General features: G+C 36.7%; 2 protein-coding genes across 3 annotated transcripts; one reads left to right on the top strand and one right to left on the bottom strand.

Moving 5' to 3' along the window:
- Positions 1–35,329: 35,329 nt before the first annotated feature.
- On the bottom strand, positions 35,330–38,454 carry LOC142876355 (uncharacterized). The gene is made up of 2 exons (XM_076010599.1): positions 37,957–38,454; positions 35,330–36,017 (listed from the first exon to the last, which is right to left on the bottom strand). Exons 1-2 carry the CDS (start codon positions 38,452–38,454, stop codon positions 35,889–35,891), a joined length of 627 nt encoding a protein of 208 aa, XP_075866714.1. The 3' UTR covers positions 35,330–35,888.
- Positions 38,414–127,697, top strand: HHIP (hedgehog interacting protein). 2 transcript variants are annotated; one of them, XM_012783800.2, is made up of 14 exons: positions 38,414–39,199; positions 44,824–45,016; positions 49,407–49,563; positions 50,270–50,471; positions 92,625–92,776; positions 93,179–93,352; positions 93,965–94,108; positions 97,891–98,012; positions 100,195–100,318; positions 101,287–101,417; positions 104,569–104,650; positions 119,189–119,337; positions 122,018–122,146; positions 122,970–127,697. In XM_012783800.2, exons 1-14 carry the CDS (start codon positions 38,918–38,920, stop codon positions 122,978–122,980), a joined length of 2,052 nt encoding a protein of 683 aa, XP_012639254.2. In that variant the 5' UTR covers positions 38,414–38,917; the 3' UTR covers positions 122,981–127,697. The 2 variants fall into 2 exon arrangements, with proteins under 2 accessions (XP_012639254.2, XP_012639253.2); XM_012783799.2 differs by lacking the exon at positions 122,970–127,697 and having other exon boundaries at positions 122,018–122,870.
- The last annotated feature ends 10,124 nt before the right edge of the window (positions 127,698–137,821 follow it).

Below are 137,821 nucleotides of genomic sequence, written 5' to 3'. Positions count from 1 at the left end.
TATTTTTTAAGAAAATTGTTTTTATGTAAATTACAAATCATTTAAATTGAAAAAATTCTTTAATTAAGTTGCCTTGGATCTTATTCAGAAATTGTATATAATATAAATATATTACATTATATATAATAATATGGCATTTTAGATCACAAAAAAGTTGGGAGTAATTTTTTGAAAAACAGAGGAAAAGTTAAGTGAAACATTAAAAAGTTGAACTGGAGGAAGTGACTTATTTACACCAGCTAGCAAAAGTAAATACATTCATAATATATGTGATGACAAAAATGGCGAGGCAGATAAGTCAAAATAATAATGACAAATAACATCAAAAAGTTAACTCCTTTCCCACAATTAAACAGAATTAAAAAGCCTCAAAAAAGAGCCATCAATTTACTTCTTAAAATATTTTCTGTAAGTTTAACAGCAACCTTAAAAACGAATGCTAAGGATTCATACTCTTCACTGTAAGAAATTCCTTAACTTAATCTAATTTTTTCATACCGTAATTAAATTATATTTTTTACCCTTAACAGATAGAGAATACCTGGTCACCAACTTCTGTAATAAGAACTCTGGTCACTTCCCCATTTTTATTTTCTACCAGTGAAACATCTTCCACTTATTTTAATTTTCTTCCTGTCTTCCTTGTATATACATTTTTATACACATATTTATCAAATTATATTTACAAAATATCTCTGTGTATGTAAAATTTGACAAATAAGAATGCATTTAATATGGGATAGACAAATGAGCCTTTATTATCCTCATCTGACAAGTGAGAAAGAGCCCAAATGATGATAATACCAGCACATATAAAGCACTCATTACAAGCAAGCTCTGTTCTGAATGTTTAACATCCATTCATTCCCAACAGCAATATGAAGTTGGTACCATTTTATCCTCATTTTACAGTTGAGAAAATGAGACACAAAGAGTTTAAGTAACTTACTCTAACTAGAAGTTAAGTGACTTTCCCAAGGCTAAGTGACACCAAAAGCAGAGTTGGAGTCCATCCTAGATCTTCTGACTCTAGGACTAGGCTTGTCCACTACAGCACACTGCAGTTAGATTTCATAAGATGAATCACACTGACCTTATGTGCCACAATTCCCACATTGCCTGTCTTAGAACATAGAAAAGATATACCAAGGATGATGGCAAAATATTTTGAAACATTATTAATTCCGAATATTTCATTTTACACATTGGCCCTTCCTCTATTCAAGCAAAGTGATTCTGAATACATTATCTAAAGAAAGGAAGGGATGAGATAGCATAAAGAGAAAAATACAGCTTCTTCTGTATTTTTTGTTTTTTGTTTTTGTTTTTGCTTTTCCTAAAGCTTGGAGAATGGGGAAAAATTCTGGTGGAATAAGTTGCATCATTACCCAAATTCTTTACCCCTCTTCTTATTCAAGCCATTTGTCATGACTTTGGAGAACCTCCACAAAGACACAGACTATTTCCCTACCACTCAACTTTGGGCTCAAACATGTCACTTGCTGCAGCCAATAGAATGGAGCAGAAGTAATGGTGCGTTGGTTATAAATCTAATCCTTAAGAGGCCTTGTGGGTTTCTGCTTGCCCTCTTTGTTCTGCCATCACCATAAAAAGAAGACACTTATTCCACTGGTCCAAGGAGAGGATTAGAGAAATGTGAAGCAAAGCCATCTGTGCTGGGCAATTCTAGCCCCCAGCCTATGTTAGCCAATCTTCAGACATGACAGTGATAAGAAATGGTTTTTGCTTTAAGGCATTGAATTCTGAAGTGGTGTTCAACACAGCAGAAGTTAACTGCTAGTACATAAAAGAGATCTAGGTGAGCATGTGATAATGTAGAGCAAATCTTCCAACTCCCCAAATCTAGAAATTTTTTTTCCTACTATGGATATATTTTCCAAGAGAGAATTGGAAGGTCAGACTATCAAGTAACAAAGAAGAGAGACTCCACGGAGACAGAGATCCACAAATCTGTACAGGGTTTCCCTTGAATCTCTGGTTGAATATGTATAAGTGTAAAGTAAAACTCCACAAGGCCAGAAAAAAGCAAGTTCTGGGTAAAGAGCAGTTTGCTGGAGAATTATAAGCCAAACAATTCCTAGAGTTCACACAATGGCTTGGAATTGTTCAAGTTCCCACTAGTCAAAAGAGAGAAACTTCTTGGAATACACATCACAGAAGGCTCACATCTCAGTAGGGGGCTGAGTTTTCTCTAGAGTAAAGGCTACTTTAGTTATGTGACTTAAAGGCTTTTTTAAAAGCCTCAAAGGCATAAATCCAATCTGAAAGTAACTCAACTGTCACCTATAACAAAATCCAAGAGGCTTTAAAGGAAGATAACAAAATCCAGCACTCAGTAAAGTAAAATTCACAATTTTAAGATACAAGAAAATTTGACCCATAACAAGAAGTAAGTTATCACACAATAGAAATAGGCCCAGAAATGACAGCGGTGAAAGAATTAGCACACAAGGGTTTTAAAATAGCCTTTGTACACATGCTGAATTTAGCATTAATCTAAAGATTTACTCAAACATATGGGCATTATGATGATGAGAGAAATGGAAGATAGGAAGCAAACCCAAATGAAAATTCTAGAGATATAAAATATATGCCTGGAAAAATATTTTTCATTGAATCAAATTAAGAGCAGATTAGATACTGTAGAACTATCAGAGAGTTGTATATAATATCAAGCAATTCAGCACACATGTAATTGAAATATGTTAAGAAATAATGGCCAAAATATTTCAAATTTTAAAGAAAACTATAAGCTCGAAGACCCAAGAACTCAACAAAACTCAAACATATATTAAAGCATACCAAGAAACATCACAATCAAATTTCTAAAAACCAGCATTGATTCAAATACTTTCAAAGCATCCAGAGAAAAAAATACATTACATACATAGGTACAAAGATAAAGATGACATAGACTTCTTGACTGAAATTTTGCCAGCTAGAAAGCAATAAAACGTCTTAAAGTACCAAAGAAAAACACTATCAACCTAGACTACTATAATTACCAAAAATATCATTCCAACTGCAACTGAGATAAAACTTTTTCAGATAAACAAAAGCTGAGGAAATTTATCACCAGCAAAACTTCACTGTAAGAATGTTAAAGAAAGTTCTTCAGGCAGAAACAAAATTATATATCTGATGGAAATTTGAATCTACACAGAACAAAGAACATGAAAGTGGTAAAAATGTAGGGAAATACAAAAGAATTTTTTCTTCATTTTCAAATTTTGTTAAAAAATAACTGACTATAAAAAACACTAAAAAATAATTGTTTAAAAAATAATAATAACCTATCTTGCATCATACAACACATTTAGAAGCATAATATTGAAAGAATCTTATATTACAAATGAAATGGTATACTATAATTTGAATGTAGACTGAGATAAGATAAAGGTCCATATTATAAATTCTAGCAAGACTAATAAATAAAATAAAGAGGTAGTGATAATAAGCCAATAGTAAATATAAAATAGTATACTTAAAAATACTCAAACCAACATAGAAAAAAATTGGAGGAAAAAAAGATAAGGGAGAACAAATAACAGGATAATAGATTTCAATTCAACTATAGTGAACAATAAATATAAAGTCTTAAAACTTCAATTAAGATGCAATATAGAGATTGTCAGATTAAGTAACAAAACAAGACCCAACTATAAGCAACCTATTTTTTAAATGCCCTTTGACTCTAATGATATAGATGGGTAAAAAGATGGAAAGCTTAAAGTGTCCAAAACTAAGATAAGAAAGCTTCAGCAGCTATATTAATCTGAAAAACAGATGTAAGAACAAGGAATATCATCGGGATGAAAGTATCAATTCATCCAGAAAATATAACAATATTCAAAATGTGTGGACCTGAAAAAAGAGATCTATCTTTTTTTACTATCCACAAAACAAAATTTTTTAAAAGGGAGAAATAAACATTTCAAAATTAGAATTAGAGACAGCAATACCACTTTCTCAGTAATTGAACAAGTGACAGAAATCAATAGAAATATAGAAAACTAAAACCACAATGTATATCAACTTGATCTAATTGACATTAATAAAACTATCCACATAAGACCAGCAAAATACACATTCCTTTCAAGTACAATGGTACATTCACAAGATATACCATACTCTGGATCATAAAACAAGTCTCAATAACAGCATTTTTAATATTCTTCAAGTAGTATTATCCTCATAAAACTTTCCCAAGAATTTCTCATGCAAATATTTGGCTCCCCTTGAAAATATTATAAGGAGTTTACACTTAGATGTAGCCCTAATGATTGATTTTAAGCTAGACTTTGTATGCCTGTAGAATAGTCTTCTCTTGACAAGTCTCTGTTGCATTTTAGGACCATATTGAATCATTAATAACAGAGTAAGATCATATTACACTGTTGCTACAGCATATCATAACTCCCACTATACTCTTTATAAAATCCGACATGCTTTCTCTCAAGAAAACCAGAATGTTACAGCTGGGAGGACTACAGGAAACATCTAGTGTGGTGGTTTGCAAACTTTTCTTTCTGGCAGTTGAAAATCTTCCTTTAAATTGTATCATACACAGAAGCCAAATACATAAAATGAATAAAAACTAAGCTTCTTTGGTTTTAGCAGTGGTGGGGGAGTCTAGAGCCCATCCCACTGGCACGAATATCACCCACAACAATGGCCCTGAGGTACCTCCAAGGAAACCCTAGGATCTCAGAATCCAGTTAGAAACCACTGCTGGAATTCAGACGATAAATGGCCGAAATCTTTCTTTCATTCCTTTAGTGGGCCAGGAACACTCCCACCCTAGGGTCTTTGCACTGGGTGGTCCCTGCTCCGGGAGCACTCTTCTCACAGATATCCACAGGACTGAGTCCCTCACCGCCTTCAAGTTAGTGCATAAATGTCTTCTCAACAAAGCCCACCCAGAACCCACATCTCATATTACCACCAAGCCACCCCACTGCCAGCACTCTCAGTTACTCTTTCCCCGCCTCAATTGTTTCGTCTTTTCTACAGCTTTATCACTTTCCAAGAATATCATTTATCATGCTTACTGCGTATTGTCTATCTCTCTTCCTCTAGAATATAAGTTATTTAAGAAATACTATTTTTCTTAGATTAGTGCCTTGCACCTAGTTGACACTCAGTAGCTATTGGTTGTGAAATTATCTTAGGTCACTTAAGATTGTAGTACAGTCCCTTGAATTCAGGTCTTTTGATTTCTTGTCTTGTGTACTTGATTTTTCTAGTTCACTTTGAATGTGAACATGAATGTTTTTATGCAACCAAATGAGCAGGAGGAAGAATTAATTCATTTCTTCCTTTCTCCTAAGTAGGTATAAGGCCAGTAGGTCATATGACTGAAACTTTAGGTCCCTAAACCATATATCTCACTCAAATGTCAAAATTAGGGCAAAGACACTCATCAGTTAGCTACTTTATAAGATACATATACATAAATATATATGTGCATGTATTATGTCTGCACACTTGTGTATGTACGTACATCTGTTCTATCTTTAAGCCTCATTATCCTGTGGGTACCAAAAAATTCACATGAACATTACTACCCTCTAGCCACCATCTTGGTTTACAATTTCACTATCAACCATTCTATTCTTCAAGGTCCTTCAGTCTTCTACCACCTTCTCCTTCTATGTGCCAGCCTCTTCCCATTCCTCCCATCTCTGTTCCTCACCCCTTCCTTCCTTCAGTGCTCCACTAACTTCCAATTATTTTCACTCTATTATGCAAAAAAATTCAGCCCCCCCCCCAGTCCTCTTTTCAAAACCAGACCCAACCACCGTTGCACAAATCAAAAGAAAAACTCTGTAACTATAATTTGAGGAAAGAAAAAAAACTTCCAATGTATGCTTTATAAGATTATACACATTTAATCCAATTTGACTAAAATGGAGACATGAACAGATGATTTACCACATGTGACCAGAACATTGAGGGTCCAAGGGGTGGGCAAGTGATTTCTATAGGTTCAAACGTGGATGAAATTAATTAAGACAAAAATTTATACTGCAAGGTCCAATAATCAAAACCTCATAAGTTTACAGTTGATGTAAGAGTGACTAAGTGCACATGTAGAAAATATTCAGCAATTTTTGTTGATTGCTCTTTAATAGCTAGCATTTATTGAGTGACTACTATGTGACAGGTGCTGTTTTAAAGGTTTTACAGATATTAGGGTTGGGGCTCAGTAAATGCTGCCCCAAACTATCTGGAACTTAAGGAGATTAGGAGGACCTTAGAAGCAAGGTCAATCTGACCTTTCCCAGCTTTTCTGTGTGAGATCTGGCCATAAAGGAATTCTCTGGCCTACCTCCCCTGAAAGTAGGTCATAGGACCCTCATTCCAGAAGGTTCCTTTCCTATATCCAAAAGCCATCAAGAATCTGAACAGACAGGCCTTGCTGGCTCTCCTCCCACTAGTTTATTACCATTAGATCATACATTTTTCATCCAACCATATTTCTACATGGCTGTCCATTTTTCATGAAACTTAAGCATAAAAATACACAGTTTTCCTTGGGTCTTTGCGTCCTCATTTCTGGAGGCTCCTATGTCATGTAAAATTTTGGTTGAAGAAATTTGTTAGGCTTTTCTCTTGTTAATCTGTCTTTTGTTATAGAGGTATCAGCCATAAACCTTGCAATGAATAGGGAAAAAATATTACTTTCCCCTACATTAGCTGATGAATCTTCCTATTAACTTTACTAAGGAGGTACGATTGTTATGACAAATGTTATCACCATTTGTCAAAAAGGGGAAATTGAAACATGAGGAAATGAGTAACTTGCCCAAGTTCACATACATAATAAGTGATAAACTGGAATCTGAACTCAGGCAATCTGGCTCCAGAGTCCACAAAATTCACCACCATTTTATAGCTGCCTTGTCATTATGTTGATAGTGTGATGAAGCAGTTCAAGAAGAGCTCATTGAAACTGGGTCTTCATTAAATAAAGTATTAAATAGGCGAAGTGGCCGTGCGCGGTGGCTCACCCCTGTAATCCTAGCACTCTGGGAGGCCAAGGCGGGTGGATTGCTCAAGGTCAGGAGTTTGAAACCAGCCTGAGCAAGAAAGAGCGAGACCCTGTCTCTACTATACATAGAAAGAAATTAATTGGCCAACTAATGTATGTAGAAAAAATTAGCCGGGCATGGTGGTGCATGCCTGTAGTCCCAGCTACTCTGGAGGCTGAGGCAGTAGGATTGCTTGAGCCCAGGAGTTTGAGGTTGCTGTGAGCTAGGCTGACGCCACGGCACTCACTCTAGCCTGGGCAACAAAGTGAGACTCTGTCTCAAAAAAAAAAAAAAAAAAAAAGGCAAAGTTATCATTCTACTATATTCTGTAACTACTGATTGGCTACAGATTGGATTTAGATTGGATAGAGATCAGAGAAATAAATTTAAGACTATTACAGAAGTTAAAGCAAAGCAGATTATATAGCTCAGTGTAAGACAAAACTGTCTGGTAATAACAGCTGTCCAGAGATAAAGTGGATGGCTCTAAAACAAATTTGGTTTCCACTCACTAAAGGTGTTCAAGTAAAGGGTATAAAACCATTTGGTGGGAATATTTTAAAAGGAACCTAAACATGGAATAAATAACATGATCAGAGCATCTTACTGGGAATCTATTTACTGGTCAGTGACACATTATCTTGGCTTTTCTAATAATATTTTGCTCCTGGTTGTGTACAAGCTATTGAAGAGTTCATGAGAATGCATTTAGATCATTTAAACTGTGTTGCCAGGAGTAAAATGCAGTGGGATTTTAGTGAGTACCCCTTTTTCAACCCATAATCACTTTTATTCTACCCACTTCCCTTCCCTAACCTGTAAGATGCGACCCTCACTGCTATTATAAATGGCTGCGTTAATGAACAATGATTTTCTTCCCAAATTACAGGTTGATTTCCTAATGTGATTGAGTTCATTGTATATTTTTTCAACTGAATTCACTTTGCCTGGGTAACCTTAATGAAAAGCAATTATTTCCAGTGGTGTGCTGAAAAATGTTGAACCAGCTTTCAAAAAATAAATCCTTGTTTTGTAACATTTGCCAATTTCAGCGATGTAAATACTCCCACTATGCGCATTTCAAAATACCAACATGATGTCACTGACTGTAGAATTGGGTGATGCATTAGTTTTCTGTTACCACCATTGAAAAATTGGCACAAACTTGGTAGCTTAAAACAACACAATTGCATTATCTTACAGCTCTGTATGTTGTTAGGATATCAAGTTAAAATCAAGGTGTTAGCAGGGCTGCATTCTTTTCTGGACTCTCTAGCGGAGAATCCATTCTCTTTCCCTTTCTGTCTTCTATCTTTTGGAGACCACCCACATTCCTTGCCTCATGGCTTGGCTTTGATCTACAAGGGTAGCAATGACAGGTCAAGCCTTCTTCACATCAAGTCTGTCTGAACTTCTTTCCTTATCACATTCCTCTCTGATACTCAGCAGGAAAATTTCTCTACTTGTAAGGAGTTATGTGATTAGATTGGATTCACCTGGCTAATCCAAAATAATCTGCCCATCTTGAGGTCCTTAACTTGAATTGCATCTGCAACATCCCTTTTCCCACGTAAGGTAGCAAATTCCTAGGTACAAAGGACTGGCATGTGAACATCTTTGAGGGGCCATTTCTCTGCCTCCCATAGGAAGTGATATTAATAATTGGCTCTAATGAGTCAGTAAGCACTGGCTCCAGCACACTCTGAACTCCTCCCCGTGTTCCCATGTTTTCAAGATACATCACAGAATACCTTGACCATGAGATATATGGTTACTAATATTTAAACATTTGCATGCTCATATTCACCTTAAAAATCACATAAGAAGATAAATTTACAGTACTTCGGCCACCACTAACATATGCTAATGCAAATGCCTCACAGGATGATAGTGACAAAAATTATAAATATAGGGACAAAATCTAAAAGCTCATCTATTATCACTTGCATATAGTTGAGTGGATTTTCTAGTCATCTGTCTTGCATGAAAAAATGTTTGTATGATCTTGCTTTTATTGTGCTCACTATATACTACTGCTAACAGTAATAATAATAATGATAAATGACTATCCCAGGAAAGAAGAGGCAGTGATACCGTTCTTAAGCTTTAGCATTCTAAAGCCAAAGTCATCTGGACTAAATGAACACATACAGAATCAGAAATTATAAATTATGGATACTCATTCCCTGCATTTCTCTGACTTGCTGTGTGGTCTTTTTGCAAATTACTGTTATAAATTCTTTGTAATTCACATAATTTATCTGTAAAGTAAAATAGGCATAGTGATATTTATCTGCTGCCTAAAGAGGCTGATGAATAACCAGAGACTACACTTCAAAAGAGAAAATAAGAACAATTGTGCTGCAAGTTAGTATATTAATGCTTTGTGCTATGGATCTCAAGTGACTTGTAGTTGCTAGTATACAGAGCTATTGGGCTCTATGTGGACATTTCCAAACAAAGCTCAGCTGCCCTTAACTCAGAGGAAGTAAACCCACTATTACAGTGGGCATGAGTCATTTTAACTCTCAGTGAACCACAGCACCAACATTTCATGTTATTTCTAATGGCCTACCCTGATCACAAGAATGCACGTTACAACATACCAAGAGATCAATTAGTGCAAACAGATTCTCTTTTTTCCTCGGGTTGCTAAGCTAAGGACACCAGTGAAAACATTCCTTATACCATGGAAAGGAGAAGAGTATTGTACCAACACAGAAAGAGAACCAGAGTCAAGCAGAGGAAAGACACAAATTCTAGTCCTTCAAGCCTCAGTTCCTACAGGAGCTGTCCCAATATCCTTCCTAGACATATCTCTCCTAGGTATATAGATAAATATATTTTTCTTCAATTAAGTTAATAGTTTCTGTATTTGCAACCAAGAATTGTAACTAACACATTTGGTATGAGGAAGCAATTGGTCTAGAAAATAAACTGCCTAATTTAATTGGCAGAAATTTTAACTTTCTTTTAAGAATACAATAAATAAAGCACATGTGAAGCATTTCTGAAATGAAATAAGGTTGTTGTTGCTGTTGTTGTTCATGGAAAATCAATGTCAAGAAGTGTGAAGGGTCTAAGATTTTAACACGTTGTTGGCAGAGGCATGATACTCCTGGATCAGAGAAAAAGGACAGTTTGTTACTCACTTCAATAGCAATAGGTGGAATATCAGCATTTTTTCTGGTTTCCCAAACCCCAGTTCCCAGAGAGTCAATTGACACCTACCTATAGATTGGGTTGTGTTACAGGAGAGAAGGGAACCCAAATCGTTTTTTAGTGGGCAATAACTCTGCCTAACTTTTGCCCAGAGGGAAATATTACCTTTATTTTACTAGACAGTAAACAAATTCTCCCTTTGCTTCAGATGGAGACACTATTTTCCAAGGCTGTTCACATTACATTCTTGACAAGATATTCTAAATAAAGGTAGTCAGTGCTTCTGCTCACAGGACCTGCAAAAATTCAAGAGATCTATAGAGAAGTGTAGCTGGCCCAATAATCAATAGAGAAAGAAGTACTCAAATTTACATGAGCAATTCCAATAACTGCTTACTGAGTTAGATAAGAAGTTGGACCTTTTGTTTGCTACAAAAATCTTACATTGACCTTTTAAACTTATTATAGCCTCAATATTTAGAGCTATTGTAAAACAGAGATTGTGGATATAACATTTTTAAGATTGATTATTTAAGAATAGATTATTCAGAAATATGTAGCAATGACATGACTGTGAACACTTTTATTTCCAGATAACTATCAGAACATTGTCCTTTAGAGACAATGACCTTCAATATGACTCCTATAACAGAGTCACTGCCAATGAAGGATAGGATAAAAAAAAAAAAAGGAGAATGTCTGAAGTAGGTGCTGGAAAAAAAACAATCTTTTCAGGTAAATGAAGTGATTTCTCAAAAGGACAAAAAAACTGATAGGCTCAAGGCACTTTTTCATATCAAAATCATCCCAAATAAGCTTCTAATTATTGATTCTAATTATTGAAACCATGTCTGGGGGGAATGTTTCTAAGGAAGAAACACACCTATAGGGTGGGTGGATATGGAAAGGAGGATTTCCATTGCTCTGTGTTACAATCTTTCTTCTACCTTGGTCCTCTCTCTGTTTGCATCACCACTAAGAAAAAAAATGGTTGAAGCAGAAGAGTGTAGTTGTCAGGGCCTGTAGTGAGTGCCCATCTCACTCAAAGTAAGACCAAAAAGCCTTGCAATCGCCTGCAGGGACTCCCCAGCTCTCTCACTTCATTCCAGCCCAGTCCCACGGACATCACATCATTGCTTTTCCTTGAACACACCAGGTATGTTCTTGCCTTCGAGCATTAGCACTGTTTTTACCTATACCTGAATTGTTCTTCCTCCCAGATAGCTACATGAGCAACCCTTCACTTCTTTAAATCTTTCCTATCATGGCACTTTCTCCTTGAGACCTACTCTGATCTTCCTATTTAAGAATCACTGTTCACATTCCCTCCCTTCTCATGCTCTTGTTCTTCTTTACTTGCTATATTTATTTTCTTTTTTCCATAGCACTTGTCACCTTATAATACACCATATATTATGTTAATTTTAATATATCTCTTATTTGTTTTCTGTCTCCTCTCACTAAAATGTAAGCTACCTAAGGAGAGTGACCTTTTTTGTTTTGTTCATTGATATATTTCAGGTATCTAGACTATGTCTGCTAAATAGGAGGCACTTGAATTTCCTGAATGATAACTAGATGAATATAGTGTCATTCACTTAGCTCTGTGTGAAAACTCAAATGAATTAATTAACCTTTCTGAATAAAATGGGAGTAATACTGTGTTCCCCCAAAATAAGCCCTACCCATAAAATAAGCCCTAGCAGGATGTCTAAGCATTTGTGCAATATAAGCCCTACCCCAAAAATAAGACCTAGGATGGATGTGGCTACGCAGTGTATCTGCACAACTCATGCATTTCGTTGTGGAGCAGTTAAGAAGATGAGCAGCCCTTCTCATCTGCCCCATGAGAGCTCTATTGCTCGACATGAGAGATTGGGGCCAATGGTTCCAAAGGAAATAGAGTTGCAAGAAATTCAGGATGGAATTCGGGGTTTGGAGAGTTATGATGATATTCCAGAAGAAGACAACTTAACTATATTTGAATAAATGTAGATTGTTGTGCCGTACTTAAAAAAAAAAATAACACAAACCCTGAAAATAAGCCCTATGGTGTCTTCTGGAGGAAAAATAAATATGAGATCTTATCTTATTTTTGGGAAAACACGGTAGTTGAACCTGACTCACAAGACTGTTCTATGAATTAAGTGGAATTATGTATATAAGGCACTTAGCACACTGCCTGGCAGAGAGTGGGAATGGACTTATTAGATACTAACATAAAAAACGTAAGCAAATTTGAACTCCAATGTAGAAGAGTACCAAATTCCATTTGGGATAAAACATTTCCAGATCTTTCTTCTGAGTTGAGAGCCTTAAGATTGAGAAAGATATTTTTTCCCCAAATGTATTACCATGCTAACACTTATAGAATTGAAATTTATAATGTTCCAACTTGTCACTTCTTGTCTAGAAGAATTCTGTGTTATCTGCAAACCTAGAGACCTCATCATTCACTTTATTCTTCTTCCAGATAATTAAAAAGAAAAAAAACATTAAATAAACCATCTCAACACTAATTCCTAGGTTCTGTTTATTTATACTTACCCGTACTGAAAAGTAACCATTTATCACTTCCTTTTATTCAATGCATAGACAGAAAAACCTGGGATGCAGTCCTGCCAAGGACCATCCCCAAACTCTAGCCTTCCTGAGGAAAGAGAAAGGTTTGGAATAAGATTCCAAACTCATTTCTGCTGCACCATTCTCATAAACCTGAGTTTCTTACAGATTAACAGGAGACCTCAAGATAACAACAGTAGACTTCAGCCCCTGGCAATTAATGAGCTTCTTAGGAACACCAAGAACTTGAATTGTGTACAAAACACTGTGCTGTACAAAACGCCAGTGCAATAGAACATGGTCGAAACATTATAGACCATAAATGCAAAACTGGCATGTTACAGATTAACTATATGAATGCAGAATAAAAGACCAACAGAAAATAAGAATTAGGAGGAAGTATTAGGCACCAGTCTTTTAGTTCTGTAGAAGTAGTTGTAGGGACCCTAAATGCTTTCAAGTTTTCTTAGTTAAGACACAAATTTAAGATAGCTTAATCCAAAAGAGACAATTTATTGAAATGAGACAGACGTGTCTTATGGGGCCCAGGCGTAGTGGAACCTCTTAAAGGGCTGAAACCAGGAACTGGAAAGTTTTCAGACTCCCAGAAAGTGTTTGTTCTTTCAGTCTCTCATCTCCCTTCTCTTCAAAACCTCATTATTTTTCTCCTCATGACTAACCTGCGTTCTCTGCTTCTCAGTACACAGAAGATGGCTGCCCAGAGCTCCCTAGATTACATCGTCTCACTTCCATCTGACTGCTGCCACTGAACCAAAATTTCAAACTTCTGTAATAGAGAATTGAATTGGTCCAGCTTGGGTTAGATATATTTCCCTTCCTTCTGTTTCCCTCACCTGTCCCTCCCGATCAAATGGGTCTAACCTTGGGGGTTATGTAGTGGTGTGGAATTCTAAGGGATTAGGGTTATTGCAAGCTGTGCAATTATTCAAAGGCCTTCTAGTCCCCCTCCTCACCCCAAAGCCTACAGAAAGAACTCTGTGGCCTTTCAACCTCTTTTCCCATGAGCTGTCTGAGTGCCTCCTCATGAAGTAAAGACAGCATTTTTCAAGTCCCTGTAAAGATTTCCGTAGCTCCTTCTTCCAAATTCTTAGCTAGAGTCAGCCTATATCACAGAAGGGTTGTAATCATAACCTGAGCCTCTTACCTCAATTTAGACATTGAAGAAGGTTGGCATATTTCCCTTCCCTCTAACTTGTAAGTTTCAAGGGAAAGGTGGCAGGGACTATACCAGCCAGGGGGCACATGAAAAGAGTAAGAGAGGGTCACTGCTCTTCATTAGAAGAAGGAGGTACAAAAAGAACACAAAATTGCAAAACATTGCTAGAAGCACAATCATGGTGGGAAAAGGGGCAGCACAAAGGAGAGAATCACAAACTCATGCTAATACTTAAGCTAAAATTTTAAAAAACACCATTATCCTTAGAAAGCTTCAAAGGGAAAACAGCAGTTGTTAGTAGTGAGTGGGTAAAACATAAAATGTTCAAGGAAAAAAATTAAAAGTAATTAAATAAAGTGACTTCTCTAAAATGTGACTTGAGACTCCAAGATTCTCTTTGCATATTAAAGAACTCTGTGGAAAAGAAAACAATTAAGACTTAGCCTTGGTAAAGCACATGAGTGTTAGTATTCTTTCCAAGTTTATATTGATAGATGATTTTTAGTTCATTTAATAAAGAAATTCAATGATATATCTTTTGAATAAGTTAAGTGTAAATTAACCAGAAACATTCGTGCTTGGCAATAATTCCATTCATAAGGTAATTTAGTTTTGTCAGGGTGTTGCTAATTTAAACAAGATGACCTACCCCACATATGACACTCTTGCATTACTAGCAGATTCTTTACAAATGGCATCATAATTTCCAAAGCATATTCTAGAAGACAAACATGTAGTAGTGACATTAACATAACAGGCCCCATAGCCATCACTCACCAAGACCATCTTGCTACTTCCACCCTTTCATTCAGAAAATAGCTTCTGGAAGGAATAAAACATTAGTGAGGAGGCTGACGGAGTACTTGAAATAAATTGCGAGAAAAATGAACCCCTCTGTTTCTCAGAATTGCCACTTTTCATTTGCAGGTTTAGCAGAAGTCTTGATTTATTATGTTATCTTTACTTTTATGTTGTCTTGGGTGAGTCTCACTTCCCTCTTTCCCTTTGCGTCATGCGGAATGACCACTAATGGGAATGATGACAACATGGGACTGAGTCATATAGTCAAGGGGAAAGCAAAGCTGCGGCAGCTGATTATCATTTCTCCAGATGCCATGGCGGAGTTCGAGCAGCAGCCGTTATAATTTACCAGTGCAGGTCCTTTCCCAACGCAACGGCAAAGTGGAATGGAGAAAATCAGTGGCCAACTATGTGCCAAGTGTTTAGTACGTGTAATACAGAGCAAGTTTACAGAGGTTATAAAATGTCTTCAAGGAACTGGCAAACAAGTTTCAAAGAGAAGCCATATACATATACAAATTTAAGAGACAAAACCTTGGTGAGATTCACTAATTGACAGTAAGGAGAACATTTATAAAGGGATGAGAGATTGAAGTTAGTGTGATACATCAGAGTTACAAAATCTTGGCTGGCATAAGTCTCATTTAATCCTGCCAATCAATCTGTGAAACAGGTGTTGTCATCTCTATTTTATTAATATATACGGAGGTCCAATATCTCAACAAGTTTAAGTGTGACTTTCACACAGGGATGAGGCAGCCTCCCTGGTATTTTCGCTTTTACAGGGTTGTTGAATTATGGCACTATGTTTAGATAAGGGTGTAATGCTGAACACCAGACAAGGCCATGGGTTGGTGTGATCTCCCTTAATAATTATGGGCATTGCTAGAGTCAAGCAACTGCAGGAGCAGCAGATCTCCAGACAAGAGCACAAAACTCTGGCTTCGACATGCAGGAGAAAGAATTTTTATTCCTCTGGGCCTTACTGTCTTCATTTTCTTCTTCGATAAGGATAGAGACTCCTGTTAATTGGTATAGAACATGCTCACGACAAAGTGGCTAGGCAGGAGATCAAATGGGACAGGGCCAACCAGCCTCAGAGAGCAAACAATCCTTTGTCAGCCTTACCATCTCAATTCATGTTATTCTCGGGATTGATGTTTTGGGGTTTTTTGGGGGGAGGAAGGTCCCCTTTTCCCCCTTCCCCAACTCCAGCCTTCAGTGTCTTATCTAAATGTATTGTTCCTCTCTCAGTGGAGTTACAGAAAACAAAAAGGAGTCATGTGTCCACATCTGAGCCCTTGAAATCTTTGCGGTAGTGGCGTCTTAGGTAAAAGTGAAATCTTAGCCAGGTCTAGCTGCTCTTCCTGAAGTGGAAATATCTCTCTATTAATAACTGCGGAGTGTTTCAGGCAATCTTACTACTAAGGAAAGCAATCACTTCCCGACTGTCAGGTTAGCAAATAACCAAGTAGGAGTCTCCATCTTCAGTCTTCTGTCCTTTACAGTCATTGCCCTTTCTACTGCCACACTCAACTGCACACAGAAGATCAACACATCGTAATAGCACTTTGCATGAGGTAGAGACATAACTAATGAGTTCGCACTCTTCAAGAAAATCGGTAGTGAATTCTTGCTCTGTGGAAGGAAATCTATTTGGATGTAACCAGGGGAGTATGAAAGGAAGGAACTAGAATGTCGTGATTCACAGACATCTGAGAAGAGGAGCTGCAGGGTAGCAGTCCTCAAAAGTGTTGAATGCTAAATTTACTCATTTTTTTAAGTCTCTTTTTCTTAAGGCTTTCAGGCTTTTTTAAGGCTTCTTTTTTTTAAAGTCTCTTTTTTCTTAAGTCTCTTTTGCATCCATCAGTCCTATCTTCTCCATGAGCAGAAAATGCTGAAGTTTAAAACTCCCAACCCCCACCATCACATCCACTGGTCACCACTACATAATGTGATTAAAAAAGAGGCATTTTACAATTCACCTATACACATGCAGACTTGCTATTTCACAGTCAGGGCTGTATGCCACTCCTGATTGTTAATGAAGACTGCTCATGCACTCTCTTGCACACTCAGTCTTTTCAAGAAGTCTTGCAACATTTGTGCTCCAAATGGACTAACCTCTAAAGGAGAAAAAGCTGGGGCGAAGAGCAAGGGTTGTCTCCACCAGTAAATCGCTGAAAACTAAGTTTTAAATTTGTCAGTGTTGTAACTGCCGAATTGCTCCTCAGAAAATGCGACAGTAACAGATATATTGCACGCTTTGAAACCAATGGCTAATATGCAATTTTGGAATATTTATGCAAGATGTCACTTCACATGAGCAGAAATATTTGAGGTTGAACTGACCCTGAATACACTTATAGAAACCACGATGATTTACTCAAAGGCATTTGTTTTCCACAACTGATCTACAAGTAGCTCCGATTTCCTTCTCCAGAAAAAGAGGGCTGAAAAATACAACAATCAAGCAAACAAACAGAAGAAGAAGAAGAAGAAGAACAACAACAACAACAACAATAACAACAACCACCACCACCACCACCACCATTTTAAAAGAAGGATTTAGATCATAAAATTACAAGATGATTTTGTCTTTGGGCTCATAACCTTGTTCTGAGGGCAATTCCAAGAATGAGACTAAAATACTGTGAACAAAGGGAGTACCAGTAGGGTAAGCATCTAGTTTTCCAAGATTTTCAAGATTACAATAACAGTTTCTCTTCATAGGTGTTGAAGTATCTGTGTTAAAAAATTAATCTAGCTACATAACATTCATAACACCCATTATTCAGATAAAATACACTCAAATAAATTTTCAACAATAGTAGATACCAACTTTATTGGCTTCAAAGCAATATATATTCTTTAAATGTACCAAAATTTTACTAGTGTTTATCTCAGGGTGGAAAGTAGAATATGATTATTGGGGTTTTTGTTTCCTTTGGTGTCATCTGTATTTTCCACATTTTCTATGTTAAGAATATATTTCTTTTACAATCAGAAAATATGAAGAATTATTTGTAAAGTAAGCTCACTCTCATTTTGCTCTGGGGGTTTTAAAGCAGTACAATTAATCTTTCTGAGAAAATTTTCCTTTCAGAAGGAAAAAATAAGGTAAACCTTATTATAAGAATTATATGATCTTATAAGAATCATACGCTCAAACTCTAGTTGGCATCCTATTGAAAGAATTCTCCTTGTGTGACTTTTATGATCTAAAATATTAATTCAGCGCATTTCAATTTTCTCTGCTCAGGGTGCACATTAATTTCCTCTCATTGACTCCCAAGGAGTTCTGTGCATGGACAAGCTACCCAGCAAAGAGAACGAAGGCTGGTCCAGCCAGCAATCAGCATCTTCTTTCATGGTTCTCTTCATGTTTGCATTAACACAGAATTCTTTTTTTGGCCAAGAAAGCCTTTGCTTATTAAATTTTCCTTAAAATGCCTGTGGGTTTAAATTAAGAAGGACTTCATTTAGGGAAAAAGCATGCAAAGGGGTTTTATAACACGAAGCATTTAAGAAAATAGAAAGGTTTTACTCATCACATTTGCTTCTCACATTCAGAGTAATGGCACTTGCCCCACTTGGGACTTGGGCAAGCTGCTTTTTTTTTTAAAGCATTCTTTATAAGTGGATATTTATTAAAATTATTCTACATGTTTAAAAGGAATTTTAAAAAATGTAACTACCCTAATGACTTTTCTCTTTATTCCTTTGACATTAACTCTGATTGTTCAGGTAGCAACATAAAAGCTGATTTTAACTGTCACACATTGATAAACAAAAGTTAAAAGTTAGATGATTCTGGTTTTCATAGTTTTCCCCCAATTCCATAAGGAACAATTTTTTAAGAGGGCCAGGTCTCACTATGTTGCCCAGGCTGGTCTCAAACTCCTGGCCTCAAGAGATCCTCATGCCTCAGCCTCCCCAGCTGCTGGGGTTACAGGCATGAGCCACTGCACCTGCCTGCAAGGAACAATTATTAAGGAATCAATAACCACTATTTCCCTGCATATATGATTCTATATGTTAGTTATATTTTCTTATATTAGTATATTTATTTTATTAATAAATATTACCTAAGTGTAAATATTCATATACAAAAAAAGAAGAGAATATAAGAGATAAATCCACTGTGGTGCCATTTCCTTATGAAAGTATTAATAAAAGTTAAGAAGACAGAATTCCTGGAAATCATTTCTTTTCCTTAGTAAGAATGCTTAAGATTCTAAAGGGGTCGTTTTTGAAATTTACAGCATCATTGATTTCAGAAACACATTCCTAGTCACTAAAGGAAAAAGGGCCAAAAGACTTACCCAGGCTACCTGTTAAGAACCTTGTACGTCTCTGAGTAAGCTATAATCACATCAACAGCAGAAATGCCTTGTTATAGGAGCCTGTTAGAAGAACTCTATTAGTTGTCCTCCAGGCCAATGTAGAAAAATACAAACTCCCCAACTTGGCCCTGAAAAAGCTGTCCAGTAACTAATAAGTTCAGACCAATCTCTTCATGAAGGTATTGCCAGTAAGCAAGCTAACATTCTAAGGATTTATAACCTACATCCCTCACCCCCACTCCTCTAATCCACCGTCCTGCCTTGAAGGGAATCCTTATCTTCGGGATTATAAGAGATATCTTTGGAGCAGATGATGCTATACATAGGCACGCTGGCGCTAACTAAATAGCAAGGTTTCAGGGAATATGAAACTGCTACAGTTCACAATATATATTGAAAACAGTATTTTGATGTTCCCCTTTTTCCTGAGTCTTTATCAAGGTATTCAAAATAATGCTACATGGATTCATAAGCCTCTTAATTCCTCAAATAAGAGTATATGGACAGAAAAAAACAAAGAATACTTCCAAAACAACTTAAAATAGTTAAGAAATTTGTAAGTGATTGAGTGATATAATCACTTGATTCAGAAAGTCTAAAATGTTAAGAATTTGCTTTTAATTGCCCTGGATAAGATCTATAATGTTATAAAATTGCTTCCAAAAGATGTAGGAATTGGATTGTACAGAATAACTCTGCAATTCAGAAGTTATATCTACTTCATACATTCTAATGAAAACTGTTTGATAATGTCTTTGTTCCTTTTTGTTCGCTTAACAGGCTGTTGAAACCACTCTATCACACTAAATCCCATCTCTGAGAATTGTTTTTAATTACACTTGATAGAGATGGTATACCAATTATTTGCAATAGCTTCTCACTTGCTATCAACCAAATCTTGATTTTGGGTTCCCATTTTAATGTTATCAAATTCTTTTTATTTAAATTTCTTAAAATTAATGTGAACAATAAAATTACAAAAAGCAACCAGTCTTTCTTTCTTCTGGATCAATTGGTTTGGCCCTAGCCACAGTTATTCTACAACTAATATGGACCAATTGCCTACAAGTGTACCCAGCCCTATGCTGGGTACCGAGGAAATGATGGCATGAATAAGAAGGATATTATCTCTGGTCTGCAATGATCTAATAGGAATAAGTTGCTATTGAACCAATAACAACCAGGAACAACGTGTTCTATAAAGAAATGTGTAATTCTGTGGAATTCCACAAGGGAGAATTAAACTTGACTAGGATTTTAGGAAAGGCTTTCTGGAAGAAATTATATTTAAGTTGAGGCCCACTAGCAGTTTTTCTCCAATATTGGTTTTCTCCTTATTCTACAATAATAGAATTTTATCTGGAAATAGACTCCTTGCTTTCTTTACAGCTAAATGAAGTCAAATAACTCATTTCTGACAAATGAAATAGGAATAGAAATGTGTGGAACTTTTTGAATTGTACCTTTAAAGGAAAATTGCATGATTTCACCTTTCCTTTCCTTACTTTCTACTGTCTGGAATACAGACATGGTGATAAGACATCCTGGACAATGTGAGTAAGGGCAACTCTGAGGATAAGAGCATCACAAACAAACAAAAAAAAGAGTATGGACTCTAATGATATTCAAAGCATAGCAGCCATACTGACTCAAAAAGAAAAAGATTCAATCTTGTGTCAGCCACTGTTATTTTGTTCTCTGCCACACACAGTTGGACACATATCTTAACACTTTCTTGAGGAAAGAGGCAAAGTGAACCAGGAGAGGAAGAGGGCAGCATTTCAGACAAATAATAATTGAGCACAACCCATTTAAGGACATAAAACTGTATGTATGACTGGTGCGGAAATAGAAAGGGGTAGATTTGTCAACATGAAGCCACAGAGGCAGTACAGTAAATTGTTGCAGTAACGGCCCCCAATTTGTTCCTGTCTCCGAGTACACACTCTAAGCTTGACCATGGGACTTACGTTAGCCGACAGAAAAATTCCAGACACTATGTCAGTAAAGCCCTGAAAAGTGCTTATGCACTGGGGTTTTCATTCTCATTTTTGTCCTTTGAACCCTGACACCACCACATGTGAACAAGCCTGAGCTAGCCTACTGGAGGACGAGAGATCATGTTAAGCTGAAATGTGCTGTGCCAGGTGAGCTCCCTTAGACCAACCAGCCTGTAAGAGCCAGACATACATGAGTTAGGCTTTCTTGTACTACACAGCCCCAGCAAAGCTGCCAGGTAACCTCAGAGATCGACCAAGATGGCCCAGACAAGAAATGTCTAGCTGACCTACAGAATTAAAAGCAAATAGATTGTTGTTTTAAGCAGCTAAATTTTGGGGTGGTTTGTTACACAGCAAAAGCTAACTGATACAAATAGAGCACAAAATATATGGGATCTTATAGTTACTATTAATTTATCCAGTATTTATTAAGCACCAACTCTGTAATAGACACTGTGCTAAGTAGGCACTCCAGGTGCAACAGTATTCAAGACACAAGGTCTCTGCCCTCATAGAGCTGACCTTCCTATTGGCCATAGTAAGGAATATGATTTGTCATAAGGAGAATAAAAAATTAATACAAGTCTTTAAACCAAGCAAACAACTGATTAGGTTTGCATGTGTTAAAGACTGTTTCAGTTATAGTGTGAAAGGTGGATTGGAAAGGAGTAAGGGTATATATTGAAAGATGAATTAGGATGCTGATGCAATAATCCAGATGAGGGATAATTGTGACTCAGACTAAGATAGTATCAGTGAACATAGAGAGTAAAAAGTTTAGTTGGTTAAGAGGTAGAAAGAACAAGACTTGGTAACTGATTAAAATATGGAGAAGGAAAAAGAATGATGAAGAATAACTCAGTTTCTGGCTTAAGCAAGTCACCAGTAAATAATGGTGCTATTTATTGAGGTATGGAACATTAAAAGTAGAGGTCTAGATAATGAAGATTATTAATTTATATTTCAAGATGTTAAATTTGAAATGCTCATAAAATATCAAAGTAGAGATATCAAAAAGGCAGATATGTGATTCTAGAGCTCCATGAGACACTGACCTGGTCTATATATATAAATTTGGAATTATTTGACGTAGTGATGGAAATTAAAGACACACAGGAATAGATGAGATTGTCTGGGGCAAGGGAGTAGTATAAATGTAGAGCATGCAGGACCTTGGGTAGAATTCAGGAGAATCACAACACTAGCTGAGAAGATTGAGAAGAAACAGCCAGAAGAATGGGAGCCTGAAGTGTGTCTTGATGTGAAAAACAAGGACAAAGCATATTTTAAGGAAAGAGTAGTCAACTTTATTGAAGTAGCTGAATGGTTAAGTAAGATAAGGACTGAAAAGTACTATTTGAATATAGTAACTGGATGTAGAAACCACTGGTGAGCTTAACAGAAACTGTTTTCAGTGGAGCATTGGAGCTGGAAGTCAAAACTGGGTGGGTTGAGAAGTCAGTGGAAAGTAAGGTAAAAGTGATAGTTTGTATACACAACTCTTTCAAGAAGTCAGGCTGTGAACAGGAAGAGAAAGTTAAGAACTTGGCTACTCAGAGGGACATGGGGTCAAGAAATGGCTTAAATATTTACATACTTAAATGCTGATACGACAGAGCCAGTGAAGAGAAAGAGGTTGAAACCATAGGTTAAAGTAGAGATGAGATTCAGGTGGAGGAAATGACATTATACAGGAGACACAGCCCCTTGTCTTGTGACAGTAGGAAAAAAGGAAAGGAAGGATGCAGATGCAGGAAGATCTGTAAACTTGGTGGTAGGAAGTTGAGAGAAATCCCATATGATAGTTGCTTTTTTTTTTTTAATGTGTGTAGTATCAGTATTTAGTTCACATACTAAAAATAAAGACATGGAGAAGAAGCTTGGAGATAGATGGGAGTGAATCAAGTTTGGAAACATTGTTGTGGAAGGTGGGAAAGCAAACCGAGTTGGAAAACACAGTAAGGTTGCTGAACTCTGTTGAGAGCCAGGTTGAATTTGTGAGCGTGAATTTATAGTAGTACATCTGAGTTCAGATTCAGGGAAGGAGGATCGTTGAGTTTATCTAGAGTTGGGGCTTTCCAGGTCAATGCAGCCAACATCCAAAGGGTGGAGGAAGTCAGAGTATTAGCAAAACAGCAATGGAAATATAGGAGCAGGGATCTAATCTAAGGAGAACAAGGAGAAATATGAAGATGGGAGGAGACTGACACATCAGGAGAGAGAAGAGAGACCAAATGGCCTGGAGCACCAAGTGAGGTAGAACAGGCATATTGGAAACAAGTAAGCAGGAAACCTTGAAGTGTAGGAGGATGATGCAAACAGCTGTGATGCCCGCCTCCTGGTGTTTATGTTTTTGTGGAATCCTATTCCTTTGAGTGTGCGAGGGACCCATGACTTGCTTCTAACCAATTGAATACAGCAAAGGTGTGGGGTGTACACAATTATGTGCATATGATTACCTTATGTAAGACTATAGAGGTCATCCTAAGAGGAGACTTTCTCCGTTGCTGGCTTTGAAGAAGCCAGCTGCCATATCGTGACCTGGCCTATGTCACAAGCCATGTGACAAGCAACTAAAGTTGATCTCTGGCCAACAGCCAACAAGACACAGAGGCTTTCAGTCCAACAGCCTGCAAGAAACTGAATGCTGCCAACAACCACACGAGCTTAGAAAGGGATCCTCCCTCACTCAGTCTAGCCTTAGCTGAGACCGATGCCCCTGTGAACACCAATATAAGCGTTGAGAGATGTTGAGGCCAAGCCTGTACTTCCAACTCATAGAAACTGTGACATAATGAATGTGTTCTGTTTTAAGCTGCTAAGTTTGTGATGATATTGTTATAAAGCACATACAAACAATGCAGACGATATAGTCAGAGAGAGGAATGTCAGACCAGAGTTGATGATAAAGGTGATGACAAAGTAGCAGGTGAATGAGGCAAAGTGAAGGAAGGGGTCAGTGGAAATGAGAACAACTTTTTAGAGAATCATGGTTTGTTGTCTGTTCTACAATGACTAAGACATTATATATGCAATGAACTTCAGACTTTAAAGACACATGATAAAAACAGGTACTGCTGAGAGAATTGTTGGCAGTACATATACAGAAAGATGTGATATTAGATTGATAATCAGAAAACATGCACAAAAATAGGACATCTGTGTTTAGGATAAATAAATAATCACAGCCCAACTCTTTTGGAAGCACCGTCGTGAAGTGACTGAGCATGGCCTTTGGACATTTCTGTGTTTATACATAGTTCTGTGACTTACCAGCTACATGACCATGGGAAATTTTTTTCTTTTCTTCACTTCACTGAGTTTTTGTTTCTTATATATAAAATCTAATGTCCTTGTAGAGTTGCTATGATGATTAAATGAGATAACAGGGGCAGAACATTTTTTTTGCTGCACCTAGCATAAAATAAAGACTTAAATGCAGCTCTTTCTGCTAGCTTCTCACATGAGAAACTTCTATTGCACAAAAATAATTGATCAAATGTATTCGGAGACTAGAGGAAAATGTCACATAAGAGTTGAAGAGAAAAAGATCTTAGAAGAACCTATTCAAAATAAAAAGCCATCCATCCATGTTAAGTAGACTAATGCAAAAGGAGTTGAGAAATTCATTATGTCCCAGCAGGGATGAAGAAAGAGGAAAAGCCCAGTTTTAAAAGAAATGACGTAAGGCTTGATTACAAACTTATAGAACGCAACACTGAATTTCAGAAATAATGATCTCACTTTTCCCCTGTGGAGACACTAAATCGACATCCATACCTCACAAGATCAACACATTTTTAAGAATTTCTTGTCCTAACTGTGAGCGGAAGACTTTATTTCAGAACCACATTGCAGCTCCAGATGTAGTGCTGGCTTCAGGTTGGCCTCATATGCAGTGCCTCTCACCTTTTCAAGATGAAAGTAAAACTATTCTTCCTCAGGTGCTTATTGATCATCTTAAGCTATGCTTTAAAAGCAACAAAGAATGCACAAATGGTGATTAGGATGGAATTATTTTTCATAGGAAAATAAAGTCTGGCTCAATATGTTTTGGATTCATACTCACAAGAAAAAACCCACAATATAATTCTCCATCCCTTTACCGAGAAGAAAATATATCATCTGTTTTAAAGGACATGGAATCCCGATATTTGGGTTAATTGACACTTACAAATATCCAAATAAATTTCAAGAACTAGTTGATATTTGAGAATATATTTTTCAGATATTTTAAATTAAAAAAATCACATTTTATGTAAGGTAAACAAACCAAACCACCAAAAGGTTGAATCTCATGGAACCTCTGGTCTTAGGAAATACAAACAGATTTTAAAGTTAAAAGCTTTCTCTTATATCCAAAATTTATTCCAAATTTATGCATATAAAAATATCTGTAATGTCTACAAAATGCCCAGGTGTTTACAACCACTAATAAATGAAAATGTTTGCAGAACTTCATGCCTTTGGGAAGAACATAAAATTTAGACATGCTACCCACAAAAAACTGAAGAATTTATTTATATGTAAACCACATATTTTGCAAATAAAGTGATACATACAATTTACAATTTTTAGAATAAGGTAGAATTTGTGATCTTGATCTGCACTACACATAATTTTTAACTATATCACATTCTATTAGATCAGATATATTGTTGTCTTAGGTTTAATAATTTCTTTGATCTAAAAATTTACATGCTAAGTTTTTGTTTTAGTCTGTGAGAACATTCATTCTTTTAGAAATGTGTCTGTCCCTTTCCATACCACATAACCAAAAGATTACTGTAAATCCTTAGTTTAAACTATATAATAGGGCTTTTATAACAGTATTTTTCCAAGACAATTATTTATAAGTAATGCTTTAAATGTCTATTTAATATTTAAATGATCACATATTTAGGTTTGATCTAATGAGATTTGTATACTTATCTTTCACATTTTCAAAGAAATATTTCGACAGATTGTCAAATTGCTAAAATTGTACATAGTTTAGTATCATTGAGGATTGGTTTTAAATCTTGATTAAAGTAGTCTATTTTGAATAAATAAGCCTTAGTGTTTTTATGTTATTCTTGAATTAGAAACATCTAGAAATAGAGCATGTTTCATTCAGTCATTAGCAAGTATTTATTTGCATATTTTGTTTTGGTGGCTTAGTTGCCAAACATGTAGGTAAATGATAAATAGATACTCATTGAGGAATTAAACTTTCCTACAGGGTGGTCTTGATGTGAGTCAAAGCCAGGAAATTAATGCTTAGTTTCCAAAACACCTAATGCACCCCAAAGTAATTAATTCTATAGCTGTGTGGGCTTTCAATTCTGTGAATTTATAATGTCTTCCATATTTTATTAATTGTTTACATAGTTAAGATATTATACTTTCTCACATCATTTACGCAGGGTTGAGATACAAATGAGTTAATTTAATTGATGTAATCATTAATTACTGAATCATCTTAGTTGTGATCGTTCTGTTTATGAGGTAATTTCATGATGTAGACTGTTTTCCATTATTTTATAATTAAGTACCATTTCTGCACACCCTCTGGTCCCATTAGCTCACCCTTCCAATCTCATCAAAGGAAAATGTATTAGCACATTATACCACTGCAGCTGATTCAGGTATTATAGGAAATTGACATTTACTAAAGAAAAACTCTAGCGAACTATAAAAATAACAATTTAAGTCACTACCACTAAATAAGCCTATTTCTTTTAAATGAGTTTGAATTGACCAGATGTAATTCTAACAGACATAACTTCCAGGCATCATGATAAATCTACAAGAGAAACTCCTGCTGCAAACGCCCAGAAATCTCCATCCCAACTCAGTCCCTCTCATTGCCATCAACTCCAGTCAATGCGCAGAGAGCAAATCAGTGAGCCAGGGATGTTCAATGGGCATCAACAAAGTCTTGGAGACTTAAAAACGCATATAGGAGGATGCAGAGCTGGCAGAACAAAAGAGGATGCAGTGATAGTAGCAGGGCAGAGAGGCTACAATTGTAGCCAACTGCAGTGAATGCTGCAGACAGAATATTCCATCATGATTCAGATGATAAAGGACCAAGTGTAGATATTTAATAAGGCCAACTAACTATCTGTAAGGAAACTCATATAGATGCCATCTGCTAGCAAGTGTAGCCGCTCTTAGGGATTTTATGTCCGGCAATAAAATTGTATTCAGTTGAATTAAATAAATAAATATAATGTGTAAAGTATAAAAAGTATAATTAATATACAGTCTTTAAAATTTGTTTTGTAATGAGTTATATAGCAAAATAGAATGAATTATGAATAAATTAAATATAAATGGAATCAAAATAAACAACTAGAGAATTACAATTATATTTCATATGAATTAAGCCATAGTTATTTATAGCTACATAGTAACTTCAAGAGAAAATGTCACGGGAATGAACCTTGTTGCCATCTGCCTGTGTATCAGCAGAGCATCAGCTTATCTCTCAATTCCCATAAATGTTTAACCAATATTTTGCAACCTCTCTACCTTAAGAAGAATTCTGTTTCAGAAAATTTTAAGCACTTATAAATGGAAAGTGAATAATATGTCAGCAGGGACCAAATGATAAAGGCTCTCATATATCTCACCTATAAAATTTGGATTTTATTCTTCATTGACCAAGAATCCATTGGAGAGTTTTATGCAGGAGGAATATATGAAATGTGCGGTGGTATAGGAAAATTCATTTAGTGGCAGTGGGCATCACAGAGTAGAGTTGAGGACAAGAAATAATAAGCATAGAAACCTTAAAAAGTTGTTGCAGTAAAGCTAATAAGAAATGATAGACCCCTAATAAATAATTGGCCTAGACAATGTTCATAAATAGTTGTTGAAGCCATCAGATAAACAGTTACAGGAATTTTATAAATGAATGGATTAGTATAATAATATAAAGCCACTGAAAGATCTTATTCTTTAATAACACAAAAAGAGAAACAGCCAGACATTATATGTTCCCTGATGTGATGAAATAGAAACCACTCATGGAATATTCTTGCAAAAGTTCTAGCCAAGCCTCTAGATCTAAAAAAGAGTTTATAGAAAATGCAGAGATAGAGAAACATGTTTAAAGAAACCAGGAGAATACAATCAAATAAATCCTTAATGTGAGAATTCTACAAGACAAACGGCCTGATTTCTTCACCAAACGCATAGATAGGAAAAACAAAAAGGAAGGAGGAACCTCTCTAAAGGAAAATCAATAACATCATATCAACCAAATGCAGTGTATAGATCTTGCTTAGTTCCAGATTTGAACTGACCTATTATGAAAACAAAAACTTTTGAGACAACCAAGGAAATGTACTGCACATTTGAATATATTCCTTACTGGACCTATGAATAGATTATTAAGGAGTTATTATTTTTATGATGACAAAGATTTTGTGCCTATGCTTTTAAAATCCTTTTCCTTTTAGAAATATGTAAGTTTTTCTGATGAAATGACAAAACATCTGGAACTTATTTTAAAATAATCCAGTGGAGGGATGAAATAAGGGAGGAATATAAAATTAAACAAGATTAGCCAAATGTTGCAATTGTTGAAACTGAGTGAAAGGTGCATTTTGCTATGTTAAAAATTTTCTATAATAAAAAAATTAAAGTGATTGATAAATAAAAGAAGCAGTAGCTGAGAGGATGGAAAGAAGTGAATAATTTTGTGCAATATTTAGGAGGTATCCAAAAAGAGATGTGAAGATGACTCCTAAATTTCTGGATTGGTGGTTAGAAGGTGCACACGAAGTGAAGATGACAAATTCAGTTTAGGGTGTGCTGAGTTCAAAATACTAGCTGGATATCCAAGTGGAAATGTCCAATGGGCACAGCAAGAAGAGAAGCAGGCCAACCACAGGAAGGTGGAGCATAAAAACATGTCAAGAGATGTAGAAGGGAAGAGAAGACCGAGGAGCCGTATCCAGATAAATAAGAGGAAAACCAGTTAAGACTTGAGTTACAGGAACAAGAGAAGACACAATTTCAGTGAAAGAAATTGGTCGATAGTGTCAAACAATTAAATGTAAATTTCAGGGGAAAAAAATGTAATCCCTAGTTTTAGCAACTAAACAGCAAGTGGTGCCAATTCAAGACTACTAACCGAGGACATGAATTTATTTCTTCTTATTCCTGGGATTCCATTAAATAAAAATGCAGTAGTCCCCCGTTATCTGCGGCTTTGCTTTCTACGGTTTCATTTACCTGCAATCATTGTCAGTCCAAAAATATTATATGAAAATTCTAGAAATAAATAATTTATATATTTAAATGGCACGCCATCCTGAGTAGCATGATAAATTGCATGCTCTACCCCACCTGGAACATAAACCATCCTTTTATCCAGTGTATTCACACCACAGACACTACCCACCTACTAGTCACTTAGTAGCCATCCAAGTTATCAGATTGACTGTGGAAGTGCTTGTTTCAAGTCATCCTTCTTTTACTTAATATTGGCCCTAAAGTGGAACAGTAGTGATGCTGGCAATTTGAATACACCAAAGAGAAGCCTTTAAACACTTATTTAAAGTGAAAGGTGAAGTTCTTGACTTAATAAGAAAAGAAAAAAAATCATATGCTGAGATCTATAGTAGGAACAAATCTTCTATTCATGAAATTGTGAAGAAAGCAAAAGAAATATGTGCTAGTTTTGCTGTTGTATCTCAAACAGCAAACGTTATGGCCACAGCGCATGATAAGCGCTTAGTTAAGGTAGAAAAGGCATTAAATTTGTGGGCGGAAGACATGAACAGAAACATGTTCCAATGGATGGCAATCTGCAATTTCAAGCATCCACTGGGGGTCTTGGAACATGTCCCCCAAGGATAAGGGGACTAAGGTATATCTATTTAAAAGAGGAGGGGCAAACAGAGCAGTGAAAAAGATCAAGGAGTTTATCAGTGGATGGATGATTTCAACACATTTCTAGAAGGTGGAAAGCGAGTGGAAGAGTGGAGTTCAATGAAGCAGGCTATGAAAAGACACAGTCCAGAACAAATACAGAGAGGCTGCAGCCAAGGAAGGAACCCTTATAGACTCAAGCATGCCAGGTGTGATGCCTAGTGGAGTTCAGGGTAAGACTGAAAACAGGGACATTTATTGAAAGTCTGCTGCTGGTTTCCCGCTCCTTCTATTCAGAATACACAGCAGCCAGGTGTTACCCTCTAGGCCAAAAAAAAAAAAAAAAAAAAATGAAGTAGAAAGGGTTTTTGTGTGTTTTCTAAATAAATTTAACACACTGTCTAGCATAAACAAAAGAAGTAACTGTTGATGTTGGAGCACCAGGAAAAAAAACATTCTGAGAGTCATAGTTCCCCGGGGTAATGGCAGAGCAGGGAAGAAGGCATGATCATCAGCCCTGGAAACAAAAGGTGGTGGACAGAACGAAAAGGCTTGATTTAAGAGGAGGAAATGTAGCTGGGATCACTATTTGTAATGAGGCACAAAAATGGAAAAAGGCTGACATAAATTCCCACCAACTACCTTGTGAGCTAATTTGTGAATATACAGATTATAGAAAGTGATAGGCCTACGGAGACAGAAAGACATGAACACAGGCCGACAGCAAAAAATTTAAAATAAATCACCCACTGACTTGGTGATTGGGCTTATTATATCCTATATTTCTTAAAGAAATTGAATTGCTTATCAAAAATCTTCCCCCACATGCAAAAAAAAAAAAAAAAGATAACTCCATCTCTGACCAAGATGGAGTGACAATGGCTGGATTTATCACCCCACCTGAAATGACTATATAGTTTATATTGTAATGTTATAACAATGGGAACTAAAAAACTGGACCAGGTTTTCAGGCACTGCACATCACATAAGTAAGCAGAGGGCACTGATTCCTGAGAGAGAGAAAGCAAACAGGAGGAGCCCTATGACTGTGGCAGCTTACTGCCCAGACAGATTTTCCAGGCTGCAGTGCAGGGATGAGGAATCCAGGCAGAGGCAGGCAACCATCGTGAATCGAGGAGAGAGACACGGAGTTGAGATCTGCCACAGGCACTGGAGTAGAGGAGACAGCAGCACAAAGAGCTATGGACATCCACAGAGGATAACTTTCAATTCTTTCACTGAGAATTTAGTATTAATATAATATGCATTTGGGGAAATTACCTGAGGAAAGGAAGAACCACTTGAAAGGAGCAGATCCGTGGAGCTCACAGAGGTCTAAGAGTAGCTGGTGTTGCAGATAGCCAGAGGGGAAAACGTCTAATTTAAGGAAAAATAAGGTAGTGACTGATCTTATTTTTTAGGCGTATCTAGAATAGTACTGCCTCAGTCATGGAGAAAATTATCCTTAGATTAAAGGTGGTTTTGGTTTCACCTAACAAAGTTGAATGGCAAGCTTGAAAAGATCAAACTGTTACCAAGTGATTTAACTGCACTTCCGGAGCAAAGCTCAAGAATATTTATAGGACTATAAGACCAAGCATCCAAGAAGGCAAAAATCCTGATGTTTAGAATCTGTCTTAGTCAGTTTGGGCTGCTAGAACAAATTACCAAAGACTGGGTGGCTCAAACAACAAACATTTATTTCTCATAGCTCTGCAAGCTGGAAAGTCTGAGACCAGGGTGCTAGTCTGGTTCTGGAAAGAGCCCTCTTCCAGGCTGCAGACAGCCAACTTCCCCTCCTGTCCTCACATGGCAGAAAAAAAGTGAGAGAGCTCTCTGGGGGCTCTTTTGTAAGGGCACTAGTCTCATTTATGAAGGCTCCAACTCTATGACCTGATTATCTCCCAAAGGTGCCACATCCTAGTATCAGTGAGGGTTAGGAATTCAACATACGGATTTTGTGGGGGTGCAAACACTTAGAACGTAACAGAATCTAATAAAAATTCAATTCATAAGGAGTATACTCTCTACAATGGAATTGAGTTAAAATCAATAACAAAAGTCTCCTCTCTTCCCCCCCCCAAAATCCCCAAGTATTTGGAAACTAAAAAATATAGTTCTAAATAACCTATAGGTCAAAGAAGAAGAATTCAAGGGTGGGTATTATAAAGTACTTTCAATTGAATAAAAATGAAAGACCGACATTTCAAAATTTGTGGGATGTTGCTAAAGGTGCACCAAGAGGAAAATGCCTAGGTTAGGCGGGAAAAAAAAGGTCCCAAATCAATGACCTCAGGTTCCATCTTATGATACTGGCAAAATCAGAGTAAGCAGAAGAAACTCAAAGTAAGCAGAAGAGATTAAGCAATAAGGATCAGAGAAGAAATCAATTAAATTAAAAAGACAGAAAAGTAATAGGAAAAATAAGTGAATTAAGAAGATTGATAAACTTCCAGCCAGATTGATCAGGAAATAAGAAAGAAGACACAAATTACCAATATCAGGAACGAGAGGGGTGGCATTATTACAGATTCTATAGAAGAAAAGGATAACAAGGCCGTATTATGAACAACTTTATGCCAATAGATGAGATGGACAGATTCCTTCAAAAGTATAGGTTACCAAAGCTTACCAGGCTCCTAACAGTACACAGCTCTCCTTTCCACAGAGAACTGTTCTTGGCAGAATGGGACCTGCATACCTGGGAGTATATATTCCCTTACGGGACAACCTGCAAATAATAACCAACTGCTATATGGGTTAAAAAAAAAAAAAATCAATCCCCCTACCCTTGTGTCAAGTTGGAACCTATTCTGTGGTGCAGTTCACACTCCAGAGGCCACTGTGGGATTGGGCTGAAGCTAAATCCAGTTTCCATCCTTACATAGCTTCCTTCCCAGGCCATATTCTGCTTCCCTCACTCTCCTTTTCATACCCTTACCTCTCAATGAATCACTTGCCCAAGAATCCCTGTCTCAGGCTATGCTTATAGAAAATTGTACTTAAGACAGGGTACTAGACGGAGGATGGAAGGCAAAAAGAAGAGAAGAGGCTTGCTCCTTCCTCTTAGTCTGTTCTTGTCTGCATCACCCTGGCAATGACCCCTTCCTTATCTTGTGTTATGGATTGAATTGTGTCCCCCTAAAAGAGACTAAAGTCCCAACCCCCAGTTCCTGTGAATATGACCTTATCTGGAAATAGGATCTTTGCAGATGATCAAGTCAAGATAAGGTCATGAGGGTAGATCCTAATCCAATGACTAGTGTCCTTAAAAAGAAGAAATCTGGACATAGACACAGACACACAGAGGGAAGACTCAGGGAGATCACTACCTACAGCCACATGGGCCTCTTTGCTAATCCTTGAACTTACCAAGCATGCTTGCTCCATACACTTTGACTTCCTCTTCTCTATGCTTGCAGATATCTGCACGTACATAGCTCACTGCTTCAAATCTCTGCCCAAATAATGCCTCAGTAGACACCTTTCCTGACAACAGAAAATTATTCTTTCACTCAACCCCTGCACTCTTTCCCTATACTCCCTTTATTCTGTGGCACTCCTTGCCATATGTTATACTTCCTATCTACCTATCTACCTATCTATCTATCTATCTATCTATCTATCTATCTATCTATCTATCTATCTATCTATCTATCTATCTATCTATCTATCTATCCCTCCCAATTAGAACACAAGCTCCATGAGTTTTGTTCACTGCTGTATCCCTATTCCCAGAGCAGGGTCTGGCACACAGTAGATATGAAAGAAAGACTGAATAACTGTTGAAAAACTCCTATTAGCAGCCCTACAATTGTGTCAGTTTACTTGAACTGTAACCATTCTTTAACTTTTAAAAGGTATATATTCTTTGGCTTTGTTGGCTGCCTTTCCTCTCTGGAGTCACACTGTAGTAGCAAGGTCTCCTGAACTGCCTTAATGATGGTGCATTTCAAACTGTGTGTTCCTTTCTGTTTAACAATTTAAAATTTTCAGGCCGGGTGCGGTGGCTCACGCCTGTAATCCTAGCACTCTGGGAGGCCGAGGCGGGTGGACTGCTCGAGGTCAGGAGTTCAAAACCAGCCTGAGCAAGAGGGAGACCCCGTCTCTACTATAAATAGAAAGAAAATTAATTGGCCAACTAATATATATAGAAAAAAATTAGCCAGGCATGGTGGCGCATGCCTGTAGTCCCAAGCTACTAGGGAGGCTGAGGCAGAAGGATTGCTTGAGCCCAGGAGTTTGAGGTTGCTGTGAGCTAGGCTGACGCCATGGCAGTCACTCTAGCCTGGGCAACAAATCGAGACTCTATCTCAAAAAAAGAAACAAAAAACAAAACAACGTATCAAGTCAAACAAGATTGGCCAGTCAGCAGCATTTTATTGAGAGGCTGGTCGTTGTACCATGAGACTGAACTAGACTTTGCTGGGTTGACCAAAGAAGGAAATACACCTCCTGCCCCTGTGGGGCTTACAATCTCACAGATACTCAATTCCCTCTTGTGAAAAACTCTCAGATGGTTATCAATGATGCACAAATAAAAATAAATAAAATATATTACCTACATGCTTATTAAATGAGGTGCAATGGCTGCAGGGCCACTCAAACTAGAACAATTCCTAGAAGAGGTTGAGTGTTAAGCAAAGATTTAAAGCAAGAGTCAAAGATGGATGAGGATGAGGTAGGAAAGAACAAAGTGCACTCGTAAAAAACAAAAGGAAAGCACAAATAGAAATAACTTCATTACTTGGAGTCTATACTAAAAAACTATTAATTTGGCATCGAGCGTCTCCTTTCTCAGTTATCTACTTTATTCTATACTTTCCCTCAAATGTACCAAAGTCTACTCTGAACCCAAACAGTCCTATACTTTAAATGGCAGGGTGGAGTCACTTTGTACTCATGACTCATCCTCAGGTCTCAAATGAAATACCATTTCCCCAGAAAGGCTTTTTCCAGTCACTTAAGCTGAAATAGATTTGCCTTGTTATTCTCCATCATGGCAATTCTTTCATAGCCCTTACTTTAATTTATAAGTTTATTTGTGACCTCATCATTTGTCTTATTAGATTATTAGCTATCTAGAGGCAGGTTATTATTTTTCATCAATGTATACATATTGCTTAGCACAATGCCTGGTACTTAATATATTTGTTGAAATGGAATTAAATAGTATATATCTTATAAAGTCCAGAAGTCCATATATAAAACTGATTCTGAAACTCAAAATAGTTTTATTTTAAATACTTACCCAATTTAAATTGTCCTAACTTCTGATACATAAAAATATATATCCATGTAACTATATATACATACACATATACACATATACATATATACATTCATATATACATATAGACATTCACATTCATGTGTAAGATTTTGAGCTTAACCTATGAAATTAATTTTAATTTGCATCAAATATTTCATCCTTTACAATAAACCTATTTGTTCATGAGAATCGCTACTTCATCCAAAGCAAGGCATATACCCTAGATAGGACTCCGGTATTGGGGGCGAGATGGTCAGGGTTGGCACTAGCCCCTACAAGGTGTCTCGGTGCATTTTAGAAAAAGGATCGCAGCCTTTAGGTAAATACAGCCACATACCAATACACGCTGCTTGGTGAGTGAAGCCGGGGCTGGATTTCAGCTCCCACTCCAAGTGCCCTTGTATAAGGCATGACCCAAACATAGGTTGTAGTCCTGGAGAGGGTTGGTCAGTGGTGGTGTGAGCAGAAGGTGTGATCTGGCCACCCTTGCGCAGTTCCCGTTCCTTGCTAAAAAGGGCCAATTTTATTCAACTAGGTGAATTTGAAGGGGTAGGGGGTCCCTTCTTCCCACCACTCTGGTGGTTTAGCTGAAGAGGGAGACTTCCCTGATGAAAGAAGATCATTTTTCATGCTCAAGTGTGTAGATGGCTATGCTCCCCTGCTGCAGCCTCCAAGTGGGCTTTCAAGGTTTAATCTTAAAAAATAACTCAGTGTTGATTCCTGATTCCTAAGAAATGATGCTGTCAGTCTAGTTGTAGGTGAGGTTTGCAGTTTTCCCTGTGGAAGAAAGAAATCAGAAGTTAGTTCATTTGTGTAACACTGCTTAGCCACTATTTGGAAATTATATCAGTACCACTTAGCTCAGCTATATCTCATAAGTGACCCAATTTACTGACTTTCATGACAAACAGTAGACGGCATCAATTCTAGCTTCCATGTATCTAGAAAGAACAAGGATGTCTTATTTCAGTAATCTTTTATAAACTCTCTGTATCTTGAAACATAGGGCCACAGGTTATAACAGATGTCTAATATTTTAAAACTAAAATTATTTACCTTTGAGCATCCTTAGTCTTGAGGTACATATCATAAGGAAGGCCTGTTTCAAAACTACTAACATGAATTCATCACTTGGAGTGGGAGCTCAAACCACTGATATACCATTTTAGAAGGATTTTTATTTTGGAAAACGAACATTAAACTGACATTTGAAAATACAGCCTTGAATAGTGGAAATTACCCCAAATTGGGTTCCTAGGTCCTGGTTTTTAAACTACCTAATTAGATAAAATTGTGCAAATGATTTAACCTTGATGGGATTCATCTCTATTAAATGAGAGAGTTAAAGTCTTATAGTTCTTAGAGCTCCCTGATTTACTTTATAGCAAAAGTCCTTAAAGCAGAAAGAATGTCAGATAAAACAGCCTGTAGGATCCAAAGCAGCATTTACAATCACACGTATGCAGAAGTCATGTGTGTACACAACAGTCCTCCGGAAAAATGCCCAGTATGTCATCAGGGCCCTACATTTGGCTGAGGGCTGAGCCGAATATCTAGCAGATTGTTTTCAGTTATTACAATCACCTCTTTTGGGAAAACTTAACTCCACTAGAAAATCCGGGCTCGGGCACTGAAAGGGACAGAAGCCTTACCTAGCCACTGTGACCACTTTAAAAGTAATTACTTTAATCAGTTACCCATCTCAACCATCACCAACTTTCCTATTTAGGGTGGCGAAATCCGTGTCCAAGAAGTGAAGCAAATCCAAATATGGTGAACATTCCTCCATTGCCAAAGTGGAAAACCTTTATCTCCTCATCAAAGCCCATATACCAGGAAATCAGCTCCCCCGTTACTTAAGTGAGCAAAAAGCACATTTTGCGTGCAACCACGTAGAAGCTCATCCTGACGCCAAGTTGCTGGGATTCGGTAAACGTCAAGTCACTGCTCTTGATAACGCAGACATCTTTTTAGAAACGCTTTTTTTACGCAGACTTTGTCTAGCTAGGGGACAGGTTAATTTATTTGTATACACTGGGATAAGCAGGGCACAGCGCCTGTGGACGCCCACAAATCTGCAACTAATCCTTCCTCCAGAACTAACGCCTGTTTGGACACCCCCAGGAATCTCTCCCCAGGCATTGCGCGCGCGTGCGTGCGTGCGATTTAAAATATGAGTGTGTGAGTTCGAATGAACTGGTGCCGCGTCCAGCTTCTTCCCTCCGCCCACCTGGGGCCGGGAACCAGCGTTCCCGGACCGCACCGGCGGGGCGGGGCTTAGCCGCGAGGCACAGGTGGGGCCCTCGAAATGGGGCCGCCGGGGCTAACCCTTTTCCCGGACACCCCACTCCACACCACGCACACGCGTCCGTGCCACTTCAGTAGCTTGCAGGACCTCCAGCGAGGGTGGGTGTCCCTTGTCGGAAGAACCTCCGAACCATCTCAGCCCACCCAGCGACCCGCAGCACTGGGAGGTCCCCACTTCTCTAAGTCAGACCCCAAGAAAGATCTTTGAGAACTTGAGCTTCACACTGGAAATCACGGGGGGGAAGCGGGTGTCTGTGCGGGCCGGGGAAGGGGCCGAAAAGCTCCCCCGCCGGCTCCAGCCCACTTAGTGCGTCCTCCCCGGGGGGAAGGGGCGGGCCGGGGGCCGGGGTGGGGAAGGCACTGGAGGGCGCCCCTCCCTTCTCACCTCCCGCGGCCCACTCCTACTCACTTTCTCTCGGAGCCTCAGCGTGGCCGCCTTTAGCCCGGGCGGAGCGGAGGGATCGAGTGGAGGAGAGAGGAGCCGGCGGGAGGCAGCGGCCCGACAGCCCGGCAATCTCCGGGCTGCGCCCTCGCCCCAGGCCAGCCGGGCACCGGGGCCCTGGACGCCCCCACCCGGGCGCGCCGGCGCGGCGGGCGCGCTGCCTTCCGCGCCCTCGAGGCTGGCTCCGCAGGCCCCGCCGGCCCTCCCCCTCCGTCCGCCGCCGTCGCGGCCCGCCGCCCCTCCTCGCCGCAGCCCGAGGCCGCCGGGCCCGGGGGACGCGCTCGCGCCGGGGCCGCCCCCTCCCCTCCCCCCCGGGCGGGGGCGCGCGAGAGGCGGTGACGTCAAGGGGCGCGCGGTGGCAGCACCTCCCCGCGCGCTAGTTAAAAAGAAGAAGAAAAGAGGGAGCGAAACATGAGAGGCTGTGTGAGAAGCTGCAGCCGCCGGCAGAGGAGACCTCAGCATCATCTAGAGCCCAGCGCTGGCCCTGCCTCCGCCTGCCCCGCCGCCGCCGTCGCTGTTTCTGTTCCTGCTACTGTCCCACCTAAACAACTCCCGTTACACGGACAAGTGAACCTCTGTGGCCGTCTTCTCTTCTTCCTCCTCTTCCAGCCCCTTCTTCTCCTCCCACTTCCCAGCTGCAGCAGAAAGCCCCTAACCCAACTGACACTGGCGCAACTGCAGACGGTGTCATCTGCACAACTTTGTCTCGCTCCTCGGGCTCCCCTCGGGCGCTGGACCCGTCGCCTCGTCTCGTATCTTTCGCAAAGTTGCATCGCTCTACATATTTTCGCCCCCACCACCTCCCTCTGCCTCTGGAGTGCCCTGCAGCCCTGCAGCCTCCTGCTGGAGCTGCGCCCTAGTGCCCCTGCTGGGCAGTGGCGTTCCCCCCTGGCCTCCCGCGCCCGGCCCCTGCCGCCCGGGGCAGACGATGCTGAAGATGCTCTCCTTTAAGCTGCTGCTGCTGCTGGCCGTGGCTCTGGGCTTCTTTGAAGGAGATGCTAAGTTTGGGGAAAGAGGCGAAGGGAGCGGAGTGAGGAGGAGAAGGTGCCTGAACGGGAACCCCCCGAAGCGCCTGAAAAGGAGAGACAGGCGGATGATGTCCCAGCTGGAGCTGCTGAGTGGGGGAGAGATGCTGTGCGGTGGCTTCTACCCTCGGCTGTCCTGCTGCCTGCGGAGTGACAGCCCAGGGCTGGGGCGCCTGGAGAACAAGGTAGGCGCCCACCGGCCCCACGGATGCGTACTTGGCGCACTGGCTGGGTGGGGTTCCCTGTGGCTCTGGCAATGCTGGTAGTAGTTAGGAAGGCAAAACTTGTTCGAGGAGTTCTTTCGACGACTTTGCTGAAGCGCTAACATGATTCCGTTGTGTGTTCCTCTGGGGTGTGCAGATAGCTCTCCCGCCCCCAGCGTCCGCGATGCGGATGCTGCGCGAACTCGCCTGTCTCAGAAAAGAGACGCTTCTGTGGTACCCGCATCCTGGGCTGGGTAAATCTTTTAAAAGAATCGCGATTAACAGTGTGTTTGGGATCGAATCTGGCATTGACTGCAGTGAAACTGTAAATTAAGGTGGCTGTGGTTTCTGGTTTATTTTTCTAGGGTAAAAAGATTTGTCCCGTTTTCTCCACGTGCTCGGTTAGGGAGAGGATTGAATTGTAAAGGATGTTGAAGCATGGTTGGTTTATGATCCCCAGCACCGTCAGAGGGGGGGTGTCTTGCATTACATTAGTTAAACCAGCGGAAAGGAACTCCTAGTACTCTGGTTAAGAACCTCAAAATCTGGAGAAAGATTTTGCTGGGGCGTATTTATCACATAAAACTGAGACGATTCTCCGTCATTTGGTAACGTTATAAATGCAGGCTTTCAGAGGTAGTTAGGTGTCTTGGAAGATCTCTAAGAACTTACTTTAAAAGTAATGGCATTTGCATTTTCCTTGTGTTAATAAATCTAAATACGAAAACAGTGTTGGTTGACTGTTAAAGACAAGCTTATTTTTGGTTGCAATATCGTTCTTGCCATGGGATGCAATGGTGTGTGGTATCTACTGTACTCCAAGGAAAGACTGCTGGATCGCGTCATTAACAATCCCTGCACGTGAAATAAACAATCAGGTGTCTTTGCTCCCCCTCCCTTTCCCCATTTTAGGTTTAATTAAGAATTCCTCTGTTACAACACTGCAGTTGTCAAGGTCTGAGAGACTCTTGGAAAACTTGTGCTTCAGTCTTGCTGGCCCAAGCATAATAAAAAAAAAAATACCCAGGCTGAATCTAATTTTTATGCTCAGTTCACGGTAGATTTCACTCTATTCTCATGTAAACAGCTCCTACGAATCAACATATGTGTCTGGGTGGTATCTCTCACTTTGTTTTGTAACAAAAAGCCATATTGCATCATTTAATTTGCTCAAGTCATGCAAATAGGAAAAAAATCAATAGGACAAAAAGGGGTCGACTTATCCTCCTCCCCACTAAACTGCTGCCCACACACAGAGTCCTGTTGCTTATGGCAAAAGAATAACAACAACACCATTGTATTTGTTAGTTGGTTCACTAATGGGTGAAACTAGAGAACATCATTCTCTTTCAGTCCCCAGCTCTGTCCAAATGTTCATGCCTTTTGAGGGAGCATTTGTCCAACTCTTTCTATTCCCAGATGAGTGAGAACTGTCTTGCTGCAGGTTTTCAGCTGCAACTCTCTCTTTATTCTTACCATATGCAGCAGTAGTCTGAGATTCAGGGAACAGATATTCCAGCATTTTATTCAAAACAATATCATTAAGCTTCTGTGTTGTAACTGAATTAAGTTCCAAAATAGCTACATTCAGATCACCTTAAGAGTTTGACCAGGAGCCCGAAACAACCAGGAAATTCAGAGAAAAGTTTAGAAATATTTGCCATTAAATCTCCCTTTATGCAATGTATACTATGAATATCCCAATGATCTAGAGATCCCTGCAATACTGAACTCTTCCAGGAACATGTGGAATGAAAACTTTGTTCTTAACTAAATAATCGGGAGAATGGGAGTGGGGACGGAACTGAGGGGAGTTATAACTCTTAGGAGAAGTTATATAAATTTTTTTTAAAGAAATCATTCTTTAGGAAGTAATCTGCCACGTTTTATCCACATTCCTTTCTGTTTTACGTGCTTCCAATCTCCAACAAACCCCTACTCATTTGGAAAATGTGTTTGAATTAAATTTGGTACACTAGACTTTGCTGGTTCCATTATAAGTGGTTTATAAACTAACAATACTCAAATTGTTCAAAACAGAGATTCGATATAGCTATGCATATGCATTCTTGACCTATGTTAGTTCTCAAGTTTTAATAGTTTTTAAAACATGTTATTTTATAATAAACTTCAGTGTTTCCCTTTTTCCCATAAGCCTTCCTGGATTATAATATATGTTAGGGTCTGATTTCATAATGTGTATACAGGAGAGATGATTGCTATTTGAAAGAGCTCTTTTTTGTTTATGAAAGAAAAAAATTTTTCCCCAGAAAGATTTCTGTAACTTTTCAAGAAACTACAGTAGTAGCTTTTTCCTAAGTGAAGAAATTTCTTAGATAGATAGTAGCCAACTAGGTAGGAATATTGAGCATGCTCAGCCATGTAATTAAATCCAGTTTCTAGACTAACAAATTTTCTTTAATGAACTAGCATTGAGTTAAATTCTTTATCCATGGTATTATGCTTTTACATTCTTTTTGTATATTTTAATAACATTGTGTATTGTAATGAGATTGTTAACTACCATTATAAGTACTGCCAAAATTTAGGAAGTCATATTATCTTAGCAATATTATTGCAGCTTTTAAATACAGCATGCTAAAAGGATCTAATTCCCATTAGCCAAATTGAATCTGCAACCAACTGAAATACCCCCATTTCTAAAACTTAACTTGTAGCCACAGAGGCATAGAAGCTCTCTCTACCTTGGGTGGTTTCACAGCCAAAGCTGTCAAGGAATGGGTGAAAAGTAATTGTTTTCAAGTGTGCCCTTTTACAATCATTTGTTTGCTCTGGCTCTTTCAGGGACAAAGGCTATTGTTGAACACATCCAACTAAACAAATAACTCATCCCAGGGTCCCTTTAACAGCTGCCTTAGTACAATGATCTATTTACATATTAGCCTAAAATTGAAACTGAACTCTTTAATGACATAATCCAGCACTATAGTCCTGAGACGCATGTGTTCCACCCAACAGCTGAACAACCTTGTAGGCATATGATTTTTAGAAATAACTTCTTGTGTACAGAGTGATCTGTAGGCGACATCTTAATATACTGTCATGTATTTTCTCCTTTTGTCCCCTCATCGAACCCATGTGGGTGCCTTTTTGCCCTCTTTGTTTAGTTACTTGATAAATAAAGAGAAATACAGAAGGTCTCTGTCACCCCTTTTACTATTTGTTGATAAGCTATAGTTGTAGGCCACGCTTTCCTGTGTATGCCCTATTTATCTTACCTTTCTTCTATGGATTTTACTTTCATGTGGCTAAAGATTAAAGGATGACCTGCCAGATGTTATAGATTAGTCAGCAACAGCCACAGTCATTCCTAGGCATGCTGTAATAATGTTTCCAAGTTTTACATGATTTCTGAAGTATATTTAGATTAATTAATTTGATGGTTTCGTATATAGCTTTTAAAAATCGAAACAGGAAATTAGCTTGAATTTCTTCTCAAGATTGATGGCATTGTCAGACATAAAGTTAAGGACCTTTGCAGACACAGACACATAAGCAAAAAAAGAGGAAAACGTTACCCTACACACACCCATCCTCATCTGTCTAAAACAGTGTTGCAGCTTTGGCTCAGTCAGTTTAATTGACTTCAGTAAGACTATTGGTTCATTGAAACCAAAGCCAGAATGATGGCTCTATCTATCTTCAAATAGGTATTTACACTGCAGACCTCACACAGAGCAAAATGTTACCATCCTGCTGGGCTGGAACAGCATGAAACTTTAAAAAGAATAATATTATACTTGATTTCAGATAATTTATTGAATCCTATTTCTGAAACTTTTGATGGGAGATCTTGTGGCCAGAACACATTCCAAAAATTGTAAAAGACAAAGTTCTTTAGGCGCTAAAATCAAGCTCTTCCTGGATAGCAGCTGGGAGAGTGCATGGGAATCAGTTTATTTCAGCTATAAAAAATGGAAGCATGCATATTCTCCATAAAACCAAAGGTAATTACATTCCACTTTTTTCAGCCAGCGAAGGAGGTGGCTTCAGCATCCTGCATTTGTTTTGTTCTTAGGGGACTGCTATATGATAAACAAACAGAACAAAGTTGAACACTATTAATATTGAATAGATCTGGTGAGGTCTGCCAGAGTGTGGACAATAAAAGACATTTAAAACATTCTTGGAATGCAAATTCTAAGTGTCTGGTGTATGTTTTCTTTTAGAAAACTTTAACCATTTAGGCAATTGTCATTTAAATAAATTGATAAAAATGTAAACATAACTGTGATTAATAATAACTTTTCTGAATATTGTAGATAGTTACAAGACTGTATATATATTTTTTCCAAAATAGGGTAACTTCTATGGGACTTTCAAATACTTCATATTAAAATTTCAGCATGCTTGTATTCGATGATTTTTTTTTTCTGGTTACTTTACTCTTTCAGGTCCAGATTTTTGTGATCACCTAGAATATCATAATCCCAAAAATTAGAGGCCATAAGATTTACTCAAATTAGAACTTCAACTTGTGAATGAAATATTTGCTTGAAACAATGATCTAGAGCTTAAAATATTAATTTTAGTTCATAGTTCTAAAGAAATAATTCAATATAAACATAGGTGAATTGGGAAAAGGTATAAAATTCAATCTTATTATGGTGTTTTTTAATATGAAAAATCAATGCTTGATTTAGACAGCATTACATTTCATGTCTCAAATATTGTGCAGATATTTATTAAAGAGCTCCTGAAGTCATTTTTTAAAATTACTACTAGACACCAAGACCAATCCTATTAACTATTAACCTCAATGTATCAATAATTTCCAAATTGGCGTCATTGAAATAAAAAACGTATCATTGTAAAAATAATGATAAAAGTATACCTTTTTCATTAAAATTCACTGCATACTATACAAAAGCACTTTCATCAAACTCTTGTGTTTATTCATGCATATAACATACCTGAGGAACTAGTTAGAAAGTTTTTCCTGGCTAAGATATAATGAATAATAAAAATTGGTCATAAGCCCGTTTGATTCCACTTCGAATATTATTTTTATAGAACATGAAAGGCTGATATTTCCTCATTTTAGAAAACTTTCCCTATACAGCCTGTAGATTGAAAATTAATTGAAATTTTAAAAATGTAATTCAATTACATTTTTTAGAAAATCATATTAGGAATTTTAGGAATGAAATAGATTTTTACCTAAGATACACATAAGCCATATCTTAAATAATGCTGCTTTGCATGGAGTTGGATAAAGGTATTTGGAATTTTAAAGGTAAATATGATTCAGTATATAGTTTGAGGCAGAATAAAGTGAAAAGGGTTAAAGAGTCTAAATCTATTTGTCTTTCACGTTTTCACACCTGAAAGACAGATTTGATTCGCAAGGGTGTAAAGCACTTTTATGCATCCCTGCCCTTTGTTCTCCCAGCCCAGCCCCAGAGACTGTCCTTGTATCCTTATAAAGGCATTCTGTATTGTGACACAGTAGTTCTTTTCAGAAAAACTTCATTACTAAATTAATTTGGACTGTTCTACTTTCGTGATTGCAAGTAAATAAATAAATAAACAAACCTGACTTCGCATAACTAAAAAGATGTTTGTTTCTGATTTATGGCTTTCAGATATTTTCTGTTACCAACAACACTGAATGTGGGAAGTTATTGGAGGAAATCAAATGTGCACTTTGCTCTCCACATTCGCAAAGCCTGTTCCACTCACCTGAGAGAGAAGTCTTGGAAAGGGACCTAGTCCTTCCCCTGCTCTGCAAAGACTATTGCAAAGAATTCTTTTATACCTGCCGAAGCCATATTCCAGGTAAAAAATGAATATGTTAAATAAACCATTGCAAAATGTCCTTACAAGATACCTGTTCCTAAATGCTTATTTCCAAGAGTTGTAAACTTTATCTCACCTTTGAAAATACCTATTTTACTTCATAATTAATCTTTCCAAATTATATCTTTTATTGCTGCTAAAAGGAGTATTGTGATTTCGCTTTAAAGAATGTTTTACCTTTCTTATTAAGTGGATAATATAGTCGTTAATCTTTACACACTTTGGATTATCAGTACAAATTTCTTGTTGGTGTCTTCTTTACCCATCAGCGTCAATATCAAGGCAGCCTCCTCTTCCATGTAGCTGATACATAATTGGAGAATGTCCAGTTTTTTGTCACTAAGATAAAAAATGATTAGGAATCCAAAAAAGTAATACCTTATAAAGCACATTCAGGTATGAAGACTAATTTGCTCCTCAGAAATCCTGTGAGGGAGATAAGAACAGTGGAGTCTTCTGCCTATGACAGATGAGAAACGCTGAGCCCAGGAGAAGTTAAATGCTTTAACCAAAGTTGTACAATGAGAAGGCGATAGGAGAGATATGGAAGTTCTTATGCATACAAAGTCATAAATATATGTTCCATCACTATCATATATTGGGCTCCAATAACATATAGATGTTTGGGCATTGATTATTTTTATCACCAAAAGTTTGTCAACTTTGGTGGTTGTTACTTTAGTTGTAAGAATCAACATAGAGGAAGAAAATAATTTAATGAGACAGATTTTGTTTAGTTAGGCAAAGTCACATATAAACAAATCTACTGAAGTTAACAGTTTATAAAATGAAATGGTATTTAAGAAAAAAAAAGCTTTAAAAACTGTAGAGTACACTGAGAGAACTTTTAGCTGCTGTGTACATTTTCCTTTTTTTCTGTCCCAGAAAAGTGTAGATTTGGGTATTTTTAATAGAACTCTCTTAGTAACTTAAGAAAACACTTTGACTAGGGTTGCTTTCTCCCTTGGGTATAGCATAACGTGTATCTAAACCCATTATGTGAAAATATTATTATTGTCTTTGTAAATTACAGCCATGTTTCTTAGACTTTTCTTAAACCAGCTGTTTATTCCTCTTTATCCCATTCCCCAAAGCAAGGTGGAATAGGTCATGGTTGCCTAGATGGCTGACAGAGAAGCGACAACAGATTAGATACCATAAAGGTTTGCTGCAAACTTCAAGTCTTAAACATTTGCCTTCCGGACTATAAATTGAAAGTGATACCAACACTGAGCATTTCCGTTTACCATTATCTACTTTAGCTAAATAAAACATGCTCGATTTGGGGACTCATCTGTGGGGGTCTTTATATATTTGAAATTATTCTAGCTTCCAAAAACAATAAAATAAAAGCTGTGTCCACTGAAAGAGGGAGCACAGCAAACAGCTCAGAGACAGAACCTGCAAGCACCTCACTCCTCAGATCAACATATGTGGTAACGAATGACAAATTTATTTTTCTACAAAGTTTGTATATATGTAAAACTGCTGAAGTGCATCAAGATGTCAAGTGCTTTTGGTGGCCACCCAGGCTGCCTTGAAAGATAACCAGATGAAAGCTCCACTCTAGAGGTGGATGGAGCAGCAAGGGTGCTTTCCAGAGATTCTGGAAGGCTTTAGCGACAAGCATGGGGCTGTCCCTGCATATGTCAAGTGCTCATAATCATTCTAAATGCTTTCCAAAAGTGAGCTGTAACAACACACTCTTTGAGTAACTTAGGTTAATTGATTTGTTAGTTAGACTGGTCCTTGGCACATAGGTTACCATTTCCTAAAGAACAATGAATATGAATATGGTAATCCTCCCCTCAGCCCCTGGCCCCAGCACAGAGGTGCCTTTAGAATTCTAAAATACTAGTTTTGGGGAAATTGCTATAAAAGCAAATTTGTGATAGTTTTCCCTTCTTAAGTCTATTTAGTGACATGGTTTATTTTCTCAGTAGTTCAAAATTGAAAACAGCTATTACACTTTGCAATTCTTTTTATAAGAAACTAATCAACATATTTGACTGTCCTCATTAATAGCTTCATCTTTCTACAAATCGAAGAAAAAGGCACTCTAAAGGATGTGTTTTGTTAGAAGAAGGCAAATACTGAAAGGGATTGGGAGAGGAAAATAATTCCAGAGATATCTTCATTTTTTTCCCTATTGCCCAATACATGAAGAAATAAATATATACATAATCTAACCATTTACTTTGCCTTGTTGCATTTAAGAAAACACAATCTCTTTAGAACATTCATATTCCTTAAAGGCAGACACTATCTAGAGATTTTAATTAAGAATTACTCATAGTCTGCTTATTTTCCCCAAAATGAGAAAAGTAATTAAGAAGCAATTTAGTAAGCACACACTAGAGATTTATTAATTATAATATTATTCTTCAGTTATGAATTTATTTAAGGGAGTACATTTTTAAAACTTCTAAAAATGCCAGAATTACATTCAACAAACACAGGAGCCCTTTGCTCAACTCTGCAGGTCTTGTCTTCTGCCTGAATGAGCAGGGTAGATACTTTGCTGTTTACTAAAAGATGGCAGAATGCACTCTACGGAAAGCATATCAATGGGCATCCATTGATCTTGCTTCTTTTTTTATACCTTTAATCACAATGATTTTTATCACTCTTAGACCCCATCTTCTCAGCAGTAGGTTATTGTAGCGTGAAATGTCTGCACTCAATTAGTTCAATTGGTTTAATCCTGTTTAACACTATTAGGCAATTTTCATTTGAATCTTAGCCATTAAAGAATGGAGGAAAAGAATTATCTGTTGCAAATGGTGAATTGCTAAAGATGAATCACTGTTGCTAGAACCTTCATTCTCCTCCCCAATTTCTAATCCCTGAATTTTTTCCAGTTGCCTTGCCCCTCCCATAGAGCACCTTTCCCAGCTGCTATGTCTCCCTTTTTTTGTGTGCCTCCCACATCTCTCTCTCTCTCTCTCTCTCTCATACACACACACACACACACACACACACACACACACTCACACATACATGCTCCTAAGGACTCTACTCTGACTTGCCTGGTTCCCAAAGACAAAATCTTTCCCAGTGGCCATGTCAGATATTGGCCTTGAAGAGTCTCTCTCAGAAATTTAAGGGTTATACATTTCACCCAAAAGTTAGGCCAAAATGTCCATCAAGCTTTAACCATTTGGGACCCTCTCATTCTAAGATAAGTTTTTTAGTTTGAGAGGTCCAAGGTCAAGTACACAGAAAATAAACTTTGAGTGTCTTTTATGCTCCATTGATAAGCCTCATTTGGCTGACCTCAAATTCTTGTTCTTAGAAATCCTTGCTAAACTTGAATTTGTTATGCAGCTTCTCAACTTCTGCTAAGTTATACTCTGCCTTTATCACAGAATTGATAGGGGTATCATGATCTAATTTGTTAGATAACAGTCAAAACTTTAAATATAATTAAAGGTATGAAACAGAAGTCATCAGATTGTAGATGTGAATCTTATTAATATGCCCCCCAAACCAATACCTTATTAATCAAAATTTTAAAATATCAAAACTCTTCTTTGTCATAAAGTTCTTTTCTTTTTTATTCAAAATTAGCTGTTTTTATCTGATAACATTCTTAATATATAAGAAATGAAAACACATCTTTCTTTTAGATCCAATTAAGTATGTTGATTTTGTATTTTTGTTTTGGCTCAGTGGTATGTCAGCTTTTCTGCTAGAAGATTGAAGGGATATTTTAAATATAATTTTTATGATAAAATAATCATTTTTTCCTGTAAGTGAGGTATAGGAAAAAGATATCACCATATTTGAAAATGGAGGCTCTGTTATCAGCATCAATTCATTGCTTGATCATTGCACAGTGAGTCAGTTATTTATTAGGGTGTATAATGACCTTGTGTTGTTCATTAAATTTATTATTTAATCATATGTGAGTGGCAAAACTATTAGAATTGCAAATAACCAACACTGGCATCTGATGGCCTATCTCTTTCTTTATTCTAATTTGTTCTTCTTCAGAAGTTATTTAGTACTGTAGGAAAAAATGCTGAATGGTGATGAAATAAGCTCACATGTGTAACATATGATAACTGGAGAAGCTTAAAAAAAGTCAAGATCAATGCTGGGTTTGTATTTTGTGTATTTCATAAGAGCCTTTTAAAATATCCAGCACAATCTTATTTCAGTTTTACTTCAATTCTTAGATTTTGGTTAGAAACAAATGGAAATCCTAATTCCCCATTTTTTTTTGTTCTCTTTATTTGAGTCTAATTTTTCCTAGAATATTCATATAGTTTCTAAAAGCTCTCTTTTCCCATATTATATCTGTTAAATGAGGTAGTTTTACTATGACACTAAATATTCCTAATGAGTCTTTTTATATTTTTTAAAGGTTTCCTTCAAACAACTGCTGATGAATTCTGCTTTTACTATGCAAGAAAAGATGGTGGGTTGTGCTTTCCAGATTTTCCAAGAAAACAAGTCAGAGGACCAGCATCTAACTACTTGGACCAGATGGAAGAATATGACAAAGTGGAAGAGATCAGCAGGTTCATAAAGATAAATGCTCTTTAATCTTTAAAAAAAAAAAAAAAAAAGCCCAACTGACAAATCTTGTGGTTTTGACAGTGAATCAACTGTCTGTGCTTAGGTTCAGCAGCTATCTCCTCCAGATGCTTTATTTTTTTTCTTTTTGGTAGTTTGCTTCTCTAAAATCAGAGCTTAAATGCTTTTAATACTTAGACTACTAATCTTATATTATGAGCTTGGCTTCTCTATGACTCATGCAAATTTTATAGGTATAGTTTTAAACTTGAATTTTATGATTGTTGTTAGCTTATGGCACTGTGGAAATATTCAGCACAATTATTATTAGCAAATCAGATTTTTACAAATAGATCTTAGAACTTTCTCTCTGCATGCCTTTCTGTAAGGTTTAATTGTTGTGAGCAAAAGCTAATTTTAATTATAGTCACTGAGCAATGAGATAATGAGCTTATGAAATTTTAAAATACATACATGTTTCGATTCTCTCGTTTAGATTCTGAGAGAAGGCTGTTTTGCTGTTTCCCGTTGAAAAGAATCAAAAGAATCATGTAAAAGAATCATGTTGTGACCCTTAGTTTAGCAGCACTTCATGATTCTCAAAACCATTGATTCCTAGAGGAAATATATTGTGAAAAGGGTGCTCCGTGCATCCCTTACCTCCTCCACCTCGAGAAAAGCTTACTGTTTTTTTTTTTTTGATTTGTCTAGAAAGCACAAACACAACTGCTTCTGTATCCAGGAGGTTGTGAGTGGGCTGCGACAGCCTGTTGGCGCCCTGCATAGCGGGGATGGCTCGCACCGTCTCTTCATTCTGGAAAAAGAAGGTTACGTGAAGATACTTACCCCTGAAGGAGAAATTTTCAAGGAGCCTTATTTGGACATTCACAAACTTGTTCAAAGTGGAATAAAGGTTGGCTTTTAAATTTTATTTATTTTTGCTCTGGCTATGTTAATTTTATTTTAGTGTTGTCTTCCTCACTGAAGGTATTTCTTTGTAATAAAAGAAAGAATATTGAAGGAGAAGATAAGGGAACAATAATATGGCAACTGAATTGGGACAATGACGTTAAATTTATATGTTATTTGCTATTGAGCAATGCAGTCAGATTGATGTTTTGACATGCTTTCCCTATGTACTTTACATATTTAAAATAACATCTTTATAAAGGATTTGTTTAAATATTGTTTAATGGCCATAATATTTAGGATTGTACATCAGCATTTGCTAGTGGAAACAAAGAGGTCTTTTGCTTATTTGGCAATTGCAAATCATTCTTTGATCGTATCTGTTTTTGAGTCTGTTATAAAAAATGCTACTTATACTATGACTTTTTTGTGCAATGTTTTTACAGGTAAGTCAAATATTTTTATCTATAATTAGCCATCTATATGATATATAGGCGTATCTATTGCCTTCTTTCTCACTTCTCTAATTTGAATTCTCATGTTAAGTAATATACATATGTAAATAAAATCATTATCTATTTTGTTTCATAAGAGTAACACAACACACTATTAGCAGTACTAAGCTATAAAGCAATTGTGGCATTCTAAAATTAAGAGACATTTAACAGCTCATGACAATTTTAGAATGAAACAAAGCAATAATATGATTTGGGAAGAGCTAGTTATCCTTTTCATTTCTTAACTAGAACAAAACTGAGGGAGGATTTATACTCTTCTACTCATGTAGAAATGAACTCCTTGCTTTGTTGTACTCCACTCAAAGGTAAGAACACCAAACCAGAAGAAACAAGTCAGAAAACATACAGATATATTCCTGATATCTATTCAGTAACAACCAAGTAAAAAATATATGTAGAATAAATTAATTAGAATACAGATAATGCTATATTGCTTGGACCACCCATCCTCAAGCTCATGATGTAACAGTGTCACCAAGACATACTGCATAAGAGAAGGAAACCTTTCAAGGAAAAGGACTTTTGGCACCAAGACACAGATCATTTGGCAACTTTCTTTCTATAAAACTTTTCATTAGAATTCAGAGCAAATAATCAAAAATCTTTAAAATAGTGCATTTGAGTTTTGCACATCAGTATTCAACAAATACATTCTGAAATGTGTCCTGAGAACTCACTGCCAGTGGTACTAATGAGCAAAGAGTAGAGATGCAGCACAAATGCATCATGACTCACTAACAGTATAGTTTTCCTTCCTATGAAAGTTAAATATGCTCTCCATAAAAGAAAAAAAATTGAGGGAAATATTTTAAAAATCATCATCTGTAATTCTATCAATTAAAAAAACACTATTAATATTTTATATACTTTCTTCCAGTTTTTATATTAAAATTAAATGGATTTTTCATTGTTGCAAAGGTAATACAGGTCCATATTAATAATGTGAAAACACGGTAAGAGCATGTTTTCTTTTAGCTTTTTTCCTAAAACACTTTAAAATAAAATTGAAATCGAATCACACATACATCTTTTTAGCCTTCTTTTTTTCACTTAACAACATGTTATGAAGACTTTCCCAGATTTGAAAACTTTTCTCAAATACTTAGTTTTTAACACTTTGGGTGCTCCATTTCCTTATTATGATACATTTAGGATGACTCCAGTCTTTTCTTTTTGCTATTGTAAATAACGTTATCATTCTTGTACATATTATTTATGGATGACTTCCTTAATATTCATTCATAGAAAGATCATTACTGAGTTGAAGGCTGTACACCATAATTCATATTGCCAATTTGCTTAGAACCATGTTTTGAAATATTTGAGAGAACATAGGTTTCAAATATTTTTTGAGTAAAAACGTTGGTATTAAAAGGTTATGTATGACAAAATATAGATGCAAAAAGTATAAAAGTGTTTTTGTCAGAACTAAAAAATTGACTTTCTTGCTTCTACTTTGATTTAACTGCCTAAGGAACAACTACCTTTTAAATTAGGGTTCCTTCAAAGTCCCTCTATTTCAATTTATAGCTTCATGGAGCTATTGAATGAGATATTCATTGGGTATTCCGTTCTGACATGGAGACATTTCATCACACAATAAGATTGTACAAGCAAGGATGCCACAGTGCCATGGTTCTGCAATGTGTGTTCTGCAGGCCTCTAGGAGCTCTTGCAGATTTGCCTCCCCCCCTTCCAAAAGAGCTCCAGGACTTCCAGGCCTTAAAGTAAATTTCAAAATCCATTATTCTAGTGAGCCAATACAACATATTTTAAAGTGCAATATTTTAAATGCTTTTAGTGTTTGGCACTAGTAATGTCAATAAGAGAGGAATACATCACATTAGATATCTGTGTGTGTATAGTGAATAATGAGATCACATTCTTCTTACCTCAGGTAGGTTTTGCTGCAGGTGGCTCTTATCTCAGTCTCTGTGGAACTCCCCAATGTGAAGTGTAGGAAGATGCTACTGTATGATGGGACACAGGCCAACACATTCATGAGTTGATCATATCACCGATTTTGATGGTCTGCCCTTCAGAGACTTATGAAGTGAAAACATTTTCACAACTATTTCACAACAATTTTTTCAGGCTTCTTTGATATATAAGTAGTTAATGTATTCATGACAGTATTCTGTGTTTATCAATAATCGTTTTGCATAAATAATGCCAAGAATTTTCATAAATTCTTATACGTATCAACTCTTCTCTATTTTTTCAGTTTTAAAATCCTAAAAGAAAGCCTAAAGCAGTTTATCAGACCAAAGTATCAGTTGCAATACTAAAATCACAGAATTAATAATACATACTAAACCCAATGTCCACTTTTTAAATGAAAATGATAAAAACCACAGTGGAGACCCCCTCACGATGACATTAATTAATGACCAGTAGGAATAAATTAAATCAGACATAAAGAGAAACTCCTGATATAAGAGTTTCTAAAAACTAGTACTGGCTATAAGGAAATCTGGAATTCTGCTAATTGTCAATTAAGAACTGACAGTGATTTCTGTCACATGGTAAAGTCTGACCTTTTTTGGTGGCAAGGAGATGGGCTTGGCTGATTAATCTCTTTAAACTTCTGCTAAGCCAGATTCTTATAACTGCTTGAGAGGCACATCATCAGCAAAGAGCCAATCATTAGGGGACTTGGACAACTCTTCCCTAAATGGGCCCCAACTGAAACTATAAATATGATGCATTATTTTTAAACACCAAGATTGTTCTGCCTAAATTGTAGGAGACTGTAGTACCCTGGGGGCTAAACTGTCTGCAGTTTATGGGGCAAAAGTTAATCTGCAAAAAATGCAAAGCACAAGCTACAGAATTGACTTCTTTTTGCAACAGAAAATAAGTTGTAGAGTTGAAACTAAAGAGTAAGTCAGAAATGTGTTTTAAAAATAGGTAGTGATTTGATAGGTCTTTAATGATAGTGTGTTCTATAAGCTAGTCACTAATACTTAGAAACTATGAAGAATAGCCCAAACATCAAATTGATGAGCAAACTTTAAAATCTTCATTTTGTGAATGTGTATGCATATGTGTTGTTGTTATTATTGTGTTGTGGTGGTGTTCTTGTTTCATTCCAAAGTGGGAAATTACAAAAACTGTGCTATCCTTAGGGGAAAAAAACTTGTTTAAGATACAAGGTGATTTGAAATCTTTAAATTGAGTTTATATCTGAATTCTGAATCAGAGCTTCTGGCAAGTATTAGAACCAGCTTCGTCTTTCTAAAGTCCTCAGGAATAATAGCTCATTGGTTCTCAAAAATGTCTGCACAATATCTTTCAAAAAATTGAGATACTTAAATGAAATCACAGTCTGTGGAGTTGGGACCCAGGTATTGATATGTTTTGAAAGCTTTCCCAGGTAATTTTAAATGTGTAGCCAATTTGAAAACTATTGATCTAGTCAGAGCCAAACCTCTGGGTTAGTTACACACTGATTGAGACAAATTTTCTCTGCCCAGTCTACATCCACGTCCTATTCCTGAGAGCAAATAGTTGGACACCAGTAGTCATCTGCTCTATATAACTTTTGTCATTTACTTAGTTTATATATATTACTTGTCCAGTTTGAGCAAAGAGATGAGTTAACTCTGGCAGCGTGTAAGACACTTGATATAAAGTTTTCAAAAATGATATTTAAAAATCTCAGTAGTTAATTCTAACTGGCAAATTGCTTTACCCATTAATTTTTTTCCTGTTTTTGCTCCATTTTGGAGTCTGGTGCCCAGCTAGTTGGCAAGATTGTTATTTTTCCTGTTCCTAAAATCTGTGGTTTGCAATTATATCTGTAAACTATGTTAAAATTTACAAGACCACCCAAAGGTATTTTAGTGTAATCTCACCAAAGCACCCCTGACTACCAAGGACACGAAAGTCAGGCCTTAGCTTTGCGTGTGCGCAGAAGGAAGGTCAAGACTGCACCTGTCACCTACAGGGTGGCCCCTCGAGGAAACTAGCCAGCACCGTTCTCTGCCACTCAGTTCTCTTGAGCAGTTGGAGAATGGAGAGTTTCACACCCTCAGCAGCTATCGGCTGGCAGCACGCAGCAGACAAAGCTGAAAGGCTTGTCTATCACTCTAACAAGTGTCACTGGACTCCTGTCCCTCTCTATCTACTTGGATCCTCATTTCAAAAGATGCTTTTCGAAGCAGTCTTTTTAGCAGGGGAGGAGAGGACGTAAGGCTGAAAGCTGCTAATTGTCCGGGTGACTGAGCCCATTGAGGTGGGGCTCTCGAGAGACAGCGGTCCGGTGCCTGGGAGTCACAGGAGCATGTGGAGGACACAGGTTCCACCAGAGCAAGCCCCGTCGGGGCAGCCTCTGGTTTCACATGCTTGTAAATCACACGCAGGGTTATGAGCATCGAAAGTTTAGTGAAATCTAAGTGCTCATCAAGACCAAACCTTTCATGTTTTTCTCTGTCTTTGGCTTACAGTTTTAGGGCAGCCCGTGAAATGTGTATTTTAGCTTGAGTAAAATGAGTCAAAGTAGATTGAGAAGCAGTTAACTTTTCAAAAGTAGTATTGGAAACATAGCATAGATATATATACATACACACACACACACACAAATTCATATGGTGATAATTGAGCCATGTATCAAATGCTTCCTCAGAAAAATTGTTAAAATTCTGCTTTTAAGCATGCTTTAGGTTACAAGAAAGCTTGTATTAATTGAAAGAAAGCAATAAATTTTATTTGTTAAATATTACAATAGAAGAATCAACATTCTGGAATGTTTTTGTATACTACATAACATTTTAAAACTTTTTGACCTATCGAATTGCAGCTTAGAAGTCATTAAACCTCATCTAAAAGAAAGTTGCTATAGAGGTAGAAATAAACATTAAATAAATTCATTTGAAATGTGATCGAAATTGTCTTCTCCAAAATAAAATCTTTTAAGCACTTTCTTCTTTAATGGTTTAAAATTCTGATTCCAATCCATGCAGTCAAAATGTAAACAAAATGTAGATCTGCAGGTAAAATTTTTGACTGCAGTTATTGTTAATATCAAGGTAGTGATGACATGGCTTTGAACCCAACTCTATTTTATTGAGTGTTGCTGACATCTTACATCAAAATGCTCAGTACTCTGTGAAGAACATTGTTTTCAATTTTTAAATAAGTTTAATCTCACTTTAAGTCAACTATGAACTCCCATAGAGAAAAATTATTTTTCATAAAAGAAAAAGTCCCTTAGTAAAGTGAAATAATCTTGGTGTAATTTTCTGTCTGGTTAAGTTAGTTTTCACTTCTGGTAGTCTTTCAATATTGCAGAATTTGCTATTTTATTGATAAAACCTTCTAATAAATATGAATGTCTGTATGTGTGATTTGTGCCAGTTTAAGCCAGTTTAATTATAAGTTATTCTCCATCATGTTCTTTCCTGAAGCAGAAACTGGAGTGGCAGACACAGGGTCCCTCCAGTTGAGTAGAGAAAAGCCTGCCTTCTCCTACACTGTAGGTCCCATAAGTCACAGCTGAGGTGAGGAAAGTTTTTACATTAATGTCTTTATATTTACCTAAGACTTGAAGGGCAAAGGAAATAGAGGCTATAAATCTGAGAAATCTTACAGTAATTATTTAAAAGAAGTGGAAAACCAAGAAATCTGGACCCTGGGAAAAGTCTCTGCCATCTTAAAAAGCATCTCTCTGAACATGGGGTCCAACCACATCCTAGAGACAATCGCTGACTAAAAAAATAAGAGAGAAAATCTATTGGTGATATCAGTTGTCATTGCTATATTGCCTCATGAAAGGAAAATATCAAACATCACAAAACTAACTCTTGGGTGACAAAGAGTAGCATTTCCTTTGAAAGATAATTGCTTTTCTTTCCCAGTTCTATAGTCTTTGTGTGTGTATGTGTGTGTGTGTGTGTGTGTGTGTGTGTGTCGTGAGAGCACTTTAAGAGAGCCACCCTCTTGGCAAATTTCAGGTGTGCAATACAGTCCAATACTATACTACAATCTTTAAGCAAGCCATGCTGTTAGCAGGGATACTCTGGGCTTCTTTCATATTAATCATGGCCACTATTTTTTCAGCACTTCCTTTGCTAAGTCATTACATTGATTACTTCTGTGATCCCATGAGGTAGGTGTTAATATCTCATTCGACAGATGAAGAGACTGAGACCTAGAAGTAAACTGCTCATAAGGAAGCTTATGAGCTAGGAAGTATAAGAGACAGATTTTTTTTATTTTTTTATTTTTTTGAGACAGAGTCTCATTTTGTTGCCCAGGCTAGAGTGAGTGCCGTGGCGTCAGCCTAGCTCACAGCAACCACGAGATCCTACTGCCTTAGCCTCCCGAGTAGCTGGGACTACCATGCCCGGCTAATTTTTTCTCTATATATATTAGTTGGCCAATTAATTTCTTTCTATTTATAGTAGAGATGGGGTCTTGCTCTTGCTCAGGCTGGTTTCGAACTCCTGACCTCGAACAATCTGCCTGCCTCGGCCTCCCAGAGTGCTAGGATTACAGGCGTGAGCCACCGCGCCCGGCCCCAAGAGACAGATTTTAAATGCAGATTGTCTAGCACTGTGTTCTCAGCCACAGTGCTGGGCTGCTATTAACATATGCTGCTGTACTCCTCTGATGAGCAGTGCCGCATGGGAGGAAAGACTGGAGTGTGTGGTTGGTGTCAGCACGCTCAGTGAGGAGGCGGAGGGCCGAGGATCTAGAGTGGGTGCTGGTCACTGCAGCAACCATCATGTACTGGTTGCTTGGCCCTGGGCAAGTTATTACACCTCTCGAGGCTTAGTTTCTTATCTGTCGAAGGTGCACCTAATACTATGCATGCACGATCTCATGTAAGCGTGAAGTGCTTTGGAGCCATTAGCTGTTACCATCCAGCTATCACACTCACATGAAATGAGAGGAAGGGAAGCATGCCCAGGCCCCAGAACAGCTCACAAGCTCTAGTGACCACTGTTAACTAAACTCCCTAGTATCTGAACAGTCCCTCTTAAAGAGGGTTTGAATGGTAACTTAGGGAAAATTTGTGATCGTGTTAGCATTGGCACCACAATTACGGGGCAGTCCCTTGGAAACAAAGTTGTATTGATGCACGTGTGGGGGTTTTCTTTACCTCAAAAAGATATACCTAGAATTTTTTTTTTTTATTTAAATGTGTCACTGGAGAAAAACAACGCTTTCTTTTTACAGCATCGCCTTTTGACATTAGGTATATAGTATCGCTCCCCACGTCGATAGGCAAAACCCCGCTCTGCAGCTGTTCAGAGCACATGCCTGGCGATGACTAAGCACAAAGCTGCTGACCCACACGGGCCACAGCAACCTTTCATCAGAATTCCCCCACTTTCATAGTAGTTTTTCTCAACCTGGGTATTATACTAATGTAGGTCTTTTTTGTGTGTGTTTATTTTGGAACATGGTTTGTGTCAATCTGCCATAGAGTTAATAAATTGTAGGATTTGCAAAGGAAATATACTGGGATTGAAAACTAAGAAGGTGCATATTTTTCCCCACTAGCAACTATTGCTCAAAGCGCAGATTGAGAATGTCAGGAGTTGGGAGGGGGGCAGTTGGGTAAAGCTGCTTTAAAATTAACATGTAATGTCATGTATCACTCAAGAAATTATAATTAAAAAAAAAAAGGCAGATCAGTAAAACATGCCATGAAGTCAGAGAAGAGAGAACTTCAAAGAAAGGTTTTAAAGTTAAACAACGGCAGTAGTCAACACTAGTAAACTCCAGGAAATGTGTAGAAGATGAGGTGTAAGAATGTATACATGGAATGGCCTCAGTTACCTTTCTCCCAGACCTCAGGCCACAAGTGACCCTCTTCCTATCTCATTAATTCAGTATTTTCTTGAAAATCTTCTAAATCTGTAAGCAAATTTGCTCTTTGGTATGGTGTGTCTACTTTTCCATGACCAACTTTGGAAGTTTGTTTATGTAGCATATTGCTTTTAACAGACTTCTTTCATGTTTAGATTTATATAATAGATACATATGTTTATTTTACATAATATATAATATTGATACATAATAAATATGTACAACAAATCTGTAATCAATTACCACATTTTAATGTATTTGTTGGTAGTATTCATCAATTGACATTTAATTAAAGTCTATGGTTATATTGAACTATCATTATATCAAAGTAGCCAGAACTGGGGACATTTCAAAGATGTTTTAAAAACCAGATCATTGGCTAGAAATTAAAATCATCTTTGGACTTTTCAGTCAAAATATGCTTTGAAAAATAAGATGCCATTTATTAAGACCATCCTGTAATGTGTAATCACCCACTTTTTTCCTAAATCTTGTAATTTATTTTCTATCCCACCCTGACTTTGGGATACCAGGTGACAATGCATATGGTCACAATTGCACTTAGGAATTTCCATCAAAAGGGAGGTAAAATTTAAATCCTTCATCTAATGAATTTCCATTTTACTCTATTTAAAGTAAAGTTCATTCACTCATTTCAAATATCATGTAGTTCTTCAGGCCTTAACTTCAAGTCACAGAAAATCTATAAAAAATAATTTGTTTAAGATAAAATATGTGCTAATTACTCTATCATACCTCTATGTAGTAGGGCAAGAACAAAAAAAGAACATCAATGAATTTGATGTAAGCTAATTTCATCATTGCTTGCAGTTGAAGTTATTTAATGTAATTATGGAACTAAATCCAGTGAACTGAAGCTAACACAAAAACAAAACATTATGAAAAAGGATCTTATAAAGTTTTATATGTGGCCACAAAATTCTTGAGGAAAGAATATTCCCTTCAAATATTCAAATATGACTTTCTCTTTAAGAATAGACTTTCTCTTTAAGAATAGCTAAATTATTTACTTGTTTAATTCTAGTAAGCTATTTCTAAACCAGCCTCTTATCCTAAAGCACCTTTGATCCAAAAGGATCACAAACTTAAATAAAGCGGCATCTGTCCTCAGGATATTTCTAGATAGGGAAAACACATCTGTTCCACAAGAACCCTTGGCCAACAGCTTGAAACTGTTCAGAAGAATTCCCTATTAAAAAAAAAAAAAACACAAAAAAAACTGTGTGTGTGAATGAAAGATGCCTGAGTTTGGAAAAAAATTGGGAGAGTGCTGCTCTTAAGAGGATAAAAAGATAACTGAATTTAATTCCCATTAAATTCTTAGGCTTTCTGTGAAAGATTTGGTCATGAGACTCCCGCAGTGCAAACATCTTTGTGGATGGATGTGAACACACCTGTTCAGGAAAAGTGAAACAAAACTTGAACTGACTTCCCCTAATGCACAGGTCACCAAACATCTGTCATAAGTTATCAATTACTACCCTAGGCTGGACTCAAGCCTGTGACCTGAGGTTGAAAAGGGCGGGGAGCTCTTTCTCTTACCTTGCCTGTGACTTTTCCCTGTGTCACCATTAGAGCCTCGGTTTAAATCTCCAGAGATTTGGAAGATCAGAAGACCCCGTGACATTAATAGTATATTTACACCCAGGTTTCTGTGTACTTCACCCTGGGGCTGATCTTATTTAGGCTTCTGTGACTTGGAGTGTTAGGGCTTACTCCACCGAAGTGCTTTACCCAAAAGTTGGCATAGTTCCTTAATTGCCTAAGTTCTTAATTGCAACCTATAGACAATGTCTCCTTGTCCAAGGAGGTTTTTTGTTGTTGTTTGTTTTTGCTTTTTAAGATTTTGTCTTTGATTAAATGTTGATATGTATAAAACTGCTGAGCAAACAAACAAACAGGCAAACAAAAACAAGTCTTTCTGGGCGTGACTCCGTAAGCTTCTTCCCTCAGGAAGAATTAATTATTGGAGACACTACTGAGAGAAACTTATGGTGATAGCGTCAATTGTCAGTGTCTTTGATCTCTAGTAGGTGGCATTCTTGTAGCACCCACCTCAGCTGGGGTGTGAGAACTGATCACTGCATGGCTGTTGCACTCCTCCACTGACTCTGTGATGCCACCAGTTTCACCAGGAAGTGGTGGTGTGACTTGGAGCAGTCTACTTAATCATCTGGAATCTCCAGGTCCTCATCCCTGAAGGCAGAGAACTAGACTAAATAAGACCTTAAGACCTTACTTGCTCTAAAATTTTGTGAAATGGAAAATAGTGCAAGTCTCCAACTATTTCCAAGAGAATTATGTTAAAGAGACGTGTGGTCAGTGTGACCAGGCCTGGGATGACTCCACGCTTGCCCAGGCTCAGATAGTGTGGGAATTACTTTGCTTTATTTTGATTTTTCCTTCCACAATGATACTGAAGCCCAGTCGGCATCCCCCAGTGTACAGTCCATGTGGGTAGCTGACCACTTGGACAAATAGGTGCATTCATCTTTCTATTTGGTCTTCATTGCTCCAGTTACACTTTTAGAAGCTGCAGTAACTCAGTATGCATAGTGAGACTTCAGGTTTCAGTTAATGACAAGATAATGTCTTGAATATGCAGGGTTAACTTTCAAAAACCTGGGTTTGAAAGTGAATATATACCATGATCTTGAAGTGGACAGCATGCTGGGGGAGAAGAGCAGTCTGGAGCTGAGGGAAGGAAGAGGAGAGGAGTAGTAGGAGATGATATTGTGGAGTTGGGCATCTGTGTGTTGGTGGGGACAAGAAGTGTACAGTTTCTAAGGTCTTCCTTGTGTTTACACTGTGTGAAATAGGGAATTATCAGAGCATTTTGAACAGAAGAGTGACATGATCTGACCTAATTTTTTTAAGCCAGATCAATAGCAGATATGCCAAGAGTAGACTTGGAGAGTCAAGGGTGAAAGCAGGGACGTAGGGTAGAATACTGACTTGTAGTTCCAGCTCTGCTATGAATGTGCTTTGTGCCCACGAGACAGTCATTTTACCACTTGAGCCCTAATTTTTCACCTGTAAAATGAGAGGGTCATTATTATCTGAGGTTCCTTTCACTTCCAGCTTTCAATGGGTCAGTACCTGAAGGAATATTTATCAATATTCCCTATTAAACATAAGCATTTCTGCACATGGTGTTTCCCAAATTTATACCTTCTTTTGCATAGTTTTAAAGTGCAAATTTTGAAACTCAGAGCATTAGCAACGTAGCATATTTAATGGGTTCTAGTGAGAGGTTGTAAATCACAGGAAAATATCAGTTGTGGTAATGTGAAGAAGAGGGTTCAATCTACGCCAGTTGTATTAATAAATGGTAATTCATGGAAATGGTAACCACAACTAAAGACTATTTGAATGATATATATGCACACGTGTGTGTTCCTCTTAGGGAAATGAACATTTAAAGAGGGAAAGGAGGTCAGATGATTAATTTTTAAAAGGCTAATTATACTTGGATTTAGCATATAAAAGGTCAAAATCCAGGTATCCTGAGTCAGAGAGGATTAATATGATAATGGAATATAAAAATATAGACATCTAATAAGGTGGATATTGAAAGGTTGTTGCAGGGAATTTCTAACTTTTTAAATTATAAAATAATGATCTTCCTCATAAAGTAGCCATAGTTCACTCTCAAAAGCAGAATATTCCCAAATATCTGCAGTGGGTCTCTTCTTTGTTGTTGGCATTGAACAAATAATCTCATTTAACAAATCGATCTTTCAGGCTGTATGTTAAGCTGGCAAAGCACTGTCCCCTTTTCTGCCTGCATCTGAATCCACAGAAGTTAATTTGGTTGTGGATAGAGTAAATTAGATGTGAAAAATTGGAAAGGGAAAGAGGGTACTGCTTGATCATTTTTACTTGTAAGGATTTCAGTGCTCTGTGTTTCCTTAAGAGAAATCCCATGGTGCCAATTAACCTAACTTATTCCAAAACAATTCTCTGTTTGGAAAGAATAATTTTCATTGTGGGTGTTCCTTGAAATTGTATGCCTCCTCCCTGTTATTACTGAGAAGTGTGCTGTGCAATTGAAAGTACCAGCGTCGTTTCCATGCGCCGTATAGATTAGAGCTGTATCCCACACACAGTGTCAAATAATCTGTTTTAATTTTGTTCAATACACACATATTTTCACTTTTAGCAGTTTTTTAATGTGCAACAGTCATCTCTACTTAATGTTAAACCAAATTACTTTATACCAAAATGATCAAAAAAAATTAAAAGCAAGAGATTTGTTTTAATCAGGAAATAACTTTTCCTATGAATTTTTTTTTAAAGTTATATGTTTAAACTTAAATTGCATCTTCACTTTTCTTTTAAATAATGTGAAAGCATGTTTCCTCCACTGTGAGAAAAAACTAGACTAGAAAAGATTGAAAAGGATATAACTAACTTGGTAAATACATTCTCCTTTTTATTGGGCTGTGTTGTCTATTTGGATTTCTGGGGTATTTTTTTAAAACCTAATAAATCAATTAGCCAATATTCATTCTAAGATTTAATTTGGTGAATAAAATATACGTGCTTTTCATCAGGGCACACATCTTCTTAAGTCTGAAACCACCACACACAAAGAATTTCATTCTGACAGACATTTGTTCTCAGCATAAATACTTTAGGGCCAATAGTTGTCCTCACTTAATCATGCTTCTTAAAAGTGAATTCCAGAAGACTTGAGGCCCCAAATGACCCCTGTAAGGTGAGTTGTCAGTAAATTACTTTTATGATGTGCCCTAAGGAAGCAGGTCTGCTAGAAACTTGGTAGGGAGCTGGCCCCTCTTGCCTGTAGGAGGATGACCTTTAACTTTATCTAACCTTTGCATTTCTAATTCTAAATTTCTGGGAGGCAGTTAGTTGCATTGTTGGCTATCGTATTAAAAGAGCCTCTCCTGTACCCAGAAGACAGCGTTAACCACAAATTTGTTGTTTAACCTCCAGATAAAGCATACTAGTAAACATTTTGTTTCTGCAATTTAATTTTAAATACCACATATTTAATGAGTTGAAATAAAAATGAGTTCAAAAAAGATTCATAGTTGAATTATGACTGTCTTGGGTGACATTTGCAAAACACTGCGAGAACATGTAATCCCTCTAATTTCAATAATTTGAATTTATTACAGCATTTGAAAACTTATAACAACCATTAGAGATGAATGCAGATATCACATCAGAGTACATTTATTTTTTCACAAAATATTTAGTTATTGAAGATAAATCCTGTCAATTGTTTTTTTGTCTCTATTATGAGAAAGTTTATATGATACTTTCTGGGGATAATAATGTACATCAAAATTATCAAACATAGGAATTTAGATTCAGTGTTGAATGAAAAATATATACTCTTATTTGGCTATATGAGACTGAAAACATTGGGAAATAATTTTTATAGGATATAAAATTAAGGGATCATTAATTTCCCATTAGTTTTGGTTGACATTTAATGGGGCAATATTTTTAATTCTTTTTTAAAGAAAAATATTTTGTGGCTCAGTTTTATTGTCTATAAGTATACTATATGGTTAAAAATATGTATGTAAGTATGCATATATATGTATAAAACACTGCGTGGCTCAAGAAATATTACTAAAGATAATAAGCTTTTCCAAAAAATTACACACCTCTTTTAAAATCAGAGAATGTTTAGGTATATGAATGCATAGATTAAATGTAGACTATTTCCATAATCTCTTTGGTTTATATTTCAGATTGTAGCATAAGCAAAGCTAGGCAATCTAAGCTTTGCATTTGATATCAATCCTTTCAAGGATATCAACAATAAGCAGTTATAGAAGCAATTAGTGTAACTTCAGTAATTTTTCAGTGGAAAGGAAAGAGACCAGTTAAATTTTTTCCTATAAACCAAAGGTTCTGGCTCAAGAGTGTATGTAAACAAGGTGTAAGTTTTAAATATAGCTTAAATGCCACCCAGGAGAGAAACCCAATGGTGAAAAGTTGTCAACAAACTGGGAGCAATCTTTAAATGATGGGGAAAATATTAAATTGGTGACACTACTGTTGGGAGTACACAGGCATGTGCTTCCAAAATTTCTGCTTAAAATGTCCTCTTCTCCCTCTCTTGAATTGTTTATCTTTGAATCTGAGAGAGAGAATAATAGTAAAACAGAATGTAGACGTAACTTATTGATGACCCTAAGAAGATTTACTTGAGAACATGGCAACCAAACTTACAATTCTGAAAAAAACTTGGAAACAATATTAAAATAAAATAGGTGATGCATCAAGGCACCACTATCCAAACCTTCTTAAGCTGTTTTCTTATTTTAATCCTGCCAATAGTGTTTGTCATCATGTTTTTTCTGCTTAGATATGGGTAGGTGTATGTTTTTGTTTGTTTGTGTGTGTGTTTTTATTTTGTCCAAAATTTCATGTGAAAGTATCTTGATAGTTATATAACAGCATGTCTCTATTATCATTCTCTGGAGATTTGCTATTCAGTTACCACTAAACCTGGACCAAGAGACACTTTAATAATATGTCGTATGCACTGACCAGGGCCCATCTCTAGAGCCATGTCTGGAACCCAACTCAAAACCTAAGACCTGGAAATATAGAAAGTAGCTTCCTACAGGATAATCAGAATGCTCTGACCAGAAGAAGAGAAATGGATGGCGGGCAGGAAAAGCAACAAAGATATGAGAAACTCAAGTCTAATGAACGGAAGTTAATATAAGCATAAAAACTATAGGCGGCCTGTTACATGCTGTAATCAAAGTATAACCAAAGTCTGGGAGATGCCAGAGGAAAGAACTAGTGACTCCGACCATCTGAGGGTGGCTGTGCCTCGCAGAGGAAATGATTTTCATAGGATGTGGGCAGAAAGGAAGAAAGAGCCTGTCACGCAGGAAATATCATGAAGGGATTGAGATCAAGCTAAACATGTAAACTGAGACCAGAGAGGGGACCTATCAAGTGCCTTATATCCTCAGCTGGGGGTGCTGCATTCCTTTCTGCCCAGTGACTTGGTAGGTCCCTGTGTAACCAGTTGGCTTCTTAAGCAAATGTCACCTTAGCTGCTATGCCTGCCCTACTTCCTCTTGTACGGGATTTGGGAGCATTCTCTTGTCTGGAGGGCCAGGCAGCTTAAGAATTGAATCTAAAAAATTTGGGGAAAAAAAAAAAAAAAAAAAAAAAAACGAACACAAGGGGAGAAGATCCTAAGAAAAACAGAAACTCAAGATCCTAAGAAAAACAGAAATTCAATTCAGACAGGCATAATCGAAAACCAAAACAACTTTACTTTCTTCTGTGTCCGCATCATGCTTGTGCAGGCTTTCTCCCTATGGCACAGACTGTAGCAGCTCCAGACTTAACCTCAGCAGTTCAACAAACCCAGGAGAATGAGCTGCTTTTGCCTTAGTGCCAAGGGCAGTCTCATACCAGATGCCCCTGCCTTGGGCCCCATACGCACCCTGGAGTTCCTCTTGAGACCCAGAACCTGTGCTAATTGGCCGGGCCTGGATCATGCGCCCTGCTCTGGAGTCAGGGGCAGAGCCCAAGGCACTGACTGCAAGTGTGGAAGGGAAATCAAGGCGTCGTTCCCAGAGGAAGAGGGCGTGGATACTGGGCAGTCTTAACAACAGACATCGCTACTCGCTGAGTAGATAAGACCACTCGAGTCAGAGTCCCAGACTCTTAATATTAGATCTGCCTTCCTTCCGCCGCATGCTTCTTAGCACTGGGCTTTCCTCTATGGCATATTTTAGGGTTGTCCAAGGGTTGCAAAGCAACCCAACTAAGGCTTTCACTTAGGCCTGGTGTACTATAGCTCTGTGGTCCCCAAACCCTGGCCTGGCCCCGCTGCAGGAGTTGGGTGGGCAGAGGGCAGGCAAGTGAGGCTTCATCTGTGTTTGCGGCCACTCCTTGTAGCCCGCATCACCGCGTGACCTCCGCCTCCTGTCAGATCTGCAGCGCACTGGATTCCCACAGCAGCGGGAACCCTAGGGACTGCGCATGCGCGAACCCTAGGGTACTGCGCATGCGCGGGATCTAGGTCTGCAGCCCCGCTCCTTGTGAGAGTCTGGTGCCTGGGGGTCTGGGTGGAGCTGGGCGGTGGTGCTGGCGCTGAGGAGCTGCTGCAACTGCAGATTGTCATTGGCGGAGCGGTTTGACTGCACAGTGAATGTAGTGAGCTTGGGTCATCCTGGCACACACTCCTCCTTCCCCACTGGTCCGCGGAAGGATCCTCTTTCATGAAGTCGGTGCCTGGTGCCAAAACGGTTGGGAACCACCATTAGGAAGTGTTTTCTTAATGTTCACACAATACTTATTTTTTGCTTCTTTACTTCTGCTTTCTTTTTTAAGACATATAGACCCAGATAAACACATTTGATGTACCAATAAAATATGCCTTAGGAAGCATTGCTGAATTGCCAGAAGCAATGAGGTCAAAAAGACTGACTTAATAACTTTTAAGTTGCAGAAAAATGGCTCATCTCCACAAAAAGGGGTAGTGGAGACTTTGTAATTAACGCATCTATGCAACCCATAGTCTTGTCCTTATTTCGAAAGGCTTTCATAAAATTTCTATTTCACTTATATTCATTAATCATTAGTGAGTCACTGTAAAGTTTGCACCCAAACCTGCAAGAATAACAGAAATACATAAGGGACTGCCTTCAAAATGCTTAAACTGAGAATATGAAACATCTAATGATAAGGTTTTGTACTTTTATAACGTATAATTTTGGAATGTTTTGTACCCTACTGCTCTATAAAGTTCACAGTTTCTTTCTGATGAAGTTGAGCACCATTATTTACAACTTAATTAACTTTGGTAAACAAGTATGACATGTTCTAATTTGTTCTTAGTTATAATAATAGTATGAATAATGTGCTGTAGACTACTAAAAGTATAATATTGTCAGTATTTCTTACACTTTGAAATATGCAGGACATTTCTGAATATTCTCATGAGTCTGTTAGTATCCCTTTGCTAGGTATATAATATGGATAATAATATCTGTTCTTATTCATGTAAATGAAAACGAGAAAGTTTGAAAAGCACAAATCCAGACTCTATCCAAGAATGTGTGTACTTTTATCTCTAACAGGGAAATTTTTTAATTAGTCATTTGTTTTTTTATTGACAGTCTTTGTCACATTTAAACATGTTCTTGAAATTAATGTTAACTGTATGTAATAAGCATTCAAAAATAAGAAATTAATTTCTTTTTAATAAAATCTAGTTTAGGTCTTATATGTACAAATTTTAAATAGTAGCAGTACTATGGAAGACATATTTTTAGTCTTTTCTTCCCAAAGCATGCCTATGTATTCACAATGCCTTACTAAAAAAGTTACTTGTTTTCCTTCCCATATACTATACTATTGTCTGTCATATCCATTCATTCCAAAACCAGTGTTTAATTTGTTTATGTAAAAGCTTAAAAAACTTGACCTTTCTTCGTTTCACTTCCTTGACCCTTGTCATGCTGTTCATTCTGCCACTTGATTACATCAAATGGTGAGAAGACATTTTTCTTTAAAACTGGCTTTTTACCCATGGCAATTCTGGGTGGGACCCAGCTAGAGGATTGCTACCAGAAGATGGCTATAAAGCTACTTTCTGTTTCATCAAAAAGCTGACAGATTTATAGAATTCAACTAGAGGAATCTATTTTCCAAAGGTCTCTGTGTAGAAACTTACTAAATGTCTTAGTGTGCTTCTGTACATCTGCAAAAATATCAATAATATGGTTAGGCTCTACATAGGAGATGTGGCTATACATTTGCCATTCTTTGATGTATTCATTCATTGAGCACATGTTTATTGGACTTCTCCTAATTGAGAAAGAGGAACTAGGAAAGATCTAGAAATTCTCTCTTTACATGTTGAATGATTACAATAAACTAATTGTAAACATTCAAGGAGAGATTTATAATTCTAGGGAGAGAGACAGATGGAAGGAATTGAGGGCTTTTGGACTTGTGTCAAAGATTATTTTCTAAGCATATTCAAATGTCTTTCCATTTATTTGTTCATTTACATGATGTGAGGCTGTCTCCTTGTTTCCAACATTGACCTACAAAATACTAAAATGCTTAAAATTTCCATTTATCCATAACAAGGAATGGAAACTTCTCATTAACCAAATACTTTAATTAACTAATAATTTAAAATATGCATGAAAATTCCTAATTTTCAAAGAATGTACATGACAGTATCATAAAAAACATGAAAACAACTTATTCTTAGATGTAAAATATGAAATTCTGTACGTCATCACTACAACTATGTCAGGTTCAGTCACCATCCCACACTGTCCTTTACATGAAACCGTTTGAGACTGGATAAGTTTCAGAATTCAGGGTTTGTATTAAGTCAACATGGTTCATATATTATATATTACCTGAAAACCATGGTGAGGTCTGAGATAATCAAATGTATTGATGTATCTGCAGAAAAACATCTGAATTTTCAGCCTAAGTGAAATAAATAAAGACTATAAATTGTTTCACAACAGTTCAGGTCTAGTTTTGCTGACAAATAAATTGGCACTAACCTTACAAAAAAGCTTTTGCTTTTCAAAGTTTTTTGGATTTCAAAATTGCCTGTAAGAGAGTATGGATGTCTTATCTCACAGTGTCATGCTTTAGCATCTCATTTATGGCAGTCAGATTTTAGCCTCTGATTTTAGGGATAGAGTTAGGACAGCGATATTAAGCAAACATGGCTTCTGAGCTTCAAAGAAAATAGGTTTCACCAAGTGCCATGTGTTTTAGTTATAAAATCATAAAACTTTTGAAAGTGGAATCACTTAAGCTAGCTCTTTCATTCCACAGTTGAGGAAACTAAATCTTGGAGAGGCAAAATAATTTGTCTGAGATTGGCTAGCCACACAGAGTCATACTGATGTTGAATTGTTTGTTAAAATTAATCTTCATTATTTAACAAGCCTGATGTTTTGCTGTTCGTTTTCCCAGAATGTTCGTGTTTCTGAGTGGGAATGATTAGAAATGTGGGGGATGTTGAAGGTGCTCTACAGACTAATTTACTGAGAAATGGAAGCTGTTAGCAGAGTAGGAAGCAGCAGACTTGAAGGACAGCAAAAACTTCACAACATACTCTGAAAGCCAGATAGCACAGTTGACAGACTCATTGCAGGATGATAATACTTGTTGTTGAGATGCTCTTAACTAAAGGAAATACATTGTTTTCCTATGAAAACCAAGTGAAGGTCTACATGACACCACTTTTTGCCAACCCAATTACCCTGGGTTAGATTTATTTCTTTCATAACCACCAAATATCAAAGTTAAAAAAAGAAAATCCCACGGGGCTAGGGTATATGGAAAATCTGTATTTTTTGCTCAGTTTTCCTGTGTACCTGAAACTGCTCTAAGAAATCAAGTCTTTTGATAGAGAGAGAGAAAGGAGACTGAAACGACAGCATTACTGCTGTTGATGATTGGAGTCACTTTCAGGAAGACCCTACCTCTGTGTGTGAAACAAAATACAGATGAGATCCATTTTTTAAAGGATGACACGAAAACATTAAGAACATGTTAAAATTGCATTTACAATGGTGAGAATGTGTGAAATATATTTTTTAAAAGATCACCAGCCACATTTTTATTAGCTTGACCTCTGTTAAAATGCAAATGTCCCTGAGAAAGCTGACTGTCATTCTTACGAGTCTTTTTTAGTTTAGGGAGAACAAATTTTAGCTATTCTTAAAATGCAGGTTTCGATGTGGAGAAAGCTTGAGAATCTTTGGGTTTAGAGAGGAAGGATAGACAGCTTTAAGCAGAGAAAGAAAGAAAGCAAAACCTGGGAAAAATTGGGCACTGGTTTTATAATCTGGCCCACATTAAAGTAGTAACTTCCAGAATAAAGCTCCATTGTCAGGTCATTGGATTTTATGTTCTTGTTAAATAATTTTTAAACCTTATTAATTTGCTTAGACTATTGATATGCAATCTAATGTTTCTTGTTTTCTTTTTAAATAAATAAACTTGGATCAGATTGAATAGAGAAACAATATTTTCTTAATCTCAGTCCTCACTTAGGATAAACAACCAGAGCTATGCTATGTATTTTAGTCTTCATTTTTATATAAGAAATAATGAGTAAGTATGGTGTATTTATGAGGAGTTACTAAATACAAAAGTTGAGCCATAGTTAAAATAAAAATTTCAGCTCATTACATTTTTCTTTTACTTTAGGGATGTTAAGGAATTAACATTGGTTGATTATTGGAAATTAAATTTAAGATAATAGTCAAATAATTGAATTTAAAACTTACAATACATTACAGTATACAAACTGCTTCCACATATATAGATATTATTTAGCTTATGGACCAGAGTATAGTATAATTAAGACAAATTCTGTGGTAATGACTTAGATTAGGGGTTGACAAACTACGAATTGAATCTGGCCCACTGTCTATTTTAATAAAGTTTTATTGGAACGCAGCCACACCATTTGATTATGTATTATCTGTGGCTACTTTTGTGTGAAAACAGCAGGGTTGAATAGTTGTCATAGAGACTATGTAGCCCACAAGGTCTTGGATATTCACTATCCAGCCCTTTATGGAAAAAGTTTGCTGACCTCAGATTTGGATGGCCAGTGGGTGATTTTTCTCAATACACTCCTCTCTGAGAAGTCTTGCTGCCTTAAGTCTTTGAAGACACTAGAATATCATTCATACAAAGATATTTGAACAAAATTAGAGATGTCCTGAAATAGTTAAGTATATTTCTTTCCCTAAATACATATTTTAGTTCTATCTGAGAGAATCTTAATTTTTTTATGCTTTATATTTCCTAAGGCTTTGAATTTGGGGGGACGTCCTTATCAAGGATGATTTTTAAGGGTTCCATGTATAGGATTAGTTAAAAGAAAGTAGTATTAGGTGCTTTTGATTATATTCCGTAACTTTCAACTCTAAATGCCTTGTGTAGGTTTCTACCTGTCATTAGCATGCCTGGCTCATGTGTACATAGCTCTAACCCCACTCCATTATCTTGGCCCCCTGGATATACCGCTGCTCTCAACCATTATCAAGGCAACATTGCCTATGTACTGCATAATTGCAAACTTGTGCACTCTACAAGATAGCCCAAGAACACTGTTCATGAGTTGCATCTGTTACTGTAACACTAACCACCTTACACTGACATTACCTCTTCATGTGGGCCATAAAGAAGAGGGGCCATGCTGATGTCATTTTCCTGTATGTCAGCCTTGGGCACAATTTGCTGTACAAAATTGAAATGTTTACCCAAAAGTATACTTTTAGAATTTTTCTTCTCTGCTCAAGCGCAATACTTGAAGTATATATTAAAGTAAGGTTGTTCATTTAATTTATCATCCAAATTGGTACAATTTTAAAAATTAAAAAAGTCTCTGAATAACTTTCCTAGAGCCTAGACCAGAATTTTGTCCAGCAAAGTAGGACGTATGGTCACTCTAATTTTTATAGATTTTTAAATTACCAAATTTCTTTAACTAAACCATGTCCAGTCGTTAAATAACTGCTCATCATAAAATAGACACCAAAATCACCTTTATGATGGCAACAAAATGATCCAAAACAAAACATTTTAAAAATTGAGGAATTTTAGTGAACTTGAACTTAGTATCTTGTGCCTGAGAGAAGCAACATGATGGCCAAGCCTCCTCCTTTTGCTCTTCTACTTCCATAATACCTTCTCCTCCTTTCCATTAAGAAAAGCAGGTGTCTATCACTATAGACAACTACTAATAAAACAAGAAGGAATAAAAACAGGAGTAACAAAGGGGCTGATCTAGGATTACATCAGAATTAGGAAGCAATATCTCGCACAAACCATCTTGTTTCACTTTATCCTTTTTAATCATTTTTTAAAAGCATAATCAGGCATGCATTGATCTTGCAATAAGCTTTACTTATAGTTAAACTTGAACACATTTTAAATTATGCAGTTCACTATATTAAGCCAGGACTTTCCAGTCCACCCAGAGTTTCCAGTAAAGTTCTGTTTGACCTTTGTATAAAGACCACCTTTACTAGGTGACTTATTTTTGCTGCCCTCTTGGGTGGTCCAATGAGGCAGATTTCCCTGTTGAACAACATACAACCTTCTTTTTTGCCAACTGAACATTACACTGGGATGTGGCTTGGAGGAACAGTTTCTCAATACTATAAACAACTGCTTTCTTGGAACAGCTTGTTACTGAAGCATAAAGAGAGGTTACTCTTGGTTTAGCCTTGAGTAGCATATGAATTGGTTAAGGAAGTAAGTGTGGCTGACCCACCAAATTACAGTGGCCATAATATAATTAAGTTCAGTATCCTCCCTGGAGGCTCTAAGAAGTATTATTATGACACCAAACTTAAAGAAGAGGAATTTTTTTAAGAGCCAGGAAATTAGTAAGAAGCAGTCTTTGGGGAAATGTTGCTAAGATTTTTAAAAATCAGTAGAAACACATAAAAGTGGTTTAAGAATAAAGGCTGGTTGAAAGACAGTAGTTTATCTGTAATTCTATGTACTATTAAGTTAGTATCTTTTAAAAGGTGTCTTGGGATTAAACATATTATTGGAATTAGAATGGAAAAAGATGGTAGATTAAAGTTATGTTAAAAATATTGAAAAAATAGGAAATGTTTCTAAAATTGTGGAGAAGACATTTGCTCTCTGCTTATCATGTTAAATTGTGCTTAAAAATTAAAATTTCTACTAACAACTCAGACTATTAAGTTATAAACTTAATGTAGACTATTAAAAAGTTATTAAAGACATAAAGGACTCTGAGTAGATAGAAGGGGAAAAAGGAATGAGAATGTAGAACCATTTACCGTCTCAGCGTAATGCAACAGCTTTCTTTGCAAAGCAGCTCATGCAGTTGTCAGAATTTTCTGATAGGACCCTAGTCTGGACTCAACACTCACAGGGACAAAAAGATTTTGAGAACTTATATGAAAAAGCTAAACACTTAAAAGAAAGATGCTTAGCCTGTAATTCTTTCTCTATCACTGCTGTTCAAGGCATTGCTCTTTATCCCTTGGACTCTATGACAGATTGACTTAGAATAAATGATCAAGTCTTCTTCAGGGAAAGGATGATTTATTTCATGGTAACATACCATAACTTTGTGACTCAACATGATTGTTATATTCAACCAGTCTGCTTATCATTGGTTACAACTTCACGATGTAGCAGGTAATCCTGTTTACCTATTGATCTGTCTAGCATCAGCCATCTATGCAGTAATTCTGTGATATCCTAATAATACTCTCTTCATATGGTCTGCACAGAAGCTACATTGCAATAAACATTGTTTTCATATAATGAGAGTGCTTTGGAGTATAGAACAAGGACTGCCCCTCAGTATAAAGTATGATCTCACAGATGGTGCTGGTCAGACAAAGCAGAGGGCTAAACATAGTATCTGCAAATCCATCTTTTATACTGCCATTCCTTGACATACCTTTGTTTGACAGCATACATTAGTGCATTAACTCTAGGCTGGTCCAAAGCTTAATGCTGTGCCCCTGCTTAATTTCTACCAACCTCACAGAGGCTATTTCAGTCTCCTACAAAAGGAATCAAGAAAGTTTATTAGATGTGCTTATAGTTCAGTGAGCCTTACATGGGAAAGGGGAAGCGAGCACCTTTTAATTCTTTTGGTTCTATGCAGAGTTGCCATAGATTAAGCTGATGTTTCAGTGTCTTCATTCCTCATACCATCAATAGCATCACTTCCCCACCACAGAGCCATAAAAGTCATTTGGTCTGGTGAGTGATTTAGATGTTTCAGGTGCCTAATAACTTTTTGGCAACTTTTTGCTATTGGCCTATAGGCCATCTCAATATTATCAAAGCTAAATTTGATACCCTGTACTCTATTTGCATATACCTTTTAACTTGATAGGGAGGGGGAGCTACCTGGATGAATGGGAAGCTTGATTTTCCTGCAAAAATAAACTGGGAGTCTAAATATTAGAACCAATGGAGAAGAGTTATGCCTTCTAACGTATTTGAAGAACCCTAATGCTCCTTGGTTCCTTTTCCTAGTCTATTTCATTCTTTAAAAGACACATGTTGTGAGGAGCATGTTAAATATCAAAGAAGCTATGTAAATTTATAGACATTAATTAACTCTGCCAGACAAAACAGTTTCAGAATAGGATAAATAAAGAAATGCGTCATATAAGAAGTTGTATGCAAAATGGAAGGGATGAGAGTTTATTCTCATACAAAGCTTCTTAATTCTCCTGTATCTACATGAAAGCCATTGACATTTTATGGTTGTAAAGTGGGAGCACCAAAACCTATTAACTACAAATGTCATTGAATTACTCATTTCTTCAAGTTTGGTGTTATAAATGTCATCTAGAGGCCATGCCATACCAGTAGGCAGATAACATTTGGAGCTTGTTTTAGATACTGAAACCATTTCAGCGATGGATAAATACCTTCGAAAGAGTTTGGGTTGCAAAAATGAAAATATCTTTTCATAAATTGTTAGGTTAGGTTATACAATTGTTTCAGTCCATAGTGATTAAACTCCACCTGCACATATGTGATTTTAAAAGATAGTTTGACTTCAGAGGCTTTCATTAACGTATTTTATTTCACTCAGAAGGTGTTCTTTATAATAAACAGGAAATCTCACTAAATATAATCCAATGTTTGAGCAATGGAAAGGCACATAGATGATGTCGTACATTATAAATATTTTTTGTACTTGCTGGCTTATTTCGAAGGAAATTATGAGAATGACATCATAATCATGACTGACTTTTATTACTGTGTTTGCTCTGAAGCTCTAGACAAGTAGTTATAAAGAAAAACAAATTGTCTAGTGTTATCCCTTAATACTTTGCCTGATGTCTTCTAGTGACATTAATCCTAGGAAGTGATTCAAGGACTACTATGCTACCATTAGCTCTCTTTTACACATTTATCATGAGAAAGAACAGGGTGGTAAAGCATGAAATTTCTTAAAACTCAGAATAGGAAATAATTACCTTTGATTTTTGTCTCAACTACTGCTTGAATTCGTCTACAACTCAAAAAACATTTTTAGGCTAATATTTTATAGACCATTGCTTGTCACTATGAGAGGAAGATTTTTCCTAACTGTTTATTATGTATGTTAGCAAGATGCTTCTTTGTTCTGTTATACTAATAGCAAGTGGAAGTGGTTAACCTTCTATTTTTACTAGTGCTTTAATATCTTTTCTAAGTACATCTTTTTAAATTACTTATTTAATAAAATTATGTTTTAAAAGAGAAGAATATTAGGTAAAGATATACATAATACATGAAATGAAGATTTAGGTCTTGGAGTCTTTCATTCACCCATGCAATGAATATTTGAATGCCTAGAGGTGTTGACCATTGGACTAAATGCTGGGATACAATCAGAGAGTAATAGAACTTGATTTCTATTTAAGGTTCTCTCTGCATGGGGTAGGGAGACTGGTGGGTACAATCAACATGAAGTGGCGTGGTGTCCTTGCAGTATGGAAAAAGTGCTAAGAAGAAAAGAGAAAGGCATGCTGAACTCTGTCTAGAGTCAGGGAGGACTTTGCAAAAGAGCTGGAGCTGGATCTTAAAAGATTAATAAGTTCTTCTATAGAAACTAGGCGGAATCAATCTTCCAAGCAGAGGGAACAACCAAATTCAAAGTCATCAGGATGTGAAAGTCAAGGGAGCATCAAAGTTGACTGTAGTTGGAAAGACAAGAACATGAGATAGAATGCAGAAGTGAAGTCTGGAAAAAAAGAGGTTAGGTCCATGTTGTGAAGGGTCTCATGGTTCCTGCTAAATTATTTGGAAGTATTTTATATGTGATAAGAGTCCAAACATTTTGTTTTGTTACTGTCTTAAGGAAGGGAAAGTAAAACAATCATATTTGGTTTTTTGTAAATCTAATGTGAAGAATGGACGAGTGTCTTATTCTCAGACATGGCCAGTAGAAACAAAACAACTCTCATAGCCAATGAAGAAAAATGAACCATCCTTTACCCTGTCCATGATGTTTTTTTAACCTCCATTTAGATTTCTATTGGGAAATTACTTGATTCAAAGAAAATTTAGCTTTATCTGTGTTTTAACTAGCTCAAAAGCAATGGATGCCAAAGTCCCTGCAGCATTAATAAGGGAAGTTCTATCTTAGGCCATATTCCTGCTTCTAGGCTATCTTGGAATGATGTGTAGTATATACAAAATAATATTTCATGATATATGAGAGGTTCCCAGGCAATCATACAGGTATCCGTGACAGTCTACCATTCATCACAACAATGGAAAGATTGCTAATTTCCAATGGAAAAAAAAAAAACTTGCTTTATCACTTTTACAGTGAAATGTGGGCCTCCAGGTACCTGGATTTCTAATATTAATATCGACATGGCCTTACATTTTGCTCATAAATGTAAGAAAGAAATCTTTAGGAAAGTATTATATGATGTGTAATGATGTTGATAGGTAATTTCCACATTTGAGTCCCTGATCCCTGCTATCCAGCCTTATAGATATGTTTTGTGTCTGGAAATATTTAAGAAAGAACAGAACAAGGCAATTTGTTGATATTTCTGGTATTTGTGTCCATAATTAGGCTGATGGATTGTTATTGGAATTTTATTTTTTTAACCATTTAATGATTCTCAAAATATCTATGTAGTTTTTGCTAATATGCTTGTGTTTATATTTTCTTTTTAATATTTACACATAATATATATAAATATCTTTATATACTTAAATAAGTCTATGTAAATTTAGATTTCATATATAAAAAGAGAGATGCCTTTTAAAATTAGGTTTTTTATTTTTGATTTCAAATAATTCCAGCCATCTAGTAAAACAAGCAGCCTTAATGCAAATGCCACCAATTGAGAAGGCTAAATGCAATGCCCCCTCCAAGGCCCTCACCCTAACATCATTTTGTCACACATGCCATCAAATGAGCAGAAAATAATCCAGCCTTTTATCCAATTATACTTTTTCACCTAAAACCATCAAAATGGAAATAAAACATTTTTTCCATTAAAATGGAAAAAGTATTTGGGAAGAATAATTGAATTATAATTTCTACTGGAGCTCGCCTTGTACATTTCAAGGGTGGCAACTTGGTTTGGGGTCATAGCTCTGAGAGAGTAATTTGATGAATGAATAAATGATTATTCTTCCCTGGGCATAATATTAAACTCTCAATCACTCAGAACAGTTAAGGATAGTGCACCTGTCACCTGCTGTCATATAAATGAACAGTATGCTCATACCTCCTACCCAATCAACTCCACCATAAGAAAAAAAAAGAGCTGATTTGTGAGTAACTCATATGTGCCAGCTTAAATGATAGTAACTTAAAATCTCTATTTTATTCATTTTTCATTTTATAAAAATCATCTTATGAAGTAGAAGCTATGATACCTGTAAAATAGAGAAAACTGAAGCCCAGGGATGTTAAATTATTTCCTCAAACAGCCTGTAAGTCACAAAGCAAGAATTCAAATCCAGCTCTCGTGTTAGAGAACCCACATTCTTTTCACTGTATTTACATGTGCCTTCAGATACCAAAAATTCTTCACAAGTAGAGAGCAGGAATGGGGGAGCACACGTATTTTGTACTCTTCCCTTATGTTTCTCTTTTCCCAAAGAATCATACTCAATACCCATAAAGTGTCTCTCTGGGAGATGCTTTTCTTTTTTCCCTTGGAACAGTCTTCCTTCTTTGGTTCCTTCTCATCCTTCAAGTCTCAACTCAAAAAAGTCTTTAGACAGGCCTTCTCTGACCCCCTAGTATGTATTTGATTCCCTTGAGATTCTTTCCTATCATAGCCTATTCCTTTCTTTTATAGTCCCTCCAAAATTGAATTCTGTGTTTATTTGTAGCCTCACTGGTGCAAAATTCTCTTTCCCCAACTAGAAAACAGTAGCTGACTCTTACTGAGCAAAAACTGTGTGTTAGGCACCATTCTACAGTCTTTCTATGCACTACCACACAACAAGCTATGAGGTAGGAAATGCCCCTGTTTTGAAGGTAATAAAACAGGCACAGAGAGGTAACTTTTCCAAAGTCAAAAAGCTAACAAATGGAGGGGCCAAGTTACAAACCAAGGTAGCCTAAACCCCTAGGCTCACACCCTTAACCAAGGTGCTATGAATGAGTAGAAATTTGATTGACAGTGACACGAAGCAACTGGCTTACCATATTTGCCCCTTGATAATTGTGTGAAGTGCTGGAATTTGAGGGCAAGAGCAATGCATTGAGTGAGGATAAACAGCAGTGATGCCAATGGCAGCAATGGTGGCAATGGTGTCATAGGTGTTAAAGAGAGTGGGTGCTGGCAGTCAGGAAAGTGGAACCACCATAAACATCTCATTTGCCCTGTGATATAGAACCAGGAACTTATTTCTCCATGTTGATTCTGGGAATTAGAACGAGAACCATTAATTTGCCATCAGTTCTGTCCAAATTACCACATGTGTAGAATTATGAACATATTAGAAAACTGGTCAGTCTTTCACTGTTTGGTTCTTCCCTCAGGTAACCAAGAACATAGTCTTGTGCAATTTTAATCTCAGAAGTTCACCCAAATTCTACTTTTTGGTCCAAATTTATATTATCCCTAGATACTTAAAAGTAAATTTTCTATTATATTAAAAATTATAGGGAACAAGGCTTCTTTCCATTGAAAACTGTCTTTCTAGTGAAGTTTCCATAGAAAAGGTGAACAGCCAGACACTGTCCTTCTTAAAACAAATCCTCATGTACTTAAGGAAGCTTATTTGTACTCCTCAGAGTTTTTTTCTCTTTCAGACTTAAGAAATCCAAGTCCTCCCTTTAGACTTTCTATATAAATCCTATTCTGATGTAATAAACACTTTCCTCTCTTGAATCTGGACTTCATCCAGATTTTTCAGATACCTGTAGTATATAGTTCCCAAACTTATTTCACCTTAATGCAATAGCATCAAACATTCCTGATCATAGAAAACATGGAACCACAAAATTTTATATTTCAAATTGTTACATAATTTAATACTAAGGATGAATTTATTCAGAAATATTTGTTAATTGCTTTTATTCAGCATTAATATAAAATGTCAAATATCAAAAAGAGTTGCTTAATTTAGATATCTGAGGCATAGCAAATATTTATTTTCTAAATGCTGATTTGTAACTAATGATATTTTGGAATAAGAATGATTTTTTAATGTAAAAATGAATATTTGGATTGATCACATTTCAGTCTTTTAGTGTTGCTGTGTTGCTAGAATCATGCATTTGATCACTTTGTAAAATAGTGCTTAATGAAAATATCCAAGATTCAAAGATTTTGATTTTGCTACTTGAGTAAATTACAAGTTTAATTGGCATACAAATCATGTAAATACAAACTCTACTCAGAAAATAATTTAAAAAGTGCCATAATTTTTATATGACCTTGAAGTTCCAGCAATCTATTGCATAACTTTTCAAAAGAAGTCACATGGAGGAAACCTCATATTTCCTTAAATTTATTAGTGCTCCTTGGTGGTCTAAACTGTTGGGTTTTTTTTTCAAGGTTTCTTTTCAAAGCAATAATCTTACTTAATTGCTTAGCATTTGCTCTCATATAAGTCAATTTGAGTTCTTATTTAGAGTAACAATAGGAAATATATAATGGCCAAGAGTAGTGAAACATGACTAGGAAACTCAAGTATACCAGTGTTATATTTCTATATAATGATGTGAAGATAATGCTTTTAGCTGCATGACCACCATATTAGCCACCCATCATAAAAAACAAAGTTTGTAAAAGCAAGAGGTCAAATTCATTAAGAACAATTTTGTACCCTTTGCTATAGGTAAGCATTTATTCTTAATATTGTGATTTTTTTTTCTTTTGTGAAAAAGGCCCTGCATATCATCCATTTTCTGACAGGAGGGAAAAAAAAGATTTTTCAGACTACAAAGGTATAAATCACATGAACTTATCAAAGAAGCTTACTGAGTTTAATGTTTAAAATTAAGTGGCCAGACTTTATGCTTCAGAGATTTTAGCTTTAAAAATGGTAAATGAAATCATGGAAGTGCATTTCATTTCATTAGTTTGCAATATAAAAATCTAATATTCCAATAACTACATAAAATTAACTGTTATTTTTGTAAAAGTTAATAGTCTTTATGCTTGTGAGATTATTATTAATGAAGTATGAAAAATTCTTTGTCTTTATTATAAACCAAGTCATTCTAAGAAACATATTTCCCAAATCACAAGACAATAGAAGGATACTTACTTCTTACTCATTAAGTAGAGTAAATTATTGGAAAGTCTAAAGACATTAATGTGTTTTCTAAATTGTCCTTCTTATCCCAAAGGAATTGTTTGCTTTTCTAACAAGATTTATGCAATATTTGTCAATTTAATAAGTTTTTAAAACTATTTATGCTTTAAGAATGGTCCAAAGAAAATGTCTGTAAGAGAGTGAGAGAAGAAAAACTTGAATTTCTCCAAACACAAACAAATAATATTTTCTTTATTCTGTGGTATCATCTAATCTACGGAGATACATATTTTTTGATGGATATGCATGCATATTCTCATGCATTCCTTGAATAATCTTATACTCTTCCTTAGTTTGTAATTCTGTAAATTGAATCCAAATTCAGTATCTTTTTTTTTGTTTATATAAATATGTGTAAAATTAGTCAATATTCTGATGTAATTTTCACAGCTGGTTATCACTATGAAAAATGCACATTTTTCTATTATAACACTTGGAAGTGCATTTTTACATAGGGTTTGTTTTTGGTAGAGAGACTATCATTGTGGTTTGCCATCAGTATTATTAGAGTGCACACAAATGTTAAGGCTTAATTGTTTCTCTCATCCTTGTCTTTGTTTACTAAATAAATTGCTTTATGTTTAACTTTGGAGTATACAAGCACTCTCTATTTTTTTCAACTAAAAAATTATATTCCTACAATGATCTAATATGTATGTTTTAACTCTAGAATAAAAATTCAGATTTCCTCAAGCCTTGCAAATCATTCATTAATAAACCAGTGGTAAAACACCACCTAAATCTCCTGAAAAGATATACACAGATCTTTATCAAAAGTATGTGGTGAGCCTGGTACTAAATATAAGTATAAATGTGCCTTTTCATGCCTGCAATTTTCTGAAGTCCAAAAGTTCTTTGGATGGCAGGCAGCAAGATAATACTTCCTGTCCATAATTTACATGCATTCCTCATCTGATTAAAATGCAGGGCTTCACATTCTCTAATTCAAAATCACATTCCCTTCTTCAAAATCTTATTATTTTACAGGACAATTAAATGTGAGGATAGTTCTTACCTCTCTGTCCACTGCAATAGCTGTATCTTTGATTCAAATACCACCTTGGAGTTCATAAAGTGATTTTACATTCACTATCTTCTTTGATTATCTGAGCAACTTTATGAGATGGTGTCAAGATATTTACCAAGGAGTTTTCATTTGCCTCTCTCTCCTGTTAAAAGACCAAGTAAGGTTCATAAAAAAGATATTTGAATATTCTGCCTTTTTCTTTTCTTTTCTTTTCTTTTTTTTGTAGTATTAGGTATATTAATTTTTATGTATGCTGCATCTAAAAATTCAGTAAGAAGTACCTCATCCCTCATGTTTAACAGATTATTTATTTAGTAGTTCTTTTAAACCCTTGCTTAATTCACGAAAAGATTGTGAATTATTGAAAGGGACAAATATGATAAAATTTTAAAACAGAAAGAAAAACAGAGTTCAATAATGATGGAAAGAGAAAATAAAAGAAGTCTGTAGGGAAGTAGAAATATTCCGCGGTGCTCATGGCTTGCAGGGGTGGATTGTGCACATCTCTTAACACCACCACAATAAATAACATCAAGTTGCCAATTTGAAATTGGCCATGGTGAGAGTATTTACACCACAGAAATTTACACAAATCAGGACTCATTTTTTCCCAGAGGGTCCGTTTTACCAGCACAACACTGCCTTAAAACCTAAATTAACCTTTGTGTTAAAATAACTGAGCAAAACACTTCATTATATCCCACATTAAGCTAAAATAACATCTATAAGTTAAAATAACTGAAAGATAAGCTGCATTTTATTCCCCTATAGAACTTCAGAAACTTAAGTAAGACTGTTTTCAAAACCGCCTCAGTTTATGAACAATGGTTGCTGATAAGGGGATGCATCTATTCTTCGTTTGTTCACTTAGGAAATATTTGGTGGGGCCGGTGTAACACAATAGTTTACATTATTTGTGTTCCGATCGCAGACAATTCCTGCTTTGCCAGTTTTAGTTGTGCATTTTGGGCAAGTTACTCAAGACCTCTCTCTATGCCTCTGTTTTCTTATACAGAAAATAAGGATAATAATAAAACAGTATTAAACTCTACAGTTGTTATAAAGTTCAAACAGAATGATGCTTGCAAGTTCCTTAGTGCAGTGTCTGGCACAGAGTAAAAGCTCAGTACATGGTATTTGTATTATATACAAGAAGGTACAGTAGGTGAAGTTCTATGTCAGACACCAGAAACACCAGGATGTGGTCCCTGCCTTCAAGCAGCTTACAGTCTATAGGGAATTGTTCTAGTTCCTAATTTACATTTCTGACATTTTGTTGTGTGTAACAATGTAGTTGGCCAATATTTTACCCTTTGACAGTTTAGAAATGTATACTTTTTAAAATCTAAGGTCCAGCAAGTATTAAATCTGTAGGTTGTAATAGAAAAGGTTAGTGAAGTTACAAAACTTTTTTTACTGTCATATCTGTTTTCAATTCTCATGAATATTCTTGTAATTTTTTTTAAGCTTTTGTTAATTTATTTTCAATTAGCCTAAATGCACAGAATAAGAGCTTTGCTTTCTCTGAGTGTTGCCAACATTTCTGTAAATTTTTTTCAATCAAAAAAAGTGTTTGGTGCTAGAATTTCGTTTTTGAGAAGAGTTTATACTTTTTGTAGGCTTATTATTTTTGTTACTTTATTATTTCAAATAGATGTTTTGCACAGTTTAATTTTATATGAAGCATTTGTCTTCAAGAAAACTGAACTTTGGAATACTACAGATATTATTAACATTTGGCACAGATTGAACCAGATAGTCCCTAGTGTTCAAGACATTCTCTGTTATTATATTAGATTCCTTGGGTGCATATATTAAATTTTTCACAGCAGATGACCGCTGCCAGGGCAAGGTAAAAGGTACAAGTCAATCCAATATCTAATATGCCATAATGTATCAAATGTCACAGTTCAAATAAGTAGAAAGCCTATAGAGGAAAAGGAAATGTGGATAAAATAAATTTAATTCCATTTGACAAATATATATTTTATATAAAACAAGTCATATACATATGTACATAAAAATGTTGTGAATATAATAGTTTTAAGTGTATAACTGAGTATGTGTATACATTTTCCTCCATAGTTGGAAATGACAAAAGAACATTAGTATATGGAATAAGAAACTATGAAGATGGAAATTCTAGAAAATAACTCCTTCTAATATCTTTGCGCTGAATAGGCTATAACTTAAACCTAGTGTGACTGATTTATTTTATCTGTTTGAATAGAGTGGATAAAAAAAAATTGTTGTGATTTTCAGGTATCTGGTCTCCATGTGGAACATGTCTTATTCTCCCATTTCTACTTTTTTAGTCTGGGTTTGCACTTGCTACCTTAAGAAGATAGAATGTACAATCCTAAACACAGATTTGACATGTACCAGTTGCTACATACCAGAGATTATATACCCCATGAGATACTTTCTAAAAATTCCGAATTGCTGGGTATCTTCTAGCAGCTCTTTGACTTCATCTGAAGCAGTATAGATTTCTTTGTCACGTGTGGTGGAGGTGAGCTAGTGTACCACCCGCGGCTGAAAATTGTACATACGGTCACAAGCCAAATAAGGATGATTCAGTCAATGACAGACCATGTATACCACAGTGGTCCCATAGGTTATAATATTGTATTTTTACTGTACATTTTCTATGTTTAGATACGCAAATGCCTACCACTGTGTTTCAGTTGCCTACAGTATTCAGTACAGTCACATGCTGTACAAGTTTATAGCTTAAGAGCAACAGGCTGTACCATAGAGCCTATGTGTGTGGTAGGCTGTGCCATGTAGGTTTGTGTTAGCCCACTCTATGATGCTCACCTGATGACAAAATCGCCTAACGATGCGTTTCTTAGAACATATCCCCGTTGTTAGGCAAAGCGTTATTATACTTTCTCAGAGAAATGAAACAGTGAGTAAACACAATTAAGCAGAAGAGACAAGTTGAGCCTCAGCATTCACTTAATTGTAGTAATTTGTAGTAATTAAAAGAAGAGCCAAATCTGAAAAGTAGAGGAAATTTTAATGAAAGGGGGAGAATTAGTATTAGAAGTGATAAGTCCTGAACATATTTGTGGCTGGTTTCATCATAAGAGAACAGTGTAGGTAAAAACAAACAAACAAACCTAAAGAGTGAATTAAAACACAAGTTATTTTATGTCTTTCCCAAACTTACATTTAGGAAAAAATGTTTTAGGAGTAAGATTTGTATAAATACAAGAAAGACTACCGAATGACACCAGGTATTCTTTGACTTCTTTGGTAGACTTGATCATGATCTCCTCCTCTCTAGAAAGGAGAATGGGCTCCGTAACCTTTCAGGTGTTTTGTGACACCGGATGAGATTGTTTTTTCCTCACATCAACCAATCCTCCCCACACCAACTGGGTGTCCCATAGTACAATGCAATTCAATCCTGACACTATCAGGATTTAGCTCCAACACCACAGATTAAGGATTCGGTCCCACAAGACTGTTTTCTACTTCAGATACCAGCCACAAATAGGGTGCCCAGGTTAACCCACATATCTGCCCAGCTGACTACAAATTTGAGGGTTCCCACAACCCCCTTCAGGCTCAATAATCCACTAGAACGACTCACAAAATACAGGAAAGTATTTACTATGACTGGTTTATCATATAGGATACAACTGAGGAGCAGCCAATGGAAGAGATACACAAGCAAGATATTGGGGGGAGGGACTATACAGAGCTCCCATGCCCTCCATGGGTGCCACCCTCTCTGAACCCCATTGTTTAGGGCTTTTATGGCGGTTTCAATACATATTAATAGATGTGATTGATTAAATCACTGGCCATTGGTAATTGATCTCAACCTCCAGCTCCTCTCCCTCCCTGGGTGGGCTAATGCTCTCATCATGTGGTTGGTTCCTTTGGCTACCAGCCCCCATCTTGAAAGTATCTAGGGGCCCACAAAGAGTTAGCTCATAAACTCAGGTGTGATTAAAGGGGTTCCTTATGAATAAAAAAAGACACTCCTATCACTCAGGAAATTCCAAGAGTTTTAGGAGATCTGTGCCAGGAACTGGAGACAAAGAACAAGCATATTTTTTATTATACCACAGAACCGAATCATGCAACCCCTCCTATAAGCTAACTCAGGTCCTCAGGGGATTGACTCCTCTTTTGAGACCAAATAAGCCTTTTGGAACTACTGAAAAGCAGTGCTGCTGCTTCTTTTTTTATTTATTTTTTATTTTTTTTTATTTTTCATCTTCTGGCATGAAAAGCAATGCTTCTTATCTATTGCAGGAGTTGCAAAGAAATTAATACTCTACAATTTACAAACAACATATAAGCAAAGCAAAATAATGCAGTCTTAATGAGCTTAAAATGCAAAGATTGTCCTCCAGTTAGTAAAATGGTTTGTGCACATTTAATTTTACCTTCTCTGTATCCCGAATACCCATGTGATTAACATGGGAGTTTTGCTCTTAATTGAATTCATATATAAAAGTGTCACATGCCCACATTTTATCAAATGATCTCCCGCTCCCCCACCTCCTCCTGAAGGGTGTTTTCACTTCATTCTGAAGAATGGTGGTTATTCTTTCAGTGCTGGCGGCCATGAGAAAGAGCTTGCTGTGTGCTTTTCTTAGATATCTCCTTGTGCGTTTACAGATGAATTTCACTTGTCTCCTCTTCTGATGCTCATAGGAGGGCATGGCCAAAAAGGTACAAGTCATACATGCTTAGGATGCTTTTTTTAAAAAAACAGATAAAAATATCCATGTAGTAGGCAAATAATCCCCCCCCCCAAAAAAAAGATGTCCTCGTCCTTATCCCTAGAATTTGTGAATATGTTACCTTACATGGTAAGGGGGAATTAAGATTGCTGAACTGCACACAGGGAGATTATCCCAGGTTATTTTGGTGGGCTCCATGTAATCACAAGTTCTAAAAGTGGAAGGGGGAGACAGGAGGTCAGAGTGATGTGATATGAGAAGGACTTAACCCACCATTGCTGGTTTGAAAATAGAAGAAAGATGACACAAACTGGGGGAATGCAGGTGGCTTCTATAAACCGGAAAAGGAAAAAAAAATGGCTATCTAGTAGGGCCTTCAGAAGGGAACTCAGCTCTCCTGACACATTTATTTTAGCCTGTGAGACCCATGTCGGACTCTAACCTACGGACTAAGATAACAAATTGGTGTTGTTTCAAGCCACAAAGTTTGTGGTAAATTTTTACAGCAGCAATAGAAAACTAGTACAATCTGGACTTGTGTTTGAACCAACAATTCTCAAACAAACCTGTTTTCCCATTTCTGGACAGCAAATGGTTCCAGTCTAAGAGAAAGTTTAGGTTTGCACAAGGAGGAGCCCATGTTCATCCTCTTTTTCCTTTCTCAGTGTGTACCAGCAAAACGTCAAAAGAAATTAATAAAGGAAATGTGAAAACCTGCCTTGTAGTTAAAGTATATACTTTATAGAGAATTAAAAATACCACCACTGTGTTCTTAGCTTAATTCTTAGAAATTCCTTCAGTATTAAGAGACCAACAATTTTACTAGAATTCTTCATTCATACCTGTGTGCCTGTGTCATATACATAAAATAAATTACAAGATGGTCTTACAATTTGTAGAAACTCTACCTAATTCTTCATGTAATTTAGGTTTCGTGTAACCAAGCTTTTTTTTCTTTTCCTTAACCAAGTTTAAGAGTAGAGAAACCTCAAGGGCTAATATATGAATTAACCTTTGTATCCAAAGTTACCAAGAATATGGTTTTACCCTCTTTAACACTTGTTCCTCAGCCATGCACACTTCTAATAGTGTAGCATTGTTCAACCTCTCTAAAATTCCACACCATGAAAAAGTAGGGTAGGAACTAAACAACTAAAAACTATACTTGTTGTCTGTTTCCATATATAAACTCCTTGAGGGCAGGGATTTATTCTTATCCCTAATGTCAAGTGTAGTGTCTAACATATAATAGGTACCTTAATAAATATTTGTTAAATAAAATGTTAAATAAAAAAATTTTTGCTAAGGCAGCAACAAATAATATCTCTGACCAAGTATCACATTATTTACTTTAATACGTTCCACTGCTTTCTTAATCCCATAGGGCCGTGTGTTGTGAACTACTAAACTTGAAGTCAGCCACTTGCCAAAAGGTCACTGTGAAAAACGATGCAAAAATGAATAATAATGCTTCCAGTTCAGTCTGTCCAGTCCTGTTTCCTAAAATATACAAGTCAGCATTCCCTGAAGGAGATTAAGGCAAATTTAAAACAAAAACAGAAATCATAAAAAATTAATTTTAACCACTTTGAAAGTGTGAAGAATATGTTGTCTTCAAAATAATATCACTATGAAAGACTGTGCACCACAATTTCTCTTAAAAAAGAAAAAATATATACTTTCTGTTATCATCACTTTATGATTAGCTATTTCAAATGGATACTTTTTTATTCAAAGAAGAGAAATAATCTTAGTGAATTGGTCAGAGCTCTGATCTGCTCACTAGGGAAGAATTTATCCCAAAGTTACAGGACTAGTTCTGACCTTGTACTTACATTAAAGTCATCTCTACTCTTCATTTTGGGGTTTTGTCTGTTTTCTGTGGCCCCTGTGAAATTGCTCCTAAGGACTGAGTGACAACCAGAATGGCACAGAGTTAAATACTTATTAAAAGTGCTTGAGGAGGGTTATTTGATTCACTCTGAAAGAAGGGTCAATCTCAAGAGTCTACAGTGTATAGTGACATTGTTTTCCAATTGTTCAATTTGAGCAGTCATTTGTGCTTGGTGTGGGGCTGTCCATAGTTGGTGTCGTATGGGGAGAGCTAGGCAAAGGACAAGTGTGGTTCTCATGGTAGCCTGCGATGCTTGGGTGAGGTTCCACCCAGTTAAAAAAAAAAGCTTACTCAAACAGAGGAAACCCTGAAGTCTTATAAGTCTTGTTTGTAAATTACTTGTTGACCATTTGGCCTTCAGTTTTGTTCTAGCAATGCCATTCCCAGAAGCACATGATACATACAAAGTGTTTCGTATTAATAATGAAATAAAAAGTATAACGTGAATATTTGGCCAAACCACTGCTTTTCACAAAGGTGAGGATAAAAATTTTGATTAATGGCTAACAGTTTTCAAAAGTATAATGTTAGAAATCAGTGTCTTTTTGAAAGCTACGTCTCCCTGGAACCATGAATCTTCCATTTGCCATTCTGTTACTGTGTTTTTCTCCCCCCCCCCCCTTTTTTTTTAAGCCAGCTTGGCTCAACTAATCGCTAGAGACTCATTCTCCCCAGATGCTCCCTAGACTCTGTTCAATAATTGACATTTCTGGAAGGAGCGCCTGCTTTTCATTCCATCTCCTCTGAGCCATCGAGCCACCCATAACGAGGGGAAAGAGTGGGAAGGAGTAAGAAGGAGAAGAGGTAGTTGCATTGGCACAAGGGCTTTATTGATTCTTTCTGCTGAGCCTGTAAACCTGGGTTATCAGCTTTTGAAGCAGTGAAGAGAAGGGAGCTTTTGGTATTGGGGCTCAGACCAAGAGACTGTCAGAGCTGGTATAAAAGGGACTAAGATAATAGAAAGGAAGATCAGGAGCCTGGGAGGTCTGGTCTGCTGGCCAGTTCTGGCTCCCTGCACCAATGTTCAGGCTCTCTGGCTGGGACAATGTCCCGGTGAAGACTATGGTTAAAGCCCTTGGAGGGTCCGGGGGCCTTAAGGCTAGTGGTGCTGTCTCTGACAGTGTGGCTCTAACTGACCTTGGTCCAAAGTTAACCTTTCAGTGCCCAATCAACACATTTCTCCATATAGACCTTGAAAAAGGAATGACCCAGACCTCAAAGATAGGTTTGCACTTGAAAGTTAACTCATGATTTGTCAGTTAACATATTTTAATTAAATAGACAACATAACTCAAAAGGCTGATTTATGTGAAATGTGAGCCTATTGATAATTTTATCTTCTGGCACACCAGGAGTATATCTGTCTTTCCTAATCTCTGAACATTTAGGAGTCCTGTTATACAATTTTAAAAGCTGGATTTGAGAGATAATCTAGGATATTTACATAATATATTAAATTTCTTCATCCATGTCGTGATGAAAGTGAATATTTCTCTGAAATGACTCAAGAGTAGTCAAGTTTCTAAAGCAACCAGAATACTACTTTACACCTGGAAATTGACTTAAAAAAAAGTGAGATCATGTGTAGCGATTAATTAAATGTAAATCCTATAACCTGAAAAATCAGAATTACTGACATTTTTTAAACAGCTTTTTTGATTTATTTCTCAGTCATTCACATCTCATTCTGTTTCCATATTTGGCACTTTGGTAAATGTCAACGAAGCCTCTGATGTCATTCATGTGCTGGTGTTCTCTAAAGTGAACAATTATCTTCTATCCCTTGTGGATTTGTTTAAATCTCTTTTCCCATCTGTCTTTCTACAATGCATTAATTCTACATTCCTAATTCCCGAAAAGCAACCAACACAGTTTTAAACCATGTTGCTATCCAATTCAAATTGTATTTCTGATGATTTGATTAAAAACTACAAAGAACTACTTTCAACAAAAGCTTCTTATAGTGAAACACAAACATTTGTGAAGCGGCCATGCAGTACTTAACCTGCACTCACAGCTTTAGAGGGAAATATATTGGAGAGAGGAATTAATCACAAACTAAATCCCACCCCTGGGCCTCCTTATACAATCCGTCAAGGAGGTTTAAATGTGCAGTGGCTTCTCTACAATCGAATCTTAGTTACACATCCCGGCTTCCAATGCCTCATAAGAAAGCCAAGAGATTTTTATTTAACAAAGATACAAGAAGAAAAACAGCAACATCAAGTCAACATTAAAATCATCATAACAAGGGAATCTGAAAAACAGAGACTCATTCACCAATCAGTCATTATAGTTTCCCCCTTATGATTACAATTAAAATTATATATATTACGATGTGCAGAAAGGTTAACTTTTTTGACATTTGAGTAATGATTTGGCAGTTCTGGGATATTTGCAACCACTTTATTATTTATACACTCTCAAAGTTTGGAGGTTTCTACTTTGGATGGTGTATAATCTAAAAAACAGTTTTCTCTAGGGCAGGAAACAAATCAAATAATTTTCATTAAAAGTGAACTTTTATGCCGAAAACTTTAAATGCTGAAATCTATGTAGAATAAGAACTACAGACAGTTCTATACTTTGCTAGTAACACATGCTGTTCTGTGGGACAAAATCATGAGAGTGTTTGCATTGGCTGAGCGTGACCTTGTGAAGAAGTTGCAGCATTAAAGACATTTTTCTCCTCTGACACTCAGAAGGAATAACGTCGCATGCTTTTTTACATAGGAGATGTTGTGATGTTTAATGGAATAAATAAGGCAATGAACTATGGGCATTTTAGCATTCAATTTCTATGTCATGTTTTTCACCACTGTGGGCAACACATCAGACTGCAGAGAAAGTGTTCCCTGGCTTGCTAGTATATGAACTTTAAGGCTCAGATCTAGATAATTTTAGATACTTTGATTTCATTGTAGAAATTCCTAGACTAGCTGTGGGATAAAACAAAAGCTAAGACCCTATTGAATTTCAACAATCAGAATTAACAGAGAATAAAGATAAAATGCCTTTCTATTTAAGAACATGATGATGTTTTAATTGTTATAGCATTTGGCATGCCTAACGTATACAATCCTTGACATTCATATAATAACAAAAGAAAGTTGTTTGGGATTTTTCTTTTTATTTCCTAGTGTCCCCTTTCCTCTCTAGTATTTCTCCCACCCCTACCTCAGCCTTGGCCTTTAGCCCTCCTCCCACTTCTTCACCCTTCTGTAGGGAAAAACTTTGTGCAGCGAAGGGCTCCGAATAAAAATGCCTCATTTCTATATAGATGGGCTGAGGAGGCCTATTACCTCGCTATGATGAACAGACCACCACCGTTGTGACAACTGATGTAGATGCCTCCAGGGTAAAGCAAAGGTTTACATATTACACAAGCAATTTAACTGTTTTCTAAACATATTGCCAAGACAGTGGGAGTTGGCAGCCCACACTGTGTTTTAGGTTTTGGAGACTTGGATTAGAAGTGGCTGTTGATTATGAACCTTTTTATTTGTCTTCTATGAACTACAAGGAACCTAGTAACCCAGGAAAGAATTCTTCACAGCACTTAAACTTGTCTTCCTTGCGTCCCAAGATTACATACACAAATCACTTGACAAAAGTGGTATAAGACTCTTGTGCATAGATAACCACACTAGACAATTGTCTTGTTCTAACCCTTAAAGAGTTCCACAAAGTGAAATGTTTTATAATCCTTTTTTGTGCAATAGGCAAGGGAGAAAAGAAAAGAGGTTGGGCAAAGATTATCCAAAAGAAAGAAAGAGACTCTTTTGGGGTTCCAGTTGAAACACAATAAAGAACATAATTAACTTCACAATTCTTTGTGTTTTTCATTTGATTGCAGGGAGGAGATGAAAGAGGACTGCTAAGCCTTGCATTCCATCCCAATTACAAGAAAAATGGAAAGCTGTATGTGTCTTATACCACCAACCAAGAACGGTGGGCTATCGGGCCTCATGACCACATTCTTAGGGTTGTGGAATACACAGTATCCAGGTATCACTAAAATGCATCAAAGCATAAAAACTTTTAAATCTAATTCTCTCACCATCTCTCCATGTTTTATTTAGAAGTTATGAATGATTAGCCATAAAATGGCAATAATTAAATCATAATCTCCACCTTGCTTTAAAGCCCTGTATGTGTCTTTAAGAAAAATTGAGGAAAAAAAAATGATGGTTTTGGCACTTTTCCCCAATTATCTTTCAATTTAAATACTACTCTTGAAACTTAGAAAATAATGTCATTTTTTAGTAATTTTTATTAGCTTCCTTTTGACTATATGTTTCCTTGTTTTCCTGCCAGCTGTTTGCATTCCTGTTTGTATGCTATTTACTTTCCCATGGATTCACCTTATATCTTTAATAACCATGGTATTGTTTTCTCCCCACATTGTAGGAAAAACCCCCACCAAGTTGACTTGAGAACAGCCAGAGTATTTCTGGAAGTTGCAGAACTCCACAGAAAGCATCTGGGAGGACAACTGCTCTTCGGCCCTGACGGCTTTTTGTACATCATTCTCGGCGATGGGATGATCACCCTGGACGATATGGAAGAAATGGATGGCTTAAGGTAAAAGACTAACAGTAAATAGGTTCCCCCAACGTTAAAATGCTTTCAGTGCCAGAAGGAAAGACCCGAGCCAGCGAGTTAACAACCACCTTTGAATTGATTAAATATTTAACTTTCGTGGTCAATGTCTGCATTTATGAAATGAAGAGGAATTCGGTAATATGCTGATGTAATATTTCATTATGTAATAAACGAGTTACTGTTGTGTAGCTCCGTGCTCGGGGGCCACCTCCGTTACACATGGCACTGAGAGGCAGCGGCCCCTCGTGCTTGATGGTGCCTCTTAACGCTGCAAAATGGGCCAGCAGAGCTTTTTGGGGGACGTAAAATACATAGACTGCCAAAAAGTAAAGAGGACAAATGCAAAAAAAGCAGTGCACTACGGATGCTGCCGTCCTTGGCCACCATCAGGCTGTGTCTTGGTTCGGTCACTCATCTAGAACTAAACTGCCCCTAGGTTTCATTTCCCACCATATGTCGTTTGGAACTTTAATAATCTTGTTTCAAATAAAGGAGTGATTCTTTTATCCGTAGAGCACCCTCGCCACATTTAGTTTAGGTGAACTACATAACCAAAATGGAAAGAGCTTATGAAGTCCTCCAATTTCTCAGTGATTTCACAGGCTCAGTCCTACGGCTGGATGTGGACACAGACATGTGTAACGTGCCTTATTCCATACCAAGGAGCAACCCACACTTCAACAGTACCAACCAGCCCCCCGAAGTGTTTGCTCACGGACTCCACGATCCAGGCAGGTAAGAACACAAGTCTGTCTTCTCACCTGCTCTAAAGCCAGGTGGGGATTGGGGAGTTGGAAAGAGAAAGAGGATGTCCAGGCATAGAGCAGCCAAAGGTGGTATCCAAGGTTTTGCCTCTAAAATCGTATCAGGTCGTTATCCAGGGGAGTATTTAGCACTCTCTCTTCTAGTAAAGTGAGAACCAGATTGAGAAGGCAGATTAGACAAGGAAAAGGACAAGAGAAAAATTCACTTTAAAATTTGCAGGGGTTATTATCCAATAAATAATGTTGGACTAGTGCAATAACTAAGACTTCAATCTGAACAATCTAGAGTGATAAACTTTTTGATTTGTCTCTTTAAATCCCTCCAAATGTTATGTTCCTTACATATTAAGTGGGAGTGATAATAACTAGCTTGCAAAGATGCTGCAATAATTAAATAAAAATCTATAAGTAAAGCACAAAATATTGTATCTGGCCTCAGGTAGGTTTTAAACAAATTACAGTTCTTATTATATAGTTCTATTTAATGTAAGATGATGCCATGTTAATTTGCAAGGAGTTGAGCTAAATGTTAACCTTTTTTTCCACTTGAAAAAAATTACAAACGCTAAAAGAACTTATATTGCCTGCTTGCTATACTATAATGAACCAAAAGAAAGGAAAATGAAGAAGTATGTAGGGTGAGAAATTTGGGGTACACTTTAAAAAATGCTATGAAGTATAATATAGCAATTTCAATCTATGGTCTATTGTTCATACTAAGGAATATCTGGCCACATTCATTCATTTACTAGCTAAGTTATTGCTATTTAATGTTTATTGAGTGTTCACTATGTGCAAGGTGAATATTTCTCAAACTTTTTATTTTTATAATTCCTCATGCCCTTCATCTCCCCTCCATCAAAGCCCCAGTCTACAGTTCATTTCCTTTTTGGCATCTCAGCAGATCTTAAAATCTGTGCGACAGGGAATACTTAAGGTGGGTTCAGGATGTGGAGGAAACTGTCACATTCCATTCCTATAGCTCAAAACTCACAGATACCACCACAAAGCAGCACTTTGAAGTCAGGCAGCCTGAATCGCCACAATCCCATAGGAGCTTTCTCAAAACTTTCCTGGGGGTCCTGAACCTCGGTGCAGAAACATGGGATGAGGCGCTTTGCAGACCATGCGTGTGGCAAGATGCCTGTGCTGCAGGGTCTGGCCTCCTCTGGGGGCAGAAGGCTGTAGGAAAAGTTGGTGTTTATATTCCACCTCCCTCCAAGGGCATTTTAAGCATAAGAGTTAATAAAGCAGAAAGGAAACTATATTAATTGTTGGCTAAAATAAAAGCTAACTTTTATTAAGCTCTTTGCCGCTGGGTGCTGAACTAAGTATCTTGTGTATATTATCTCTTTGATGCCTCTCAGCAGTACTCAGCATCAGCACCCTTCCTCCTGCCCACCCACCCCCCTTTTAAAGTAAACTATTTTTTAGAGCAGTTGTAGAGTCACAGCAAAACTGAGGACATTTTTGATATAACTCCTACCTCCACACATGCATGGCCTCTCCCATTGTCGTCATCCCCCACAGCGGGGACATTTGTTACAACGGATGAACCGACATTGACATGCCATAACCACCCATAGTCCATAGTGTGGTATATACTATGGATCTAGACAACTGGATAATGACATGTGTCCAGCATCATGGTGTCGTACAGATAGTTTCACTGTCTGGCCCATTTTCACATGAGAGACTGAAGGTGGGCAACGTTGAGCAGTTCTCAGTGGACCTGGTCTTCAGCCAGCGCTCACAGCCCCCAGCTACTCCACCTCTGGGAGACCTGGCATTTTTTCCAGATTTGCTGTTTCTTGTTGGAAACGAGTCAAACCTCTTTTTGTCATAGTTTCTCCATCTTCAAAAGCAAGATAATTACAGGAAAGTTTTCTGCCCCCTGTGGATTTAGTTCCACCTTAAGTCACAGCGGGTGTCTGTCATGATCCCCGCCAGGCATTGTACTCTGTGAATCATTGAACCCAAGAGGACAATGAAGGGACTGTTGCCACAGAACAACTAACCCATCTTTGGCAGGTCAGGCTTATAGTTCCCCTATCATGAATGGAATCACTTGAGGCCAACAGTTTTTGCTTTGTGTTTTGTTTTGTAATAATTGCTACATGACTCTCATGTCTCATAAGACCCAAGAGACCCATACTCTCAAGTGTTTTTATTTTTTAAATGTATTTAATAGCCCCAATGATTTGATTTTGCTTTTAAGTAATTAATGTATTTTGTTGGCCTGGAAGAGTGATTCTCAATGGGGTGATTTTGCCCCCCAGTGGATATTTGGCAATGTCTGGAAACATTTTGGGTTCCACAACAGGGGCAGTCGGGGAGTGGGGTTGTGGGAGATAGTGCTACTGTCATTTAGTGCAGCAGTCCCCAACCTTTTTGGCACCAGGGACCAGTTTCACGGAAGACAATTTTTCCATGGACTGGGGGATGGCGGGAATGGTTTGGGGATGATTCAAGCACATTGCATTTATTGTGCAGTCAAACCTCTCTGCTAATGATTATCTGTATTTGCAGCCTCTCCCCAGAGCTAGCATCACCACCTCAGCTCCACCTCAGATCATCAGGCAGTAGATTGTCATAAGAAGTACACAACCTAGATCCCTCCCATACGCAGTTTACAGTAGGGTTCACGTCCCTGTGACAATCTAATGCCCTGCTGATCTGACAGGAGGCAGAGCTCAGGCGGTGATGCGAGAGATGGGGAGCGGCTGTAAATACAGATGAAGCTTCACTCGCTCACCTCCTGCTGTTCGGCCTGGCTCCTAACAAGCCATGGACACGTACCAGTCCACAGCCCAGAGGTTGGGGATGGCAGATTTAGTCTGTAGAGGCCAGAGATGCTGCTAAATGTTTTATGATTCAAAGAGCATCCTCTCCGCCCCCACCACCAAAGCAAAGAATTATCTGGCCCAAAATGTCAATAGTGCCAAGGTTGAGAAACCTAAAGCCAAGGCAAGCCTGTTTTCCACATTTTTGAGAACTTCAAAAACTGTAATATTTAACTTCATTCTTACCCCAGCCCAAACTCCCAATGCCCAGTCCCTCAATAATGTAAATGCTCAACCAATATCAAGCCTTTCTTATATTTCTGGCTTTGAGCCAGATGACAGAAAGACAGTGACGAAGTTGGAAGTGGTATCTGCCTTCATGGAGTTTACAGACAGCGGCTTAAGTCACAGAGATACTGTAGCCCCCAGATTAGGGGTGGAGAACATAAAGACAGAGTCAACGTACAAGACCCTGATGTTTGTGGGGACCACCTTTGCTAAATCCCCTGAATCGGAATACATATTTCGCTTTGTTAAAGCAACCTAAGCTATAGAATGTAGCAATCTCGTGTAAGAAACACAAACTAATAATATAGCTAATATTATACCATGTGGCACAAATGAATTGATGGTGATCCTGATTCTTACTCATAATACCTTACCAATGTATTATGCATGTAATTTTCTCAACAACAGACTAACAAACGTTTTAAGACAGTGTTCACATTCATAATAAAAAGAGATACCAAGAGAAATTAAGAAATACACACCAGAGATCATTAAGATTCAACAAAGTAAAGAAACACGTGGGACTGTTTCATTCAGCAGTTTCTAGAAAACCCAAAGTAAATTGCCCATAGGATCCTCTCCAGCCCACAAAGGGTTTCTCTCCCCACGTCAGGAATCACCCGTCTGAGCCTGGAAGATACCCCGGTAGGAATTAATATGCGTCCCCCCTTTTGTTATGCAGATGTGCTGTGGATCGACACCCCACGGATATAAACATCAATTTAACGATACTTTGTTCAGACTCCAATGGAAAAAACAGATCGTCAGCCAGAATCCTACAGATAATAAAGGGAAAAGATTATGGTATGTAGGACATAATTTGCTGATTTTGCTTTAGTTTGGGTTTTCTGTTAGTAATTGAAAAGGATTTCTGAAAAAAAATGAGCATTTGGGAGAGCATAAAAACACTGCCTACCAGTGATGAGGGAATAAATTGCTCACTTTTTAAAGGTCCAATGACTCTTACAGGCTCTAAAGATTCTGTCTGATTAACTACCATGGGTAGAATGGTTCTCGGGTAGGTACAGAAAATTTAATGGGCCTTCAAAAGTTAACCTCAGCTTATACTTTGCTCATCAGAGAATCAAGATGAATAACTTCTATTTTTAATATAATAAGGAAGAACTTGTCCTAACATCTTAAATACAGAGAAAAAAATAAATGTTAAAGGTAAGACACTTGTCAATACCCAACCTTCTAGTCTCAGCAATTAGGAAAATTATAAGTGTTTCAAATAAGAATATAATTTTTTTTAAAGTGTTTATTTTGGAGAAAACAAAGTAATCAACTTATAAAAACAAGTCATGGGAATGGGACATTTAAACAGTATTTTTAATAACATGATTACTAGAATATTTAGAGAGAATATAAAAATATAAAGTTATATAATAATAAAAGTTTAAAACACTTGGCATTTTTCAATATTTTAGTATTTATTCCTTTTGAAGGAAGCAATATATCAAATATTATTATGATTCAGGAAACATGGTACATTAAGATTATTAAATTGATTGCTTCTTCTATTTGCTCATTCAATACAGATATTTGTTTAACACTAGGAATAAAACAGCTGTGTTAGTTCATGTGGTATTTAGTTATTTTGCTTTTTTCCCCAGGTATTTATGTGTGTGTGTGCATCTTATAAAAGCCAAACCAAAAAATAATGTGCTTTGAAAAAAAAATCTAATGAGTCCACTAGCTGGATGAAATTTGAGCTGTATCTGTAGATTAAATTCTACAATCACATTAATTGAAGTTCAGCTAAAACTGGTTACAATGTTAATAGCCCTATATTTATGTATATAAAAACACATCAACAGTGCTTAATACATCCTAGTCCCCATAGTAAGTACATTATAAATTTTACTTATTGCATTTGCAGGACAGTTCTATGTGATAGGCACTGTCTTTGGCCACATTGTACAGATGAGAAAACTGAGGCACGGAGAGATTGATTATCACAAAACCTAAGTTGCAGGGCCTGGATTTGAACCCTAGTCAACTGATGCCAGAGTTTGTGACCTTAATCATTCAATTATGCTGCCTCTCAGTGTGCTGCTTATTTAAAACTTCTCTTATTTTTTCCACTTTTTAAATAATTTCATATTCACCATAATCACATGTAAGTGGAAGAGGGCTTTAAAATTATTACTGTCTTTCCACAGAAGCTTTTGCATAAAATACTGCCTGTTGACAATGACTGATTGAACATTAAATATATAAAAGGTTATTTTCAGATTAATTTATAACTGGCTATAGAGGTTTTCCATTGCAATGAACATACATATATATATATATACATATATATATATATACACATATGCACATAATGGCATGCATAGAATGATAGAGAGACATAACTATACACATAATTTAAAAGGAATTATTGGAATAGACCACACAACTCTATAAACAACACTATTAAAATCTTTTTAATGAAGATATTATTTGACTATTTGACTTAGTTACAGTGTTTTTAAATATATAATGAATGTGGTTTTAAAGACCTTTTATGTACTATGCTTTTGTTTTCATTAGTGTGGACTTTTAAATATTTTATATATTTTGACAGAGGTCTGTCCCAATTTACTAAATATATGCAGAGGCATTTCTACAAAAAAATTTAATACTTAAAAAATTAGGTGTTGTTTTAAAAAAGTATTTTGGTTCTAAAGAAAATAACCATGATTTCCAAAATACCCAAATTTTAATTTTATTGAAAACTTGGTATGACTTGGCAGTTATAGCAACAGCAAGCATTTTGCAGAGCATTCTGATTTCATTAAGCTGTCCATGGAAGTCCTTTAAATTTTGGTACTATTTAAACAAAGATTAATTATTTTCACTAAATATCTATAGCAAGACCACATCTCATGCATCATGAGCACATTTCAGAATTAAATTACTATAATAATTGTTGCTCGGCCTATATTACTTTTACTTTATGAAAATGTTTCATTTGATCTAATGCTATATTTCTTTCCAGAAAGTGAGCCATCACTTTTAGAATTCAAGCCATTCAGTAATGGTCCTTTGGTTGGTGGATTTGTTTACCGAGGCTGCCAGTCTGAAAGACTGTATGGAAGCTATGTGTTCGGAGATCGTAACGGGTAGGTTTTGTAATACCACAATTTTATATACAAAATGACATATCCATGGATCAATTGGCAAACAGCTACAAAATAATCAAATGATTGTCCCCCTTTGGGCACCAGACCTGGGACACACATAAATATTATTATTTACTTTTATTTCCACTACATAGAGTGGTTTAATTGAATAACTCTTAAAGAGATACTTTTTTTTAACAGGCTTGATCAAGTTCATGAGAATAATTTGGAAGGGTGGGCAGAGAAGTCTTCCGATGGACTTTTCATATTATTTAGGCTCTTCCCTTCATCCTTAACATAAATTTAGCATGACAATGAAAGAATAATTTTAAAACTATCCTTTTACCTGAGTTATATAAACTTTTAAAAAAATTATCTTGGAAGGCTAAAGATTTTTTATATTTTTTGCCAAATTTTTAGTACTTTGGGCAACAGAACATAATTTGTCTCTACAGGTAAGAGTACTACAAAATTAAATTTTAGCCTAGATTTCCAAAATCCCATTGTGGATAATTATGGGGAATTCTGTGATGGAATCCAAATTAAGAATCTGTTTCCCAAGTTGCTGCCATTCAGGCATATGGCAGAACTGATATGACTGGTCACTCCAAAGAACTAGAAAAGTGTACTGATTCTAACCTCTTCCCCATCCCTCTCTCTAATTAATAGCACAACATGGAATCTAGTCCTGGACAGGAGATATTATTTCCTGGATGGAGGGGAAGGCTTTTCTTATACTCAGGTACTTTTGGTGCCCCCTCCAAACAAAATATTACTTTTAAGTACTTTCTCTGCATATGAGAATTTCACAGTACTCACACACATTATGGGCTATATTATTTTTCCCTTTAGAATCAAGGTCTATGGCACAACAGTTATTTGTTGTGAATTTTATTTTAAATATTTTACTGTCGTCTTTAAGCAAAAGCATGTTTTCACTGTAGGTTTACGGTATGTTTTTGTTGTAGGAATTTCTTAACACTCCAGCAAAGTCCTGTGACCAAGCAATGGCAAGAAAAACCGCTGTGTCTCGGCACTAGTGGTTCCTGTAGAGGTTACTTTTCCGGCCACATCTTGGGATTTGGAGAAGATGAATTAGGTATTGTATAAACTATTTCTGTTAAGTTCCATTCTCACTTCCTTGCTCAAGAGGCTTTGTTCTGCCCTGAAGAATAAATGTAACAATCCCATCCTCCATTTGTTAGAAATGTAATCTATAGCAAAGATGATCTAATGGAGAGATTTAAAAGGGTCCAATTACATATTCTTTTCCAGTAACCTTTCCCTAGAGCTCTTTATATCTTAGTCCCACAGTTGAAATATTAGAATAATAAAGCATAAAAATAGGAGGCAGGAACAAGAGAGAATTTTTCAGTCCCAAAGAGAATTTTTTCAATGTTTACTGATATTTTTTTATTATATATTTGAATAATTTGTTTATATTCTTTATCTAAAATCCCTTCCATTTCCCCATGTTTCTTGGAATAAATTAAGAAACTTCTTGGAATATGAAACTTACTTTATCTTCTATTTTCTAATTTTTTTATTTTTTTGCCCATTGGGGGATGAAATTTGTGCAAGATAATCTGAGTTGTAGATCTTTCTAACAGAATAGGAATTAGTGTCTCATTGAAAATCTATGGGATGACATGTTTCTTGGTATGTTTATCAAAATGTATGCAGCTTAACAAGCAAAAAGAAGTTGAAATTGGAATGTGATCAATCAGCAAGTAAAAATTTTACTCTCTACTAATTTTAAATTATGGCGATAAATGTAGCTTTCATAAGGACTCCATTTAAAGAATAATATTCAAACAAACCATGTCTATTATCCTCCTTTTAGCTTCAGAGATGAATTTCTAGGCATAAATAGAGAATATATGTTTCCCATCTAATTCAGAATATTTTCTCTAAAAGTCCAGATTTGGTCTTCATACATCAAATAGAGAATTCACCAGAAATAGTTCCTTGCCATTCATTTAGATTAATAAGAGACTCAGACAAGATTCCTGAAACATATAAAACATTTCAGAGCCACAGGAATGTAACAATTTAAAGAACAGAAGTCCAGTCTGTTCTTTTCTTGTTTCAGCATTGAAAGCATTAAGCAATTTTTTCGTTGGTATTCTCCTACCCTACTCAAAGGAACCAGAAGGATACCTTTTCTCACTTACATCTTCTGTAATGTAATTTTAATTTCATTGGCAAACTCTGATTTTAAAAATAACTGAATTATTTGTGGCAAAATTAGAGATGATGTTGTGATTGAATCATTTTGATTTTCCCAGATCTTACTACAGATAATTCCTCATCAGTCATCATATTAATATCACCACCATTGGTAAAATATCCTGTATGCCTGTGTACACTTAATACTATGTTGGGAGCACAACCAAAAAATAAAGCATATGTAATCTTGACTCTCCCAAGCTACAACCCTGCATATACCTTATAATTAAAATAAATACACTTTCACAGAATTACATTTTAATGTGAAACTCCTTAGCTTTAATTGAAGAACCATATTAAAAAATGAGTTAAGTTGTTGCACCTTTCGAAATAAAAAGTCTTGAGAGTCTATTATTTTTTGTTGTATGTTTTTTAAACTATAAAATCAGGATGGATCTGTTGTAAGAATTAGATGAGGTAAACCATATAAAGCACTTGACAAAATAAATACTAATTCTTTTGCTTACATTCCTTTGCTTTATACCATCATTTTTATTTTTTCCATTGTGTCTGTGTTTTTAGTATAAACCTCATAACATTCTTTTCAAAAGTAGAAAAGCAGTAGGGTGTGCTTAATGTTCAATAATGAGTGGAATAATAGAGTGGAATCAGGAAATATGGACTAAATCAAGGACTACTTCATGAGTGAGCGTCAAATATAAATTTTAAAACCTTATAAATATAAATACTAATTTCCTATTCATGTAACCCATTCTATGCATTGAGTTATATGGAAGAAGTGATAATAAATATGGTGCTTCTCTCCTAAAAGAGTAGCCCATCTGTTGTATTTCATCATTATGAACACAGCCTAGCACCATGAATTACAGAGTTGGAGTTAAGATAGAGCAATAGCCATGCTCTTGCACTTCCACTGTCTCTGTGTCTTTTCTCTCAATGTTTATTTAACATATTTTGACATATTTTAACATCTTTTAATAAGCTAAAGATTAAAAAGGAGTACTCCAATCCCATGTTACTGTTAACTGATAATTATCAATTAAAGCTTTTCATTCTTGCATAGAAATAAATCAAGTTAAAACTTGTCCATTGAATACTTTCTACAAATATTTATTGGGCACCTACTCTGTGCAAAGCTCTTTTCTAGCAGTTGGGGATATAGTAGCAGCTAAAGAGACAAAAAGTCTAAACTAATGTCATAAAATTTATATTGTAATGGAGGGGGACAATAAAAATAAATGTGTTTTTTTTTAAAGAAAATATTGTATGTAAATGGGCAATAAGTGCTTTGAAGAACAATGCAGTAGTGAAGAGGGATTGTTGGGAGTTGGGGAGGGTGCGGTTTTAAATAGGGCAGGCAGGAAAGGGGATAGCTAAGCACAGACTGGAAGGAGGGAAAAGGGGAACCTAGTGGAGACCTACAAAGGATAGAAGCCTGAGACAGGACTTGGGACAGAGCCTGAGACAGCAGGAACCTGAGATGGGAGCCTGAGATGGGAAGCTACCTCAAGTGCGTCAAGTCAAAGGGCCATGGGGCTGGAGAGAAGGGAGCGAGGGGGCAAAATGTTGCCGATGAGGTCTGCTAGAGCAGTACGGGTTGGCAGGGGGTGGTACCTCATGGCAGCTGTCGGGACTTGCTTCTGCTCTGAGAGAGATGAGAAGCTACTGGAGGGTGTTGAAACAGGAGTGTGAACCAACTTACATGATCTAACTCCTCCGGAAAGAATCATGGCTGGTACATTAAGAATAAACAAAGAAGAACAAGAGTAGAACCGGGCAGCTCAGGTAGAAGGCTGTTGCCAGAGGCCAGGGGAGAGAGAGCAGCTGCCTGTACCAGAACAGTAGTGGGAAGGGGAAGGAAGTGATGAGGATCCAGACGCATTCTGCACGTGCCGTGAACGCAGACGTGTGGGACTCGCTCATAATCCTCAGGCAAGTGATTTTCCTGAGGATGAATGATGATAGAGTATAGACATATTAGTGGAATATCTGATGGGCAATAAGGAAGTAAGGCCTTACAATTCCGTGAATGTACTTACTGTTATTTCTCTCTTCAACAGGTGAAGTTTACATTTTATCAAGCAGTAAAAGCATGACTCAGAGTCACAATGGAAAACTCTACAAAATCATAGATCCCAAAAGGTGAGATTTCTTTTAATTTCTTTAAGTAATGTTCATATTCAAATTCATTCAAATGAGTGATAGAAAAGTTACAATTTGCCATCGGCCGAGATGAAGACTTCTTTCATCCCTTTATAGGCTACAGGCGTCCTGAGAAGACCCTTGAGCCCAATCTATGAGGACTAGACTCTGCAGAACTTTAGAAGCTCATTCGTGTCATTCCCCTTGTCATTAAAGAGCAGCATTATATTTATGGAATCAGAGTCCTCAGTTAAAAGCCAGAGGAGGACCCTGGGACGTGAGGCATAGCAGAGGCTCCGGTGTTGGAAGCAATAAAACCCCCTTATTGTTGAGAAAACGAGAAACATCCTTGCAGACATTAGAGCTGCTGCGTATGATTTGTGTTGGGTAATCAGGATAAGATATTTTGCCAGTTCAACATCTGAGCCTCATTTCAAATCTATCTGAAAGCTCACAGCTCTCATGAAGACTGCTGTGACTAAACAAATGAAAACTAAAGAAGCGTTTTGTGACTTGCCTCCGAAAAAGGAAGATTTCTATGTTTTAATCCTTCAAAGAGTATGTTTATCTCGCCCCCTGCTTCCTTCCACCCACCCATCACAATGTCTATACGCACACACTTTCCAATCATCTTGAATTGTCATTAGCCGGTTGTTTATTTCATGGATAAAACCTGAGCTATCAGAAGCTGCTGAAATTAAGTGCTGTCAGACAGACATTAGTCATAAGTTTAGAAACAACTAACTGTAATAAAACCTAACTATCCTCACACATAGGACTATTACTGAACACTACTAATAGTTATTCGTTAGCCACACCATGCTGTAAATTTTAAATTCCCACTACATTAACTATTTTCATGAGCCAATTTGCAAAATTTAAATTCTTGAATTTCAAGCCTCTTTCCAAAGAATACATTCTAACAATGTGAAAGGGTTACTAGAGGTATTGATTTAGTTCCATTTAAAAGATATTATTTGTAAGTTGTAAGTTATGTATATTTTCCTGAAAAAGCCACTAACAAAATGGAGATTCTTGTCCCTTTCCTATACCATAAAACACATTCTTTCCTAAGAGAAATATAGGTTAACGTTGGCTACTGCACAACAAAAAGAAGAATAATCAATTCTAAATGATCTCTGGACAGTATCACACCACATATATAGCATGCTGATTGCATTCCTTTTCTATTTAACTGGTATGCATTTTCTTTCACAATAAGGGAAACAGCCATCTATACACTGTAGCAATTTTTTTTTTGTTTCCTCCTTGAGTGTGAAATCAATGTCCTCTTTGAGTAAAGCAAAGAAACAAATGAAAAAATAGATATATCAGACACTTTGGTGATTGTTGAAGTTGGCAACATTAAGAATAAAAATCAAACTAATGTTAATTCATAAAACAGCAGCATTCTATTGATTCATAATGAGGTGTAGGGATTTCACTCAGATCTAATACAATAGTTTCAAAAGTAGTCATTGTTACTTCATTATGTTGTCAAAGTGGATATACTTTTGCAAGCTTCCTTAGTAGTATTGTAATGAATTCTCTCTTCTCAAAAAATCGTTCTCTCTTCATCTGGATTGTTTAGTCTGTGGGTGAGTTGAGGTGAATTTTACACCTCCAATCTATTATTAGCATCTAATTACCAGGGTTGCCATAAGGGACCTTGGCTTTGTGATCTTAGGCTCCTCGAGTAGGGTGGTCTCAGAGTGACATACCTGAAGGCCTGACTTCTCATTATGATGCCTGTTTCTGGTGAGTCATGTCGTGTGGGGGGCCCGGGTTAGGATTTGTGTTTGCTTTTCAGAAGGTGGGGGAAGTAACGGAGTCCCAAAGACACTGTCCTTGTACACAGGCATAGGCATAAATTTCAAAATTAAACTGACTATAATAAAACAAATGTTTTCATAAACATTTGTTGGGAGCCTCATGCTGTTTCGATTTGGATGTCAACGTTTATTATTATAGTATTTCTCCCTAGATGAGTTGAAGTTCTATATAAGCAGACACTTAAGTATGTGAACAGGATTATTTTGGAAACACGAGCTAATTACTAGCATAGTCGTGTTCAGGATGTCGGTGTCACAGCAAAACTTTTGAGACAGAATTTGAAGAAAGAACCTTATCAACTAAAAAAATAATAGGTAGACTTTTTTATTGTATCAAAAATCTAACACAAATTAAACTCTTAGTTCAATTGTTTTCTTGTGGAGAAGCCCCCAGACTTGCTAAAATAATGTTTTCAGAATAACTTTCAAATATCAATTGATTCATGACCCTAGAAGGGAGAAACATCAAATTATAAAAACATAAACTTTTAATATTCTATGTGTCATAGAAGTTACATTCTTACCATAGGATTTATGTGTTTTTTTGTTTTGTTTTCCCTACACACACACACACACACACACACACACACACACACACAAGATGAAGGAGTTTAGAAACCATATACAATGTCTCTTAAATCATTTTGGCAAAAGCAGATGAGGTCCCAACATTACCACATCAGTCTAGAAGGACAATTTGATCTAAGGCTGTCAGCTGCATAATCATTTATGTAAGTTTCAATTCATTTACAGTAAGCAGCCTCTCAGAAAAGGATGGTGAAATGACCTGTTAAAAATATAAAATACCATTATTTATCATGAAAAAAGAAAGAAAATGCCTAGAACTCAAGAGTTATTTAGGAAAAAAACAAAACAAAACACTTCCCTAGAGCAGCAGAAAAGGAATGAATTTTGCCTCCATGTTAACATATTGAACATACCTCCGGAATATCTTCAGCGATGGAGCAGTCACATCTCAGGGCAGAGTGGCATTAGGATCACGTCAACACCAGTGACCCAGCTGGCTCAGCCAACTCATGAGGTCCCCAAAACTCTCTGGTGCCGGGTTCAGCATGCCTTGGTCAGCGGGGAGCATGGGGGGTGGGGTACAGGGAGGATTACTTCAGCTAGCAGTTCTGGAAAACAGATTTACATACACTAGGCACAATATCCAAGCAATAATTTTAATTTCACTTACCAGTGCATGTAAAACTAGTCAACACTAAGTTTCGGATGGTCGGGCAGGGAGTCAATCGGTCTGGTCTCTGAATCTTCCTTCATGTGAGGCTCTGTGTAGGCTATTTCACCCTACTGTGCTACTTTGCCTATCAAAAAAATACAGATGATCATTCTGCCCCTGCCTCATTGCCACAGGGGGCTGCAAAGGTAATTAAATAATATATTTTAAACATATTAATATTCTTTAGTATTGTTGGTATTCATTCTACACAATTCAGGATTATTTTCAGTTGATCTCTCAACTTTTATGGTTCTCTTAGTCCAAAATTAGGATAAAGATGTCCATGGAGCTTCAAAGAACTGCTAATACCTAGTTTTTCAAATGTCCAAGTAATGCCTTGGACACTTGCTGTTTACTAAATCTTTCCAGAATTAAGCCAATGCTCCTGAGGGGGTGGAAATTAAAAAATTCTGACAGAGTTATGTAACTTCCAAGCTTTATTTTCATGGAACACAAGTTTTTTCACACTATTGACAAAATGTTTTAATTTCACTTCAGATGAACTTAAACCAAATGACCTTTTTTTGATTTCAAAATGGTTCCAGGGTTTATTGCTCTAGAAATTTGTAAAACAGAGTTATTCTTAGTCATGTTGATTTAATTACTATGTACTGAGGCTTACTATATTTTAACATATTGCTTATGGGCTACCCAACCAAGTCACAGGAACCATTCCCTTAGGAGGTCTATAAATTAACAATGCAAATTCCAGGCTTCAGAGATCATTTCACAGAAATGTTGTATCCCCAAACTCCTCTGTGACCAATATCAAAAAACTGCCCTTCGTGTCTCCTCCCACCATGGCCCCGCTTACTGCTTTTTGTTTATTTTTTCCTTACTATCTTCCATCCCACTCCTTATTACACTGAATGCCAAAGAGTGCTTTAAAAAAAAAAAATCACTTCATAAGGAGAAATCAGTTCTGTTTATCCTTCGCATATGTCTCAGGGAGCCAGCAGGCAGCTCTGCCATCCTAAAGAAAGTCATACATAATAGAGCAGCTTTAGCCCAATAAGCCAGTCTAGTCCCAATTCATCAGTCAAAGTTTTATGCAAGTGGCCCCCCTAAGTTGATAAATTCCCACAGTGCCTGTTGACCCAGCTGCCAAGTCCTCTTGCAGCAGGTGGTGTTTTCATGGCCACCCTGACAGTAATACAAACTGTTTAGCAGCTCCATTGACCTTTCAGCTATTAACAGGGATACAGGCTCCACTAGGGACTAGTTTTCAAACATGACAGAATTTCTTAACACTAGAGGTCATGAACAAGTATATGCCCTATAAAAATCCATTCAGCATGGTGGATTTGAAGTCTAAAAGACAAGGAAGCATTTTCCACATTTTTGATGTTATTATTATCTACGTATGCAATAACCAAAAATAGATATGCATTTATCTGCCTGCTGGTATTTTATTCTTAGTATACTATATTTCATGTTGTGGTGCACAATGCCTTTTCAACTAACAAATCCTTCCTCAGCTGCCATATAGCATCTGAAATTGTAAAGATATATTACAAAAGAATTGGGTAAGATCAAAGTCAAAATTTCTAGTGAATGGATGAGCATGTATAAATAATATATAGTAATGTCCTAAGTATAACTGGAATTTTATTCATACTTTAGCAAGATTTGCATATGTGTATGTACGTACAAGCACACTTAAACCTACTCAGGTAACACGTGCAATGTTACATAGAGCCATCACCTATTTCAGAATAAATATAAATATTACATAATAAGTTATGAAAAAAACTTTATGTGGCCATGTTATTTAAAAATGTTTATATGTCTCATTTTTAAAAATAATCGTATGCCTTGGTTCAAAATGCTGACAGATTTATAAAACACAAAACTGATTCTATTTCTCCCCTTTAAATCCTTCACTATTAATAATTTCCCACAGACATTAAGATGAATCTAAACTCTTTATTTTTTTTCTCCAGTTTTATTAAGGTACAATTGACAAATAAGAATTGTATATATTTATAGTGTACAATGTGATGTTTTGATAAATGTATGTATTGTGAAATGATTATATCAAGCTAATAAACATATCCATCACCTCACATACTTATCATTTTTTTATGGTGAGAACATATACAATTCTTCTTATAGGTATACCCTATTTCCTGGAGATGTGACAAATGATTACATCATTCAAAGGCATTTTCTGTTTTATACTAAGTATAGTCAACCTGTCAATTTTGAATATTGGAATATCAGCTCCTCTAGTAATTGTACCGCTTGCTATGAAAACTGCATTGAATTGCCACTTCCAATTGGCATTCGTTAAAAAAGATATAAAATGGAGTACATGAATAATGAAAATTATATTCTTAAAAATGAGATATTTATTAAGAGTCCAAAACTCTTAAAAACATTTTCTTTTTAATTCTTATGTCCACTACCACCAACACCTTCTGAGACAATGCTAGAAGTCTGATATTATTAGACTTTTGGAATACCTTATACTTTAATTGTAAGGCAATGTATCATCAGATATTGAAGTACTTGGAATAAAGGCAGATTTACTGTTGCATTAGATATGTCTAAAACAGTTGTGCAATTTTTTTGAAAAGGTGTTTTCTAGAGGAAGGTATAGCTTATAAAGAAAAGACTGCATCTTAGCATCATTTTGTTACTAATTCATTTTAGTTGAATTAAAAAAATCATTACTTAAGTGACTTATTTTGTCAACATTGACAAATGAATGATATACAAACATCAAAATTTGGAAATATGTCACCCTAATCATCTTCAGAAATTTAAACTGACATTTTCGTACTCTTTTATAGGACAGAAATTTATTTCAAATTTTCTTTTCCTTTAAAGTATTTAAAATTTCTACCTTCATATGATATGAAATTAAAACACTGGTAGATCTATTGTTTTATAAGGGAAAGGAGGGGAAAAGAATTTCTTTTTAGGTGACTTCTAAAAGAATAATACTGCATTCTTTAAGTCTTTTGGATTATGTTGTTATCAAAGTGTTATTTATTTTATTTATTAATATTGGTTGGCACTATCTTGAGTTAATTTTATCTCAATAAAAATGTATAAATTCAGAAAAAATTCACTAGTTGTATTAAGTTACATAGCAATATTTAATATCTAACATTTTATCAATTATGGTTTATGAATTATTTAAGCTTAAAAGTTGATTTTAAACATAAAATTCTGAGTGGAGTATATTTCTTTCTTTATATTAGGAAGCAATGGCATTGGCTTTTTGATTGTGCCCTAATATTTCAATTTTTATGTGTGTATCCTATCAGAATAAGTGCAAATATAATCCACGATTCCTGATTTGATCATTCTACAAGTATTTTTTGCATGTCTCCTGTGTTCAAGCTATTGTGTTATGTACTATGGAGGGAGAAAATGAATGAAAACTTTGTCCTGTCCCCTAAGGAGCTTGTTTTTGCTTTAAATCAGAAGATTGCACACATTATCAAAAATGTAAGAAGTATTATCTGAGATTAATAACACTTCAGAAAAAAAAAAAAAAACTATGCCAGAACATTATACATTATAAATTGGCAGCTTAACAGTCCAGAAAGAACTGAGTTAGGTCTCACCATGATTTGGCTTCCCATGCAAGTCTGTTCTGCCACAGTACGATTTTCTTTAACACTAATGAGCTCATATATAAAAGAGAATGATATCTGCATAACATGAAAGTTATGAGGCTTTTCAAGGAAGTGTAGCTAGAATTACAAGAAAAAGGACATGGCAAAAGCCTTCTGAGCTGAGTGGTCTGATGAAAAATAAGTGCCTGCACCAGGTTTCCCTCCACCAAGAGGCATGCCCCAGCCTTGCATGGCTCTCTGTCGGTTGAATTTCCTCCTTTCAGAGCTCCACTTCCATCACCAGTTTGTTTTTGTGTGTTTCTAATCTCCCCTAAGGCAGCTTCTGGCTACTGCTGGGCTGCTCACTGGGTTGCCCAAACGATCTCCCAATATACCAACTTTTGTTTTCATTAGTCCTTTAGTTACAAAGTTTCACAGGTCTTGAAGGGTCTGCCCCAACCCAATTTTTTCCATAAATTTTTGTCTTGGCTTAGGTTGCTATAACAAAATACCTAGGTGGCTTAAACAGCAGACATTTATTTCTATAGTTTTGGAGGAAATCCAAGATCAGGGTGCCAGCATGGTAGATTCTTGGTGAAGGCTCACTTCCTGGCTTGCAGATGTCCACCTTCTTGCAGTCCTTACATGATGGAAAAGAGGAAGAGCAAGCTCTCTGAGCACTCTTCTTATAAGGCGATGGAAGCCCTACCCATCATGGAAGTTCTACCCTCCTGAGCATATCTAAATCTGATTACCTCCCAAATGCCCACCTCATAATACTATTATGTGGGGGGTTAGGGCCTCAACATATGAATTTGGAGAGGACACAAACCTTCAGTCCATACCAGCCCCATTATTTTGGCATGCAGTTTTGTGGAATACAAGATTTTTCAGGAACATGTACATTGAATTACAGTAGATAGGCCTATTTTTCTATATTCACCACTAATAATTATAGTTGACCACTTTCGGAAATTAAGACGTTGTAAATATAATATAGCAAATACCTAAGGCAAATTGATAAAACTGGACCTTGTCTTTTTATCTAACTGTGGATGACATTATCATTTAGTTTCATTAATCATTTCTCCTTGGTTTTCTCTTTAAGAAATTATATAACTTTTCATGGAAATATGTACATTGAGTTAAGCTGATAAAGTTGCATACAGGAGGTGCACATAGCCTTTTAGATATTTGTGTATTGTGCTGTTGATGTTTGGATAGTGAGATTAATAGGACCTGAAATGTGGGTACCTTGCTACCTTTTTGCTAAAGTAAGAGGACCAGTTGAGTGGAAAGAATACTGGGCTAGGGAAGAGTTCCAGAACTCTCTGTAACTAGCTGTGTGAAAGCCATTTAATCTCTTGATACACTTTCTGATCTTTCAAATTTAAGAATAACAAAGCCAGCCCTCTGTCATGAAGAGAAAGTTAAAATATGAAAGTTACTGAAAAATGTACATGGCTTCGTTATTTGTTTTTATTATGGTTGCATCTTTAACCATAGAAGAAAATTAAACAAGAACTTTTGAAATTTCTGATGTTATTAGCAGGCAGCAGTCAAACCTGTAGCTCGATTCACCAAGTTAGTACTGCTTCTGTCTCCTTTGAGTTTAGCGCCAACTCAATCCCAAACTGCCTGGTTATTAAAGCCAGTCAACACTATTTCTTAGTGAGCGTGGGAGGGACAGGTGAGGAATGAGACTTTTAAATCTCAGAAAACCTCAAAAGGAAGACAACACGGGTCACAAAAAAGAATGCTGAGGCCCAACCCCGTTTTTTTCAGCACGTTTCAGAACAAAAATTTCTAGACACTATCTAGAGATAAGATAGAACATTGGCTTTAGTCATCCTAAATTAGAATTTTAGAAACATACACTACAAGTAAAAAAAATTCTGTTATGATACACAATGTACATAAATTCAGAGTTATTCTTGAATTTAAAGTTTTCTTTCTCTTTATTACACTATCAGGATTACTCAGGAATATATAAAAAATATATTTCTGCAGCCTACATATGATATAATGTCAAGCAAGGCATTCCTTAAGAATGAAATGAAAGCAGTAACTCTTAAAACATTCAATTTCTTGGTATACCTCAAACAGTACTTGAAAAAAAAATACTGTTAGGAAATGTGTATTGCCATCACTACTGCCATGAAGTACAAACGAGCTCAATATCGCTCGGTTACACAGGAAGAGATTCCATTTGCTCTGTTCTTCTACCTGGAATACGACTGTATTATAAATGTAAAAGATTCCTCACAGCCAAATTGAATTTGTACAATGTATTACCATTTTTAAAACTACCGCAGAATGGCTGTGCATAGTCATCAAACGTGCTGTAAATCTGTTGAAATCCAGAATTCTACTCCTCATGAAGAAACTGACACTGAAAAGAGAAATATTGACATGACTAGGAAAAATTCAGTGAACAGCCAATTAGGAGGGGGAAAAATATTAATTTGTGTATTGACCTTGGAGAAAAGCACTGAAATAAGTAATAAAAAAGATGATGCAGCAACTACTATACTAGTGCTTATGTCTATGCATCAGGCTATACAAAAGGGGAAACAGTAAAATCTATATCCCATCATGAGAAAATTTCTCCTTCCTTACCCTTTTTTAGGTAAAAGTGCTGAGTGCTGGCTTTACAAATAATGAGCAGTTAAGGATGATCACTGTGTGTCAAACTACTTACAGCGTGAGGAAATTCATTAAACCATAGAATCTGCTGTGGCATACAAAGACTCCACCCAATCATAAGATTTCAGAGCATTCTGTACCTGGAAGCTCCTAAACTCAATAATTAATAGCTACATTAATTGCTTCTGGCTGAGAAATGGTCCTAATTGAGACCGTGCCTCTCAAACTTGCATGTGCATGTGAATCACTTGACAAACTTGTTAAAGTGCAGATTCAAATTCAGTAGGTAGGACCTGAGCTTCTGCATTTCTATAAACTCCCACGTAATCCAGGTGCTGCTCTTCTGGGATTGTACTATGAGGAATGAGGATTTAGACGTATCAGTTTTTCCTAATTCATAAGAATGGGGAAAAGCATGGAGGAAAAGTAGTTTTTTAAATGTTACAATTGCAAGGGAACACTTTTCCATGTGTTCCAACGTGACGATAGGTAAAGGGATAAGATAGTTTATATATCACTGTATACAAGCACATTGCTGTCCAAGACAGGCTACAGAATTACTACATCTTCTAAAACCTCTAATGGATCAGGATTTTGCATAAGAGTATTACTGATGATCTGTGAGTGATCTTGTGTTATAATTAAATGAATTTAAAATCTGGACACCTAACAAAAATTTCAGACTAAACCCCTTTACTTTTGTAAAATAGATTTCTGCAGTGCTCACTCTGAAGGGCAGGCCTGCTCAGATAGGATATATCCCTGTACCTCCCTACAAAGTCACAGAGGACTTCCCATTTATTGATTCATTTGTTCATTTATTACAGTAAATATCATTAAATTAAAACCATCCATAATCTCACTACCCAGCGACATTCGCTGTTGGCCTTAGCTAGTAACAAAAAGTCATCACATGCGATGTGTGTTTATAAATTACTTAATGCTTCTCAGCTTCTCCCTTTATTTCAAAAAAGTATCTGACTCTTTATATAACTTCACAAAGCCAGCCACAGTGGGTTTCTAAGAAAATGTCTTACATTTCTGAAAATAATGCTTTATATATTAAAGAATGTTGGGCAGTTTTCTACACTAGCCCCTTAGTGTTTCATTATTTCTCATGTGTGAAGGGATTAGGAAATAATGTTTTTCTGATCTAAATTGACTTTGAGAGCTATTAGGGATAGCTGTCAAAAAATGGGCTCGATATACTTTTTATTACAAACCTAAACACCCTCTTGGGTACGTTTTTTCTTTTGAAAGCTACTTCTGAATTCATTTGGTAGAGCTAAGGGTCCAAAAGTTTAACAAGTAATTGTTTAAAAGAAGAACAAGGCTATTTAAATGATTCTTATTTGACCATACATTAAAACACTCAATTTTCCAGTCTAATGAAAATAAGAATAAAAATGAATTTATCACAAATATATACTCTAAATTTGTGTTTAGATCCCATCTAGGTGTGCGTATGTAATATTTATGTATACGTAAGATGGTCTATTCCAACATTACAATAATAATAAAGTTCAAATCTACTGTTTTATCCCGTTTTCTTTTCTCTTTATTCTGTAATAAAGGGACCCTGTTCTTTTCCATAGAACGGAGAATGTCACCATCACAAAGTGTGATTGGAGGGGTATGGTTGGGTCACCAAAAGTCGTTGTCAGATTTTACCAGATATATTACTAGAAAAATAAATTTTAATGTGTTGCTTAATGCCCATCTGGAGAAGAAAACAATCCTATCTCTTTATCTCTTGCTTACCTTGACTTCTTCACCTTTTGTTTATTTACTATTATATTATAGTTAGTATAAAAATTGCATCTTTTAAAATAAATTTAACTATGTCTTAGAAGAATTTTATAAGACAAGTTAATTTGGGCAATAGAGAGAAACACAGTGTGTTTTTAGTTTTATGTTTATGATATGAAAGTATAGCAATTAGATTTTAGTTATATCCCTCCCCCTAATAGTCATATTTTCCTAGTATCTTTATCCAATAGCATAGACAGGAAACAAATGCCCTTTTAAAATTCCATATTCCTAGTAATTTCATTCATTCACTCGACAGATTTTTATTGAGGTTCTCCCATGTGCAACATAGTCTTCTAGGTCCTGGGGAGACACAACAGAAGAGAGGAAGCATTTGTCCTCATGGAGTTTATATTCCAGAGAGTGTATCTGAGAAAGTTACTACTATACACATTCAATTTAATTTAATAAACATTTATCAACTGCCTGCACAGTATTTTCCCAATTCCTATGAATATAAGTAGTTGAAGAAGATAAAAATACTTGGTGGCTTAAATGTCATCTCTCTATTACATCGCTCAATCCTAAACTAAGTGCTCCCTCATCTGTATTTCTATGATACTTCATGTGCACCTGTCTCATAGCAAAGAACACACTACATATGCTTTTGTGTTTGCATGTCTGTCTTCCCCTCCGTGGGCTCTGTAAGGATCAGGACTCTGTCTGATGTCTTAGCCCCATGAAGAGCATAGTACTTGCTCAAGTAAATGATTGGACTTGAAGAGAACTGAGTATGTAGCTTCTGCCCTCAGAAAACTTTCATTGCAATGAAGGAGAGAGAGAGATAGAATAACTGAATTATATGTTTATGTATGGCAGCCACACAATGTTATAGAAGGTAATGTAAACAAGCCCGCGTATGAAATAATTATTACATTCGCAGACAGCTAGGCATTTACTAAACCTCAGGCAAAAAAACAGTTTAGATTCCCTCTATAATCTGAGGCTCCATATATTTTAACGTTTGGTGAGACACAGTCAAAGCCTCTGCTAGAAGGATCAGCAGAGAACCAAGTGTCAGATCCCCTGCCCTAAAGAACCGCCCTTCAGTATTTGATCCCTGTTTCTCATACCCTCATTCCTTTCCCAGTGCACATGAATCAGTGTCCCTATACTTTGCCTCAAAAAGGCAACGCCTTGTAGTTTTTTAACTGAAGTCACTTACATTCTTGATGTGAATGATGTCTTCTCTTCAGATTCATCTATTCAGGCCTAAACCATCCTGTAGAGTAGTATGTGAGCTATGTACATACCTGCATGTTCTGCATTACCTATAACATTTTTGACATCCTCTATTTCTAGGTCTCTTTTGTTGAATGAGTCAGAAAGAGGGTGAACAAGTGAATAACAAGCAGACAGGCACAGAATTCTACAGCTTCAATTAGAACTATACCTGTTTAGTGAATGCCACTTAAAACGATAATGACCTATGAACCAGAAGAACTTCATGGTCATTGGAAAACTGCTCTTCTGATGGCCAAAAATGCCACCATTGTCTCACAAACAAAATAAGAATTTTAAATGTGAGAGACATGGAGCAGACATGGATGGGATATTCAACAACAATAAGAAGAGGAAGATAATGCCCTTACCTTTCTTGGCATAATTATTTAACATTTTTTCTGCCTTATCCCACCTCACCCTGACTCCCAGAAAGACTACCTTGGGGAACGACACATGGAAAATATTTGTTAATGTTTTCTGAATGAAAATATGCTCAGTCCATGGAATGCCTTAAGGACCTTTCATATAAGTTGTCCTTTTCTGTAATAGATTTAAATAGGAGAGTGAATATAGTTAAGGGAGTTTCTGAATTGTCGTGTAATATAGAGTGGGACTTTCATTGGGAAGAGGAGCAGGAGAAGTCACTACCCATTTTTAAGAGTCATTGCAGAAACAGCCTGAGATCAGACCCCAAACTATTATCACTGTTCATATTGCCACAGGGACATAACAAGGTATCTCAAGAAAACTGAGTCTACAGGGTGTATGTATTTGCTTATCTCAGAAAGCTCCATGCAGTGGTTATCTCTTGTGCTGGTTTTGCACTATAATGATCACCTTCTTTGTTGTGGTACTTAAGGAGTCCAATTGCTTTGACCATCCTAATCCTGGTGATTCGACTACTGATGAAAACATTTGTTTGCTTTCCTTAACTGAGAAGAGCCCTCTCACCGCACTGTGGCACAAGTAACAGTGACTGATAGGAAAGTGCCACTGCACGATTTTTTCCAAAAAAAAATTTTTTTCCAAAAAAAGAGTAGTTATGACTGCAATTCATAGCCTGATCCAGTTTGAATGACATCTTATTTCAAAAACAGTAATAACCATAAAAAAAAAAAAGTCTTCTGAAGGCATCTTGGTTTCCTCTATAAATGATGGCAGTTGTAGAACAATTAAAATGAAATCTATAATTTTCTCTATTGCAAATAAGATGTTTCTGTTTGCTGCTACTAGAGTTCTTTTTTTCCTAGCAAGACAAAATCAAATTGAAATGTATATACATAAAATCTCCGTTATGGATCGTTCTTTGCATGAAAAGTTTAAACTTTGATTACTCTACATATACCCATATGTTATGATGACCTTTCAAGAAAAATCAGTCTGAAAATATTATCACAAAAGAAATATAAAATTGAAAGAAAAATTTATTCCCAATTTTTAGGCTACAAGTGCTCATTTTAAGGAAAACCTTTAGCCCAGCGATATTGTCAACCGTGTCACTAACAAGCAAAATTATCTCAGATACCACCCCTAATAACTTTTGTAGATCTGTGGGAAAAAGTTTTAAAATATCTATACATCTTTATTTTAAACATTGCAATTGCCAGAAATTCTTAGCTATTAAATATAAAATATCGATATAATTAAACTCTCATTTTTCATCAATGAGGTTTGATCATGACAAGGTTTCTTAGAATGTCTACTATGTCACTTTGGTTCAAAACTGGTTAATTCGTTTCCTCACTGGTATGTATTTTCTATTCTTAGAAAGCTATGGGCTGGGTGCGGTGGCTCACGCCTGTAATCCTAGCACTCTGGGAGGCCTAGGCAGGAGGATCATTTGAGCTCAGGAGTTTGAGACCAGCCCGAGCAAGAGTGAGACCCCATCTCTACTAAAAATAGAAAGAAATTAGCTGGACAACTAAACATATATAGAAAAAGTTAGCCGGGCATGGTGGCGCATGCCTGTAGTCCCAGCTACTCGGGAGGCTGAGGCAAGAGGATCACTTGAGCCCAGGAGTCTGAGGTTGCTGTGAGCTAGGCTGATGCCATGGCACTATAGCCCAGGCAACAGAGTAAGACTTTGTCTCAAAAAATAAAAAATAAAGAAAAAAAAAATAGAAAGGAAGAGATACGCTATGTAAGCTACGAAATTGCTAGATTTCATTCCAATATTGATTTTCCACCAAATACACTTTGAACTATTGTTTTGATGCAGACCTTTAATGCCTGAGGAATGCAGAGCCTCTATACAACCCGCGCAGATGCTGACTTCGGAGTGCTCCAGGCTGTGTCGCAATGGCTACTGCACCCCCACGGGAAAGTGTTGCTGCAGTCCCGGCTGGGAGGGGGACTTCTGCAGAATCGGTTAGTATTTCTCTTTTCCCTAGCAAAGACTGGGTGGGGATGGGGCAGTCCTTAGGGACTCAAGAAGTCAACGTTAGCTGTCTCTTCCAGAATTAGCTAGTGTTCAAGAGCGTTTAGCATTTACAATAATATTAATGCTCATCTGCTTCTGAACTTGTAAATGAAATCTTTCTCATTTTCTTAATGTAAATGATGTTAGTCATAAACATTAAAAAACACCTAAATGAATCCTTTCAAAAAGCAAAAAATGAAAATAGCTCAACTAGATCATCTCTGTGGGGCTCTCGGTATTGGGTTCTGAGATTTCACACTCGCCAATGACTTAATGTTTTCAAGGCTCCTCTCCACGTGCTAGCATTTTCCAGACACCCCGTAAATGCCATCTCTGGCTTTACTGCTTGCTTTCTTGCTACAGCACACTAAAAACAGGGCTTTGCAATGGGTGTTATTAAGTAAGAGGGGAAAACGCAATTATCTAGAGGCATCTTATGAGATTTTTTAATTCTTTTTGCCACTCCCTTGTGAACCATCAGCTAGATGTGCAGCTGCTCTGAGAGAGCAGAGGAGATTTATTCCAGGGTTATTCTATCCTTTAACTTGAGATTTCGTCGATTATGCACAGTGATGTTTATGTTCTACTTGGTGTGAAGTAAGAAAATCAGATAAACTTAGAAACCTAGAGTTTAAGATGTACATGTTGAAAATGCATATTTGACAACCAGCAGGTACAGAACACCTAGAAAAAATTTTGATCTCTGCTACTTAAAATATTAAAATACCTCTTGCCAGTGAAAATTAGTCTCAAGTTAATATTTAATATTATTCTTCATTCGTGAATGCTCTTTTTTGTTTATTCTAAAGATGTATTTGTTTAAGAAAATCATAAGCAAAACTTGTCTACTTTATATATTGTCCAACAAAACTAACCAACATTTAAAGTCACATATACAGTATACATTTTAAGTTTAAATTGCCTAAGCATTCATAACATTATAGATTGATTAATATCATGGTTGCCTATCTAAGAAAAGCTATCAAAATTAAAACTCCACAGAAATTAAGTAATTACACCATTTAAAACAGAAAGCTTACATTTTGTTGACCCCAGTCTGTCTCCCTTTTTTGTTTAGTTGGTCAAAAAAATAAGAATGTATTCAAATGTATAATATTCAAATTCCTGATAATATATTGTCTGTTCCTCTGCATCTTTTGAGGAACGAAGCTTCTTTTATATAGTGTCCTTTCTGTTATATTCCCTACTTTGTATTTTACCTAACTGCTTATGTCACCTCAAGTCACCAGTTAACTAATATTTATTGAGTGCCTTCTAGTGACTGTATGTTTAAACTGAGGGCAAAGTATTTTGAGCACAAGTGGCATTATACATAGCTTAATATTAATAATATGTAATATAAATTAAAATAGACATTCTTTGAGTTAACGTGAAGTTTTATTTCAGTAAAATACTTTAATCTTTCCACTGAATAAATTTAAATAGTTTGAACATATAAGATAAACCAAAAGCAATCTATTTGGGATTTTCACAATTTTAATTTAATTTTTTTTTAAGAGACAAGATCTCACTATGTTGCCCAGGCTAGACCTGAACTCCTGGGCCCAAGCAATCCTGTCATCTCAGCCTCCCAAATAGCTGGGACCACAGGCTCATGGCACCGTGCCCAGCTACTCAGAATATTTTTGATACAAGCAAGAACTTTATTAATATACTCACATAGTTTACTCATCTCCTACAAATTTAAAAGAGAAAATAGTCTGTTTATTTTCTTCTTATTCTTTCCCATATGCCAGCCACAGGCCCTAGATTTTGATTCATGTATTTGAAAAGATGAAAATGACCCTGGCCCCTCAAAGCATAAGGAATTACATTCAAGGAATTCGATTCCTTCTACAGTGGCTGCACTTCCCATATTTATCTTATCAGAAAATGACAATTCATGTATACACCCAATTTTATGTCTCCATCTCATTTTATCAGCAAGTCTTTGTATCCCCTATGTATACCGCAGTGGTAGACATTCTTTAAGAAAGAAATTCTGTGCTGTAGAGGAGCCCTGAAAAGGACTGCTCAGAATACCCTTCACTGGCCAATTGCACTGACTCCAAAAAACAGACTTTAAAGTATAATCAGAGAGCAAAGCCTGTGCTATGTGCCCCCTGGAAACAAGGGGAAATATGGTGGATATTCTGCCTAACCCAAATCCCAAACTGGCCATTCCTTTATGTTGCATTGGCGATGCTTGAGCCCCTGTGCCTCCCTCCCTGGCCGGGCCCTTCCTGTACTGAGGTCCTACCTTGAAGGATTGGGAACTCAGGCCTTGGAAGGCCCCCTGTGGGTCATGCCCCTGTGGAGCAGAGATTTGCAAGGACTAGAATCTTGAGTCTGCAAAGGATCACAGTTGTTTCCCATGATCTCTGCTTCTCTAGAAATGTCTCTCATTCTGTGCTGTGTTTTGCCTCTCAAATAACTGTGGGTGTGAAAGACTGTTTTCCTACTTCATATATTTATCTTTCAGACCATTTTGTGGCCATCTTCCTCCTTTTTTCCCTCCCTTCTCTTACTCAGCAAATACTTGTAGGTCCCCTACTTGGTGTTGTTTCTGTACAGAAACAAACAGAAATGAGGGTGTGATGTTATTGTCCTTTTTTTTTTTTCATACAGCAAAATGTGAGCCCCCATGTCGTCATGGAGGTGTCTGTGTCAGACCAAACAAGTGCCTCTGTAAAAAAGGATATCTTGGTCCTCAGTGTGAACAAGTGGACAGAAACATCCGCAGAGTGACCAGGGCAGGTATTCTTGATCAGATCATTGACATGACATCTTATTTGCTGGATCTAACAAGTTACATTGTATAGTTTCTGGGACTGTTTGAATATTCCTTTCCAATGGGCATTTATTTTTTATCCTGTCATTAAAAAGAAAGACTGTTATCCTGCTACACACTCCTGTGATTTCATTTTCTTTTATTAATTTAAAAATAATTTCCAGAAATGTGGAAATCCTCTGTGTGTATGTTGGCACGTTTGTTCACATATGCACGTACACACACTCATAACCCCTATACTCGTGGTTGCATAACAGATGGGTTTTAAATATATATACTTCCTTGTACAGAGTAATTTACACAGAAATTCCATTGTAAATTGATAACGGAATTTTTATGTCACCAGAAGAGATTATTGGACTTCCCAGGAATTTTCTGTCTGTAATCACTAAAGTCAACTTTAATGGAGTTTTGAAACATTACTGTGCAATCTGATGGATCTAATAAAAAAGGCAATATTTTTATATTAAAGGACTATACTATGAGAGAATGTTTCAGAACTCCCTGATGAATTTCCAATTGAGCAACCTGATATAAAATTGTAATCTTCATTTTTATCAGTGTATCCGATTACAGAATGTTACGCACTTACCTTTCTATTGGCAGAGAAATCTGGTTACTTCAGCTTAATCTCAAGATTGTTTTCAAGTGTTTTATAATTAAATCATAACAGCATATTTTAAAAATCAATCTTCCTAAAAGGTCTGCTTTTATTGTATATTTTATTTAACAATAGGCACTGGGTTTGTGTTACATATTTATATTTTTTATTTTATTTTTATAATATAGACATCACCTAGATGAAACACCTTTACCCTGTCCTGTAAAATACTAAAGTTACATTTTTCACCATCTTAATTGGAAAGAAGGGGAGTGAGAAAACAAACAGTCTTTAATGTGCTGTGGATCTAAGCTAGCAATGTATCCTTGTGCCAACATGTAATCATTAACGACGGATGAAAAAGCAAGAAAACAGCCAATCCTTATAAAATTCCAGCATTAAACATTTGTAAAAGTGCTTTTCACCATAGCAAGACTGTCAGAGTATATGTGATTAGAATGTTGCAGATTTCCACTGAATCGAACCTCATTGGAGAAGAGCTCACTCGTTTTTAACAAATCTTGGCTATGTAAGCTGTCACTTGTACAAATTTTTAATATAAATAATTCTTGCCAAATATGACTTTTAATGTATATGTTCCTTCCAAAGTCAATGAAAATACTCTTTGGTTAATGTATCAATAAATTTTCTGTAAATGTTCTGTTCAGGTTTCTAAAGAAATGATATGTTCTAACTTAAAACTGCAAAAAGTTTAGTAGACATTTTTCTTAAAGGTTTTTGAGGCCAGCTCTCCAAGTTTGGATTTTAACAAAATTATAAGGCCTCTTTGCACTACTGAAAAAAAATACATCTACTCTTGACAAGTGCATACCCACTATAGTTGTCCTCCTTCTGTAAACATCCAATCCTCTAAAATCTAAATTGTAGAGCAGTATAGACTATGCACAACCAGCTGACTTTCCAAACCTGCTCCTTACCTTTAGGAATATGAGCCTCAATTAAAAAGAAAAAAAAAATCTTGTAGCTAGTACTTCTCTATTGTTTTAAAGTGAGAGATTTGCAATTAAAGTCCAGTGAGCATTTATATAGAAACCACAATGTAGAAAGATTGGTTAAGTACACTGCTCTTGTCTTCCATATATGATTACTTAAGTTTCAAGTGACCTCATGCCAAATGGAAATGGGTTGAGAAATCTTGGTTCAGTGCTTAGTGCACAATAGCCTGCATTAAAAAGTGCATGCATAATTTTGCACAATTTAGATTCAATTGACAGTCTATTCAAAGAAGTCTCAGGATTAAATGAGCATGGAGACCAAATTGCCCTCTTACCCCAGAAAAGGGGTGGTCCCTTCTAGTCACACTAACACTTCATTGGCCCAACAGTGTGACAAATCTTGCAATGAACCATGCAGTAGCCTGCATCTGTAGGTTAATAGCAATCTTTTGTCTCCATTGCTTTCTCTTCATAGCCCTTTTACTGAATTCCATCACAGAAAGTTTTACAATTAAAAAAAAAAATGTCCTGACAACCATTTTTGTAAATGGACCTTACCATCTAATAGTTTCTTATTCAACGTGGGTGACATTAACAAAATGTGAACTTCTTGTGAGGGAGCCAGCTGTCTAAATCTGTCAAATCGTGCAGTTTTATTACACATTCTCCTGTTCCTAGTTTCACTGAAAACAATAAGGATGCTGCTATAGATTCAGCAAAATCTCAAATATCAGGCGTTTCTTCTGATATGTTTAACCTCTCTAAGTCTTCCCCAAAAGAAAAAAAAGGTGTTCTATTGCCATTAGTTCTATTATTTAAAAAATCTATATCAATCAGATTTTTTTTATCCAGCTTTTTTCCCAAGTGAAAGAGTCTCAAGTGACTTAGAAAAACATATGTGCCCCAGGTGTCATTGCCTTTTCCATTGTGAGTCGTTAGAATAAAAGACCAAGTTCTTCTCAAAAGAAGATAGCAAGATCCATGGACATTAAACACAAGCAAAGAAAATAAAGTCATTGGAGTCATTTCTTTCTGTTCTTAAGAGAAAAGTAGATAGCACTGGCTAATTGATGGCTACATATTTTAAACTAAGTGGTCAATTCAAAAAATCTCTTTGACCTTTTCTTTCAAGTAGATGTTTTAAATGCGTGACTGTGGAATTATCCTCAATGATTCATGATGAGAGGCAGGTAGGAGTTGGTTAAAAAGTATTAGCTCGGGAAAAGTTATTGTTTCATCACATGAAAGGCAACATCTACTCAGTTCATAAAGCACACAATCTAAAATGGAAGAAAAATGTCCTTGGTGAGAATACTGATGGGTAAGAGAAAGGTGAAATAAGGAACTAGAAAAAGGTATATTATTATTATTCCCTTGTCCGTTCTCAAGCTTAAGCTTTGGGTGTCAGTTGAATGTAAAATGATGCGATGGTAGTTTTAAATAGTTAGAAATAATCTGTTTGCCACTGTTTCTGTCACACTCCTATCCTGGTTCATAGAATCTTGTTTTCTCATTTAAGATAGAAGAAAACTGAATTGGCAGAGCATGAAAGTGAAAAGGAGGAAATATTTCAGAAACTTGAGTGATGGCAAAAATGTGCATCCATCCATGCCATTTCTTCTTGGAATTTTATTTGAATGTAACTATTATAAAAATATATCTTTTATTTTATCACCAAGAATACTCAGAAGTTTTCTCAGATTGATGAGCTATCTCATAAACAGCCAAGAAACCTGCTAATATAACAGATATGATACATACAACCTCAATAGAAAATTATTCTATTATTTTCATGCCTCAGAGCAGTTACTTCTTCCCTATTTATTTCTTTGAAAATAATTACATAAAAATGTACTAACAATTTTTAATCCATTTGCTTTTGATCTCGGTTTTTATCTCTGAATCATAAAATACACAACAAGCCTACTAAGTGTAAAATATGAGCTTAGATGCTATATGTAGGGTCTTTCAAAGTGCACATTAAACTTTTATTAGTCTAACATTCTGTTAAGTCTCTTAGCTTTGAAACATAAAAGAGAAACCAAGCCCAGGTTTTTAAGAGGAAAAATAAGGTATACCATGGGCAGTTGTAGTTGACTGATTAACAAATTAGTTTGAGCATTTCTATAAAATGTTACCTATGATGTCTATATCCTCTGCCTCTCCCTCCCTCCCTTTACCTTTCTCTCTCTCTCTCTCTCTCTCTCTCTCTCTCTCTGTCGCTCACTAATATATTTTCTATTCCCTTTTAGCCCCTCCCCTTTTCCTTCTCTGGTTTCTACTGGTTTTGGCTAAATAGACATGTCTTCAGTATGCCCATCATGAAGGTGTCCTGGGGTAGGTTGCTATTGATTTTGCTAATTGCAATCTTTTTCTTTATTTTTCTGAAAAAATATCCTCTCCTGGTCACATGTGCTCAAATTCTATATCAGGAAGAATAGGAGACAAATAGTGTCCTAGACTGATCTATTACAATCATTATAGGAAATAACAAAAACCATAAATGACCACTAGTCCAGATGCTCCAATTCAGCTGTCCCCACATAGATACAGGAAAGACATGGGAATAACCCCGGTCAAGAGCTTGCACTGACAGTAAGGAGAGTTAGTAGCTATTGCCTATCCAAGCAACAGCCATCTTGTTGAAGTCTATTTTGAAGAAGATTATTCCAAATCTGTGAGGAAAAATAAGAAGTAGTTTCCCATTAGAGACTTCAGACTCTTCTTTTGCCCACTCCCAGGATAAGATTTGAACTTGCAGAAAACTCAGACCAAATCCCATGGCCAGAAAATGTACATAGTTTTTTATTACTCCCAGAAAGCTGGTGGGCCTACTATTGCAAATGCTGGCAAAGCCATCAGAAAGTTCCTCTTTAGAATATCTAAAAAGAAATATATGTTTACTCTCTTACCTTCTTTTTCTTTGTCACACCAACACAAATTGGTCATACTTCCAATAATTAATGTGATGTCAAGGAAGGTAGGAAACCTAAGAATAGAAGAACTTCAATATTAAAAACATGATTGTGGAAGCTTCCAGACACTAATTGTAGCCAACCTCAACCCTTCTTTCTCTTAACTATCTTCTTTGAATAACTTTTGGAAATTGCCTTAATTTTAGGAGAGTAAGACATATTCATGACATTGTAAGGGAGTGTTGCAGAGCTGTTTTCTTCTCAGTCATAGTGATTATTTTGCTAGCTGCTGTGGAGAGATTCATTCATTTAGGAGATTAGCACTTTTCTTAAATTCATTATTAAATATGAACCCAAGGTACACCCATCATTTACTTTGCTTTCCCATATCATTTGTATAGGGCATATAAGTCAATTAACAAAGTAAAAAATAAATAATGGGTCCCTCCCCTCAACATAAAGTCCATGTTTAATACTTGCTATTATTTCCTTAGCCAGATTATACAGTAACCAAAAAAAAAAAAAAAAAAAGAAAAGAAAAAGAAAATGGTATCAACTCAATATTAACTCTAAGGTTATCTCTCATGTGCATCACAAGACAGACATCATCTTTCATGCAGGGTTTCTTGGCGTTTTTTTGCATATGTAAATTATGTATTACTTAAATTACTTAAATCCAAAGTACATTTATACATATTCAGGCAAGTTAATATAAATGTATGGTGAGTTTCTCAATTGTCTATAATCTAAGTTAAAATAAATATATTTTAGCGCATAGTATAGAAAGAAGTAAACATTAACAGTGATGGGAAATTCATAATGGCTAAATATAAAATAAGCTTTGTCTTCACAGAAACTCATTCTTGTATACTTGTCTTGGCACTAAAAAATAACTAGTTGATAGTTTCCATTCATATGAATAAGTTTGGAATGGTCTATGCCCAAAATGTATGTTACACATTTCCTTACCTCATATTCTTAAAATCTGAGATATAAATTTTTTAGAATAAATTAAGATTTTTATGTAAAACTCTTAATTTAAAAAAAAAGCTCCTTTCATGATACTACTATTGAGAAAGCAAATTGACAACCTTATGAGAAATCAGATATTTCCCATATCTCATTATAGTCACAGGATACGTTTGGACATACATTTCACCAGGAAACATATAATAACAAGATAAATGATAACTGAGGTACTATGAGATTTTTAGAATTTTATTTCCCAGGACATGCTACAGTAGACTATTTATTTAAAAGAAACCCACCTAATTAAAATGAAAAATATCATCGAATCATTATAATTAATAAGCATACAATAATACCGAAATGAAAACTCTGTGTCTTTCCTGGCTTTATCTGTGATTTTGTCCAGTTTTAAAGAGCAATTAACTTTATCATTCTTCTAACATGTTTTGGTTCCTCAAGTTGTTCATTTTCCCTTAGGTTGTTGAATATTAGGACAGTTTGTCCAGAGCCTTACTCACAGAACCTACCAGAACCAATCCATGCCTGGGTTTCTGTTAATAAGAGGCAGAAGGCTATAGGAACAAGTAGTAAAAGCAGGTACACGTGAAAGGGAGCAGGGTTAATATCTGCACTAGTTGGTATTGCTATAAATGTCCTTCCAAAGGTAACACACAAAGTCATTGGCCCAGATAATCCCTCTGAATTTGAATAATCTGATTTATTTAGCCAAATTATTATAATATGCAGTTCTCCTTGGTCAATCTTCTATTATTCAGCCATCTATTCATTTATTAATTCAGCAAATATTTATTGAAGTGCCTACCATGATTACATGCTGTAGAAAAGACAAGGGCATTTACTAGGAGGCATTGTGAGTCCAGTGGGTATGATGAACATGTTTGAAGCAAAAGACAATAGTCCCATCCAACAGCTCCGATTCAGCTCAACATTAGAATTCAGCAGTCATGGTACAGATGGCCTAAAGTACATCTGTGTGTATCTGTATGTGTGCACACACCCATGTATATATATTTATCTATCTGTACAAACACTACATATGTATACACACTATCTATGTAATATATAATATATGTATAATGCATATAAATTCTAACAAGTGTATTTGTGTTATCTTTAAAATAGAACAATTGTATCTTGAAGTGGTAAATGCAGAGAATTGGTTTTATTGTTGATCTGTGGATTTAATGAATTTAGGTGAAAAGGATGTTTAAGTGTATAATTTCTTTTCTTAATTTAATATATTTATGTAAATGCATGCCTGAAATTTGGTTAGATTGGCTGTGTTTTGTTGTCTTTTAACGTGATCAAATGTATTAAACTTTATCTTATGACTTGATGTACATGTGCTATTTTATAATTCTTTTTTATTTCAGAATTTTTTTAAAAATTTCAAACTATTCAGACTGATTATATAAACACTACTTTCTAAATATTCCATACCCAAATGACTTCAAAATAATCCTTGTCTGTTGTCATTATTCATGTTCTAATTTTAAAATTTTCTTCCAAAATATATGCTAATGTTAAGGGTCATTTTCCTTGGGTAGATAGAGTAGACAGCAGTGAAAATGTTACATTGATTTAAATTTGTTCTAAGTTGTAAATGACTTAACCCTGATATTTTCAAGTAAGTAAGAATAAGTGAAGAAGGAAGATTAGCAGTTAGGAATACCGAGTGCCCAAATTGAAGGGAAGAAACGTGTAAGAAGGGGAACAGGAAAAGAGGTGACTGCAGGTAGGCTCTGCTGACCTTGCCATTTTGCTTCCAGTAAACTCTACCAAGGGCATTTGTATAAGATCTGATCTGCTGTTTTGAACATGAATATAAAACCTACAATATTCTTTAGAAGACCAAAATGCTTTCATCTAAGTCCCCTTTCTTCCTGGATAAATACCTCTCTGACTCATTGAAAGGAAAAGCTCTGGCTCTCTCTCTGCAAGAGGTTAGCATTTCTAAGAGACTAAAATGTGTTACCAGGTGCTTATTCTCAATGTGTCCCTGAGCTCATGGATCCCATGTGATTGCTTCCTAGAAGTTTTAAGTCAGGCAAAGTGACCCCATGAAGAGCCCTGTAGCTGATTCTCACAGTGGCCCTAGAGGCACCAGAGTTCTCATTCGTGCTCTGCCCTCCCAGCACTTAGCCATCCCCGTGGCTGAGCCCGTGGTCACCCTCTTTGTTTCCTGCGTGTCTTCTACTTTTTGAGTCCATGACAGATCTAGAAGAGTTCCCGCGTACTTGAAGAAAATAATATTGCACGCATACAGTCTCGTGATGGAAGTGGTTTGTTGCTGCTGCTCAGCTCGCTGGGTTTCTTCACAGTCATCCCCAGTGTAATCAGTTCCCTGAGTTAAAGTCCCTTCTTTAGACCCTGGATGATACATATATTAATAAGAGTGACTTAGACACAGGTGAGAAAAGAGGTGATATAGTCATACTAAAAAGAGACAAGATAAGATCTTTAGGAGGTCACATTAAGAAACTATTCTCTTGGATCCCATGTGATTGTGATCACAGTGAAGTTAGAAGGATCCTACTTCAAAACCTGATACGTAACCTTTAAATTTCTAAGGCAGCTACCGATGGAAAGTTGTCACTGAGAATCTTTGTAGCTCCCATTTGTGCTATCATAACTCCCAGCTGCCCAGTGTCCCTGGGAGTCTGACAGTTAATGTGACAGTTATTTCTATGAAATTATTCCTTCATACTTACATTTTTTTAAAAAAATTGAGACTAATGTACTATTTCCAATGGAAGTACAATTGAAAATACCAGCCACGCTTAATATCTCATCAGAAAAAAAAAATAGTGTTTTTTTTTTCTATTTGGAGTTCCAAAGAAGTCTCTGGAGAATAATTCCTACCATCATTCAAAGAAATGAGGGGATAAAAGGAAGGCAAAGAATTTGGATGAAATATTTCATCTGCATTTTTGTAATTTGACTTATATTTGATTTCTATACAATATCTTCTATGACTTAAATAAACAAACAATTTAAATGGGGAAAGGAGTGGGCAGGGAGGGAGGGTGAGGGCTGGGGAGCTTCTGACTATAAAACTCATTCTTCTTGGGATTATGCCAGCATCAGAAACTTCTTGAGCTCACTCTTGTAATTTAATAAGATGTTGTCAGATCCCTTTGACATATTTATAGCCTTATAATTAAAACTCCTTGATGCAAAATCCATGTGCTTCATGTAAAGCAATTTTGCTTATCGTAGACACTCTGTTCTGTGATCTGCAGCTACCCAAAGCCATGCATGCCAGGTCTACCGGCCAGGACACTGGGCTGGGGCTTTGAGGTGTGCATCCTGAGCCTTTGTCTCCAACTAATTAGCCAGGTGCTGTGGGTACATCTCCCACTGCATGGGGACTCAGCTTCCCTGTGCATAAAATGAGAGACTTGGATTCCTTCAGCTCCAACAGGTGTTACTATTAGATAGGACTCATTCCAGGGTCCATGTGGATTGCAGGTTTGAAATTGCAGATCTTGGATAGGAATACATTAACTACTCCATTGCATTGATTCGTGGTGGTTACATAATCATTATAGACACTCTTCCTCATTTTCCTATAGCCTCCCAGTTTCCTCTTTGCCCTGAGCCTCCCACCCTTCTGCGGTTCTGTTGCCATTTTCTCTCATGAGTTGTTTAAATGTCCTTTCTCTGTTCCTTTCATCCCCATAAGGTTTCTTCTTGAATCCTTTCATGTCTTCTACACCTGTCACTCTAAATTTCATAGGCACTATCTGACCTATGGCCATCGTTTCCTCCATGCTGAAGAATCACACTACTATTACAGGCAGCTGCCGCTCCCTCCAGGGGTCCTTAATGTCTGGTTTTGCAACTGTCAGAAATATCATTATTGTCTCTTGCATGAACTATGTCCCAAGAGGATGGCAGTGGGCACCCTTACTGACAGATAGATGGCATATTCTGGGCACATACAAGGGCATAGATGCCTGGTTACTGCCATCTAAGAGGCAGGTAATTCAAGATACAGAAGAAAGCATAACCATGAATATCAGTCTGTTCAGGTTACCCCAGCAAAGGACCACACACTGAGTGGCTTAAGCAACAGAAATGTATGGTCTCCCAGTCCTGGGGCCTAGGTATTGGCAGGACCAGCTCCTTCTGAGGGCTGTGAGGGAAGGCTCTGCACCAGGCCATCTCCTCCCAGTGTCTCTTCACATCACCTTCCCTCTACATGTGCCGCTGTGTCCAAATTTCCCCTTCTTATAAGGACACCAGTCATATTGGATGAAGGCCCACCATAATGACCTCATTTTAACAAAATTCTCTCTGGAAAGGCCCTCTCTTCAAATAAGGTCCCATTCTGAAGTCCTGGGGGTTTGGACTTCAACACAGGAATTTGAGGCAGGGAGAGGGGGAGGGGACACAATTCAACCCATGTCACCATGCCTCGGAAATGCCATCAGACTTACTGAGAGGTCTCGTTTTCATTGATGCAGTGCTTCTCAAACTTCATTGTGCCTCCAGTCACCTGGGGACTTTGCTAAAATACAGATTCTGATCTAGTAGGTCTGGAGTGGAGCGCAGATGATTCCTAACAAACTCTGAAATTGTGCTCTCTGTGCTGGTACACAGGCTACACTTTGAGGAGCAGGATCTAATTCATGGCTTTTGGGCTGTTTCGACTTCAAGGACAGAATAGTAATACTGGAAAAAGCCTTCATGGAAGCATGGCCTCTGCCTCCAAAAAGGAAACAATGATATGGCCTAAATCTTCATTCTAGGCATGTGCTTAGTGGAGTAGAATGCACACAACGGCCATGAGATGTTTGTGTATAGCAGTCAGTCATCTTCATGATGCTAGGCTGCTTTTGGTGGTTACTACAGCTGCTGTTCTTATTAATATTTTCAGCAACAGCATTATAATCACACTAACAAGTACAGTATTTCCATGTATGTTGGAATCCATCTATCTGCTTAAACTAAAACTGGGTTGCTAAAGCAATATGCACTATAATAAAACACGCATGAGTTTTAAGCTGTGTAAATTGTGCCAGTATAATACATAGTAATAACAGAAAACTGTGAAAGATTCCTAAGATAAAGAAATTTAAGAAGGAAATTATCACTATGAATAAATATATTTCAGTGAAGTATAGACCCTGAAAAACTGGAAAATGAACTTCTGTGTTAATATTGAATTTTTTTCCTACTAATTATTTTTTACAAATATACGTTAACTTTTAGAGCAATTTTAAGTTCACAGCAAAATTGAGCAGAAAGTACACAGATATCACATACACCCTCTGCCCTCACGTATGCATAGCCTCTCCCATCGTTACCATCCCACATCCGAGCGGTACATTTGTTACAACTAATGAACCTACATTGATACATCATCATCACCCAAAGTCCATAATTTACCTTAGGGTTCACTCGTAGTGTTATCTATCCTGTGGGTTGTGATAAATATATAATGGCGTGTGCCCACCATTATAGTATCATACAAAGTAGTTTCACTGCCTTGAAAATCATCTGTGCTCTACCAAGTCATCCCTCCCTCAGCCCAAGCCCTGGAAACCACTGATCATTTAACTGTCTCCATAGTTGTGCTTATTCTAAAAATGTCATATAGTTGGAATCATACAGAGAGTAGCCTTTTCAGACTGGCTTCTTTCACTTAGTAATATCCATTTAAGTTTCCTCCAGGTCTTTTGATAGTTCATTTCTTTTTAACACTGAATAATAATTCTCTGGCTATACCACAGTTTATTTATTCACCTACTGAAAGACATCTTGGTTGCTTCCAAGTGTTGGCAATTATGAATAAAGCTGCTCTAACCAACCATGTGCATGTTTTTGTGTGGATATAAGTTTTTAACTCCTTTGGGTAAATACTAAGGAGCTCAATTGCTGGATTGTACAGTAAGGGTATGTTTAAATTTTGTAAAAACCTGCCAAACTGTCTTCCAAAGTGGCTGTACCATGTTGCATTCCCAGTAGCAAGGAATGAGAGCTCTACATTCTCACTAGCTTTGGTGTTGTCAGTGTGCATTGAATTTTCAGAAGTAAAGTTTTATAATTTTACCCTAACAACAAGGTAAAATGTTATTTATAGCTGTAAGCATATCTGGAATTATTTCAAAATGCTATGGAAGCAAATTGAATGTTGTTTGTTAAAGAACAATACATACTATCTGATCTGATCAGATCTGAACATTCATGTACTTTTTAGAATAGGTCTGCCCAGTAGAACCATCCTTGATGATGAAAATGTTCTATATCTGCTCTGTCCAATATGGTAGCCACTAGCTAATTGTGGCTATCGAACTCTTGAAATGTGGCTGGTGCAACTAAGGACTGAATGCTTGATTTTATGTAATTTTAATTAAATTTAAATATGTTTCCAATATAAAAATAGAGGTTTCTTATTAATACGGGCCACTTCAAAAATTAGAGCTAAAAACAATTCAGACAATTCAGTTCAGTTCTGTTTCATATTCCTTTTAAACTTGTTCTCTTTTGATCCTGTAGTTTATTGCAAATAGGATGTATACAGCCTTTGCTCTGAACATTTTACATTGGCCTTTGGCCAAAACAGGTAAAATTCTTAAGTCCAGGTATAGTTTCATAGTGTAGTCAAAATCCATTATACGTATGTGGCAACTATGCACTGTGATCACGTGTGCACCTCTGAGTATATGCAAGTGAAGAACTAACACTGTGCACACAGAAGAATTGATGGTGGGCAGAAGAAAGGGGAGCTGATGCTTGTCATGTGCCAAACTCTCCTCAATTAAAGAAAATACAGCAGAGGAACCAGGGACTGCCACCACATGCCTTTATATTTAGTTCTATAAAATCCTCCTGGAGGAGAAGAGTTTTGGAGGAGTGAGAAACAATATTGAGAGAAAGAAAATCAAATTCATTACATTGATCTATAAGATTCGGCTCTAAGAGTTTCAACACATGCAACCTGAGATAGCGTAAGGCATAAGCAATAAAGAGCCAAGGGGAATGCCAGAGCTCCAAAGAAAAAGTGAAGAAAAGATGTCTCCCTCAGTGGAAGCACACATAACAGATATATGACAGCAGTGATTCAGCTAAACTGTAGGGAAATAGATAGCATTTAAAGTAGTAATATCTAACACACAGTGCTGTGTGCCAGGCACCTATTCTAAGAACTGTCAAGAATTGTTAAGGGTCTGAGATTTCACTCTACTTAGAAGCTAACAAGTTAGCCTGCCACAATTTCATGGATGCTGGCAGAAGACACGAAACTCCTGGGTCAGAAACAAAAGACAGTTTACTACTCACAGCAGTAGCCATAACCAATAACTAGTTCCCTGAGCCCCAATTTTCACATGGTGCCATAAACGACCAGGTGATATCTGCACAGGCAGTGGGTTTAGTTAGGAATCCTAAACTTTTTATAATCAACAATAGGCAAAGCTACCTGATTTTTGCATTAGACAGAGAAGCTATCTTTATCTTCCAAGTCTGTTTGTTATGCAAGCGTACTTGAAAAGCTAGATCAGAACAAAGAGAGTGAGTGCTTCTGTTTACAAGATACGCAGAAACACAAAAGCCCATGGAGAATTGTCTCCCAATGAGTTATTCATATATATATTAAGTCATTTAACCTTCTCAGTAACCACATGAGTTAGGTACTCTTATGCCATTTTATAGATGAAGAAATGGGACACAGAGTTTCACAGCTAGTAAGTGGTAGAGTGAGGATTTGAACCCAGGCAATCTGGCTCTAGAGCAGCATTGTCCAACAGAAATACTATGTGAGCCACATATATCATCTTAAACTTTCTAGTAGCCACTGTAGCCACATTAAAAAAGTAAAAAAAAAAAAGTAAGACTAATTCTAATAAAACATTTTATGTAACTCGATGTACCAAGAATATTATCATCTCAACGTGTAATCAATATAAAAACTATTAATAAAATATTTTACATTTTTATATTAAGCCTTTGAAAACCAGTGTACATGCTACATTTATAGCACATCTCAATTCAGATGCAAATTTTTCATGTAAAATATTTGATCTACATTTAGTTTGCATAAAATTCACAGTTAAAAAAAGCAGATTCACATGCCCAAGTTGATCCAAACACACTTAAAAGCTTTCTAATGGCTGAATTTAGCCTCACTTTTTAAAGTTAAACCAATTAAAATTAAACTGCTTAAACTTTCAGTTTCTTGGTCCCAGAAGCCACATTCCAAGTGCTCAGTAGCCACGCATGGCTTAGTGGCTTGGCTCCTGGATTGGATAGAATAGTTCTAGAGCCTGTGCACTTAATCACTGTGCTCTCTTGCCTTACAAAGAAAGTGCAGGAAAAAGTACATTTTAACTTAATTCTTTGTTCTCTACTTCGTTTAATGGAGTCAGAGGGTTTACTTCCATCAGCCTGCCCTGGAGGACCGTTGAGAGGAGCGAAGGGAAGGCAGGGCTGAGTGGAGGATCAGAGCACAGGCTCGCAGCGCGGCAGACCTGGTGGGACCCACACCCTACCACTTCCTGTCCCTTCCCTCCTGTGTCCCCAGAAACATATATCCTGACCTCACTAAGCCCAAATGCTTTCAGCTTTTTTAATTGGTTTTTTAAATTTCAAAATATTAAGGGGGTGCAGTGTTTTTGTTACGTGGATGAATTGAATAATGCTGAAGTCAGGGCTTCTAGTGTGCTCATCACCAGAATAGTGTACATTGTCCCCGACAGGTATGTTTTTAATCCCTCACCCCCTACCCCCTCCCCTTCTTAGTTTCCAACGTCCTTCATGCCACTATATGACCATGTATACCCATCGTTTAGCACCCAGTTATTAGTGAGACCATGCAGTGTTTGTTTTTCCATCCATTCCTGGGATACTTCGCTCAGGGTAACGTTCATCAGTTCCATCCAAGATACTGCAAAAGGTGTTGTTTCATCCCTTTTTAGGGCTGAGTAGTACTCATTGGTGTCTTCATCTTTACAATAGGGCAATAATAGCACCTCTGAGGATATAATAAGGTGATTCATGTAAAGAACATGGCACAGTGTTTGGCATATAGTTTGTGCTAAATAAATCCCAATCCCAATCATTATTTGGTAACTAGAGTGAATTTAACACAAAAGACCAAACGAACATTTAACAAGTAGACCGTTTTAAGACGCCCATTTGTTTGCTGGTGGGAGGGCTCACTCACTCACTTAGCTATGCAGCCCAGTGTTATACCCTCTAGTGCCAAAAACCTTGAACAGCAGGTGTCACCAACCAAAACACCAGAACAGCGACAATTCTCTGAAAGCAAGTGTCTGTTTCCTCAACCTCAGGTGCTGTGTGGGACCCAGATCCTCAAACCCCTGCTCCATCAATTAATGCTCTGTATTTTTAGGCCAGTGCTTCTCAAACTTTTATGTCCTTTTTTACCAGTTATCTAGGGATCTTGTAAAAATGCAGTTTATGATTCACTAAGTATGGTGTGGCATTCGAGAACTTGCATTTCTAATAAGCTATGCAGCTGCTCCACAGATCTTTCTCTGAGTAGCAAAATTTTAGGCAATTCTATTTATCATGCAAACTCTTTCCAAAGGGATGACTAAACTGTTAGAATAAGGAATTACAGGATTAAGCAAAATATTATCTTCTTTCTCCTGTAGATACATGTGAGAGGAAAAACCCAGTAAGTATAGTGAAGCTATAGTGCACCTGAATTTTAAGGATGACTTCAAAGAGAGCATATTTCCAGAGAAAGTGACTCAGTAAGAGAATATTGGGGTGGATGGGCCAGCATGGCAATTCTTACATTTCTTTGACCTCAGAATGTAATTCAAGATCATGTGCTAGATTGTAAGTTAATTTTGACTTTATAAATTAATCTGTGTTTATAGTTTGAGACCCAGGGTAATTTGGACTAGATGATGACATGATGGCAAGGTCCTGGACCAGTAGTGGAAACTGAGTCAGAGTCTCAGCAGTCACTAATTACTGGTATTTCTAATATCTCATATTTAAGAGAGATTGGAGGATCAACATTTGGAAGAAACGAATGGAAGGAATAAATCTATGATTTATTTCCTATTTGAAAAAATGGATATAAAGATAGCTGCCATATTTTTGCAAACATCAAAAGAGATAATACAGTGAAATTGTTTTAAAAATAGGATTCCATGGATACAAATACAATTCATTATAAGTCTGACGGACCAAAATGGC

Source organism: Microcebus murinus, chromosome 15 (genome assembly GCF_040939455.1).
Source record: "Microcebus murinus isolate Inina chromosome 15, M.murinus_Inina_mat1.0, whole genome shotgun sequence".
NCBI classification, from domain to species: Eukaryota; Metazoa; Chordata; class Mammalia; order Primates; family Cheirogaleidae; genus Microcebus; species Microcebus murinus.
The sequence above is the reverse complement of the archived record's forward strand: the minus strand, read 5'-3'. Positions and strand labels throughout refer to the sequence as shown.

Excerpts from the sequence above, each read along its gene's own strand:
- LOC142876355 (XM_076010599.1), bottom strand. The coding sequence starts at position 38,454 with ATGATGCTGAGGTCTCCTCTGCCGGCGGCTGCAGCTTCTCACACAGCC. Across the intron at positions 36,018-37,956 it reads CGCTGAGGCTCCGAGAGAAA|GGAAAACTGCAAACCTCACC; the intron begins GTGAGTAGGAGT and ends TTTCTTCCACAG.
- HHIP (XM_012783799.2), top strand. The coding sequence starts at position 38,918 with ATGCTGAAGATGCTCTCCTTTAAGCTGCTGCTGCTGCTGGCCGTGGCT. Across the intron at positions 98,013-100,194 it reads AATAAAGGGAAAAGATTATG|AAAGTGAGCCATCACTTTTA; the intron begins GTATGTAGGACA and ends ATTTCTTTCCAG. Across the intron at positions 104,651-119,188 it reads AAAATCATAGATCCCAAAAG|ACCTTTAATGCCTGAGGAAT; the intron begins GTGAGATTTCTT and ends GTTTTGATGCAG.